This window comes from Parus major, chromosome 3 (genome assembly GCF_001522545.3).
Source record: "Parus major isolate Abel chromosome 3, Parus_major1.1, whole genome shotgun sequence".
Classification (NCBI taxonomy): domain Eukaryota; kingdom Metazoa; phylum Chordata; class Aves; order Passeriformes; family Paridae; genus Parus; species Parus major.
The window spans coordinates 54916050-55040010 of NC_031770.1; the positions used below are offsets into that span (position 1 = coordinate 54916050).

Here is a 123961-nt window from a genome sequence, read left to right on the forward strand (position 1 = left end):
CTCTCCCAGTTTTGATGCATGTAACAATGCACTGAGCTGGAAACCACAATGGTCAACAGACTCACAAACTCACCAAAAGCCTGTGTCTAGCTTAAAAAAATATCTGGTGTTTTCACTTGAACACCTTCTCTCTTTTTAAAATTGTCTTAATTTATTGACATCTGTTGACTTTTTTTTATTTTATTCTTGTTATGATTTTTCTTGCTCTGAGAAGTTCCACAATATTGAAAATCAGACCCTAAGTTTTCAGTCTTTTTCCTTCTTCACATCAATGAGATTTCTTAGGATAGCAAATAATTCTGTTAACATTTATGCACATCCATGTGTATAAATGTTTGCAATATCAATGCCTAAATATGAAAACAAAGGATATCAGTTTTCTATCTACTGACTTCTAGTGCCTTTCAGAATCCCTGAGATGCCATGAGATACCATGCCTGGCCTGCAGTGTGGCTCCATAAAAGCCAAATTTTCTTGTGGTCATATGTGGCAGCTCTGTGCTGATATCTTGAGTATCCAAAGATGCTTCATTGGTTTTGGCTGGGATAGAGTTTTTTGGTTTTTTTCCCTTGTATCTGGGATGGGACCATGTTTTGGATTTGTGCTGAAAATAGTGTGGATTTTTTTTATCATTGCTGAGCAGTGCTTGAGCCCATTTTTTTGCAAGAGTCTTATTTATTTCCATTAGTTAATAACTGTTTTGTTATTATTCACCATTTATGAATTCCAATTTTAGTTCAGTGAAGTCATCCATGGAATATCTAAAACATAGTTTTATTTTGTTTTGTTAAACTAAGAAACAAGAATAACAAAACAAAGCATACAGTAGTTTTAGAAATAAAACCACTCACATAAAAATATTTTTATCTTCATTCACATTTTTAAAACTTCATTAAAGGTACCAACTTTCAATTTTCCACAGTTATTTTCATTCTATCAGGAGCTAGATTAACATTACTTCATATCCTTTCAGATTACCCTTATCATCAGCAGTTGCAGCCTTAGTGCCCTTATAGTTCATAGCAATTCGTGCCTAATGATTTTACTTCATCAGTCTTCAAATCTTCTCAGGCTGATAAATAATGCATTTCTTTTCAGTTGGTATTTTGGGTGTCGTAGTTGATAATCGACATCTTTGTAATAAAATTGGTTCTCTCTCCACGGGCACAATTTTCATTGCAGAGACAAGTGAGATGATGTCAGGCTACAGAAAATAAAAGGAGGATGCACACCCTTTTAGACCCTTTTATTCAAATAAGAGTTTGTAATGAGCTTCCTGAAGCTGGACTTTTCTCACTCTTGGCTTCATGAACTTGCTTTGGACATAGTTTGTTTCTGGGTATAGGGATGTGTCCTACTGTCAGCTCCTAAGCAAGTGAGGTCCTCTGTAAGTGATACATTTAAGACCAAACACCAGATTAATGTAAACTTCAAAAATAAGAGAAAGATGGTCTCTAAAGCTTTTGCATTTATCTAAAGCCTCTGATACAGCATGAAAGCCATACTCACTGCCTGAGAACAAAAATGACCCCTTTCTGTGAAGAACAGAACTAGAAATGTAGCCAGTTGATTTGATTCCAAACTTGCCCTCGAGAGCTTGTAAACATTTATGGATGTCTTAATGAAAGTGCTTGATAACTCCATGTTTCAGAGTAACTTTGCCTCAAATAATTTCACAACCAAAATATATGGAGACTACACAAATAGTCATAATAGCAGCACAAAGTAGGCTAAAGGTGAGCCATCCAAAAGATGCTATGTTCTGATTGTGACAAGTGAGGGGGAGCACTTATTTGCCTTGTTGTTCCCATTCTGTCTGTATGGACACAAAAAATATTTGCCACTGAATCTGCACTCCCTCTCTAAATGGTCTTTGGTTTTCTGAATGTAAAGGGAGGTAATAAAGAAAGACTAGATACATTAACAGCACAAACCACCATTGCTATTCCTTCATTTTGTTTTCATATCAAGATAACAATGACTCATGATTTCTGCTCGACCCTAGTATCACTTGAAATCTCCTTGTCCTTCATACAGTACTTTACATGAAGTATACAGAACTATGTCCTAAAAGGGAGTGTGCTGCCTTTGTTCAATATACTGAATTTTTCAAACAGGGAAGACTAAAGAGTTTTTTCCACCCACCTTGTTGCACACTGAGAAACATAAAAGAAGCTTAAACAACCCTCCATTCAGTGAGTCAGTGAGCACAAAGTTTCTTGGTGTCACTCCATACAAAGAACATATCTTTGTGAAATCAAAAGCATCACTGCTGGCTTTAGAATGACTTTTAAAAAATACTCTTCTGTATCTGTCAAGCATTTATCAAAAAAAAAACAGAACTGAAAGAGAAAACTGTATTCGTGGGTCAGAGGTTCAGCTCCTTGCCTCTGCAGGAAGTGACAAAACTTCAGGTCCAAATGAATATTTGTACATGTACACTGGGTTTAGACAGAATCTTAACACTAAATTTGAATTTTCAGTCCTCAAATCTCTCGTACATCTTGTCTCTCTACTCTGTAACATCAGTGCCAAAGTTCCCAGGCAGCTTAAAGTCTGTACCTTTTTGTGTCTGAAGTGCAGACATCTCTTGGCAGATTTTCAACCCCTCAGTCCCACCAAGAACCGTGATGCTCTTTACAATATTTGCACGGGGTTCAAGTTGAAGACAGCACTCTGGGAACATCTCATGAGCCAAGTGCAATACACAGCAGCATCTTTCTTTTGCTGCAGCACTTCATGGACTGACAGAGGGCCATAAGGAACACTAGCATTCAACCTGGTTTGCAGCTTCAAGTTGACTCTCTCTGCCAAGGAGATAACTTAATGGTGCATTTATTTGTTGGGGTGGGAAATTCTTCTGTCCAAATATTTCTTCAAATATACAGCATCAGACCATCACAAAATAAAATGTTGGACCACTGGAGTCCCACAGAGTTTCAAATGACACAGGTTTGAGGTGAGTGACTGGCATTTGCTCTAATTTGGAATAAACTAGAGACCAGTCCTTGTGAAATTTTCATGGGAGATAGGCCTCAGCCAAGCTGCGAGGGTAGCTGCACCAAGCGAATCCCAAACCCCCTTGTGTTTGAGAACAGAAGGACTATCCCTCTCCTTCATTTATATTGAATTTGGGCTCTTGGGACTGGGTAGGGTTTTTCTGAATGAAAGGGTCAGGCCTACAAGTGGTCTGAAAAGAATGTGTAAACCTAAGACTAGGACAGATATCCACCCCTTCTCCCCATGGCTGATTTAGCATCCCACTCCAGAGGCTTTCTGCATTCCCTGCAGGATTTTGGCCCCTGGTTGCTTTGGCAGGGAGAGGGTGGTAAAGCAGGACATTCCATTTCACTGAGGGAGCTCAGGCCTTCTCTGCTCACTTGTGGCACCACCTCATGGCAAGGCAGCACTTTCACCATGTTGTTGATGCAGGTCAGAAAGCTGTCCAGCACCACATCCCCAGTGAGAGGGAGGCCACTTGTGGCTTCTGAAATGCAAAGGATCAAGCTTTGGTTTTTAGAGGCATAAGCACAGACATCTGGCATCTGTCCACTCACAAAAAAATCAGGGCCCTGAAAGACAGGGGCCTCAGGACAAAACATGCAGGATGATTGAACATGCAGTCTGACATTTTATTTCATCTGTGACTGTTTCTATGAAAAACTGTATGAAACTCATGGTGACATTGGTTTCAAAAGGATTATCAACGTGATTATACTGACTAGAGAATTAATTAATCACTGACATTTGTCAAAAAAGTCATTGAAATTCTATTACTTCATTATTACCATAATGAAGAGATTATGTTTGCCCTCTCTGGCAATCAATCAAGCATCTGGGATGCACTCCAGTGTCAAGGAACTAAATGTAAAACCAGAAAGTATTTGATTTTGAAAAGGGGTTATTTTGCTTGTTTGATGGATGCCACACACTATTTTTCAACAGTTAAGTATTTATTTTTGTCTTTCAGATGATAACTAGTGAAAGTCAGAGATCACAGATGGCAAACTGAAATGGTTTACCTACATTAAGGGAGTAATTTAAAATAGAGATATATAGGGTAAAACTAGTAATTTCCTCCATGACTTTCTGTCAGTAGGTCTCAGGGTGTTTTATTACAGAGATCAGTATCCTCCCTGTTTATCAGTGGTTAAAGTGACAAGAGAAGTGAAATTATGTGCCCTTAGATAAATAGCTAAACCAAGACCTGAAATCAGCATTCCTGAGTTCACTGCTCTGTCATCCAAGTAAATTGAGTTAGTGCCACTATTATAATAAAGGAAAGAATTTGTCCCTCATTCATTACTGAAGCAAAAAGGTGTTACTTTGTGACAGCATACAGCAACATAAGCACAGGAACCAGTGTCTCATAAAGCTGCTGCTTGGCTGCCAGCTAAGCTATTTACCTTCAAAAGTAAGGCAGAACCATCCAGGTAATTTGTTCTCTTGTTGTCTGGATGCAGACACAGTTACCATCTGCTGCTAACCCTCTACTTGAATCACAATGCCACGTGTACCTAAGGCACAGCCAGGCAGCAAATCCTGCAACTGGAGGTTAGGAGTTGTTTCATCTGCTGAATAGCAAAGGCTCAGTTGAGCCTGTTCAACAGCATTCCCGCAACATTCAACTGAAACTCCTTTCCAAACTTCAAGATTTGAGTAGGATCTTATAATTTTTCAAACAGCAGTAAGATATAATTTATTTTTATGGTCCCTCAGACACATGGAAAATCAGTGAAAACTTGAACAGAAAATAGCAGCTGGAGCTTCTTTACAAGGAGTCTCTGGCTAAGTGTGACTACTCATATTAGTTACAGGGCTGGTGGCTCTTTTCTCAATCTGTGCTGACTGTGATGGCAGCAAAGATTTATAGTTTATCTATCTTTTTGCCTCACCTGTTATACTAAGATGTAATTCAGGTGGTGGACAGGATGATAAAACTCAGCTTACCAATAAAGGAGGATAAAACAGATTCAATTTTTCTATGTGGCTCAGTTTTGGCTCAAAATCAGATAATTTATGACTCAGCTTAACTAAAAATGACAAACTCTCAGATTTCCTTTAGGGCATAAGAGTAACCATCATCTAGTACTGACAGGATCCACAGGGTTCAAACCTGAATTTTGAGATATTTATCTATATCTATGTAGATAGATAGATAGATACATAGACAGATATAGATGTGATAGATTATAGATGTGTGTGTGTGTGTATACACACTCTGTGTAAGACAGAAAGAAAAAGCATAGAGAGTCTTCTCCTAAGACTTTTACAAAGATTTCTGGGGCTTTTTGAATGTAGCAAAAATACCCATGGCCTCTGGATGACTTTGAACAATTTTTTTTATTTTTTTTTTTTCCCATTTTAAAATAGGGGAAATGGTACTGTCTGTGTTTGCAAAGCATGTGTGTGTACACCCACTAAGGTGGAAGGTATTTGTATCACTGGGATAACCACTTTGCTGAGCCTTAGCCTTACCAGCTCTGGGTAACACAGCGGTTTCTGTCTCACACTGGTGGAAGCCAGCGCATTCTGCTAATAGTACTGAACAAAAGTCTGCAGGAAGAGATTATGACAGTGGCATGGCTGAGCAGGAAGCATTGGAACAAATCCTGTGTGGTGACCATGTAAGCAGTCAGGCAAAAACAGAAGCCAGACAGCAATCCTGGGGATTTCAAGGTCCATTTCAGCAGTTCCAGGTAGTTCAGGCAGCTTGGATGGACGTCAGAGCTGGTTCTCTCTGAGGAGGGGGCGCAGCTGCTACAGCACCCATAGCTGAGCACAGCCCTGGAGCAGAGCCTTGACCAGCTGCACCAGCAGTGTGGGCAGCAGCTTCAGCAGCCAGTGTGGCTTGTCCCAGAGCAAGACTTGCAGTTCAGGGCAGACTGGCAAATTATGGCTGTCAGTGGGATGTTTGTTACTGCGGAGTGATGTGCTGGATTCTTAGCAGTCTTCATTTACTGACTCTCACCCGTGCTAACTCTGCCTCTTGGCATGATACCTGATCCAGGTTGTCCCTTCTCCTTATGATCTTTTTGTCCTTCTTCTCCTTCTCTCCACAGGCAGGACTTAACCCTTGACTGAGTTTTGCAGGTTGCTTCAGTATGATTTTCATTTCTGCAATTTCATGACAACCATAGGTCCCTGTAGCCTGGTGGTGAAGAGGATTTTCACTGCATTTTACCATTGCACAGTTCCATCAGCAAACAGAGATCTGCACCACAGAAACTGATGTGAGGAAAGGAGACCTAATACAAGTTAATTATATTGTTAGGCTAAGTATTATTTAAGTGTTTCATATTTGCTTAAGCCTTTCCTTTGAATTTTAACTTTGCAATTCAATTTCAAGCCATGAAAAACTGATTTTTGTAATGTATTCAAAAGCAAATAAGTAAATAAGCTTTGAAGTAATGAAGGCAGGAAAAATAGTTTTATTTTATTTCCAACTTCTCAGAGAAAATTGAACATTTCCTATTCAAAACTCCAAGTTTTATAGCTTTTAATTCTGACAAGATAAAATGCCATATTTTACTTATATATATATAAGAATATATAATATATATAAATATTTTTTATATATATATATATATATATATATATATATTTCTTAAAAACTATATTCCAAAACAGAGTGATCATAGTAGTGATGAAAGTGAAGGGGGAATGTTGCACATAATACAACTCAAAGTTAACTACCCACTTATTAGAACCTGAAGAAATTGTCTTGTAGATAGCTGTAGTTACCTGTTGTTGTTATCAGTGCAACCCAACATTCTTATTTAACCATATCTACCCACACTTCCAAATGGTCTGTGGTGGTAGTAGCTGTGATATAGATAAACTATAGATAAACTGTGAAGAGCAATGCTAATTTTGGAGGAGATTTTATCTGTGTCTGCAGAGACTCAAAGGCTCTCCTTGTGAGTCCCTTTCCCTATTCCTGAAAATGGTCATCAAAAATTATATTTCAGACACTTTAAAAAAAAAAAATGTTTATGTACTATTTTTGATTTGGTTTCAGTGTTATTGGTACTGGACTTACCGCTGCAGGATATCTATTTTATAAAATCCTTGGAAAAACACTGCTGCCATCAGCAATAGGTACAAGATATGGTTTCCTGGGCCAGACTTAGCTTGCTGATGGATCCCCACCACCAGTCTTCAGCTCCTGTTTGGCTTGGGAGTTTGGCTGTTTCACACATAAACCCCCTGAGTCACCTGCAAAACCCAGTCATTTCCTCACCACCCTGGTTACAACATCTGCTGGCTCCTCACATTTCTGCCTGCCATTTCTATTCTATTATACTCTTTGATAATTTAATGTCCTGCTTTCTCAGCTCAGCCACTGGCAGGGGCCCACAGGCCCCACATTCCATCTGTGCTGGTGCATTATCCATACCATGAGAGCTTGAGTGGCCTGCCTTGCCAGCTGATGTGCATTCCCACACTCACCAGTCACCTGAAGGACACAGACACTGACTGGTCAGCTCATCAGTCAAAGTTGTTTTCTGCAGGCAACCCTTCCAAACTTGTCATTGGAAAATGTGACTATTGTACCTACATTCAGAGAGATGCAGAAACAGAATGAGACATCTGAGTTTCACTAAGGCATTCTTGCTATTCCCTTCTTATTTTGATTTTGTGCTTAACCCAAGATTTATTCTTCTTTATTCAGAAATAAGGAAATATTATTGTCTTATGTTCTACATCATCAGTCCTGAAATAATTACAGACTACCCAGCTGCTGTCACTAGCACCTCCATGAGATATTTCTGAAGATTGGTTAGGATTACCCTAAAATCTGGGGGTATTTTCCTTCTCTACTCCTAGCAACATCCTCAAACATTCAGCTTTAAAAGCAGGTATCAAAAAAAGCCCCTTTATTTCTGTGCTTGTTGTTCCCTGTTTGATAATTTTCCCTAAGATGTTTCTGCATTATTTTCCACATCTCATTAAACTGCTTCTAAACCTTTATTTTGCTTTGTGAGCAATCACAAAGTTGCAAATTCTCAAAGCTGCTACTCTGAAAACTATGCTCTTTAGCTTCCTTCAGCTTTCTTTATTTTTATTTTTTTTTATGGCTTGTGGGTTTATTCACACCTTTATAGAATTTAAAAAAATAACCTAGACCCTATTCCATGCTCTACATCTTGAGACAAACATAGTTAATTTTTTATCAATGCAGCAGTTTTATTTTCTCTTAAAATATGAGCTTCTCTGTGGAAAAAATTAAGCACCAGCCCTGTAAAAGAAAGATTTGCCAAAAATGAACATTTACTTAAGATATATGATTTTTTCTTTTTTCTATATACACTGAAGAATCATTTAAAAGTCACTGTATACCTCTAAATTAGTCTTTACTGAATGAGACAATGGTTTTCAAACCTAATTCTTTGATGTATCAGTGATATTTAGGCTTTGTTCATATAAATGGTATTCTAAGTCTGTAATTCAGAAAATTGTCTGCTATTCTAGAGATAAATAGGGGTCATTTTACCCATCTCTATATTCTTATTTATCTCTATTTTTTGCTATGTATATATTTTCTCCCATTGCTAGACAAAGATAAGAGCCTATGACTTTTTTATACTGAGAAGAAAAAGATAAAGCTTCTTTTTAGGCCAAGAATACATTTGGCATTTTCCCTAATTTTCTTAAAATCAGGAAGTTCTCAGCTCTTTCCAGGGTACATATTTACCACCACCCCACCTCCCCCCAAGAAATGCTTAAAAATCATGGAATTATAGAATTATTTAGGGTAAAAAATCCTCTAAGGTCGTTGAGTCCCACTGTTGACCAAGCACTGCTGAGTCCACCACTAAAACCATGTCCATAAGTGTCACATCTACACACCTCTTAATCACCCTCAGGGATGGGGACTCCACCACTTCTCTGGGCAGCTGTTCCAGTGCTTAACAGCTCTTTCCATGAGGAAGCTTTTCCTAATATCTGGTCTAAACCTTCTCTGGTACAACTTGAGGCCATTTTCTCTTGTCCAATTGCTTACTAGCAGCAAGAAGAGAACAATTCCAGCACGGCTGTTCCCTCCCTTCAGGCAGTTGTAGAGGACAATAAGGCGTCCCTGAGCCTTCTTTTCTCCAGAATAAACAAGCTCAGTTCCCTCAGCTGCTCCTCATTAGATCTGTGCTCCAGACCCTTCAGCAGCTCTGTTGCCTTCTCTGGACATGCTGCAGCACCTCACTGTCTTTCTGGAATGAGTGGCCCAGGACTGGACACAGGATCCAAGGTGCAGAGTAAAGACAGAGTGCTGAGTACAGGGGGATGATCACTGCTCAGCTCCTGCTGGCCACACTATTCCTGATAAAAGGCAGAATGCCATTGGCTTTCTTGATCACATTGATGGCTTTTTTTCCACCAGGCAGATTTTCAGATCCTCTGCCCCAAGCCTGCTGTCTTTATGACGCAGAGGGACCCAGCACTTTGTCTTGTTGAACCTCATAAAATTTGCTTTAGCCCATTGATCCAGCATGTCCTCATCCCATTGAAGTGCCTTTCTACTCTCCAGCAGATAAACATTCCCACCCAGATTAGTGTCATCTGCAAAGTAACTGAGGGTGCACTCAATCTCCTCATTCATAAAAATGTTCTAAAGATCTACAAAGATCCCCTCATTGATAAAGCTGTTAAAGAAGACTGGCCAAAACACTGAGCCCTGGGGAACAGTACCTATGACAGGACATCAGCTGGATATAGCTCCATTCACCAGCACTCCCTGGGCCCAGCCATCCAGCCAAATTTTCCTGAGCAAACAGTGCACCTGTCCAAGCCATGAGCAGCCAGTTGAATGCTGTGAGAGACAGTGACAAAGGCTTTTCTAAAGTCTAGGTATCAAAAAATGCTGAAGAAGTTTATGTCTGTCAGAGCCAGAGAACTGATGTTTATGACCTACATACAGAAGTTGTTGGGAAGCCTTAATTATGGATATTTCACCTTTTCAAGCATCTTGGGAAAGATCACAACAAATCCTGATTTTCATCTACGACATGACAAAAAGATCCCATGACTGTTGGAAGAAAAAATTTTCTTGGGGATTTTTTATCGACTGAAACAGAAAGATAAGAAATACAACACAGCAACACTCTTAAATGATGTACCTTGGCAAGGCTGCTTTGACATATGGAAACTGTCTGCAGAGTCTCCATCAGCTCAACACAGACACACCTGGGACTTCTGACTCCTTGCCCAATTGTTGTGTCCACGGCTGGGCTTGGGGAAATCATACTGATTTATCTGATTGTTCTATCAGTTTGTGGAGAGGCTTGAAAGTCCCAAATCTCCATTATCCTCCCTGTTGTATTCAATCAAATAAAGCTTCTTCCAACAAGAATAATTTCACCTTCCTTTTCTTTTAGAAGAATCCAGTGCATTTTTGAATGCTGTAGAAACTATAACAGACCAGCCACTTAGATCTATCTCCTTAGTTGCTTGCCAATCTTGTACAGCAATCATATCTCTGAAGATTAATGTCTAAAACTGAAATACTTCTCAGTAATTTTGGTCTGGACAGGTCCTGATTTTGTTAGGCTCTTCTGTTTCAAGTTTCTAGGTTATCACCTCTCCAGGCTCTATACAGTTATTTTATTTGCTTGAAATATTGTAGGGAGGGAATTGACACTGAATTCAGGCTGAGAACAAATTTTTCTATAAATGTAATTTCATATTTTCATTTAATCTTCTGCTTCTTCTTTTCTGTTTCTCGGCTGTGGTTTTAAAAGTAAGAGCTTGCAAGCTCCCCAGTAGTCATTCAATGAAATCATAAGCCTTTTTTTCTGTCAGAAGTCTGCTGCTGAGACACAACTTAAGCACTGCCTTTTGCTGCAAAAGGCAAGAACAGGAACTTGAAAATAGAACTCAAAGATAATACAAACATAATAAAGAAATACAAACATCGATGATCTTTATAAAAGGCAAAGGGAATAAAAAACCCCCCAAAATAGACATTTACTAAAACAATAAAGATATGCTGTGGATTTAAACTTGACCTATCCCTTAAAGACAGAAAATTATCTGTTATTCTAGAGATAAATAGGGGTCATTTTAAAGAAGTCTCTGCAAATTACAACAAAGGCTTTATTTCTCAGTCACCTAGTGAAGGAATGTCCATTTAAATGATAGAGTTTTTCAACTCTCCAGTCATAACCAAGTGACACCTTCAGTTTGTCAGAGCAAAACTGTAGAGCCATACAGCATGAAGAGGTTCTATTCTGTAGGTATTTTTCTCCATAGCCTGTGTGGGTAACTAAACCAGAATTTAAATACAAACAAACAAACAAAAAATTATTTTATTTCCTGGTAAAGGTTTGTAGAACACAATGAAACATTGTCTTTTTGATTTATAGCATTTTGATCCTTATATATTTATAATTTATAATTATATATTTGTTAAAAGCCTTTTGATCTTTATAGCCTTTTCAGAACGAAAGTTGTGGGTACTCCTCATTTGCTGTTCTGAGCAAAAAAAATCTGGCATTTGTTAAACACCAACAGGAGCTTCATCAGTCATTTAAGTTTTCAAGTCCAAAATGTGTCCTTGACTATTAAAATATAATTCATTGACTCAGTCTTTTTTTTTTTTTCCTTTGGTCTTTTTCAATAGATCCATTAATCCATTTACCCATTCTAATTACAGAACTCTCATTTCTATTCCTATTGATTTGAGCAGTAATTTTCCCATCAGATTTAATGGTGCAGTACAAGACTACAGATTCTCATCAGAATTAAATCCCCTGATGCAACAGCTTTTATAAATATATGTGGGTCAAGTATGGTAGGCGCAACACATACAAGTTACTAGGGTCACAGATTCTCTTTCTAATGAGGCTGCAGTTTTTGTGTTCTGCTCAAAATTGTTCTACACATCTGGTTCATACAGTTTTGCTGTGACTACTTTGTGCCATCCTTCCAGGTCCTGAGTTACCTTAGAAACAAAGAAATAAACAAACACACATAATAATTATATTTACAGAGAGAGTTTTTTTCAAAATCTCCAATATGTGAATTGCACACATTAAAACATATCTAAGCATCAAACAATTGGCTGGATACCAGTGAACATTTGTTTCACGTGTTTTTAGTGTGAAATATATTTTTCATATTCTTCAAGCATTCTGTATACCTTATTCTATATACCTTTTCTACTATATACCTTAGTATTTGGGCTTGGTATGCAACACTGCCTAATTAAGTCTATCACTTGCATTATATCACCATGCTGATAGCACCATTGATTTTCAAATCTCCAAATTGAAATTATATACATTAATTATATAGATTTATGTACGTACATATTCTTGACATTTTGATGGCTGTTTATGACAATCTTGTACTTCTCCTGGCATTTTTTAAATCTTCCTTTTAGTCTGAGAAATTAAATTGTCACATGTATATTCATGTCTATTTTTGTAGATATTATTGCTATGATCTTTATGAACATTATTCTCTAACTCAACAGAAGGCAGTGAGGCAGCAGATATGAAAGGCCCACATCATCCAGAAAACATGTACATACCTAGAGGTATCTAAAAGACAGCAGATAGAGCAATTTGCTTCAGGAATTCAGTGTTCAGTAGCTAAGGGGCTGCAACCCTGATTTTGCTAAAACTTAAAGGGAATTAAAAAAACCCAAACACTAAAAACTTTTAAAACGATCTTTGAAAGGGAAAGAAGGTTCTAGGATGTTTGAAATTACATGTATCAAAAAAGAAGAAAAAGACAATATAAAACAAAACAAAATTTTAAAAAAGGAAACAAAAAACCCACACAGAAAATATTTTTAGAAAGAAATCCCAAAGATTAGTAATTGATAATTGGCATCAATCTGTAATTCTCTGCAATTCTGATAAAAAAAATTTCAGGGAACAAATTTCTCCATAGTGAAACAGAGGAACATATTGTCTTCTGTCTCCTGGAGCACCACATACTAGAAACCTTCAGAAAATGATAAAAGGTGGATCAGGCTGATCCAATAGCATAGTTTCTGAACCAGTATCAGAATGGCAGCTTGATCTCTGATAGTGCAATTTACAAAATAAATTGATTTTGACAACTTAAAAAGGTCCTGTGCTTCCCCTCCTTCTCCCAGTCTTTGATGCCTTGTCCTTTCTCCCATTTAACACCCTGTATTGAACAATTGATTTTGGAGGCCATTCAGAAAACACCTAATTTATATCTGATTTTTTAGAGAAGTGCACAAAATTAATTTCTGAATCCAATGTAACTTTGCAAATTTATAGAATGTTTGAAAGTACCTATGGATTTCATCTTGTCCAGTTCCCTACTGATATAAGTTATTCTGGCAGAATTCATGTTGCGACACATTGTCTGGTGAGATGTTGGATTTAGTACTACTGAGAGCTCCTATCTCTTTGAAAAACTTACCTTGTCAAGTTCATGTGGTACATCACCTCTTCTTAAAGAGGCAATGCAGAAAGAGCATTAGTCTGAAATACTTCCAACAGATTCAGAGAATTTCTTGTTTCCAAATCAGAGCACTGTGAGCAAATTTCCTTCAAAATTTTTGCCTTGTACTTGTACTGACTGCACTAGATAGAGGGAGAGATTGATTTCATCTCCACATGCCTTGAGCACCAGCATGATAGCAAGGCCAAGTCAGATTTCTATTGACATATCTCCTTTATCTTCTGAAAAACTAGCCTGTGCTTGATATGATTAAATATCTGAGATACTTTCTGCAAGCTTGTCAACATAAATTAGATTGCTTTGATGGGAATCTCATTAACACCTGCTGCCCTTTGAAGTGTTAGCACTTAGAAATTGTGGCTGTCAAAACAATACAGAACCACCCTTTCCCCACTGTTCTGCATCCCATATGCTTCAGAGTAAATGCAATATGAAATCAAATGCTATCCCTGGTTTCATCCCCTTAAGCTCATCCAGATAGATTGCTTTGTTTCATCTTGCTGTGCCCCTTCTTGATTTATGAGGAGCATAATAACATAAGACTTTGATCAAAGATGTTCTTGCTGGTACAATTAGTATCTCAAGACCATATTCTCATACTGTTTATGTAAATAAAAATCAAAAATTATCCAATGAATTTAAGTGAGATTGAAATATGCTGCTTCTTTTTGCCTCACTTTCTTTGGTGTATTTAATTCTAAAACCTCTTTATAATATTCAATAAAATAATCACTCTGTTGTGTTCTTTTCCAGGCTCCATTCCATTGCTTCGATTTTCATGGCAGTAGATGTTTTTTCCTTTTGATCAGATTATCCAACTACTTGTCTGTTTCACCAGGGAAGGAGGCCCAGGGCCAGCTGCCTGCAGCTGGGCTTTTCTTATGGATCCACATGGAAAACCTGCACTCCCAAACACAGCAGCACGCTGAGGGATGCTTGCACAAATGTAAATGAGAACTAAATGCATGATGCACTGAATAATTGCTTAAACAACACTTTATTCTTTGCTGTTAGCTTGTGCATTGTGTCTGTCTAGAGGAACATCAGCAGTAAATGCCTGTTAGACTGAAGGATGAAGAACTGTAGTGTTTTAGTGCCTTCTTGTGCTGATGTCTAGAAGTGCAGGTAAGTGAAACAAGGTGAATTTCTTTCTGCTCAGACATTAATAAAGGAACAAACTGCTGCTGCATTTTTCAGGTCTTTGCTGATAATACCCAATAACCTAAAATTACTCAGATAGATTTTTGTGTGACAGAAAAGCCTTTTAACTCAGTCATCAGCCACTCTAATAGGTGGCTCAGAGAACCCAAACAAAAAAAAATTATGCTAAAAATGCCTGTGCTGAAAAAAAGTGTTGCTTAGAAAGGTGTGATGCTACAGGAATTCCTCTTAGTCCTTCAGACCCCACAAGTGTCTTGCTCAGACTTGTTCCCAGACAAAGTCAGTCACGTGGAAAAGCCTCCCTTTGCTGTGAGCTGGATATTCAGGTCAGTGATGTTCATGAATAGGATCTAGGCAAACTTCATACCCACATAATCATCTGAGGGGAAGGAGTTGGGAGTTAGAGGGACTAAGGAAAGGGGAGCTGAACTGAATGCACAGTGTCATCACATTGCTCCTGACAAAGCAAAAGGCAGCACCATTTCCCTCAGTAGGCTCAGGATGCAGCACTTCATCCTCTCCTTTGGGAATAACCATGACAACTCCCAGCCTAGCTCCCTGCTTCCAGAGAATGAAGACAAACAACATCCAAGCCCCCTAGCTTCACCTTCTTTTTGCCTGTCCAGGTAACTGGGAAATGCAGAGAAATTACAGTTTTCCAGACTCATGTTTTCCTTGCAATATGAGAGCAAATCACTCCTTCCCTCAACTCCCTGCTTTCTGGGCTCAGTATGCAGTCAGGTTTCACTCAAGAGTACAGTTAAAAGGCTTAAGGAACAGACAGCAAGTAAGATTACCAAATCTATTCTCTTTGTAACTTATTTTGAAATTTACAGGCTACATATCAGCAATGTCAGCAGTGTCACTGTTTGAGAATTGTTTATAGTCTGCAAAAGTACGTTTCTGCCTTTCTTATTATGGAATTTTCCATTTTCTCCTGAAATATGTTGCAGGGAGAAACAGTAATGTTAAGATAACATATCTTTCTGAGGTATAAGTCTGCTACATACAGCATAAAAGAAAATTAACTGAATTACAGAAAAGAAAAGGCATACAGAATATGGAGACATAGATCAAATGCATGGTCTGTTAATCCCTGGAACTTGTTCAAAGAAAATCCCCGGAGGAAAATCCAGTTCTTGAATAATTTTGAATACAGTGGCATTTCAAAAAAAGTAGCTGGGTAACATGTTGGAGATTGCAGAGGCTCAATTACTTCACAGGCCTACATTCTCAAGGTGTCCCTGACAGCTGTCAGCCCTGAACACTCAGCCTGAGAGCTAAGGTAAGGGCTTGATTATTTCCATTTTGCACGTTGTCACCAGCAATAAAGATTGTCCCATGTGAATTATGTTCCCAAAGATACCTACGTCAGTTCTGTGGCTTTGCACAGGTGCAGTTGATGGAGGCACTGGAAATCTTTCTTCTGCTGAGCCACGAGACTTCATGGGTCCTACAGATCAACTTCCCTTCATATAGCCTTCCAGAATCACAAGAAACAAACAAGCAAAAACCCCAGGAACACAGGGTCAGGGGTTTTGATTTAGGAAGGTTTTATTAAAGACTTCAGTTAGCCAAGAAAACATTTATCTTTTTATCATTTTTATCTTTTCTTTTAGCAAAAGCAATGCTGTGTGGCAAAATTAAACTATTTTTACAGAGCAACAAAAAATTACTTTAAATTAAATATCCTGAAATTTTTCTGCACAGGAAATAGTAATTTGTTCACAGAATACAGACATAAAAGACTTAATGCACATTTCCAAATCTAATTACTAGTAAGTTCTCTACCAGTTTAGGATGTATTTCCAAAGATGTTTATAAAAAACCTTATTTTTAAAGGCTGCACTTATTTCATTGAGAGTATTCTGTCACTAGTTTTCCATCAGGCCTCCAGCAAGCTAATCAATTAAAGCCTCTTTGGAACAACAACAAAAAAAGTACCAATCCATTTGGGTCACTGTGTAAAATAAAAATGTCATTACTGTGGGAGTGCCTTTGTTCAAATGCAGAAATATGCTTCTGCCTGGAGACAGTTTTCCACAGGTCAAGACATCAGCTGATGTCAGTTTGAAGCAAGTCATTTTATTTTGCAGCAAAATGGAAGGAGGAGATGCAAGTCCTCTTAACAGAATGATTCTCTTCTTGCTCCAAATAATGGCCCAGCTACCAGCAATGCATTTCACTACTAATATTCTTAGCATTTTCTTCAGCTCTGTTTTCCACCACTATAACAGTTGGTTTTAAAAACAGACCTCAATCAATCACATTTTAACAAGTTTCAATGGAAGAAGTTTCTTTGTATTTTTGATTCTCAACACATGTTTTGAGGGTAACAAAGATAAATTGAGAACTTATCATTTTAGATCTTTACACATGATTATAGAAAAATTCAGAAGATAAATAACATGTTGTCTACTATTGACCAAGATCATTCTTAGAAAAGCCTGCAGTAGCTTGTGAATCTTTTTTATATAAATATTGCTATTTATAGAAAGGACAAGCTATTAACCAGGTATGAGCGCTCTGCTAAATCTCGCATTCCAACCCAGTAGAGGGCATTGTAAGTATATGCTCATAACCTATTCTATTATGCAAAGCCAGAGATTTCCTACATCATCATTTGAGCTGCTAATTGCTTAGAAAGAACAAGTAATATTCTCTCTTTTATGAAAGAAAGAGGCAACCTATGGAGTAGCAGGGCATGCACCATTCTCCCCGTGTTGTAGTTAGAGCAACAAGCATTGGGTGCAGATTAGAGCAATGTAAATCATTCTTAACCACAAGAAAAAATCTTCTAAGTGCAGAAACAGTTCAGCATCAGAGTAGACCTCCTGAATGTGGGATATTTATCACTGGAGGTCTCTAAGAGCTGATTAGGTAGGTGTCTATAAGGAATGGCTTAGGGATCTCCCTTGGGAACAGCATGGAATAAGCAAGCTCTTGAAATCCCTTACAGCCGTGTTTCCTATGACTGGTTCCAGTCCTAAGTGGTTTCTCAGCTGTACCATAAACATTTCTTAAATAGGCTCTTAACATTAGGGTACAAAAGCCCAAAATAAACTCTACTCCTTGTTTTGGAAGAGGAACGCTGTCACTTAATAACAGAATGAATATTCCATTAGAGAGACATCCCTATACAGGTGAAAAATAGTACCCATTTCAGAAATGGCATTTGATCTCTGTGCACTCTTAGGTCAATAGGGACACATTAAATTTATGGTTACATGTGGTAGTCAAGAAATGACTGCTAAGGAAAACAGAAAAGAACACAGCTAGAAAATATATTAAAATTGCTTTCATCAAAGGTTTTCTTGTTCAATCCTTTTTCTGTAAAGTTCAAATTATACCTGACTGATAATTTTTTTTAAGGAGACAAGAAAAAGAACATCTTACTATTATTCTTTCTTTCAAACTGTACTTGTCTGTGGGATTTCCCCAACCAAGGTGAGGGACCTTGCAAATATGACACAAAAAAAAATTATTCTGTGAAGAATAATCTTAAAGAATCTTCTGGAAGTGTCACAATCAAACATCCAGAGCCAAAACTTAGTAAAGTGGAATGGTAATCAAAAGAGATATAAACTGTATATGCTATACTTTAATCATTTTGTGAGTCTCCACTCCTAAAACAGAACTGGAAAGAATAGAGGAAAAATATATTTTGCATTTACACCTGAGTAAAGTCCATTTTTAGATTTTGTGTTCTTTTTTGCTTGTTGATATCCAGAGAGCCAAAAATGTAGGCACAGTGGCAAAACAGGAGGAGACCTGAGGTTCAGAGTAAGAGAAATTGAACAAGTGGAAAGGAGAAAGCAAAGAGCAAACCAAGAAAACAGCAGGAGATGGAAAGCACAGGAAAGTATCTGGGCTCACTTTAATTTACACCATTCTAGAAGGTGTTCAAGCCCCTGAGGGAAACAGCAAAAGGGATTCATAATAACAGGTATAGCTTATTAATCCAGCCTTGGAAGAAAAATTGATTTTTCTTAAAGAGGAAGGAAAAAGTGGTTTACAGAAACATATCTCCATGGAATACAACTCATGCATGGAAATTAGTGCTGCAGGCTATTCTATTGGAAAACTGCATGGAAAAAAAGTTCTGTTAGAAAGATCAGCTTCGAAGTTTAGTGTGATATAGACAACACTGTGATAGTTACTTGTGTTTTTCTTCATACTCTGAAGTATATAACAATTATCAGTATATTTTCGAAGAATATTTTACATCATGTGACACAATTATATATAAAATATTTGTGTTTCACCTACCTTGGTATACCTCTACCAAGGGAAGAGAGCACCAGGCTTAGAGGAACCTGGGACAGGAATAGTAGTATCAGTAGTAGTAAGCCTTTGAAAATTTGTTCTTTGTTTATTGTTGAATCATAGAACATTTAGCATTGGAAGGGACCTTGAATTCCGACCTAGCTGGGCAGCAGCACCCTGCAATAGACTGTGCCCAAAGCCCCATGCAGCCTCACCAGGAACACTACCAGGGATGGAGCATTCACAGCTTCTCTGGGCAGCCTGCTCCAGTGTCTGGGGATCTGTATTGCAGAAAGTGGTGTTCATCATATACAAACAGCTTAATTATTTGGGCGTAACCCTTCACTGTTCCAGCCATTCAAGGCAGTTATGCCTCCTATTTTTAGACATATATATCTAGGAACCTAGTCTGAATTAGTTCTGGTACTCACACCAGTCCAGGGAAGGAGACAGGCAGAGATGCTCATTCAGTCCTAAAACTGGTGGCTAAAATACAAGCAATGCCTTTCAGGAGTCGCCCTAATTTCTCCAAAGACTATAGGGAGAGCTTTAAGTGTTTTAGGTCAGCTAATGAACTTTCAGGCAGTTATAGAATCACAGAACCAAAGAACAGGCAAGGTTGGAAGGGACCACAGTGGTCATCTGGTTCAACCTCCCTACCCAAGCAGGGTCATCCTAGAACATAAGGCACAGGATTGTGTCCAGATGGTTGTTGGCTATCTCCAGAAGGGAAGATTCCACAATATCTCTGGACAACTTGTTCCAGTGCTCAGTCACCCATGCAGTAAAGAGGTTCTTCCTCCAATTCAGGTGGAACTTCCTGTGCAGCTGTGCTTTCAGTTAATTCTTAATTCACCCCACTGACCACGGATGCAGTCCACACTTCCTGAGTTGGCCAGTCAGGATATTGTGAGACAGTCTCGACAGCATTGCTGAAGTCAAGGTAGACAATATCCACTGCTCTCCTTTCATCCACCAAGGTAGTTGTTTCATTGTAGAAGGCAATCACGTTCATTAAGTATGATTTACATTTAGTAAATCCATATTGACTTCTTCTGAGCACCTCCTTCAAGTGGTTAGAGACGGCCTCCTGAATTCACCTTTCCAGGGATTGAGATGAGGCAGATTGACAGTAATTTTCTGGATCCTCCTTCCCGCCCTCTTTGAAGACCAGGGTGACATTTACTTTCTTCCACTCCTCAAGCACCTCTCCTGAACTACCATGACCTTTCAAAGATGATTGTGAGGGGCCTCAATACCAACTGTGTCTACCAACTCTCTCAACATTTGTGGATACATCTCATCAGGGCCTACAGACTTGTGGGTATCAGGTTTGGCGAGGTGTTCCCTAACCCAATCCTCCTGGACCAAGGGAATCTTCCTTCCAACATTCCTTCACCCTGGCTGTCTGGGTCACAGATTCCTGAGAGCTGGTACTGTCAATGAAGAGCAATGAAAAGAAAGGTATTCAATAACTCTGCCTTCTCTGCATCCTCTGTCACCAGGGTCCCCCTCCATTTTGTCCATGTTTTCCTCTTGTTATTGACGTATTTGAAAAAGTCTTTCTTCTTGTCCTTGACATCCTTGGCCCAATTTAAACCCAGAGTTGTCCTTGGCCTTTGTTGTCTCATTTCTACTTACTCTGACAGCCTCTCTGTATTCCTTCCAAGTAGCCTGACCATGCTTCCATCTCCTGTGTGTTCTTTACTTATGCCTGTGTAATGACAGGAGTCTTTTATTCATCTTGTCCCTTTGCCTGAGTTCTTGCTCATCAGGTTGCAACATTCTTGAGCCTAAAGGAAGTGACTCTTGGATATCAACATACTCTCTTGGACCCTTCTTCCTTGCAGCGCCTTTTCCCATAGGATTCTTCCAAGAAAAAATAAATAATTAAATTAAATTAAATGTGATCTCCAGTTAAATGAAGATTAATCAGTCCTTTAAAATCACATCCTCCTTAGTCACCAAATTCAATTTGATATATTTATTATAATATATAATGTTATGTATCTGTACTTAATATATATGACGTACATACAGCTATACCAAATATATTTACACTATACAGCAGCCCCATTAAGAGGGAGCTCTAACTCTCACCCAGTGACATTTCATCTACTGTGTAAAAATCAGGAAGGTTCAGTTGTTGAGGCTGAAGAAGCAACTTCATCTGGCTCTGCATGTGTGCACCAATACCCACTTGAGTTCTATGCAGAAAACAAGGTAACCTTGACTTTACTGCCTTCCTTGCAAGGATACTTAGTTGAAGATGTTTTTTTTCTTGATTTTCACCATGACTCTAACAGTATGGTAGTCCCAGTTAATACAGGGAAAGGCATATTAGGACATCTACATTTCATGTCATGATAATGAAAAGGGATGACTTGTCCATGATGCTGTGTCCTAATGCATGTGGCAGCTGAGGCATTCAAAAGACATGGTACTTTCAGAGGCTGATCATGCTTCTGACTGATTCTGAGTGCCAAAATGTGATCATGCAAAATTTTGTTACATCTGTGAGCACACCTATTTAATGATGATGATGATGATAATAATCATCATCATCATCATCCCTACGGCCCTTTTGAAAGAGCCAAGTCCCACTAGTCAAAGCACTTAAGAAGTTCTCTGAAGATATGGTCAACTAATACTTCTGAAAAGTTCCTGATATTCTATAGACATTAAATGACCCCTACTCCATTCACTTTTGAACACAGTGTCCAAGAGGATTACTTAATCACAAAAGGAGGAGGGATATAGAAAAAGGAGAGAAGGAAAAATTGGAAATTAAGCTCTGTCACAACTTGAATTGAGATCTGTCCCTGGATAAAAACTGGTCTTTTATTTTTTTTAAAAAAATAAATCAAAAACCTTATCAAGCAGAATAACCATTGTAACCATACCTGTTTTTCTCAGGAGAATAAAAAATATCACACTGAGTTAAATCTTTCATTCTGTTTCAAGGATAACACCCACAGGAATATTTTATTATTCATTTTTAGTTATCTAGACAAAGTCCATTGAAGACTAGAAACAAAAAAAAAAGTTCCTTCAAATTTTTTAGGAATTTGGTTTTGTTCATTTTGTATGAAAGGTAACAAAGCACCATGAGAATGGCAGCATATAAAAGTGCATTACACCATAAGGAAAGGGGTTAATATATGAGCAGAATGAGAGTTAAAGTATTTTCAGCTGAGCCTACTTACCGATCCACTCAAAAAAAAAATAGCTTTTAATGCTTTTTCAGTTAATTTTCACTCAGCTTTAGTTGTAGCTTTTCTCGGCTTTGTAAGACACTTGAACAATTAGAGATAAATTTTATAAAAATATGCTTGCCTTCCTTGGATAAATGCTGCTGTTGTTACTTGCAAGAACCTCTACATGCTTAACTCCTCTTGAAAATCCCAGTGGGTGTATATCTGCATATTTTCATACTCAGATACTTGTGTGAACTTGCATCATAATTGAATTTTCCAAAGCTGAAGGAACTTTTCTTAAAGGGACAGATTATGAGCATCAAGTGCTCAGTTTGAATCACTGATTTTTTTTATTTGCTATCTCATCCAGATCCTCCCATTCTTTTCTGCCTTCTGATTTAATATTTTAAAATTGTTAAGCAATTATTGTTGACTTAGAGGAAAACAGGCTTGTGCAACAGTCATGATCTTTAGAAGATTTCTTTCTAGAATAGCAGGACAACATTTACCTATTTCTATAAATGAGAGTTATACACAGGTAATTTTTAAGTCCTTACCATAGAGTCTCATGTGACCCAAAAGGAAACCTTTTAAATTCTGGACATTACAACTACTGATTCAGGAGCCTAATAAGAATGTTGTATTTGGTGAAGTAAGCTAATTTTCATGGTCTTAATATCTAAGGAGTTCTTCTGTGTGACTCATTAAAAAATCTTTCCTGATATTTAAGAGTATCAGAGGGGGACCACATCAAGAGCACTTAGAAATCTTGATGCACCACTGTAAGGTAACCAGAGCTGGATTTCAAGAGCATCCTCACTGTGATTATAGCTGAGGACTTGCTGAAGATCATCAGAGCATTGTAATTACTCTATGCTATAGTTTTATAGCACGATAAACACTCTATAAAATAATTTTAATTGATACATTCCTTTACTTAAACATACTCAGCTAGAAGTGATCGTGCTGTAATTTCTAAGTGACATTTTCTAACCAGACAGCTCTTTCCAGAGTTGTTAAAAATGCAATGTACAGCTTATCCTATCTACCTCAATTTTGGCTAAGAAACTGTAGCTTTAGTCTGAAATATTTTCTTTTCAGATGGTAATAAACTAGGAAGTCTTATGTTTCTGTGGCAATTGTTAATGACTGAATATGTTGTGTTACACAGTTTACTGTTAAATTTGGCATGAGTTTTGTTAAATACATGAGTTAATATATCAGTTTTGATTTTATTTTCTTTTCTAAAATGTATATTTTAGATTTGTTTTATTTTCAACAGATAAATTTCCACTTCTTTCTATGACTAAGTGCTTCATGTATTGAAATATGCAGTCATTTTCATAATTCTGGTGGCATTAACATCACTACTTCAGGCAATAAATTTCAGAAAACAGCTTGAAAGAGATGACTTTCCAGTAAACAATTATTTTTTCTAGAATTTTGCAATAAACTTATTGCGAGAATTTATCTGCTTGTCTGATGATAGCAATTAAGTCAAAATGAGTCACATAAGAAAAAAACAGTTTACAATTCTTAAGAATAATGGCCTGAAACTCTGGAGAGAGACATTTTCCCACTTAGAAAGAATTATAATATAGTATAATAGTAGGCTTAAAATTTCTTAAAGATCTGGCCAAGAACTTTGAGAAATATAAATACTGATTTTTCAGTAAGTCTTAGAAGAAAAGCAAAGATTTGGAAGAAAAACAATGTTGTTCCAATAACTGGGAAGTATAAATAGAAATTATCTGCCTAGTGATGAGCCGTTCAGTCTGATTTTGTTCATGAAAACAAAAATGGAACCGTTCAATCTGGACTCAGTTAATAAAAAAGGCCAGCAGATCAATCAATGTGGTTCATTAAAAAAGAATCTGCAAGTTTTTATTATACCAGTTAATTTCCAAGAAAAGGGGTTAGAACTAGAAATCTTATCTCTGTATTAGTAGTGATGTGGTTGAAATACAGTTGCTGTCCTCATTTTTTGGTAGTTGCACTACAAGGAAAGCATACTGCTACACAGGGAGAAACTTATAAAAGATCCATAAAGATGGATAAAGGATTGTGAAACAAACATTTTCACCAAGGATTAAGAAAAGATGGAACTAGAAGGGGTAATATTATGGCAGAGTAAAATTACCTACAGGCATTTAATAATAATGTTTTAACTGGCAATAAATAATTGTAATAGCAGAGGGAGATACAGCAACGCTTGATGACTGGGTTAAGAGGAAGCCAGAGAAATTCACAAATGTGCAATAAAGTAGGTATCAAAAAAAATCTCTGAGCAGTTGTATTCTATTATTCATTACAGTAATTTATCCATAAAAGATATCTGTTCTCGTTGAAAACATAATAGTTACAGTATATACACTGATTTCATCTTATGAAAGGCAGCATCATACTGTGGACTTATCAACTGAGTCAACGAGAGTTCCAAAGTACTTCAGCTAGTGTTGGATAGGGTCGACTCAGAAAGTAAACTGTGGTGAAGAAGGAAGGAGGGAACTGAATAAAAAGTATTTCTCCTTCTCTTTATATAATACACATTTGTACCCGAACTTCTGTCTTACACTCTCCAGCTGTATGATAACACTTTGTGCTTGCACGGTACCTGACATGAGAGCACCGATGTTTACCCCACTTAGACCACTAAACACTCCCCTGAACGTAGTAGGTGACTGTCCAATCTATTGAATTACTTATTTGGCCCAACAGACTGATTTTATTGATAAACCACTCACTTGCACAATTGTCATCGTTTTGCTGAAGCCATATAGAGCAATTTATCAGTTAATAGCTTTTATAAATGTATAAATAAATGTATCTTTATTATAATTATATTTGTATGTTGTTCTTATCAGCGCAGGTGACACCAATTTAGAAGGTTAAATTCTATTTTCAAAAGTCTTTTACATTTTAAGCCTCAATGAAATTTAAATCTCTGAGAGTCACTAATATGACAGAGATACCAAGCAACAAATCTTACTAGTTAGTAAATGAAATACCATATTCACTGTTGAAAATACAATTGGGCCACCTGAATCACCCAGGCAACATCAAGTATGTAGAAAGCATGAGACTAAATTCTGGTTTTCAAAATAATAGTGAATGTTTACATATGAAGTGCTTGATTCTCCAGTAACAGTAACTTGTCTTTAAACTACTCTTCAAACTGTAGAAAAGATTAGAATTCTATAAAGCTCATGAACTTTATTTACTAAAACTTAAGGATTTGTTTCAGGTCAATATAACAAACAAATTTCTGTGTGATCTCATAAAGAACCATGGCTTTACATATCTGTAAGAAACCAGCATTTATAGTTATCAAGTCCCCTATTGGACAAATGTACAGTGCAATATTCTCATTTCTTCCATGTAGGAATTATGCCCACTTCTAAGTAACTTGCTGGTCTTCTCAGTCCTGCTTATCAAACAGCAAAGCCATACTCTCATTAGATTTGCATTTTAAGTATACTTGATAGCACTGCAGAGAAAGTGCCTGAGGACCACAGGAGAGTCCTTGTAATTGATAAACTCATTAGATCTTGCATTAAAAGATACATTGATTAACTCCCAGAAAAATAAGGTAACAAGTAAAAGAAGTTCTGGTACTGTCGATTGGATTACTATCATAATGAGAAATACTTCCAGAGGCAGAATAACACTGCCTTAAAAAAGCAGTTTCACTGCTGATTTTACGCCTGTTGGTGCACGCTGTTACCATCACCTTACAGAGGGCATGTGAGTCACCCACAGCCCTTCACTAGAGCGCATCTCTGCTAAAGCAATCTTCCAGAGAACAGAGAGAGGAAATTGTTCATGTAAAATTGTGCAGAGCTCCACTGAAAGGAGGAACTCAGCACGCTCAGGTAACCTGTCAGTGCTCCTGCCCTTGATTCCATGAACTTCCATTCAGGCCCTTGGAATCAGCATTTTCAGGGAGGCACTGAGTCCAGCCATGCTGCTGTGGCAGGATGGGATTAATGATAATGGGGTCTGAGACTGAGAGCTCCCTTACTACAGAATTGTTGAGGCTTCAGAAGTTTTGTGCATATTTCATCAGCATGAAAGTAAAGCCTTCAGAAGATTTCTGGAAAACAAAAAAGAAAAAAAAAAAGAACTATAGTGATGACTCCATTTATGATCAAAAGGCTCCTCTTTTTCATACAAGTTTTCTTCTTTCCCCTGGGAACAGACTGGAGTCTACTGCAAAGGAGTTTTCCCTTGGATATGCTACCAAAACCAGCATCTCTAAAGATATTTTGTTTTCTGTAGAACAATGTTTAATGTTAAAAATAACATTTTCTGAAGGCTTTTTGCCTGTTCACTTGATGAATTAGGCAATAGTCTAAGGTATTTGGATAGCTCAGAGCCCTAGATATGTCATGACTCTAATTAGCTAAAACACAGAAATGTATGTAGAATTTGGCTGCAAGATTATGTTTTTAATTTTTTCAGAGATAAAACAATATCAATTACATCTCTCTTCTTGGATTACCAACAGCATTCAAGACTGTCTGTCTTGCAATTAATTTCCAAAATTCTCAGTGGTAAAAACCTCAAATGAGATGCCTCAACTCTGTTTGGAGATACTCTTATTCACCTGAGACACTTCATTAGAGCCATTAGATTTGCCACGTGTGTATTTTGCCTTATCTGCTTCCTTAAAATAGCTGCTTTGATTGGAAGTGACTAACAAATACAAATGAACTGGCTTTGTGGTTGTCACGATTTAACCCTAGATGGTAACTAAAAACCATGTAGTTGCTTACTCACACTCTTGGAAAAATTGGGGAAAAAAAAAGGTAAAACGCATTGGTTGAGACAACAGCAGCTAAAGAACTGAAATAAAATAAAGTATAAGAATAATAGTAATTATAATATGAGTGGGTAATCAGGTTTAGGTTATACACATATTCAAAATTAACATACATAGTCTCAGATTGTTGAAAATGTGTAGTAATATATGTATAGTAATTTGCATTAATAGTTTGGTAAAGAGGGGAAATTCTATATAAAAGGAAGACATTTGAAAATATATTTTGTCACATTCGGCTCTGGGACACCAAGTCTGGTCCAGCCAGGGATTGCATGGCAAATAAAAATAGGGACAGGCATGACTGGGTTGCCTGAAAATAAAGAGCTTTAATAATGCATAAAATAACAAAGGAATAAGCCATACACGGTATGGGGACAACCTCAGAAGATGGGGAGGCAGGGCAAACATAACAATATATAAGGGATGATCTGAGGGTAGGGGTCCAGTCATAAAAGAGAACTATGAACATAACCATATATGTAAAATGTAACAACCAATCATTAACCACAGCTAGAAACATAACCTTGTATGAAATAACTCTATAAACAGAAGTACCTCCATGGTGCAACAGCACTTAACTTTCACTCACCCTAACTAGTAATGTTTTTCTCACAGCCTTAAATCTATGATTGCACCAGGTTGGCTAACTCCCATAATATTGAGTTTGCTTTTGTCAGAAGAAATCAACCTTCAAGAAAGTTGGATCTTTGAGCAAGAAGGAAATTTGCTCTGAAATTTTTGCTCTCACAGAAATCAAATTAATGCTTATTATTTCTTTCTCCCATCCTATGTAATGACATTACCACAATCTTTTCTACTGCATTGGTAAAATCTTTCTAGTAAACTGATAATTTTCCATGCTGTTCTGAACAACTATAAAAGAATATGTGATCAACCTCTGTACTGAATTGATCGGAAATTCATAATATAAATAATTGGATTTTAATTAGTTCTTTCAATAGTCTATTTCGGAAATTTGCTACAGATAATCAGCCACTATACTAATGTAGACCAGCAATAATTAACATTCAGCTTTCTGGCAATAATCGCCGGAACCACGGCTTGCTTCCTAGTATTTAGGGCAGTCCTTGAAAATAATGTGATAAAGCACTCAAGAGCGTTCAACCAATTAGTGTGCTTGGATGAGTGAGCTTTCCAAGCCATCTGATTTTAAAAGTGGGTGCCTCACGCTGTGGAATATTGTCTCTGCTGAATTTCCAAACGACTCTTCCATTAAATAGTGGGGCTGGAGAAGAAAACTGGTATCAGAATATATTAACCTGAAATGGAACTCTGCTAGCTGGTCAAAGAAAATGGATGCCACTCAAAAACAAAAAGGGGGGGAAAAAAAAAAAGGAAAGGGAAAAAAAAAAAAAAGAAAAAAGTAGTGTCTGGCAGAAAAGGGTCTAGTTGTACTTGTGATTTTTTTCATCCCATTCCAAAAGCCAGATTTGCATTATAACAGCAAGCATATGATGGGTAGGTAAACTATGGTTATGTTACTATGAGAATTAACCTTTCAGAATGTTTTGTGGAATCAAGAGGATTACACTCTCTGTGCTGCTTTGCTTATGATTTAAGATGTTCAGCAGTCTCTGAATGCCAAGTTCTTCTTAACTTTTATTAAAAAGAATCACATTTCACTGAAGAAATACTCGATAAGTTTCAGGAAAAATTCCAACGTGTTCACAAGATCTAAAAGCAGGTGGAAATTCCTTTTGGCTAATATATGCCATTAAATAAACAAATTAGGTGTGTTTTCTGTGTCAGCTAAATTTACACACAGCATTCTAAAAATATATATCTGTTATGCAAAGCCATGCTGTTAATCAAAACCTGCAAATTATGACCTGTTTGTACTCAGGTAGCTTTTATCTAATGTACTAGCAAAATTTGGGTTTGTTAAGTTTATACTCTACTAATAACATAGTACTTAGCTAGAAAAATCTCAATTAAAACACAATTTTAGAATTCTTTTTTCTAAAATGATAGAAAACTGTTAAACTATGCTTTAATAGGGGGAAATGGGATGTATAGTATATTATTAGAAAAAACTGAGCAATTTTAATGTAGATGATAAAAAATAATTTATGTCTATGTTTTCTATGTTAAATCTTAATAAGCTGTATGCAACTGTGAATTATTAACTGTGCGTTATTAAGTCCCACCCATATGCCTTCATTTTCATGCAAAGAATATGCAAGTACATGCCAGGGAGAGGAGCCACTGCAGAACACCTTAAAAGTTACATCTGAACACAAGCCTCTAGGCCCATCCATGGAGTGGAATTTTTTTTCTCTATGTTAACAAGCAAGACGTTTCTAATAATATTGTGGCTAAAAGCCCCAATATGATTGCTCCATTTTCAGTGTTAGTTGCTCAGACCAGCAGTATTTATTTCAGTCTTTATGTCCCTACTATGAAGTCTGAATAAGGATTGTATTTAAAGTTGGGCAAGAGGCTATTAGACTTGCTTCATCTTGTGGGAATCTCACCATACACAAGCCCAGAATGCCTAAGTTGTACTCCCCAAATGCACACACAAAGCTGAGTACTAATAATTCTCCCTATGACTGTTGTGTACACCACTGAATTTAATTAGCTGCACATTTTCTTTAAAAAACAAAATAAACCCAAAGAAGCAAACAAACAAAAAACAAAACCCCCCAAAACTGCACACAGAAAAAAAAAAAACAAAACAACAAAAAGTCCTGAAATTGACTGGGAGAAATGACTGTGAGGAGCTAGTATGTGAGATGCCTACACAGAGTTCTTTCAATAGATTTTGTCTTTCAGAGATGGGGAAGGTCACTTTTTAGATTCTAAAATCCTCAATAGCTGTTTCCAAAAAATAATAGAGATTAAAATGTCAAGGAGCTCCCTGAGATGTAGGAGAACAAGGAAAATTTGCTGAACATTTTCCATGTCCTGAAAACTAAATCTCACAAGAGGGTACCACACAACAAATGATAGGTAGCAATGTGGAGAGACATTAAAAAGCCCCAAACCCAGCAAACCAACCAACCAATCAACCGAATAAACAAACAAACAAACCCAACAAAAAATAATGTCTTTCCAAGAACTATGGAAAGAAACTCATTAGGGGATATGTAAAGCTAAAGCTTTCTGCAGTAATTCTGGCTTCCTAGAATATGCTGTGATTTGTCACACACCTCCTCATCAAAGGAATCCACCCTAAGATTTCTACCTGGAGGTACTAGCCAGGTCCTCATGCCTTCATTCTGATCCATGTGGCAAATCTTTTTCTGCATTTGAAAATGGAATTGAGTGTTTTAAGATGTGCATGCTCTTTCCTGAGCCCTTTTTTTTTGTGCTCACAGTCCTGCAGACCAAGGGCCGGAGGAAGCTGGTATGATGTTTCCTCAGCTCCTAACATAGTTCTCATTAATTCCTGTCCCTCATATGCACTTGTGAAAAAGAGAAACACATGGGTCTCCTTTCCTACTTTAATCATCCCAATCAAGTCATTCCTTTGATCAACATCACAAATTGCAGTGCACTGCATATTCTAGAGCAAATAGGAGAAAGGTGTGCAGTAGATTGATATTCAAATGGCACATAAAAGATCTGGAGCGCAGATCAAAGCAGAGAATGTTGTGTTTGGCCTTGTCAGTTGTGTTTTACTCTGTTACTTATGTCTTTGGTTAGCAAGGGTTCTGAAAACAGGCTGACTCAATGAACTTCTAGGGGAAAACTCACTTTCTGTTGGCTATTCAAGGAGCTATCATGCCAAACTTTTATTGCCTGTTTTCTAATTTGATTACAAAACAGCTGAAGAGTCATGAAACTATATATCCACACAAGGAATATCTAAAACCTTTATTGTGCTTTGGGTCACACAACATAATTTTTCAGCCCATTAAATGCTTATGTATTGCTTCCTTTATTATAGTGCTTATATATGGCTTCCATTATCATCCCTCTCTCTGGCAAGACATGGAAGTTCTGCTATCCCCTTCACAGATGGAAGACCTGAGTATCTAAAGTTTAATCACAACACCGAGCTCCTTTTGCTCAATTCTCTCCATAGGATATGCTATGCCTTGCAAACACCTCACATCAGCTCCCACTTTGCACCCTGAACACACACATCAGCAAGTCTGTTCCTATCACATAGCTGTCAGTCAGAAATTAGTCCTTTTTATCTCTCTGAAAATTAATAGCATCACACTATTGTTCTGTTCCTTCCAAAGCACTTCAAGTCTTAATTTATGCATGCAAGTACTGAGTTTTTTCAAGTTGCTTTTGTTTTATTTTTAATTATTACTACTGTGGCAGGGGTGACTTAAGCATTATTTTTTGTTTGTTTTTCCTTAATAAACAGAGTCACAGAATGGGTGAGACTGAAAGGGGACCACAGTGGTCATCTGGTTCAACCTCCCTACCCAAGCAGGGTCATCCTAGAACACATGGCACAGGATTGTGTCCAGATGGCTCTTGAATATCTCCAGCAGGGAATACTCCACACACTCTCTGGACAATCTGTTCCAGTGCTCAGTCACCCACACAGTAAAGAAGTTCTTCCTCTTGTTCAGGTGGAACTTCCTATGAAGCAGCTTCTATCTGTCTCCTCTCATCCTTTTGCTTGTCACTACCAAGAAGAGCCTGGAAACATCCTCTTAACACCCTTTTCTCAGATATTTACAGACATTGGTGAATTCTTCTCTCAGTTGTCTCTTCTCCAGGCTGAACAGGTTGAGTTCCCTCAGCCTTTCCTAAGAAGAGAGGTGCTCCAGTCCCTTCATTATCTTCGTTGCCCTCTGCTGGACCTGCTCCAAGGCCTCTATGTCTCTCTTGTCCTGAAGATGCCAGAACTGGACACTGCTCTCCAGATGAGGCCTCACCAGGGCTGAGCAGAGGGACAGGATCACCTCCCTCAACCTGCTGCCCATGCTCTTCCTAATGCACCCCAGGACAACTTTTGGCCTTCTTGGCCACCCACTGCTGGCTCATGGACACCACTTGTTGTCCACCAGGAGCCCCAGGTCCTTTTCTGCAGAGCTGCTTCCCAGCAGGTCAGCCCCCAGCCTGTGCTGTGCCTGGGGCTGTTCTTCCCCAGGGGAAGGACCCTGCATTGTCTTTGCTGAACCTCAGACAGTTCTTCTCTGCCCCTCTTCCCAGCCTGTTGAGGTCCTTCTGAAGAGCTGCACAGCCATCTGGGCTACTGGCCACTCCTGCCAGCTTTGTGTCATCAGCAAATTCTCCAAGGATGCATCTGTCCCTTTGTCTAAGTCACTGATGGATAAGTTAAGCAATCATGTGCACAGCATTGAATTTTGGGGAACACCACTAGTGACAAGCCTCATACTAGACCCTGTGCCACTGACTGTGACCCTCTGAGATTTGCTGTGTTTTATTTCTCAGAAATCCTGTGCTTTCTTCCTCTTTTGTATATATTAGAATTTACTGGCACAGATCGCCCACTAATTTATGTAAAATTAACAACTGAAATAGCCTATTTGCCTAAAAGTAAACACACACATATCTGTTTGCAGAATCATGGCTTCAGTGTGCACATCATGAATCCAGAGAGAGTTGCCTGCTGGGTAGCTATACAAATGGCTGGCAAATAAGGAGTCATCAGACTTCCCTTTCCTTGCTTTTTAGGAGTGGTCTGCATCCCAAGGCACACACCTATTCAGTAAAAGAGAAATGCAGACACTTCTTCCTGTGCTTCTGTTTCTCAGATTGAGGTTTGGGAACGCTTACAGTGGGACAAGTAACTTATGCCAAGTCACAGTGGTTATTTGCATTGTGATCATCAGGGTGCAAGGCAGGACTGGATGGTGATTCTCAGAATTAAATACTCTCCTTTTATTGGAGTACTCAGTAAAGAATGAATAGCTAATTAGTAATTTGCCTTGGTGTTGTACGGTCAATGTAACTACCCTTGGGTTTGTCACTTCACTCAGTTGGCAAATAATGGGCAAAAAAGCTTTTTGGGGTTTTTTGTTGCTTTGTTGTGTTGAGTTTTTTTTCTTCCCTAATTAATTTCAAAGCCTTGAGCTCTTATATAGAGCCTTTGGGCATATCTGAATGCCTTTGTCTGGTTAGCTCTCAGGGAATGATTTCATGGGGGCATCCTTACTGGGGTTCACAGAGCCTTCATATGCTGGTAACAAGATGTGCCTTTATTGAGCTTTGTATCTGCTGATGATTCGAGTAAATGCTCGTGAAGGTAAGATACCAGCATGCTCATTACCTTTCAAGCATATTTCCATATTTCACCAAGGCTTTGAAAGTACTTGGTACAGAAACAGCTCTGTTTATTGGAGGTGCCTGTTCCCCAACCTCCTGGGACTGTGCCCAGTTGCAATCACAGCAGTGTTACAGCAGTTCCTTCCTGTCCCTTTGATGTAGCATTTGCTTTTTAAATCCCTACTGCTTTCACTCATTTTTCTCAGTCTGCTTTTTGGCTTGATTTCTGAAGGTACTGAGGCTCTAAAGCTTTAATAGCGAGCGCATGTTTCTCCCACCTCGCTGTTTTGTTAATTCATAGTGTTAAAGCTTGAGCTATTTACAAGCTCAAACAACCTCTACAAGGACTGCAGAGAACTGCAAGGACTACATCAAATACAGCATCCACTACATAATGCTGAGGAGAAGTCAGCTCTAATAACCAAGAAACTGAACCCCATTTATTTCCCAGTTTCTCTTCTTACTCCCTCAAATTACTGCAGGGTTTTAAAGAGTTTAAGGCTCTGGAGGAGGCACTTGGTGCTTGCAGGAGGAAAATATTAGAAATCAATTGCCTTGCAGCAAAAAGTGTAAGAATATCACTATTAGAAAAACTGAATGGACTCTTGTGTACACATGAATGATCCAAGAAGAGTAAGGTGCAGATGGCAAATCTGACATTAACACCAAATCTAAATAGATTATAAAAGGTTTTGATTTAGACTGTCCAAGGTGTTTTATATAGTTACAGAGCTTGTTTTTACAATTTTTTATCATGAAACTGGAAGAGATCTTATAGCTCAACACAAGGATGTTAGAGAACAACAGATATTTTTTTCTCCCTATACAGAAGGAAAATGAAGACATAAAACCCAAACTGATTGCAGAAGGCATTGAATCTAGTATTTTCTCCCTAAAGTTAGTGTGGCTAAATTCTAGCAAAACATGTTCTCCAAGTACACCTGGTATACCTGGAGTTATTTTATTTTCCTTTACACAACTCTTTTAAACAAACTTATTTCCTTTTTTTTACAAACACAACATGTGAGGATTGCTCAGGATTTCACAAACAAATCTACTGTGAATTAACAGTGGGATTAAAATCAAGTATAAATGTTGCTTAATAGACTCAGCACTCTTAATGTTCTTTATGTGAGCAGTGTTATCTCCACATTCATGGTTAAGAAACTTACCTTAATGTTTTTAAAATGGAAACAACATTCATTTCCTTTCAACACATCCTGCTTTGATAGGTTCACGGTCACAGTACTACTCCAATGAAGTCTAGGAGGAGGAGGAGGATCCAAGTTAATTTTAGGAACTGTCAGACAAATTTTGCCCTCAGTTAGACACTATGGACTTCTGTGGGAGTAAGAGAGTGGCACAAGAAGAATTACTCTGTTGTCTTTTCTTATTCATACTGTGCCAATCATCACAGCATCTGAACACTTTCCCAAATTAAGACTAAACAAAAAAGACTAATGTCTGTGATGGGAAATTTCCTCTCTGTTCCTCCCTCACAGAGGAAAGTTATGTGAATGCTGTGTAGGAGGGATGTTGTGATGATCACATAAACAAAAAAGGTAAATGTATATTATAAAAATAAAGGGAAAGAGCAGCAGACATGATAATTTATTTCCCGTTGGGAAAGAAAAGCTTACATAAATGAGCTCTATAATTAAACCAGAAAAGTATTTTAATTTGTTGACATGCTGTTCTCTGAAACAGATTTTCAAATCCTAGACCTGGTTTTCATTCACTGTAAACTTTCAGTAATGAACACTGGGGTCAAGATGGGAAGTCTACCGATGTGGACCTAACCATAAGTATCATTTTTACACACTGAAGAGAAAAACATAAATGTAAAGGAAAACTTCTAATAATTTGAGTCATTCACTAAAATGTACAGTGATAATGTTTATATTTATTTATTAAATTACAAAAGATAATCAGTCATCCATAAGACAGAGAAACTCAGCAGCAGCAGTTCATTTTGGGGACCACCAATATGAATGCAGATGAAAATCTTGTCAGCTATATTTCAAGCCATCCATCCCAATATGTGGACCTACATGACCTTAGGTCCAAATCTTCTGCTGATGTTAATTAACCCTGTGCTAATTAATCCCATGATTTCAATGTCCCTGTGAATCCATTGATTGATATCATGGTTGCATAGAGTGCTTGGTTTGCAGGCTTGCAGAAATTTTGTGGGTTCAAGGGACAACATGCCACAATAAGGAGAAGGCAATGCAGAGACCAGGACATACCCCAGGTCAATACACATTTCCAGTCAGGTCATCTTACTGCTGCACTAAACATGGAAAATGCTAGAACATTTAAATAGAATCTAGATTAATCATACTGAAATAGCATTGTCTTATCTAGGCAGAAATTAGGGATCCTACAAAGACCCTAGAGAGATTTAAAACAGTCCTTTCCATATATATGAACTCTGTACTCTGCCTGGCTTCTGTGACCACACTGATAAGTGCTGGATGTCCTGATTTCAGTAATACCAGCTCTATCTCCACAAGACAAGCACTGGTGTGCACAGCTGATGGTCTGTGCTGGCTGCTCCTTGTGATGGTTTAAGATGGGGTAGAGTTAATTTTCCTCATAGCATGATTGGACTTTTGCTGAACACAGACCATTAATAATATGGAGATGTTTTAGTTATGGCTGAGCAGGGCATACACAGAGCCAAGGCCTTTTCTGCTTTTCATATTGCCACACTGGTGAGGAAGCTGGGAGTGCCAGGGAGGTTGGAAGGTGACACAGTGGGGACAGGTGACCCTAACTGACCAAAGGGGATTTCCAGACGACATTACATCCATCCAGAATATAAAGTTGGGGTAAGAAGGAGGAAGGGTGGGACATTTGGAGTGATGGAGTTTGTCTTCCCAAGTCACTGTTATGTGTGATGGGGCCCTGCTCTCCAGGAGATGGCTGAACACCTGCCAGCCCATGGGAAGAGGGGAATTAATGCCTTGTTTTGCTCTGCTTCTGTGAGTGGCTTTGGCTTCCCCTATTAAACTCTCTTTATTTCAACCTATGTGTTCTGTAGCTTTTACCCCCCTGATTCTCTCTCTCCCTGATACTGCTGCTGGGGGACTGAGTGAGGGGCTGCCTGGGGCTTGGCTCCTGGCTGAGGTTCAACCATGACAGTGCTTTATACAGAAATGTTTCACTCTGCCATCAGCAAAGCTTGGTGCTCAGCTTTTTTCCTCTCCCTTTTTCCCATCTCATCAGCAAAATTATCCCACTCCCACAACCACATTTCTTGTATGTTGATCAGGTTGTTATGCTCTTAAATTGGATGTTCTCAACCCTTGCCTTTTTATTTACTTTGAAATGCAAACTTCATTTCCATTTCCAACACAATAGTTCTACAGAAAAAACCCAGGGGAGCTCTGAGTGGGTAAGGTATAAAATACCAGATTCACTTTAGACATATATATTTTATAGAGAAATCACATACAATCACAGCCTTTGGTTTCACAGCCAGGATTTTTTTATATTCTCCTATATTTAGACTTGCTCCATCCCTGGAGAGGCTCAAGGCCAGGTTCCATGGGGCTCTAAACAACCCAGTCTAGTGAAAAGTGTCATGCACCATGGCAAGGGAGCTGTAACTAAATGATCTGTAAGGTCCCTTCCAGCTCACAATTTTATGATTTGACTCACAGAAAATTACAGATGGGGCCAGGGCTTAAGAGTTTGGTAATTAAATTACTTCCCTGTCATTTTCTGTGTCCACAAAGAGATTACATGATCGAGCAGAGATTCTTACAAATTATAGTCCAGTTGTCAGCAACACTAGATAAGTCAGACACCTTTCCTTGTATTGTTTCACAATAGGATAAGCTCTGAGAACCTCTAAAAGATGCTGTTGAAGAAATTGCTCCCAATCCTGCTCAGAGCTGGGGAGGCAGGATTTATTGCAAATTAGAAGAAGTCTGTGAGGCACACGTGAGCAAATCCCAGGCACAAAGGCAGACTTATAAAAGCAGTTTGCTCAGCCCTATGTCACTGAAATACATCTTCATCTCTTCGGTTCTGAAGCAGAATTTAATTTGGCAATCGACTCCCAGACTGAGCTGGCATAACTGAAAAGACAACTTTATCCAAGGTCTGAATTTATAAAGGGCTATTAAAACAATGACCTGGATAGTTGTTTGAGTAATTTTTTTCATCAAAATGTTTTCACAGAAAGTCCACAGCACCAAAGGCATTGTGTCTGTGCATGCATGTGCAATACCATTTGTATTATATTCTCCTACAGTCACTGATTATATATGTCTCTCAGAGGTTGCTACTCCATGTAACACTGTGACAAACAGAGCAGAAATCATTTTTAAAATACACAGGCACTACTCATAGTCCTTTCTTACTCTTACTGCTGGTTATTGGCAATATCAATCCTCTACTAAAAAAAAAAAAAAAAAAGGATTATATAGTTCATTGTTGGTTTTGTTGTTCTGTTTTGGTTTGGTTTTTAAGGTTGTATACCAAAGGCCCCTTTCTTGGGTTATGTTCTTATCCATTAGGGATTTATATGAAAAAGAAATCTGTTCATATTACCAGCTATGGAACCTAAATGTCCTGTGAACTTCATCTCAATCTAAATTAAAATACCAACATTGTTCAATGAATTCTATTAAGTTTGGTGGTTTTGTTTTTTAATTTGTAGCCTTTTAATTGAGATCAAACTATGACTGTGCTTTTTATAACACAATAACTGATTTAGAGGAGCCAATTTAAGATGTTTCTAGAATGACAGAAAGAGCAAACCATGCTTCTTCCCTGTTCTCTCTCTAAAAATGAGAGTCTCTGGTGTGTCTCAGGTTGTTGAGACAAAATAATTATTAATTTCCAAAATATGACTATTTTTAATTGTTGGCAACTTTATCTACCTGCTTTCGACAGCTCATCAGTCCTGAGAAATACCTGGATCTCATAAATAACAGTTGTTTAGTATAAAAAAGGGGCCTAGAGTTTATGGTGCTTTGATGTTATTTCATTTTATGTCCTTTGATTCATAAAGTGGTGGTTAGGAATTCTTTGTAGTATTCCTTAGTTCAGCTACATTTCCAGATGCTTTCCCTCCACTATAGCTCTGATTATATCTTGGGAACATTCCTTTTTGATTAAAGGGTGCCAGTTTTAAATGTCCATTTTTCAGGCATAGTTTGCTGTTCAGGTCTGGTCTGTTGCCTTCTGGGCTGTGACAAAAATTGCTCTCAAAAAAATATATAAATTCTCAAATAGACTCTTTTTTCTCTTGTTTCTTGTGCCTAAAGTATTTTATTGGACAATATCAACCACATGTAATTTTTTGAATTATTAGACTTCAGAGAGATTTACAAAAGATTAATCTTAAAAAGCTTGATTTTTATACTTGCAAACAGTGATGCTATCCACAGCACATTTATAATTCTATCTCAGTTCTGAGACAAACTAGAGTTGAAAGAAATTAGTTTTCATCGTGGGCAAGATGAAGAAACTTAGTGAGCAGATTTTGACTGCATAAAAATTTCCCAGAGTTCATCAATTATCTTTTATTGTATAAGATATAATGAAACCTAATTTACCACACTATCATTCTGGATTGTGTTAAACAGCTTCTAAAGATTTACAGTAATACGCCCTAGGATAGATTCTACAGTTTCAAAAGGGAGAGAAGGTTTTGGTTGATTTAATTTTAGGAGCTTGCAGTGATTTTTCTTGGAAAAAAAAAAAGAATATGAGTTCACGTTTCTCTGTACAATGTTATTGGGTTATGTTATAGATTAGGTTCATCAAACTGCACAATATTAAACAACTGATACAATAGCAAGCTCTTTCTCTTTTTTAAAGTGCCATAGGCACATGTATTATAAAATAAAGATGGAATCTTGATTAAGAGAAGTGACATGTAAATTCAAAACAAGGGTGACAGAATAAGAAAATAAATACAAGAAATTTTTGAGGAAGGGAGGCTAAAAATGAAATGAGGTGATATGGGTGTCTGATTTTAACTTCAGAATTGCTTTATTATTTTTAAATAAATAAAGACCCATATAAAAGACAATAAATAAATAAAGATTAATGCAGGGGTCTACTTAGGGAAGTGAGTTTTGACAGATAGACAATAACCATATATGAGAAATAAGCATGGATGAGAGTAACCTCATGAAGCCTGTTGGCTCAGCTCATTAAAACACAGTAACAAATTTGGGTGACAAATTTATGAGTCTTCTTATAATTTGGATTGGTGTTGTAATTATGATATACTCAAATATAAATGTTTTCGGTTCTGTAAGTAAAGAAAACACCTTTCTCCTTTACCCTCTAAATGAACCATAAGTTTAGGATATAAAATATTATTTTAAAAATTAAGAATGAAGTCTTCAGGACTTTGTATCATTAAAAATGATACATAGCTGAAATAAAGGACCACTTCCTTTTCTTGTTAGTGAGAGTGCAGTTTCCACTCTTCCAGTCATAAAGCCAGAGTTCCATAAGATTGGAAGAGTAATAACAAAACCAAAAAGCTAAACAAGTCCAAATGGAGCCATAAAAATGCCATTTTGCACAAACCAGCATATTTTCAAATTAATTCTTTACAAATCACTGGATTTAAACCCATTCCCTATTTTTCAACAAATTTCCAAAAGCATTAGGGATGCTATCAGTCCACACCTGATGCAGTTTACAACAGTGATGCTGGGCAAGGAAAGCTTGGTATAAGTCACTATTTCTCAGCTTGGGATTGCCATACAAAGTGACTCTGGGAAAAGAAGAAATGGAACACATCCTATATATGCTAAGACCTGCAATTGAGAGAAGAAACTAAATTGGGAAAAGCAAGCTGTATAAAAGCATTCAGAATTTATGTTAATTTTGGGCTTAGTGCAGCAGAACTGCATAGGCACTGGGATCTTTCAAAAAATTTTAAATAGTGTTTAATAGGAAAGTTTGAGAAGTACCATTCTCTGATCAGCTGCATGTGTCACTTGCAGGTCAACACTATTCTATTGTTCTGTGAGAAGAACACTGAGTGTTGAGGTAAAAATTGTCCTGATCTCTCAGCCTTTGGATAAAGCCATTTCTTTGCACACTAAACTGTAAATGTATCATGCAAGAAAATCCATCAGGGACACTGTCTCTTGATTTTCAGCAGAGCATTTCAGAAGTCAGGAAATTGCCACTAAGTTTCCAGTATCCTGCAGAAGACTTAAATTGGAAGAAAAACAATCATTATTTTAGTGGAGATTTGACAAAAGCTGCTTTGTATTGGCTTTACTACTAGTTATTCTCAGTCAAAGGAAAAAGAAGAAAAAAGTGAGGAGGAACAAAACCCCAAAAAATACAGGTCCAAATTTTTTGGCTGATAACTGTAATGAAAGCCACAGTGCTTACACATGGCATTTCCCATCTGTGAGGGGGATTGAACTTACTGAAACTACTCTAGCTCAAGTAGGTGGAAAAACATATTTCTGTTCTACCTGTGACCTCTCACCAGGTCAAATACATGCCCATCTACAAAGTCTGCAATTGGCTAGCTAACCTGTGGGTTGTATCTTAAGGTAAATTAATTTATTTTTAAGGAATAATGGAGTTTGCTTTCATAACTTTTATTAGAGGGTGGTTTTCAAATAGAAAGAATTAGGGTTTTGTTATGTAAATTCAAAGTTGTCTGGCTAGGGCAGTAGCCAGTTCATTGTTCTTGCATCATATACAAATTTTCACACCCCACTGTTTTTCAAATATTCAGTGATCAGAGATAGCCAGAAGCAATTAGTTAAGAAAATGACACAAGAAGAGCTTCAAATTTTCTTGTGGTGGTCAGACTAAATAAGTCCTTGCAGTACATTTTGAGGCCATTTGTTCTGGTTTTATAAAAAATGCTCCAATCACTTTTGTCAGTATTTATAGACAAGTTCTTAAAACACCCTACATTATCTGAAAGTATTTGTATTAGTGTTTACAAGACAGAGGATTAAGTTCTTATTTCCATTTATTATTGGATTGAAGAGGGGATACCCCAAAAGGATATGCTACAGAATGCATGAGGCATCCTCCACAAGGATAATTTAATCATATTTGCCTATTCTCTTGGCTACATCTGCTAAGATTACTCACCTAAGTCAGCCTGTGTGGACTCTCTGTGGTTGCATACCATGTTACTTCAAAAACTTTTCACCTTATAGAAAAAGGAAAGAGCAAGCACTAACCAGAGAACGGTGTCCACATGGTTGTTTACATGCAAATAAAAACACCATTAGAAAGATCTGACATCCTCTAAGGAGAAGTATTGGAAGCAATCTACTGTGTTGAATCATATAATTAAATTATTTGCCCCACATGAAGGGCTCTAAGTGCACAGGTAGAGCAGGGTGGCCAGGCCATGGAGAGGGAGAGCTCTGCCTCCATCTCTTGGTGATCGAGAGGAAGGGCAGCCAGGGGAGACTTTCTCATCTGAATTCTTCATTGACCCCAAAGCCAGATGAACAGATGCTTGAAGGGAGAGGACAGCGGTGCTGTGACATACAGGAAAGCACAAATAGGGATCCATTCATGTAAGCTTGTCCCCTAGGGTATTCCCACCACTGCTGTGGGACCCACTGTAACTGCAATCAGAGGTTGTGGTGCTACTCCAAGAGGAGAAGAAGGTATTGAGAATGCAGTAAGGAATCTTTTCAAATTACTATCAGATTCTGATTCCCAGCCACTAAAACCCATATGAATTTGGCAGGATTCTTCAATATGCAGTGACAAAGAGGGAATCAAGAACAGAGAAATGCCTCTGCAATGGGATATGGCATTAACTGCAGAAGCCAATAAGGTTGGCAGCAGAAGGACCAAAGCTGAATGCTGGTTGCAGCACTAAGGGGTGCAGCTGCATATGATAAGCACAGGAGACTTCCCAGATGCCTGGAACCAAGGCTATGCCATGTGTCTGGAGATGGTGGGAACACACAAAACCCTGGCACCAGCCTGTGACTGGCACCTGAGCCAGGTGCCTCTCTTTCAGATGCTGGTTGGCTCTGGGCCGAGTTTAAAAACTCCTGTCAAACCCAGTGGGGATGACTGGCAAGGTGATACACCATCCATAACACTGCTGCTCACCCTGCTCCTTTGAGTGTATAATAAAACTTCTGAGGCTGAGAACTGTAAAACCTGTCTTACAGGGTGCTGAGGAAAGTCCCAGCCACAGATCAGACCCTCACTGCCTTGCTACCAGCTGCATAGGCAGAAATATACAGGATTAAACCCACATGAATTTCAAAAGTTTCATGTTAAACAACTTTTAAAGATATACCATGACCCTTTATTTCCATAACATAAATCATTGCTATGATATATCATGGCTTTTCTCCGTGAAAAAAAGTTCTTAATTCCCTCAGAGACCCCCAGGTGGTCATCTAGATGTGCTCCCAATCCTAAGTCTTGCTGCTGCTACCAACTTTGGAAGAGGAATTAAATTAATTTTAAAATTAAAAATTAAAATAAATGGGTTCACTTAATTACTAGACAAAAAATTCATTTATTCACGTTATACTGAACACATTGCCCGCACTCATAATAAAGAACAGATACCATCCAAAATCATAAATAAGAAAACCAATTTTATTGCAACACATCTACCTTGTTCTATATTTAGTTACAATTCTTCACCTGAAACATTTGCCTCTTTTAAGAGGTAGGTTTGTATTCACCCATATTCTGTGGTTTCAGATGCTCAGAGGTTTTAAGTCAAACCATACCATATTGAATTTCAGGATATAAGCTCCCATAGGAGCTCTTGTGCTAGGAGGTGGACGGGATTTAGGACTTTTTAACTACTGTTATTTACACTCTGACCCTTAGCTTCAGCTTGACTAAGATTTTTATGGAAATATGAAGTAGACCAAATAAGTAAAAACAATATATAAAGAACAAGTATTTGCAATTTCACCTTCATAAAAATATATGGCATTATAAACTAAGTAAAACACAATAAAAATTATAAATTTTACTTGAGAAAGCAATCAATGTGTTATTTTTACAAAAAGTCTTAAGTATGGAATTACCACTAAATCTCTATATGTTTCATTTACTGAGAAAAAGCATGTGCTTAAAGGCTTGCTTCATTTAGGATCAATTTTTAAAAGTAATTATGGACTGATGAAAAACAAAGTTCTGGGGACATAACATTATGATAATCCCATGACTATTAAGGGTAGGGATGATACCGTGGATCTCAACATTAAAAAGAAACATTAAAGAGATTGTGGGTCAGCAAACTAAGTAAAAACTATCATGTAATTTTTTAACCTTTATCTTGATAATTTATTGTGAATTTGTCGAGATTCATAACCTTGGGATTATCAATCATTATAAAAAGACATGTTCCAAATACTTCATGTGAAATGTCATTTCTTGAGAGATAAAAGTGGGGTTTATGATTCCTAGTCTTAAAATCTTACTATTGGTCCTTTTTGTTTAGTGCTGCTTAAAGACCAGACACGTTTTGCTGCAGAGATCACCTGGTTACTGAAGCAAATCTCCATCTCCTGCTTCTGTACAATGAAACATTTTAAATCTATTCACTCTGGCTGCTAAAGGAGAGGACTGAAATACATTTAGCTCTAGGAATGGTGCTAGGAATCCTTGCCTCACTTGCAATGGAAGAATATATTTGGTGAAATGGTAAAATGATACCACTTTACCACTGAGCTGTGATCAAGAGACCACCAGCTCAAGCCCATATGAAGCCATCTCAAGCATTAAAGCTATAGTTCAGTTTGGTTCAGTAGCAGTGAAATTTTTCTTCTGACTTAACAGGCTTTTGGGTTTAGGTAGCTTTTGGCACATAATACCAGCCTTTGAAACACTGATTGCACAGCCAAAGTTAACAGAAACAGCTGCAATACAAGATGCCATTATATCTGCATCTTGCTCTGAGTAAGCTACAAGGGCACTGCCATCTGCAAAGAGCAGTTCTTTAATAAGGGGACTTCTGAAGCCTTTGTTTCTGCATACAAACAAGCCAAATTATAAATGTCGCTTGGGGAAATATGAAAGTGGATTCTCAGAGGCAGACTCTGTGTTTGCTCAATTTGCTGGTACTGGGAAAAAAAAAAATCTCCCTACCACTGAGATGCTGTAGCTCTAATCAGATTTACAAGCGAGCTTTCCATCCAAAGAGCCAACTGAAGATGATTATTTCTTCAACTCCTTTGCTTTGGGACAAAGAAGAGTTAGTTGTGGGGGTTGGTGGTTGTTCTTTTCCTTTTTTTTTTTTTTCATTCTCCTGGTTTTATACATAGCAGCACAGAAAGGTCTATTTAATTCTTTAAATGCATCTTAATAGTGTCAAGCAGCTTTAGACAGCCTGATAGTTATAGAAAAAACCCATGTCTGAAAAAGAACCATAGTATTTCACAGAAATGGCTAAGAAGGATTCAAGTTTCTTTTTTTTTTTTTTTTTTTTTCTGTATGAAGTAGACCATAAATACACATAAATACTTCTCTGTAACTGCAGGACATTTTTCTGACCCATTTCACATCTGATTCTACAAATCTAAGTGTCTTTAAACTGTTACAGTCCTGCTGCTTACAGAGAAAAAATATGTATATGATCTGTGTTTCAAACACATTTTACATATTTCATTTTGTATCACATTTAAGTCATGCTGGGGCCACAAAAGATCACGACTTTATGATCAATATTAGGTCTTCAACTATTGAGTTGTTCTAATGTTAGTCTTTGATTTCTTTTATGTTGAAGATATGCAGGGAATACTATTTTGTATTTTCAAGACTCTGTATTACAAGACTGTAATCGTGAAGTGTTCATGATGACGACAAGTTTTAAATGACTGGATTTCTACAGGTATAATACGAAGTTGACTGAAATTATATAGTCACCTAACAGTAGTGTAGACTTAGTACTGGAAAATAAAGAATCTAGCTTCAGGCCCATTAAATTCAATAGGAATTCTACAGTCATTTAACCTTACAATGTTGAAGTAAAATGCTTTTATTAGATTTATTTGGACTCCTTGTTCCAGAAGACCTTCTCAAGTACATGTTATAGATTTTCACACGTTATTTTATAATACATTTCTCCATCAATTTCCCTCTTTTTTAAAAAGACAGTGACAATTCTTTGTAAAAACAATGCAAACAGGTTGCAAAAAAAAAAAAAATGGTAATAAGGAAACCATTTGGATTAAGAAATGCAAAGAAGCACGGAACAAAACCCATAAACCAGGGAGAGAGGATAGAAAGGCCTGGAAGAAAAAGTCATTGAGAGCAATTGCAGGGCTCTAAAATAGGCACAAGGATTAGGCAGTGGCCAGAACAGAGCAGCTGAACAGCTATTGAAAGGAAGTGGGTTTATAAACAGGAGTTCAAGCAACAACAAGGAATGGCTTCAGTGCAGGAAACTATGGTAAATAGGAATGGCTGGGCTTCTTCAGAGCTGTGGGAAACACTAAGAGAGTAATAAAATGCAGAAGTCTTTTATTAATTTCAAATTTTAAGCACAGCATTTTCAAACTGGTAGGATTTGGCATTTTTCTGATATTTGGATAAAATCATTTTCCTTCAATCCTACCCATTACTCAGTCTCCTATTACTGTCTCCCTTTTAAGCTGAACATCTCTATGTAGCTACTAAATCTGTAAGAGAAGATGCTTGCTTTGATTGGTTTCATAGTTTTTGTCAGAGTGGAGCTGTCTTGCTAATATTAAGCAGGTATGAAGGCTCACAGTCTTTACTGTGAAGTCATTAAGCTTCAACATAGGAGTTTAAAGTCAAAAAAATCTTTAGATTATTTCCTAAATATGGAGTTTTTTCCTAATTGAGGCCTTAGAACAGCACTGGTTCTCTTTAAAGCTGTGGAAAGATACTCAAGAAATATTTTAAGCATTGCACTTAATTGCACTGTTAATGCTTCGGAGATATGTTTTATCCTTTAAAATACTCTTTCGAGCACTGTTCCTAGAGTTAGGGAATATAACTTAGATTTCCACAAAGACTACCAAATTGCCATGCCAATAACCTTTGGTAATCAGGCAGAGCTACGGCTCCCAATTCAAGGACTTTTTCTCCACAAGGATCAAGATCACAAGAAAAGAGAAGTCGTGGTTTTATGGGAAGAGACTTTCAGGGAGATTTACACTGACTTTAGTCCCTGTGAGATTCAAAATTTGAAGCTTCTATTCCAGAAGACAAAAAGTAAGCAAGAAAACCATGGCTGCTACTGTCACATTTTAAATTAGTTGTGTTTTGAATACAGATTCCGAGAGCTGAGCTGGTTTTGACGTGCCTATGCTCTTACAGCTCTCATGCAAGCTAGCCCTTCTGGACTGCTTTCCATCCTTTTAATTTCAGCCCTACTAACACATGTGTGATTTTGGCTTCAGTTTTTGTAGCACTCCGCTTTGGGTTCTAGATGGGATACAAAGGAGTGCTGACTACTTTTGCAAAGAGAATTGATATATATGAATGCCAAGCCACAGAAGTGCCTTAGTGCAGCCTTGTGCCTTTTTGTACCATCTTGCCAGACTGTTTTAGTGAAGTGGTAAATGTAGTGCGTCCTCTCCTGAGATACTAACATTTCTGGATTCACGGCATGATTTGACAGGATCCAGATGCCAAATATGTATTTTTTTCCAGTAGTATTACCTGGAGGCTTATCAGACTCCAGATTTCTAAGGTGCAGAAGGAAAGTTAAACAACATTCTTTATTGAGCCAAAATTTGGAAACTGGAGTTCGGAAAGATGGGTCAAACTAACCGGCAAGACCTGGCAAGATTCAGGATTCACAGTCAGACTTTCAGAGCATCCCGGTATCGATTCTCATGGTTGACACCAACAGATCCGTGCAGATCCACTCTGGTTCTTTATTCAGAAATTGTGCTTCAGGCGCCCAACATCAAAAAGTTCCTTGGCCACTGATTCCCCGCCTCTCCGTTGGCTTCAGAGGAGAACGAAGACAGTGGTTTATGCGCCTTTTAATTTTTTTAAATCTACTCGGACATACCGATGAGGGGACCAAAGCAAAAGCGAACCCTCAGCCCAGCACCTGCAGCGCTTCACTCCTCAGCACGGCGGCGTGTCGCTGCCGCCGCCACACGCTGCCAGCCCCGGAGCGGGGATACCGGAGCCCCCCGCCCCTGCCAGCCGGGGGAGCGTCCCTGCCAGCTGCACTGCCGCCCGGCCGAGCATTCCGGGGAGCGCCTGCAGCTTGGAGGGGCCCTCGGGGGGCGCCCCGCCCGGGGGGGGGTGGTGGTGGTGATGCGACGACGACGCCGAGGATGAGGAGGCCGAGGCCGAGGTGGGACCCCCCGCGCCCGGGGGGGGCCCGGCGGGGCCTTTCCCGCGGCGGCTGCCGAACAGGGAGCCCAGGAAGGACGAGGAGTTGGAGACCGGGCGAGCCGGGGCCTTGTAGCCCTCGGGGGCTCCCCCCGGCCCGCCCGGGCCCCCCCGCGCCTGCGGCCGCGGGCTGCTGATGATGGAGCCCTGAAAGGGGGCGGGGTCAGGCGGGAAGCCACGCCCCCCATGGGCTCCGGCCCCGCCTCCCGGCCCGCTAGCCCCGCCCCCAAGCCCCAAGCTGGGCCCCCATTGGTGGAGAAGAGCAGGGGGGGCACCCGGGGGGGCAGCCAGGACACTCTGGTGTGACATCAGAGGGTGACATCATGGGTGTGACATCANTAGGGGACGAGCCGCAGCAGCCCTTGCCGGGATCGCTCAGCGCCAACTGCACGCAGCCGGGCGGGGGTGGGTAAGGAGCTCCGCGCTTATTTCAGCCTGCACCGTGATAAACGGCACCAAAATGTCTGCTTGATAGTGATGCGAAGGGTGTGTGTGTGTGGGGAAAACCACACCGACCAAAGGGAGGGATGTGGGGGGGGGAAGAGGAAAAGGAAGGAGGGAGACCAGAGGATGGATGGATGGACGGACGGACGGACGGATGGATGGATGGATGGATGGATGGATGGATGGATGGATGGATGGATGGATGGATGGATGGATGGATGGATGGCAGGCAGTAGAGTGCAAAAGAAGATGTATTCACCGGGGGGATAGGCTGTGTGTAAGGGTGCCTGTGTGCGTGTGTAACAACGGGCGGCTTCGGCGCCGAGGTTGCAAGGTGGAGAGTGTGTATGCGTGTGTGTGTGTGCGTGTGTGTGTGTGCGTGTGTGTGTGCGCCCACGATGCACAAAGGGGTGGGGAGAGGTGTAGCCGGGCTCTACCCGCGCCCCCCACCTCCGCCGCCCCCCGGTTGTGTTGGGGATGCCGCGGGGCATCCTCCGCGCCGGGCGATGCTGCCCAGCCCGGGCAGGGGAGGGATTGGGCCGCCCCCGGGGAAGCCGGGGGCACGGGCTGGCGGTGTGACAGCCGCTAGATCGGAGGGAAGCAGCGCTCCTCCTGTCTTTCCTCTTGACCTTCCCCTGCCTGTAACGTGGGTCTGCTTCGCGCGAAGGGAGGCGGTGTAATTTTTGTTAATATTATTGTTATTGTTATTGTTGTTGTTATTTCAATCTGAGGAGCCGGCGGAAGGCGAGGGTGAAACAGCGAGTCGTTGCACTAAGATGAGGAGTTGCTTTCCCATCCTTCCCTCCCTCTGCCCCCTTTCTCGGCTGCCCCACCGGGCCGGGCCGGACCGCGGCCGGGGAGCCCCGGGCGGCACCCAGCCTCCCCCGCCCTCCGTACCCTGCGGCACCGCCATCCCCGTGCCCCGGCCTCCTTCCCGCCCCTCCCCTGGCAATGCCGGCGGGAGGCGGGCGGGGGCCGCGGGAGGAGCAGGTGGCCGGGCGGGGCAGGGATGCTCCCGGTGCGCCGTGCCCGGCTCCGAGCGGCGCGGGACAGCGGCGCGGCCCCGAGCGGAGCGGGGTTCCCTGCGCCGCCGGGGAAACAGCCGCGCTCGCTGCGGCGGGGATGCGTGCCGCTGCCCGGAGAGCCGCCGTGTGCTGCTCCTGCGGGGCTGCGCCTCTGCTCGGGATGAAACCGCCCGCAATTGAGAATGGCGAGGTTGCCTCGCTTGCTCGGCTGCCAGTCTAACGTTCATCTCTATCCCTTCTTGTTGATTTAGAAGGAAACCTTACTGGTGCTGTCAGGCTCAGAAACAGCAGGGATGAAATTTATGGTTTTCGGTATTCGGTTTCTTCATTTCTGTATCTGGATTTTCACCAACGTGTGTCATAGGTTTGCGGCCAGATGCTTTTGCAAAATGGATGAAATCTGAAATACCCTTCTAGGTTAGTATAAGTAAGTTACGTATTGGCTGGTAAGACTATTATGGATAACAGGTAAAAAAATATAACAGCTTCCTACAAATGTAATATGCATGCATTGCAAATGTGGGGAGTTCTAAAAAGGAAGTTGATTCTTTTCCACATCAGTGGATGCTAGTATCATCATCCTTACATAAATAACTGGGAAATTTACCTGTAGCACAATCCATTTAGGCAAACAAACTATTTAACCTTTATAGAGAAACAGTGTTGCACACTGTTATCGCTGTTGTCAAATACATATTTTTATACTAGCTCATACCCAGAAAAAGAAAAGTCCTAATAAAAGATGAGTGAGCCCCACCCCAGTAAGTTTATGGCCCAAGACGCAAATGCTATGATGCACACAAGCACTTGCCTCCCTGAAATAACGTGAGCATTAAGGCATTTAAATGCCTTTCTCCATCAAGGCCTTAGATCCTTTTAAGTAGCCAAAATAAGAACATAATTTAATTAAAAGAATACGATCAAATAAATTGCTATAGTGAGTTGCACATCTAGTCCAATATCCTGGCTCTGACTACAGTCATTAGCAGACGCTGAAGGGAGAAAAACGTAAGAAACAGGACTGGCATACAGGGATCTTTTCCTGGCATATCCTTTCAAGTTTCAGCAACACATAGAACATGGATTTCTTGAACTGGAGTTTGCTCTCAGACCATCATTTTTAATAAACTCTGAGTTTCCCTACTCCCTTTTTAAAAATCTGTTTATGCTTTGGTCTCAACCCTGTTCTGTGGCAATGAGCACCACAATTTAATTACAATTGTGTGAAAAAGTACTTCCTTTTGTTTTCTATGAACCTGCTGCCTGGTAATTTCACTCAGTGCTCCTTTAGCTTTCGTATGTGACACGAGGCACATACTGTGTCTATGTAAGGTGCCAGGAGTGTCCTGTCAAACCAGAGCAGGTACAGTGCTGGCAGGTCAGGTCCCTTCATTTCATTTTACCTACGGCCAAGAGAGGTCTGCCTAGGAGTGTAAAGCTGTACTCAGTCCTCGGTCTTTATCTTGAAATCTACAGATAAGAATAGTTATTCTACTTCTTGTTATGCAACATGGACACTTATGCACAAAGAATTGCTCTGAACCCATGAACTCCCTTCAAGAAGGCTACTGAGAAGCTGTCTGTTGAAAAATACTCCCTGCACTATTGATTTGAATTGAAATCTGACTGACATCTTGGGGAAAAATTCCCTATCCCAATGCAGTCATCTACCTACCCTGAAAAGAAGATGAAATATTTTATTCTTAACTGCAATTCTTATTTTTTAACAACTATATTAAATACAAAATCCAAGCTATATATATGCAGTTATACATATATATATATATATATAAACTCTGTCCATTTGAAGTAGCATCATTTTCTAATTGTTCTGTGTAATGTTCATTATAAGGATGTGCATGTTGAACAACATGCAGTTTCAAAGGGAAAGTTTAAATGTCCCATAAAATGTAGCTGATTTTTAAGGAGCTATAACACAAATTCTTCTTCAGAAGGATACTCCTGAGTTTAGTCCTGCTTGAGGAGGTATTGATCAGACCAACATTGCAGAATACTTCCCTGATCTCAGTGGTAGACCCTCTTTTGATTTTGTCGTAAGAATATTAAAGGAGTAAGAGATCAGACAGCTACAAAAGCACAACCTGGACCCAAAGACACAGAAGTTCTCACAGTTTTAATTTGGCAGCAGACACAACTTGGAGCAACACAATCCACAGCAGAATGTGATGAAATAGAGAAGGGTAGAAACCCCTGAGTTGTGAAATTCTTCACAAAAAATAAAATGCTGGAAACCTGGGATGAAATCTCCCAAAAGACTAAAAGAAGGAGAGGCTGAATGGTATTGTTATGGAGACAGGATAGGTGGAATTTCAGCCAGTCACAGACTTAACCAGTCAGATTTTCCACTTACAAGCAGCATATATGTGTCTGTGCGTGTACATGTAGCAAAACATATAAATATGTAGTTATATATAACAGGTATATACATTTCTGTTCACTAAAAACACATTATCTTAAATAAATTTACAATCCTAGTACTTTTAAATAGCACTTTCTTACTTGTATGCTTCGCAAGCATGCCTTTAAGTATGAACATATGGAGGTCCTTATGAATACACCAGAAGTGTACTAAGTGAAACAGCATTAGCTCTTACAGAGATGTTCATTACAGTTCCATTAGCGCCCTCCTGATCATATCTTCATCATGTCAGGGATTTATTTTGCACTTGTACCGAGATTTCAGCATTTTTAGTGAAAAATAAATCCCTATCATACTAGTAGTGCTTATTCTGTGAATACAGGATGAGTTTTCTAAGAACATAAAATTCATGTGTTAATTGGCTCGAGCTAAAATTCATTACAAACTAAATCCTTCACAAAATTTAGCATTCCTGTTGACATACCCTTCGTTCTACGTAGTTTTTATAATGAAATAATGCAATCAAAACTTTCCATAGCATTAATTAATTAAAAGCTTGTGCATAGGGCATAAAAACAAATGAATAGATTAAGTTGTAATTAAGTTTATCTATTGGTGGTCATAGCTAATGGCTGTGGCTATACAGGCTGTGAGTAGAGTTGTGTGAGTAGCTTTGCTCTGACTCCTGGGGGTCTGCTGAACCCTCCAAAGCAGCTCAGCCCTTCAGCTTGGCACCTCTGCAGGTCTTGGCTACAGAGGGTCTGAGGAAGTGAGCTGCCTGCATGCCTCACTCTGATTCTCTGGAAAGTTAACCATTTCAGAGAGGTTTTCTACGGAGATTTTGTGTCTCTACTTGAAGTCAGGTATTTGCTCTCAAAAGGTTTTCCTTGGCATCGCTGCTGTCCCTGGCGTGCACAGAGGAAGCAGCCGAGCGGTGTGACTGTGGCAGGGACCTTGGGGAATGCTTAAAGCACACAAGCAGATGAACTCGGGGTCTGCTCTGCTCCTCCTGCCCAGCCACCATGTAACCTGTGCCTCGACCAAACTGACATAAGGCCTTGATTCCCTAGTGTGCTTTCTCCGATTTGCACTGCTCCAGTGATGCAAGATAGATTTAAACTCAATTTAAATGTGTTGTTCTGGTATATTAATGAATCTGGACTTAAATAAAAGTATTCTATTCAATTTAAGGTTGATTCTATCACATCATCATAAAAATTTTGAATCATAGCTTTGTCTTTAAGTTCTTTGCTTATAAAATATAAATGAAATGCATCTGAACTTCCATACAATAGAAATTTTCATACATTATTTACTTGGTAAGCAAATGGCAGCAAGTTCTTAGAAATCAGTAAATACCTAAATAGAATGTATGTGAAAAATTACAGGTAGGGAGACAGAACAGAAAGAAAATGTAATAAAATCTTAAATCCAACAGCCAAGCATTAAAAACATGCACACACCTTAAACACTGCATCTGTGCTGCATAATCTTTCTCCATACAAAACCAGTATATATCTAGCCTAGGTTCTTCAGGAAGGAAGGGGTAAATTAGACAGTGATGCATTAACACAGCTATGCAGCCTCTGCTACCAAAGCAGCTTCATTTAAAGCAGTTTGGCTGCTCTCTCCAGTGATGCCAGCTCTGTGCTTGCTGAAATATGAGAGATCACAAGCTGAACCACTGTATATAGCCCATCTCTGTACATACAGACTAACAGAGAGAATGTCACTGTAGTGCTGCCTTTAAAGGACACAGCCACTCTGTCTCAGATCCCTGATATAATTCATTATGCCACCTCGCTAAGTTCAAGTCCAAGCAAGACTTAAGGTCTTATTTATTTTTTTTTTTAGGAAGACTGAATATGGTTTGGGCAGTTTTGCTGTACTATGTTTTACTGTGATGTGGTATGCTGTAACAATGTCTTTATTTATCAGCAACTCATGTCAGTTAAAGTAAAATAATCCTGTGAGAGAAAGCAATTAAACCCCAGGAAGCATGGATGAAGGCTGTCATGCTGTCCTTAGCACAGCACTTTTATACCTGCTTCCAAGACCAGGTTGGACATGGCTTTGAGCAACCTGGCAGGGGGGATGGAACTAGATGATATTTAAGGTCTGTTCCAACCCAAACCACTCCATGATTCTGTGTTTGTCTGATACTGTAGTTCAGACAGCTTTCAGAAGAGAGACCTCAGAACAATGAGCACCCTTAGAGGCAGCATGTCCTAGGCACGTCGCAGCTGTGACAAGGAGCTGCAGGAAGTCCTGGCATTTCTCACAGTACCACTGCCTGATTAGTATCACCACATATATGCTGGTCTCCTAGAAGTTTGAATTAGAGGGAGGTTGTAGAGTGTCTGGGCTGGAAGGACCCTTACATATGTTTTAGTTGCAATTCCTCTTGCCGTGGTTCGGGACAATTTCCACTAGACTGAGTTGCTCAAAAGGCCCATCCAACCTGACCTTGAACACTTCCAAGGATGGGGCATCCCCATCTTCTCTGGGCAACCTGTTCCAGTGCCTCACTAGCCACATAGTGAAGAAATGTATGGTAAATTTTTAATACCATTGTTACTGTTTATGGCTTGCTTAATGGGAAAAACCTTCTGAAGTAAGGAATTTCTTTTCCAGTCTGCCTTATTTTGACAGTACTGCAGACAGCACATGCTCTCTGATATTCACACTGCACCAGACCTTTGGGTAGTGTAGATTCTGCTCTCTCAATGATTTGCATCATATGAAAATTGAGAACAGTGAATAATAACTTCCTGTACAAGAGCTTCACAAGTAGCCTTGATTTAATGAATGTAGGTGGGAAGTGTCATCCTAATTACTCAGTGTCCAAAAGGTACTTTTATTTCCAAGTCTTATTATCTTCAGAAATTACAAAGTCCTAAAATATTAATCAGATAGCTTTCAAGATGGGTTTGGGAAGAATGAGATGTAAAGTTGTTTTTTATTTCATGTAGAATGGTTTAAAAATATATCTACTGTGTTGTAATGCAGTTGTCTTATAATGGTCTGATAATCTAACTTATACAGTTTGATATATCTGATAACCTGGTAACTGGAATCTAATGTGTAGAATTTTTTCCCCTATTACATGTATTATATTTTACAGGTATTTTTATAAACGTTTGCTGAGCCTCACAATGTAAAAACCCCAGATGATGTTAATAAACAGAATCTCAGCTGTATGGTAAGCATTGTGCTGACCAGAATAGACAAGGCTGTTTTCAAATTTTTGATTATTTGATATGTAAAATTAAGTCACAGAGCAACCACAAAAGAAATAAGTACTCATGTGGTGAGAATCTTGAAAGGACAGAGTGAATGCAGCTACTTCATAAACTATAAAGTTATGAAGGCAGCAGCTTTGAGTCGATAGCTCATGTAGGACTGGACACTGGTCAGTGATTCAGAATATAGAAATCTGACTGTTTCTTGGATTTGTCTTCAGCTCTCTCTGCAGAAGGACCATCCCATATCCAGCCTCTGTCTCAAAGCCTATGCCTACACTGCTAATTGCAGTCTAGGATGGAAGTAGCTGACAGAGTTTAGACATTTGAAAAATCTAGTTAAAGCAGCACTAGCAAGAAAGTTACCTTATTTTACCTCTACTCTGTGCGTGTTGTCTTGTATCCTGAGAAATACACTCCTGAAATTTTTCTGGTTTTAACCTAAATGGCTCCTGAAGACATTTACTACCAAATATGTTCCAAACTTCTTCAACCATTGTCTTAGCTCTTCTTAACCTGCTTCAGTTGATCAGTAACCATCTAAAGAAATCACAGCTGTTGTTTCAGTAGCACTCAGTGCTGAAATACAGAAGTAACCTGGCATTCATGTGGCTGTCCAAGATTTTGGCTTTATGTAGCCAAGGTAGTACAACTCCTGTGGGTGCAGGATTGCACTGAGTGCTTCTTTTAGTTGCCAAGACTCTCAGTTTTTGTTAAGAGTACTGGGTTTTTTCTCTGCAAACTGACATAAACCTGAGCTTTTGCACCAGAACTTGATTGTCTATGTAATGAGTTCTTAGAATGGTCCCAGCCCTGACTGGGAGGTTACCACATTCCAGGGATCATTCCCAATAAATGCTAATATGAGATCCTCCTGGTTTGCAGAGTAGGTCACTAATAGTATGAATGAAACTAAATTGGCCATTAAGCCTTAGAGTTAGAGAACAAGCCCGGGAACTGTTTCTTTCCAGTGCAGACACATCACATCTCTTCAGGAAGGCCTCTGCTTTTGGCCTGCATTCTTTCTTCTCAGAAATATTATGGTTAATGATATTAACCAAAGGAAACTGTGTTTGCTGAGATTTACTTAATGGTGGATCCAGATCATCTCAGTGACTTGTTTTTTGTTAGCTTATGTTGTTCCCTTGATATTCGCCTACCACAAACTAGAGCACTGCAGGTTCTTATGGTTCTTTCTATTTTGTTAACAACAGAGGGATAGGTTGTCAGGTTGTATAAATGAACATTTGCTTGAAGGATCCAGTTAGTAACACACCTGCTTAATAGTTATTCCCCATGTTTTATTTCAGACCAAGATTTATCAGCTTTTAATACATTTAATGTTTAGCATGTTGACTTTTACCATGTTTATTCTAGAATCACAATGTTGTGTCCACTAACAGAAGTCAACATATTTATATTGACAATACCAGCAATTTGGCAATCTGATATAAAATATTAATAGAATGGCTTTAACTATACTGAGTTCACTCAAGTCCTTCATGTGTTTATTGCTATTAATAGTCTATCAAGCGTGTGGGACACACAGTCTATGGTTTATATTCAGTATTAATTTTTTTTCATACATAGCAGGAGAGAGAATTATTTGGACATATTTTTAAAGAAAGTGTAAAGTTTAGTAAAGGTGAGTGGCTCATATCTGTACTTGCATGAGGTAATAGGAAAATTATATGTCTTGTATGACCTTACTTCTGCTGAGCATTTTTCTTGGTCAGGCATATAAAGCTGTGGCAAATACAGTGTCCTGGTTTCATACAATGTGACATTTCAGGAACTTCTAAGAAAATAGAGAATCCAGAAAGATGAAAATAGTGAAAGAGGAGGTGACTACTCATCATATTATTATCATTCTGAGAATCAAGCAATTTAGCAAGCACTAAGAGTAAATAAAGAACACATTATGAAAAAACTATTCTGGTCCTTCCAGATTTTTGGGGTTTAGACCTAATAAGTGCTTCTTAATCATTCCATCATGCTGTCTTTTCTACAAGCTCACTTTTCAAGCAACCTTTGGATGCTAAGACAGCAGTACTGCTTTTCACAGAACAGAAATGCAGATTAAGCAATTAGAGGATCACACAGTAGAATAGTGGCAGATGCAGAAATTAAGCATACAGAGCAAAATTCTTGCTGATTTCAAGGGTTAAAATCTAACATGAAGAATCTTGTCTTCCACTCCAGCTTCCCTATTACCAAAGTAATGCTCATATATAAGCATCAGAGAGACCTTAAGATCCAGAAAATCTCTAAATCCACACAATTTCCAGGACAAAATTGTGAATTTGCAGCTGAATGAGAAATCAGTCTTTCTGATCAAGTATTCCTACTCATTTGAAGATGACCAGGGTAAAACCTCTCCAATATGCTCCTTTGAATATGTAATCTGAATATGAATATGAAAAATATTAATTAGGGGCATGTCAGGAAAAAATAAAAAAAGCTCAGTAAGCAAAACACTGCTAAAACATGAAGACTTTGGTTGGTTGAGCAATATAGACCTGCATTTAAAAAATGAAAAAGAGAAAATGGAAGAATATTGCAAATAGCATGGGATACCTTCTGCATATATGTATCCCATAACTTTCAGCTCATCAGTTCTTTAGAAAGATATGGGATTTTGGGGATCCATTAAACTGCTACTACTCTACTCTACTCTACTCTAGATCTGTCCTCCTCATAAAATGCCTTCAGTGTAGTCAACTCAGTCCTGTTCATAACAGAATAACACCTGCATTAGCTTTACCAAATCACACATTAAAAAAAAAAATCTATGCACATTAATTTTAGCTTGATTGTTTTCGTGACATAAGTTATAATACAATAAAATATTTTTGCAGGTAACAAAAGAGAGTGGACTAACTAGTCAATGCATACCTAATTCTAATAATGAAGGTAGCATAAAATTTCTAACTCCAAATTACTCTGAATTTTAACAACACTTCAGTCTTGGATGCAATCAGAACTAGGGGAGATGCTTCACTCAGTCCATGTCAGCATATATTTTATATGTGTTTATATATCTATTTCTTTGTAAGTTAGCCTCAGATACTTTGAATTAATTGTCTCCTGGTTATTGCTGTGAGGGGACACACCCATGGGATGTGCCATGAGTTACCACCAATCAGCTTCTCCAGTAAATTTCCCATGAAGTATGCTGATGGCCCAAGTAAATGCAATTTAGTTTGTTTTGTGAAGAAAATAAGTAAGTTACTGTATGTCCCTTGAAAGATGGGGGAGAGGTCTCCTTGAATTTAAGAAAATATGGTCTTTATATAAGAGGTTTAATGTAAGAAGACTAAATTTATTGGAAGGCATAATTTATTGCAGATCCAGCTACAGATGGGAGACAGTTCATAGGGGTTTTAAGACTCCAAATAATTGAATTGCTATTAATGTTCAAGGCATTTTTTCATTAAATTGAAGGGAGTTCTATGGCAGAAACTATTCTTACACACAATGCTGGTCATCATTCACTTTTCAAACATAGGACTGTAAGGCTCTGTTTAGGCTCTGTTAAGCAGAAATTGCTCTGATGGACAGTGAGATCATACACAACAAGGGGACTGAATGCTAGGGACACCTTGATTTTGACTGCCTAATACTTGGTGAGGTACTGTCTGGAATTACCCAAAGAGAGTGTTTTATGTTTTTAAACTGCACACTATTCACACAGCAGACTGACATTTTTAGTTGGTTTGTTTCTACATGAGACCCTGAGCTATTTAGGTGAGATACTGTTTTAAATTTAAATGTCCTGTCCTCTGAGGTTGAGAGTGTATCCAGCAGGGTGCCAAGGAAATCAGCTGCTTTTGAACCAGGCAGGCAGTGTGTGTCCAGCAGCACTCTGGGTTTAGGCTGATTCCAGCAGGTACCACAGTAGCAACTTTAGGAACATTGGAAAATAAGATCATATGATGAGGGAAAAACCCTGGCTAATTTAATCCTAAACTCTGTCTGCTTCCATCAACCAGTCCTTACTTTGTCTTTCCTTCTCTTGATCAAGTTGATATTAAGAGCAGGAGGTCTTTTTTGTTTTGTTTTGTAGTTGGTTTGGGTTTGGGGTTTTTTTTTGTGGGGGAAGAGAGGGGAGGAAGTTGTTTAGGTTTTCTTACTTTATTTGGTTTGGTGGGGGTTTTTTTGTTTGTTTTTGTTTTTGTTTTGTTTGTTTTTACATCTATTCTTACCCAGAGGCTGTTCCAGATCTCCTGTTGAAAATCTTTTTCTCATTTCCAGCCACATTCACTCAAAGACTGCTTATTCTCCACTTGCTCTTGTGCAATGATCCATATTAAAATTGTTCTTCCTCCCTTCCATTTGTTCACCTGACACATTCATATCCCTCCCCTTTAAACATTTGTCCCAGAAACTTTCTTTAGATCATTAGGACATGAAAAAATTAAGAGAACACTCAGAATACAGAATCCATATCTTGTGAAATAAGGGGGCTCAAATATCCCAGCAACAGCTCTCCTCCTAATCACAAAACCTCTCCTCCAGCCTTTTCCCTTTATAACTCATCTGTGAAGCTCCCCAGAGTAGGAAGACAATAATCCTGTGTGACTGCTCCAAGAGCATTCTCTCCTGTTTATGTAGAGGGGATCCCTTGATGATGAATATTCAAAGTGCAGCTCACACCTGAAGAAATCTTAGAAGTGTGCTGCTTGAATTTCACTGTTGTGTGACCCAGTACGATCCTCACTGTGAATAATGGCAGCAAAGCACATAAGGTCATGTGTATAAGGAAAGATTCACCTACATACCTACATAAACTTTGGGGCAACCTAAAGAGTCTTTTTTTTTTTTTTAGTCCATCATCAAAATTCATTTCCATGTTGATTTGGATACAAAATAGCTCCAGTATTAGTATAATATAATTTCTCTTTTCAGACAAAACAGCTCTTTCAGGAAACTCTTCTGTATGTTACTTAAAAGTGTTTCTCAGTGCTAGTATCCTGTGGAACTGGATAAAGATGTAAAATTTTAGTGTAGACATGTACTAGTCTAGAAAAGGAGGGTTCCAGCAATAGCAACTGTGTTGCAAATGCATTGGTTCACCTACATGAGATTGCACAGGACAAACAAAAATGTCATGATTTTGATTTGTTGTGCATGACTCACCTTCTAAAGAAAAGTCAGATCACAAGAGAAAATTAAACATTTGTCAAGGAAATGAAGAATCCAGGCCACTAAGATGAATTGGTGATTGTTAATGATTGTTCTCAGATTCAGTTCTGTCATGTTGACCCACTTACAGACTTGAATGGAAACTGATCATTCTTCTTTATGAGGGTTTCAGAGTCACATCTAAAAATTTGATTTTAGAGCCAAGGAGAGGTTTGAATTGACAATAACCACACTGTATCCTTTTTTTCACTTGTTAATGTTCTACCTGTTACTGTGCACTGTGAAAAACAGCACTATCTCAGGACAGGCACTTCACTAGAAAAACAAATTTGGCTGCACCCAAGCCTTTGGTGGCTGAATAAGGATCAAACATTTAATGTGATCAGCAGGCAGCTTTGCCTCCCACGCTCTCCCGCAATTACAACATTCAGTTTACTTTTTCTATTTAAAAATAACTGTATAGTTCAAACAAAAATAAAACCATTCAGAAAATGTCTAAATTTGGCTTTCAGACTCAGATTTTGAATGCCTGGTCACTGCTTCTGAGTGATGTATAATGGAAATAGAAAGGTCAGCACTATTAGCACAATGAAAACATTTCCATCCACATCTTCTTCCTAAGATGTTGCATGGATGAAATACCAGCAGGCAACATGTACCACGTGTGTTATCTAGGTGTGTCAGAAAGCTGTTCCCTGGTCAGTAGGAGCAGCCACTCTGAGGTTGTAGGAATGCACAAACTTTTATTAAAGGCAGTATGGAGCTCAGAGACTCCCAACAAGCATGTAGGGACAGCACTGAGATGGCCTGGCTGCCCAAGATTAGCACTTATGTTTTGAGTGTCCAGTGGATCCATCTGGAGCTGCACATCCCACGAGTGCCTGAGCCTCCCTGGCCCTGCTGCTGTTGTGATGCCACACACACAGGCACAACTAATCCTCACACAGGCACAAGCAATCTTGTCATCTTGTTCCCCAGAGAGCAAAGGGTTCCTCAGCACATGCTTATTCTTGCTAGGACTCTAATCTGCATCTCCCCCAAAAGAAAATTTCAGGTGTGTATTTAAACAGAATAATGCTGGCAAGGATATCTAACCTCGTGTCAGTCTTTCTCCAGAAGTCATGGGTCATAGAACAATTGTAACAATAAAGCTGTAAGTTAAAGTGAAGCCAAAGAAACTTCCAGGGGTTTTGAGACATTCAGATTGTCGTTGAGAAGCATTTAAAAATATTCTCCATGAAAATATCACAATACTTGCCCACAGCTCTGCCCCAGTGAGGACACACGTTAGTCCAAACCAGTAATTGTAAGGCAATACTCCTTCTTGCATTTCCCTGCAATGAAACAATAAACATGAACACAGGCATTCACCCTAGCAGAAAAATCTGCAAAATCTTACTTTGTGGCCAGACATGCAGGTGGTTCAATTTAATTCTCACTAGTTCTTTCCACAAAACTAGAAAAATTCCCTGACGGAAGAAGTGCTTGAGTCAGCTCCACAGAGAACAGAAGTTTATCCTATTCACTAACTGGGATGAATCTTCTATTGAGATGCTAAGTGGTGTTTCATTGCTTTCCATGCAGCTTTTCCATAAGATCTAAAGAACTTTTTATGCCACATTTATATTCATTGTGAGATTTTTGCCCCTGGCTCTCCAGCTGTTTCCTTGCTTACATCCTGAGGCAAGAACTGCTGAACTTGGTGAGCAGGAAGTCTGAAATGTTGACAGGGACAGACAATTTTAGAGTGTGTACACCTCAGAACTGGCTATCCAGATGTTCTAGGTGAAGGGACAAATCTCAAGAGCAGAAGTAATAACCAGCACAGACTGAGAGAACACAGAGAAGTTGAAAAGGACCTTTAAAGTCTGAAGGGCCAGAAAACAGGTATAATAGACAGTGAGACTGAAATCTCAGTAGATAGCAGCGAAGGGTACTGAGTACATGGATCTGGATGCTAGGAAATTAGTAAAGAACAGGTGAATTAAAAGCTACAGTGATAAAGTCTGGAAGTATGGAGTAGCAGAGATGGATGCTGAAAAATAAATGTATTAGAGTCACTTTTTAAAATATATGCTGATTTTTAATAGCTTTTGATTATTAGACGTTTGTAACATTTGAGGAATTCAGTCTTATAAGGAGAAGTTTGTTCAGCCCAATTATTAAGAAAGATATTACAGAAGTCCTGCCTTAAAAAAGTGTTAAAAATTAAAATAATTCCTTTATGTGCAATAAATAATGGCATATGGGCAACAACAACAAAAAACCCACACTAAACCCAGATTGTTTTCTTTTCCTGTCTGCAAGTAAAATTTGCTCCTGAAACACTCAAAAGTATCTGCTGTTTAAGTAAATTTCCTTGATCTAGAGACAACAGGAGATAAGAGCCAACAAAGCTTCTATTCCTGCTTCTCCTTTCTGATCCTACACCATGATGAAAATAAGTAAAACACCTCTGGCTAAGCAAGAGCACATTTTCTTGAAAAGAAAGGAGATCAGCTTTCCCAATGCTGTGCATTCATTGGATCTGGAGATCTGCACATGAAGAGGAAAGAAGACAGACAACTTTTGATGGCACTGAAAGGTCACAAAAGGTGACACTCTTGGCTGCATGTGGCAAATTTACTGGAGGCCTTTCTTACCTGCAGTGTTCTTTCTGATGCATGATTGTGGTCCTAATGACAAGGTACTGTTGAGTCAACTGCAAGTCTCCAGAAGATTTTAGTGCTGTTACAGATAATTTGAAATTGAATTGTATCCTGATAGCATTTTAAACTGAATTTTGTTCAATTTTTTTTTTTTTACTTTTTTTAAAATGAGGCAATTTTCTACTATCCAAAATTTCCCTAAAATTATGTTGAGCTATTATGTTTATGGAAGATGTATAAATATTAGAGTAGCATACTTACTGGCACCACTGGTGTCCTCTGGTAGACAGAAAATGGCCATTTCAGTAATGCCATAAATACACATTCAGGGATCACATCTAAGCACTCCAGAGGATGCAAGCACTTCTAATAGCCATCTTCTTAAGGAAAGCACTGGGCTTAAATGAAAATTAAAAAATGCAGTTAAAATAGTTCTCTTAATTTAAACATTTTCTGTAGCTGCTTCTTACATGCAGCCTTCGAGGGTGAGGTATTTGTGCACAGGTGGAACTGGCCTAGCATAGAGATGGACAAGGAGGAATTTATCTTCTTTACTGGGGTGACAGTAGCTGCTGTAACTTCTACATATACCAGGCATCCAAACTAGGACTTAGTTGGCTTTCAGTCCCCTAAGAGGACTCTGGGTTTTTAAGAACACACAGCATGCCATTCCCCTCTCACCCTTAGGAACCCAGATTTCCCCAGTCAAGTGCACTGAGTGCCTATTACTCGTGCTTGAAATGACATCCTGCTAACTAGGTCACAACCAGCTCTCAGCAGGATGTGTTGTCTGCCAGAGATCTCAGAGGAGCTTGGTCCAGAAGACACACTGAGAGTGTGTTTCTCATTTTCTAAAAGAGCCGAACTCATCACAAAACACAAGACACAAATGAACTGTCATTCCAAAACACAGCCAGAGAAAGAGGCTGGTCAGACGTAAGGTTTGGGCTTATTTCATCCCCCCTGTCCTCACCAAAACCCTTGCCATTTTCTCAATTTTTCTTTCATAAAATAGAGGAGGAAGATCAGGATGTGATACATCTGGGTTCATCCAATGTGTAGCTGAGGGAATTCAGACCTTCCCCTCCCCACCACAATAAGTCTGCCCTAATCATCAGTTTTGAAGATATTCAAAGGCAGAAACAGTCTCCACTGTTACCATTGGCACTATGCTATTTAAAAAAAAACAAACCTACCCAAAATCTGATCAAACAATTAAAGAGAAATTAGCCAGGGAGACAGCTGAGCATCCACCATTACAACCTTCACTGAGGAGCAGGAACACCTTGATTTCTGCCTTTTTCTGAGCACTAAAGAGTGTGGGAGCCACATTATTTAATATTTGCAATATTGAATAAAAGCAAGAAAGCATATCCACCATCTCATTTTACAAAGCATGTTCTAGTCCATAATGTGTTTTTTTAAAGGAATGACTCAGGGTCCTAAATCTGGGTGAGGGACATGGCTACAAACCTCAGTCATTCTGCAGTCCAGGCTGGGTTTCTCCATCCTGGGAAGGGACAAGGGCAAAGCACTCTTTCTCTTGGTCACCAAGTGACTCCTTCACTCCTAGTTTTGCAGCATTTTATGCCAATCTAAGCCAGAAGAGCTGCCCCTCTCTCCCTGCTACATATAAGTGACTTCAGTGAATCAGTTTGGAGAGTTAATCCTCCTGACAGCTAATCATTGCTGCTACAGAATTAGTTTTCTGTCACAAAACCTGATTTGTTACCACGTGGTAGAAACACATCAACCAGAAAGCAGGAGTTGAAGGACTGATGGCTTGAACTTAATTTGACCAAAGTTGCCAAGGAGCCTCATGCTTGGGATGCTGCATTTCAGAATTCGTTCTGAGGCGCCTCATGTTGTCAAGGATGTCGAGGTACTGTACACGGGGCTGTTCTCTTCCAAGAGAGGGAAAAAAAATACAAGTCCAACAAAAAACCTACAAAAATATACACACACATGCACACACACACCTCCAAACCCCACAAAAACCACTCTAAAAGCAAATGTCTCATAGCCTCTCTGCACCCAGAGCTCTCTGGTCTGTGTGGGAACAGCTTTGGGGAACCCAAAACTCTGCACAGTGCACACTACAAGCAGAAGGAGGATCACACTGACTTTCTTTCCTCATATTGGTAAAAGTGCACATGTAAACTGATTTTTTTTTTCCTTCTTCTGGTGTTCTATATATTGGGCTCCTGTGACAACTTTCATGGTTATGCTTGTTTAATATTTTTTATCTTGCAAAAAATATGATCATATGCAATAGGACTAACTTATAATAAATGAATCAAAAGCTAACAAAAGTGTTCAACTTACCAAATGTTGTTCAAATAAATAGAAAAAAGTAATTAGGGTGCACATTAAAACTAGCACACTCTAGGTGCCTACATGGGGCAAGGACTAAACCTACAGTAAATGTTACTTAGAACAGACAGACTGCCAAGTTCTCTTCAAAGAGCTGAACATCCTAAAAGGTGTTTATCCTTGCATAGGGGTTTGGCAGCTCTGTGGTTATCCTAAACCTGTTATCTCATCACTTCTTTCTCTTTTCTCTTTACTGGCATTATTTCTTCTAGTTATACTATAATCGAGTCTCCTTAAACTTCACCTGGAGGGAAAATACTCACCAAACCTGGATGCTAGGTGAGCTGAAGGCAGATCTTTTCTAAGCATTTCATCTGACACAGCTTTTGGTCAGGGAAAAGATGAACTCTTCTGGGAGTTGTGTCAGACAATTTTGAAATAGTCTCTTTTGGTAAAAAAAAACACAACCTTTTTCTTTTTTCTTTTTTTTTTTTTTAATCTTTCAAGTGCCATGAGAACATCAAACAAAACTGTAAGGAAATCTACTTGCTGGGGTCAGGACCCATGCTGATGGAAGCAGACTATGGATGGATTTAGAAAACTCCACTTAACATTTCTGAATTATCTGTCAGTCCCTGGTTCTAGAGACCTGTGGAAGAGAAAAGTCCATGAAATTATCAGTATGACAGGTGTCATATGTGGGAGATAAAAGCTGTTGTTTAAAAGTGATTGTAGGACTGAAAAAAATAATGTACATCAGTTTTGGTAATGCCAGACAGGGCTTCCTTAATACGGACAGGTACCTCCCACACAGCAGCTTAGAGAAATGCTAGCAGTAATTTTTTACAAGTTAAAGTTTTTCTCTTTCCATTTACATTTCTTTTGTGCCTGTCATTATCATTTTGTCCAAGTGCCTCAGAATCTTAAAGATCCACTCCAGTCCAAGCTCAACTTTTTGACTATCTAATCAAAAAGAAAATCTCCCTTCTCCTCCATCAGTCACTGATTCTTCCACCTGGTTTTAGAAATCAAGGTTCATGATGAGCAGAAGAGCTACTTACACCTACATCTCTTGCATCCCCTATTAGCTTTGTATCTGCTAACATCCCCTTTGATGCAACCTACACACAAGGGAGAAATCTGGAGCCACTCACTTCAAACCTGGAAAGATCAGTTTTCAGTCATATATATGTTTCATGAAATGGAAAAATTAAGTTTTATGAGAATGCCTGAAATACATAATTTCACAACCTCCGGTGTTCAACTCCTATTTAAAGAAGTAGCTTCCTAAAAGACAATAAGCAACAATTTAGCCAGATTTCTTAAATTCTAGGATAGTTCTCAGCTATTTGATCATCTTTCCTCTCTAGTTTGTTGACCATCTCTGATCAATGTGCCATGGGCACAAAGTGGAATTTGCTTTATTAGCTATTTAAGTTGTGAATGGCCAGCTGTTCTAGAAAGTTTGATGCTATTGTTCTTTAGTGGAATATGAACACTCGCCCTTAAAATACTTCTGGCTTATCTACTGAGACACTGCCAGATATGAAGAAAACTGAGAAACTGTTCATCTCTCCATAACCAGATTTTCTATTTAGTTAATATAAACATTAACTCTATGCTGTTGGATATTTTTTTTCCTTGAAGCAATGTCTTGCTTACACACTAACAAATTTTAGGATATGAGAGAGCAGTGAAGACGAACACTGACAGACAGATCAAATAAAGAACTGTATGGTCTCTTAGGGGAATGCAACAGCAGAGAACACTGCTAAAACCAAAGTGCAAAAAGTGAGAGGGTTTTTTATGCTAAATTAAACTTTATTTATAAGGGTGGCTCCAGGAGCTCAGAACTTATTTCTTCAGTTAAAAAGCATGCATCTTTGTGTGAGTCTAAGAAACAGACTGACCAATTTTTAAAGGTTCTCACGCAAGTGACACAAATGGACAGAAATGGGAATAAATTAATAAATGGGGAAGTAATATTTCTATCCATTGCTACAATAACTTAGATGGAAAAGGACACACCATTAAAAGAGAAAGAGTGATAAAAGCTTATCACTAGACCACTAAGTTTGCCTTGCACTTTGTTGTAAAAGCTTGGGATCATCAGTCTGAGTGTTCTGAAAGCTTCTCCATTCATCAGGACTCAAAAAAGCAGTTCCTACATTTTGTTATGAGTCAAGCCAGCAAAATGTTTTTAATGGGCTTTCAGGCTTGATTTTGGAATTATTGTAGTGTCACTTATGGTAAAACTAGAAGAAATAATAGCATCTGTCTTGGATATAGCCATCTCAGCCCCATTACACCATAGCAATGCCATTAGAAGCAAACTGGTTTTCCTGTCTTCTCTGCCGATTAAATTATCTTCCAAAGTGATAGCATTCTTACCAGGAAAATCTGCCAAGCATGTCTAAGGAATGATTAACTGTTTATATATTACTTCAATTTCTCCATCTGTTGCAGTTTCTGATTTCCTTTCATTTATGTCTTGAATATCACATCTAAAAAGTAATTTGTTGCCCCCATTTGATAAAAAATACCCTCTGTATCTGAAGGAAACCAGCATTCAGCTTGTATCTAGGTTAGTGTAAGATAGTTGGGAGATTATGGCTTAGCAACTCCAATTTAAAGAAGTTCATCTTTTCAAGAAACCGTGGTATGTGAAGTATGTTGCTGGACTTGGGGTTGGGGTTTTGGTGTTAGGATTTATTTTAAACATCATCCTTCAACCTTTTCCAAAGGAAGCACACTGAAGTAACCCGTGTAAACTGTGAGGGTGCCCACAGGGTAACTAATGTCAGCTGTCACTGAAGAAAATGTTCAAGTGTGCAGTGATGTAGACCATTTAGCATGGGATGGAAAACTATGAATCTCATCTCATATTCATATTATATATCATATGTCATATTTTGGGGACCAAATATTACATGGTGCCAAAGAACAAAGTCTTACTCTCTTGAATTGAGTATTGTTCTCTGCAGCTCATCCTTCATAAGCTCACTTGAACTACTGGACTTTGATAGCTAAACTACCAGAAAGCTCCAGCAGGACACCAAACTGAGATTATTCCTGAAATCTGAGCTCAGTCTGCTGTACCTACATGGCTGCTGAACCTCACTGACTCGAATCAGTTTCCTGACATGGTAAAGCACAAACCATCTTTCTTTTTGCCAAATGGCTGTGAGCTGCTCTCTAGAGCCTCGCAGTAGATATTTCTGTGATTGAAGCATAAGCACTCGCTGGATAACAAGGGGGGACAGAGAACAGAGAAAAGGACCTGAAAAAGCTGAGACAGAGCAGTTTTTTAAAGGAAGACAAGGGGAGCACCTGCAAACCCCTGTGTCATGGCGTATGTCATTCTCTTGAGCAAGAGTGGGGAGTAAACTCTCCTTTGCACTTGCAAAGTCAGGAGTAATCCTGACTCACTCAGCAGACACAGTGCATCCAAGCTATTACTTGGCTTTTGGTGGAAGTAATCAATTTGCTTCTGCTTGTTCTATGTAGCAATTTGATTTCTCATTATCAACCTTCTTGACTGTCAAGAAAATAAAAATTGGAGTCCTATACCATTCCCTCAGTCTTTGTGGGAGTAAAAAATGCAAGTAAAAAATCCATTATGTTTTAAGAACTTTGTTTCTCATTCCCCTGACCATAAAAAGAGAAGAAGGGAAAAAACACCAAAATTTTAATTGTAACCAATATGAAAGATATTCAATTCTATCTGGGGACCTTTGGGACATTCAAGAAAAGCTTCTGTTCTGAATTCTGACTTGCTGATTTCCTGTATACCTCTGCAAAATATCCGACCAAAACCTTATGCACTTTTTTTTATTTTTAGATGGACAGTTACAGGAAACAAAAACTCCACTTCCTTCTAGGGTTATTTGGGAACCTGATGTGTATCTCATGTGTTTGGAATCTAATGGAAATACTATGCAAATGCATAAAGCTGTTTTCTGAGCAAAATATGTCTTTGCGATGGCTAAGACAGAGTTAAATGAGAAATGTATCTGGGCAGCTTTATTGGGTCACTGGTTGAAATTATTATTCTTTGATCTACACTACAGCTGCTGTTTAAATTATGCTTCTTCTCCAACAGCCCATGTAAAGCTTTTGCTCACTGTTGACTTTCTCATTTTAAAATACCAATTTATATAGCTTTCCCAGTTTATAGGTAAAGGGATGGTAATTGTTGCCTAATAATTTCTAGGTGCATTTATGATTCAGCAACACTAAAACACAGCTAAGGAAATAAGAGATACCTGCTTTGTGAAAGAAATACCAGGGTAATTTAATAATCTTTGAACTAGAAGTTTTCAGACACCATTCATTTTGTATCACTCAGTTTTGCACCCCTGATTCATTCAGGTGTCCAGAGAAGAAACCTTGCACCCAGTTCAAGTGATGAGGTGCAATCAGGACAAAATATCTTGTCATAACATGCAGTAAATGTGATTGTAGTCATTCTATTGTTTTATGCATAGAGTAATTTTTGTTATCACCTTTTTCTTTTTGCACAGGTTTACCATAAACATCAGATATTATAATTGCATCAGGTATTATACTTGTATAATATTATATTTCTCTGCATACTTCTTGACTAGCTGACACTACCTGAGTGTGGGAAGCTCCAGATTTTCCTCCCCATTGTGCCCAAAGTGTCCCATTCCTTCAGTTCAATCATCTACTTGTCTGCTGGTACACTCAAAAGGAATTGAGCTAATTAGCAGAGGCAGCCTAGATGTCTGTGACAGAAGAGATTACATTGTCAAAAAGTTCTAAATATTGTCTTTTTTTTTTTTTTTCTTATTGTGAGATACTTAGAATAAACATTTTACTTCTAGCTGCCATTGTTTGCCTTTGTACATGCTACTTTTGTTCATGTATAATTGTTTTATTAAGTGGAAAGGCTTTGGTAACCTAAAAACCTTTCATTAGTATTCATTCTAAGCTAAATACTGAGCTTGCTATGGGGGAACACTTTTCTCCTGTAAAATAACCAGGTACACTCAGCTGAATCAGTAGCAATCAGTTAATAAGAGACAAAATTAAGGTATTTTTTTACGTCATAAAAAGCAAGCAAATATGGTTTGGGTACAAGAAGAATTCTCAATGTACTCAGTAAGTATTGGTTTGGCTTTCTTTTCTTAACCAAGAATTTATGAATTCTGTAGCTTGAGCTTTGCTTTCTCCTCTGACTTGTTCACCCATTTTTAGCCACACTGCAGCCCTTTTCACTGTTCATGTGGAAGCACTCAGGGTGTTTTCAGCACAACTGCTTGAAAACACAATAAATTGGATTCCAGAGGAGAATGAAACTTTTAAATCTAGAAAATTAGTGGTTTATAGGCAAGTAGGAAATGGATATTTTCATAAACATTTTGTATTCTGCTTTTCAGTTGCTGGCATTTGCAGGAATGTGTTGACACAGAGCCCTGAATGGCTCCAGTCTAGAGCCAGAAAGATTGGGCCTGTCCCATGAGCATATTAATATTTTCAAAACTGCTTCTGCCCTGCATAGTGAAAAATGTCTTAAACATAAACACCCTTCATACATGGGAAAATGTGGGTATGTTGTTGAACTAATTAAAACAAGGTTTCGTTACTCTTTTTTTTTTGAATTCACAATATAAATTGATCTGTTTTGAACCAAATATTTATTTAAATTAAAAACTGCTCTTCACTGAGATTTTGATACAATTTTGATTTTGATATAAAACAAAACTAACTAAACCATTTCAGTGAGGTATTTTAGCAACTTCCAAACTTGCTACAAAAGACTTTTTTAAAGACAACATCTGTAAAAAACAATTGTTTCAACAGTCAGTTTTAATTTTGACAATTGTAGTTTTTTCTAATAAATATTTAATTGAAAAATTCCTGATCTCTACTAGATTAAAATGGGAGTTGGCTAGAAGTTGGGACCGTGCAAAAGAAATACAATATTTGTGTAACCCAAGGAAGAATAGAAAGCTGAAGACTGAGGGCATAAAAATGAAGGTGATTATCTCAGGCAACTTCTTTCCCATAAAAATCTCACAGTGAGCATTACTGATTTTGTTTGCTGTGACTGCAGGGGGAAGTAGCATGGACAAACGGGGATTGCTTAATGCCCAGGCTATTTCCCTGCCCTGGGGAGCATCTGCACACCTCTGCAGGATGTAGTATATCAACATGAAAAGTGCCAGTAGTTAAAAGTTGAAATTTTACAGGAGACTGGTGTAATAAGTGTCTTTTTTTGATGAAAAAAATATTAAAATCTGGATTTTCCTTTACTCCATGTATAGCCTTTGTGACAGTGATGCCCAACAAAAATTTCATGCTCTGCTAATTGCAGGGGTACAGAAAACTGTACATGAACAGTTTCAGAGCTTCCTGTTCCTCTTGAAATACCTTAACAGAATAATTACCTTACCAATTACAAATTAGCCCTGCTTATAAAGCATCCCCCCATTTTCAGGCCGAATTTTCAAGGAAAAAGCTGGGGTTGTTCTTTGCTGCTGTTGCACCTCCCACCAGATTTATTACTGCTACCTGAGCAGAGGTGGGGGTAAGGTGCACTGCCACAGACAGCAGTGGTACTTGCAGCAGGAGCTGTACCTGTGCAGGTGGGAAAAGTGCAATCATAAGAACAGCACCAAAAGGGTTGGGTACATGTAGGATGAGTTGGAATTCCTGCATTCCTAGGAAGAGGAAATGAAATGCTAGAGTCATTTCAAACCTTTTTGTTCCTCCAAATCAAATCCTCTTTTTCTTCCTTTCTCTTCTTGAGTACAGCAGGAAAATAATGATTACAGTCTCCCTGTGCAATTCCATCTTTCTAGCCACAGACATTTGGGGGGCAGATATAATTAATCTTTTTCTTGTGTACTTGAGAATTCCTTGGGATATTCTCCAAGTCTCATCTTCAGCAGACATCTTTGTTCCCCAGGGGGAATTTATTCACTGCCACAAATCTCTAAATTTGAACATTCGAATCAATATGTTTCGAAAGGGTTTGAATAAATTATGCTGGGAATCTCTGGTGAATAATTCTTCATCTAAAAGAAAACAAACTCTCCTTGAGAAGGTGTGCATCATGTGTAATTCCAGAGGAGAACTGAAAAAAATGACAGAGGTACCTGGTTCACTGCATTCGCAATGTGAATTTTAGGTCACAATAAAACAAGACAGAAGATACTCAGGGTTTTGGTGTAATGGCAGAGGTTGCTCTTTCAACCATAACAGCAAAAGTAGTCTCATTTGCATAGGCCCCGCTGACATTCAAGCCCTGGATGTACCAAGAGTATAACAGATCACTCTCTCAGCCTCAATAGGTAATGAAGCAAAGCCTGCAGTCTTGAACTGCTGGATGAGAAGCAGGTGGAGACAGAGATGGAATCATTGGAAGTGCCAAAGTGGCTGGCATTCCTAATTAGTGCAAGAACACCCAGGCTCACCACACCTCTGCAAAGGAAGAACACCTACAATAGACTCAACAGAGTCGTTGCATTTACCACTAAACAAAAATATATGGATTTTGTCAGTAAGATGTCAATTCATTAATACAAATAATAGTTTCAATACAGGCAATTAAAATAATGAGTGATGAAAATAGGAAAGGACACACTCCAGTAAAATTATTCTTTTGGATTAATTTGAATTTGAAAAGAACACAAAGCTGATAGAACTGACAATGGACTTCTTGAGCATCTTTTTCTGGCTCTATAACATAAATTAACTTGCACAAAATTTAGAATTTCAATTCAGTGGTAATCTGCCTTACTTAAATATTTGTGTTCATTTCAGATTATTGAAATTACTGCAAAACTTCTGACCTTTAATTATAACAATTCCAGTCAAAGTATTTCGGGCATTACTTGCAAAATAGCACCTTTCCATTGCACCAAGATCTTCTCTACCTGATATTTCCAATGAGGCACTTTCAGTAATGGGACTTCAGTGATACATTGTGGGGTTTAGGCTGTGAAGGAAAAGCAGTACAATTAGAGCAGATAAATCTAGCAAATGCTCCCAGAATTCGGGAAATTGATGAATCATGGCATCAGTGGCAGAAGCAGTCTAATGCTGAACTGAACAAATCTGGGAGGAGGCAGGGAGAGGGGAGAATTTCCCATAACTAGCAAAATCTTTCCACCACTACCACACTGCTGGAAACTTTTAGTGTTGCAAAAATCCTGTTTTCCAGCAGTCACAAGGAAACTTTGATTTGTCCTTGGTAGAACAACATTATATGTTCAGTAATTTGCAGCAAGACACAACTGTTGGTTTCTGCAGAATCTTTTGTATTTTTTGAACTATATAACTCAAATGTCTCTCAAAAAGTTTGCCTAATATCTGCTATGAGCAGCAACACTTAATTTGAGTATTTTGTTTCTGGAAAAATTGTGCAGTCATAGCTGTGACTATTATTGAGTAATTCACAGGTGTTTCAGGATAGAGCAGGTTATTTCAAAGTTTTGTTTATGGGTAAATAGATAACAAGATACCTGGTGAGTTCACAAGAACCTGAGCAAGAGTGTCCAGAAACATCATCTGAATAATTTTTCATAAGCCATTTTTTTTTTGTTCACCTGAATTAGCTTTCCTGTCAGAGCACATTACTAATGGTGTATACAGCTTCCAGGTTCTCACCATTTTCATGAACTAGATTCAGATTATCTGTAATGATTAATCAAGTTAAAAAGAACTGCCTGCAACATGCCTTTAACCACTTTCTGCTTGTGATTGAAAGCACTGTCTTGACATGGGAGGGAAGGTGGCAGATTTATTTACATAAACGTAGGAAAAAAGTCTCCCTCGTGTTGTCAGGTTCCTGCCTCCTGCAGTAAGAATTGCTTGTGGAGTTGTTTCAGTCCATTCTGTGGGACCTTATTCCTACAGTTCCCTCTATGGAGCATCATCTTTCTGTGGGCTGGAAGCAGGGATGGAGCTGCATGTTGGGTTTGGAGGAGGGACCTCACAAGGGATGTTGACCTCAGCCAGGCACCAGTCCAGAGATGACAAAGCAGTAATGGAAACTGTCACCTCAGCCTTAGGGGAAGAAAGGAAGGAGCAGATCATCCTCCACTGAGAGCTGGAAGTCTGGAAATAGGAAAGGCTAATAGAGAAGTTTTAGATATTCTTTTATTTTTACAGAAGTCAGTGCTATTTGAAAAGGAAGGTGGGCAGGAGTATTATATTTCCAAAAGTAGATGGTAGCAAAGAGTCTGTTGGGTTTTGTTATTTTTAACAGTTCAAATAGAAGTGGCTAATGACTTATGGTATGCTCAAACTAGGAGCAATGCACAAAAATGAGCCCCAGAAAAAACAGATTTTAAACAAGATATTACATGCAAATAAAAATGGAGTTAAGGACTGGTCTGGATTTCAAAGGTAATTTGGGGAAGGTGAATTTAGACACAAAACCCCACTAGGACTGCAATTTGAGACAAATCCCTTAGCTTACTGAAAGATCCATAATTGACTCTTATCGATATGTTTAATGGGCAAAGGAAGGGCCTCTGTCTGAAGTTTTGAATGGTAAACAGGACTTTGACTTCTGAATGCCATTCTACTCCAGGTCTATTTCCAAATACATTTTATTTATGTCCTCATTTTCCACAATGTCCAAATCCACCATGGGCAGCACCATGCAAACAAACATAAGTACACCTAGCCAGTGTGGAAAAACCAAAGGAATTGTGTTGGATTTTGCCCTTAGGATAACTCTGCAAATTTTAGGAAATGAGATGATCAGAAGAATGCTTCGTTACAGTCCAAGAGTACCCTGAAATAAGAGATGAATGGATTATTAACTGCAGATCTATGGAGTGCTCAGTTATCCAGCGTTGAATGCTGATGCACGGTTAGTGCTGACAGTATTTCAGAGAGAAAAGCAGTAATAGTAACAAGTAACCAGAAACAGAGTTGTGCAGGTGACTTTTCCCCACCAGAGGACAGCTAGATAACAAGCAGAAGAGGTAACTAAAACCTGCAGTACTGCTGGGGTAGTGTTCCTGTTAGGGCTTCTATCTGTTACATATTTCTTTTTGTCTGTGAGGTGTTCTCCCTTCAGAAGAGGCTTCAGGTGGTTGCCAGTGGAATGGTCATCCAGAGACCTCTGCCCCCACATGATCTGTGGGTGTTGCATGTGCCTGCCATATCAGCCTCATTTGTTCCACACCTGTGAGCTCCCCTCTACAGCACAGGGCAATTCCCCTCCATCAGCTGTCTCCATGCATAACTGAGTTGTTCCACTGGGATTTTTCTGTTCTCTTTATCTGTGGTGTGGAATGGCCGCTCCAAGAGATGTGTGTTAGAACTAGCAAGGACTGGCAGAGTGGCATTAGGCATTCTGACCTGTGTCAAGTGTGCTGGGGAGAAATGCTGAGCCTTGCTGTTTCAGTTGTGCATTCACTGAATGTACTGAAACTTTGCAAGAGGCAGGAGTCAAATATAAAATGTAACAGGGAAGAACGGTTTCATTTGAGAGCTCCTGAAACAACGCAGTGGTCTCTTTATTGAGAAATACTGTGTTTAATGTCCCTCTCTGAAGCATCTGTTCTTACTTGACATTGCACTTAGCTGCACACCATTCAAATATCAACAAGGAAAGACATCAAGTAGATCTCCAAGGCTGCACAGTTGTGTTAAATATTCATCTTTTGTCTCAAAGGATAAGGATTTATTTAGCTGTAGCAAATGTAATATTTTTTGCTTCGTGAAAAACTACAGTGTCAGAGGAATCTCTGCTCCACATCATGAAACCTTAGAAACCACTACTATGAAGCAACCTTATGTCTAATACTTAAAACATAGATAGTTTTGTAGTAAATAAAATAAATTTCATGCAGTTTTGTGTGATTTATGTATTTTTTAGGTTCTTTTTAAAAATCTTTTATACCTAAGGTATTTAGAGTATCTTCAAAGATGTTACCTTCTTCAGAGTGAAAGCCTTATCTTCACTTTGCTTCAAATTAGAGAATTTTTTTAAGAGCTGATTCAGGACAGAAAGTACTACAACAATATGGATGTTTTCAAAAGCCCTGTCATAAAGAACATGTTGTATTTTTCATAAGAGGAAAGATATGTCTTGGTCCATAAGAGGAAAGATATGTCTTGGTCCATAACAAGCTCTGCTTGCTACAGTGCCCTAATTTCTAGTTTGCTCATTCAACAAAAGATTCATTATTCTTTTATTGTAAAGGGGTTCAGAGGAAAATATACTAGAAATTTCTATGGTAGAAATTTTAAAGCAACTGATTCAATACTGCATATAAATATAGAACATACTTTACCTTTTGACTCAAAAGAATCATCTGAGGCAAATTAAAACAGTACATAAGAATTTTGATCTGAAATGAGAGCTAGATAAGGCTGTTAGATGGAAAACTTTAAATATTTATATCTTATGAGATTAAAAAAAAATATAAAGAAACATTTTTTCTAATATTTGCCTTTTTTAAAAAGAGACTTAGGTAGTTTCTAATATTAAGCTTCCTCTTTAGCCTGCTGCAAAGCTTGGTAGCTTCAACCATATTTTCTAGTTTTATTGCATAGTTTGTTTCTCCTCCCCAAAGCACATGACAAAAACTGCACAATTGACAGGGCTGAATCTAGCCTAAATACTCCTGACATAGGGAGATAAAACCACAGAGGGGTCTAGCTCTGCTAAACTCAATGCAGCTGGGCTAGAAAGTGAGCACTATTCTTCTTCCACGCCCTTTTCCTTCAGCAGCCTTCCTTCTTTTGCTCGGTGACTGAAGGTAGCTCCTGAATCATGGCTCTGGCTGGAAAAAACAGAAATATATTATTCAGTGGTGGGCTATCCAGAGCTTAAAGCTCTTCACCATTCATCATTCATGTTGGTTTCCCAACAGATGATCCTTGCTGTGTCTTTCTTTCTCCGCTAATTTCTTGTGTATCATTCAACTTTAACCAAATGACAGGTCACGCTTTCAAAGACAGTCTCAAAGGCAGAAGATTAAGCCAAGTGCCTGGAAAAAAATCAAGCAACCAAGTAAAGGAGAGAGGTCCTACTAAAGCTTTTGTGGAGAGGATCACAGGTGGGTATCTGGGAGAGGGCAAATTGTAAGGAAGGTGGAGTTGCAGATAGCTGGACGGGCCAGATCTGCCAGGCCCATAGTTCTTTATAATCCACTTAATGTTGTGCTTAAACATACAGTCAGCAGGCTTCCCAGAGCTCTTCTTGCACAGTTCTTTTAAATTAAAACATTGTGATGTAATGAAGCCTCTTATCATTGTAGACATCATTTTTCTAAAATTCAGCAAAATCCCCCCACCTAAGTGGGGCTAGATGATCTATTTCTCTTTCTGCAAAGCTCTGTATTTTTCTTTTTCTGTTGTTCTTTACATTATGAAATACTGGATAAAAGGTGCCTCTGAACTTCCCTTGTGGAATCTGTGATCTGTGTAGCAGTAAACAAGGATATCAGGCTGTACTGCCAGTGAGCAGAGCTTTTATGGGAGGAGGGATGCTAGACCAGACATTCACATCGAGCTCCACTCAGTCACATGACAGCAGTGTTTCAAGAGGTCTCATCTGCTGATCTTCAAAAAAATCTATTTTTTTTTTTAAAGTCAATTCACTTTATCCCATTGTGTACTCTGGTGGAAGAGCTACTCTAATGCCTTGCCATGCAATAGTATAGGTAATGATTGCACTCTGTGCCAATGCTCAGCATAAGAGCAGAGAGCCTGCAAATGTATGGATATGAATACAGAAGTGAAACTTGCATACAAAATTTACATATTTCCAGAGATTTCAAAGGTTTTGAGTTTTCACAGCATGTTTTCAGTCCCTTGCAGTTTAGCAGATTTTTTTTTTTTACCTTGGTGTATTAAAAAAATTATGAAAAATTATGAACTTCATATTATGGGAGAGTAGTTTTAAGGTCCATCCTTTAAAATTTATAAAAACAAAGTGTTAAAAATAGACCTTTTATGTAAAACTTTTGTAATTCACTTCTTAGTAGTATTCAAAAAGTTTTCTGTGTTTGGTTGTATTTTGCTCTTTTCTGGTCATCAAATAATTTACTATTATTTTTCTCTTCTTAAGCTTTGAAAAAATGCAGTAGCACCGTAGCCTTCCCTAGGCACATGTTGCTTCAAGTAAACATCACAGAAAGAAAAGGGGGAACAAATTAAATTTTGGAATATCTCTTACTATTGTTGCTTGTCCTCCAAAGCAAAATATCCTCTGTGATAGAAGAAAAAAATGATGGGTTCTTTCTATCAAAAATTTTTATTTAGCATTTGTAGAAATTATAGAAAAAATAACTCACATGCTTGGTAGGGTAAAAAATGAATAAAAAAGGGGAATAAAACCTCCTATATTGTTTTTTTAATATTAAGTTTTCCATACAGCAATAACTGTCAGATTCTGCAGGCAGATATAATTTTTCTTTACTGTTGGTGAATATGAAAACACATGCACAGCTTGCTATAAAAAATTAGTTTACTGGGATGGTTGGTGTTTTGTGTTTTCAAACTGACACATTAAAAAATGACCATGGGAAGAGAAAAGAGGAGAAATAATTGGTTTTGTTTTCTTTCTCTGAATCTCCATACATCCCCTCCAACACACAACATGCTAAATGGTTTTCCACAGTAGCTTCAGAACATCTTAAGCTCTCAGCCTCAGTGTGGTGCTTTGGAAATGTCTGTGAACTGAGAGATACCACTTAGACTGTTATGTATTGTGTGTATAATTTAGACTTTATGTCTTTCTACTTCACACTTGCATCACACCTCTGTGTTTAGGGGAGGGAGACTGTGCTACAAATGTTCATTAGTGAGTAGCTCTGAAGAAAGCCATTCTTCCAGGCAAGCTAATAAACAAGACACTGGTGAGGATTCAGGCAGCTGGGGCAGATGCTCAAGTGGTGAGGTACACAAAGGAGGCTGCAGCTTTCTGCACAGGAATCCTTCCAGCAAGAGAAGGGATAAAACGAGGACAAGAGAAAGGAAATTTGCTTTCTCTCACTGAAAAGACAGTAAGTTCTTGAATGCTCTTCAAGGGGATTTAACCTGGAAGTCTGGTTTTGGTTTTTTTTCTCCACAAATCTGTATTTATTTTCTGTGCTGCCTAGTGAGTTGCAGTGAGTCTTGCTGCAGCAGCATTAGACACACATCTCCCTGCTAGAATGCTCAGCAGGTTATCAGTTTCACAGCAGAGCTGGCAGACACCTTAGCCAGGTAAAGAACATGACCTCAGAAGAGGGAAAGAGGCCATGGGAAAGGAACTGAGCTAGGACACTGGTACAAATCAGGAGGAGGCAGATGAGAACCTGTCACTCTGCTACTGGCTGAGTGCATCCTGTACCACTGCCCTGGGTTGCTGCAGGTGAGTACAAATCAAAACTTGAAGAGCACAGTGTCATAATTTTTTAAAAACTCTGTGGTTTTTTTTCTGCTGTCAGAGAACCTTAGATGCAAACAGTTTCAGGGCCTAGACCAGTGGCTTCCACCACAGAGATGTATTAGGCTTGGGGCATGGCTTGTCTTTTCCATGAGATCTAGGTAGAATTTTTATATATTTGATCACATAAATGTTGTTGCTGAAATGTTTACTTTGTTAACATAGAAATATAGTTCAAGACACACAAAAGCTGTGTGCCTGTTCTATATATTAAAAAACCCTCCCATTAAAAGTTTGGCTTTTCAAGCCACATAGTTTGTGTTGTCGCAGATATCCACTCTAATTTCTGGCTCCAAAATAGCTCTAACCCAATATTTATTCAGGTAAAATCATGTTTTTTGAAAAAAAAATCCTTATTTTTTTGTCTTCCTGTTTTCCCACTTCTTCCCTTTTCATTTCATGTTAGTCTTTCTTGGTAACTTGCAGAACAGCAGAAAGAGATAAAAGAGCCCTTGATAGCTGCTCCCAGTGACCGTCCTGTGCTGGTGACTGTGGTCAGTCTCCCAGCTGCACTGGTGAAGCCCCAGCCATGTCTCCAAACCTTCTGCAGGGGGCACAGAGCCTGGGGAAGGGAGAATACCAATTAGAATATGGAGCAAATCCTCGAGGAAATGTATCCATAGCACTCACTCCAGCACATCCACACATCCATGAACCCTTCTGCTACTAAAGAAAAGGGCCACATCCTTTTTGTAAGTGGGAAACTCTCACATGTGATAGACCATGAAGGACGTGATGCTTACTATCAGCAGATGGAAAAATGAGTGTTGCTACATGCAACATGCAAGTAAACAAAACAGCATTAAACACAGAACAAGCAAGTACAGTGAAAGATTCAGACAATAGAAATACAGGATTTCAGACAAAAAAAACCTTCTCCAAGCATGGTAACAATAGTTGGTTCTAAGATGGGCCGGCATGGTGGAAAAGAGCACATCCCTTGCACAGAGTAGAACTGGTTTCCTCTCACTTTCTCAGACCAGCAAGCATCAGCACTGTCTGTAAAAGTACAAAGTCCCAGGAGCTTGCTACGAGTTTCACAGAAGTAACACAGCTTGTGGGAGAGAAGTGGGGATTCATTACAGGTGGGTGTGCACCAGCCAGGCCACCCTCTGCCAAGGGCAAATATTCTTTTAGTTTTATGGTCATGAAGTTCATAGAAACTGTAACATGAGCAGAACGTGGCACCCAGACAAGCCCTGCCCCTGCCTTTCGTGCTGGAAGCAGCCTATCTGAATGCAGTACTTGAATTCACCTTCTCCCGCTGTTCCAAGCCATCAGAAAGACTTTAAGGCTGTTTCTACTTCATGCCATCTTCTGCTCCCCTCCCTCTGTCATACCATATGTAGTGGTTTAGGTTTGACCAAATACCTTCTCTACACCATACTGATCTCTTAATTTTTTTTGTACTTACTATTGTGGTTTTTTTTGTTGTGTTTTTTTTTTTACTTCTGAGGGTGGCTGAGGAAAGGAGGGCTGGAACACACAGAGATCATGTCAGAAGATATCTCAGAAGTCAGTTAGTGTGACTAAAGTCAGCATGACTACCAAATATCGAGTTATTTCAAAAAGCTTATAGTCAGGAAGCCTTTTTGAAGCTCCTTCTGTTCAAATTTGAGACTTTCACTTTGAAAAGGAAATTGAAAAAATAAAGGGCCTTTGAAGTAGAGGATGCAAGTCTACATCTTACAGTGAAAATGTGGATTTTGTCATCTCAGAGACTAGAACCGTGTCCAGTGTGGTTTCAGAAAAGCTCTTTTCACATTAAAACAATTTTCCTAATCCTTTCCTTTATCTTTCAGCCCTCAGTAGCACATGCATCATGAACAAAAGTTATGTGCACGTATTTCATTAAAAGCTGCCATTTCTGCAGACGGAAATTTTCCAGAATGGCATTACCTGCAGAGAATGTGGTTCACCAATAATAAAGATGGTTTGATACTTGGATTGCACCTGCAAATCTGTTTGGCCTATGTTGGCCACAAATTCTTGTGTTATGCCTGTGATTTTTTTCTTAAATTCCTGCTGAAATTTGTACAGAATCTTTGCAGTTCACACAAGCCCCAAATGACAGCTGGCTTTTTATACAGAGAAAAGGCACAGGAAAACTTATTTAGAAATTACAATGCTAATGCATAAAATAAAGCTCTCTGGGTTCTCAAGTGTCTTCTTAGTGTCCTCTTTATGAGGAATGTCAGAGACTTTAATAAAACACTTCTTTTCAGCAATATGTCAAGGTCTGTATTTCCCCACTGTAAGGAAATTATCTTCTCAGCTTTATAAAGTGTACCAGCCTCATGTGTGTAAGTCAGTGGAAGCCATGCTTGCTATAATGAATAGGTCATGTAAGCAGGATTCTTAGATGTTTTTCAAACACATGCGAATAAAAACAATACACTTAAAAATAAATAAAAGGTTTCCTGATGAGTTTTACATTTTGCTTCTTATAAAATGTTCTTGAAGATTGTAAAGTGCTCTTAATCATAATTTTAGCGCAGCTTCTTAAAAACCACATGCAGACATCTCAAACTTTTCAATAATGCATTACCGTCAGGTTTAATGTTTTGTTACTGAACAGTAATGTCTGATTTGGAAGCACAAATGTATATCTACTTGATGATGTGAAGATTTAAGCAAGGCTTCCTCAGGATACCGAGTTCACCATAACATAATAAAAAGATATCTCAGACATCCTTTATGAGTACAGAAGGTGTCTGGTAAAGTCATAAAAAGAATATTACTGTACAAAAGACAAGGATTTCATAGTGTTCTGCCAAATTGCACAGTTTCAGTTTAAATGAATATTTGCATAGCAGTGTTCTACCCTAAATAAAATATTTAATGTCTGAACACTTTCTGCCAGTTTTCCATTAGATTTTATTTTCTTTTTATCCTATCCTATAATGGATAGAATGTCCACTTTATGACCTTCTCAGGCCTTGCTGTGAAAGACTTCAGAAAGAGTCCTACATCTCCAGGTTAAAAGACCTGACAAGAGAAAGATGTCTGTATGGCAGTAGTAGATCATGTGTCTTCAATTTTTATTTTTTTTTTCTGAGTTTCAGTGACTAATAGAAGAGCAAGATATTTTGCTGTAGATGCTGAAGTCCTCAGTTCTCCAAAAGCAAAAGCCAGTAGGCGCAATAAGCTGTTCTGTGAGCCAACAGCTATTCAAAACTTAGGATGTCAAAGGTTCAAGATAACTCCACTGCACTTCTTCTGGTAGATTTCTTCCTCTCCATGACTTTGTATGAATTTATTTGTGAAGTGCTGACTGACTTTCAGGATTTGGTATCAAAAGGGGAATGTACCCACGTGGAGGTTTCTCTTGTGCAGAGGGAGTGGTATGAATGCCATTGCTGTATGATGGCTGTTGAGTGGTCAGCTGCACTGTGGTCCTGCTGTCCTGATTTGGCTGCTCACTCAGCATTGCAAGGGGTGTATGGAAACCTTTGTAGCTCACAGACATCTGGTAAGATCTTGTGGTATGTCTTCATTTAGCTTGTGGTACCTTTAAAACACTCCTCCAGATGAATGAAGACAGCACAAATAAAAAATCAATGTTGTGTTAGGGCTGTCTTTGCATTGCAAGTGCAGCGCATGCATCAGTGATATTATTTAACTGGCAGCTGTATCCAGACTATTGCATGGTTCTTTTACTCTAAAATGTCTATTCTTAAAAAACCCTATGGATTTAAAACAGATAACATATCACACTGGACTTAAAACAAATAGAACATTGCAGATCATTAGAAGTGTCACATTGTAGCATTCTCTGAGGGTTTTTGCTTAGTGTTTCAAGTTAAAAAATGGCCACATTAAAAATTGGCTTTCTACTGAAAATAATGACTATTTGGAAAAAAAAAAAAGCAACACTATTTCAGGGTTATCTTTCTCACTCTCCTGATGACTATATTAGGAAACTAAAACCCAAGCAATGAATCAAAATCTTGTAAAGGCCATCCAATCTCCAAATAACTCATTAAAAAGATTCAAGGAAATGTTAATGTAACTCTGTTCTAATAAATGTTGAGATTTTCCAAATATATGGAATATATTCTAAAATGGTAGTATGAAGCCTTGAATCCACAGGATACAAAGTTTCTTCAGTGTACATTTTGCTTCTTACACTGAAGTCTGGATGGGTTCTTAAGTGGGTATTGTCTGCCTTAATACTTAGGTTTAAAAGGCCTTCTAAATCCCTAAACTTAAAAACAATCCTTGTTAGGAATGAAGTGAATACCAGCAAAGACAGTGAAAACAAGTGTGGTTAAGAGATTGGTGGAGTCACATCTGGGTCTGAAATAAACTGGTATGAATTTATAGAATCTACACTGTTGAGGTTTTGGCCCTTTATTCTCAAAGTCAAAAGAAGTAAAGCAGTGCAGGAGAACTGATGTGATAGATCACAAAAAAAGAGATATTTTAAGGGCTAAGTTTCTTGCCTGCAGAGTAAATCACCCTCAATATTCTTAAGTCATTGACTGCACCTTTCTTTCACAAGATGATCTTTCTTGCCTATTTCAGAGTTTGAAAAAGGACAGTTTCCCTAGCTGATTCTGCACCAGTTCTGCCCCCAAAATCTTAGCCATTATGTGTCCTACCTGCAACAAAAGACAAAATGCCACTTCCTTGCTGTATAAAATGATGTATGTTTATCCTCACCCTTATATGATGTCTCTCTTTCAAAACAGCCATTAGATAATGATCCCATAAGATAGGAAAGAAACTCTTCTCAGTCCCCTGTGGAGTTTCAATATTTTCCTCCAATTTCATAGCACAGGAGCTTCTCCAGGGAATGCCTTCACAATGCTGAGGGGGACAGAAATTATTACAGGGGGGGTCATGTGCAAGGGGAGGCTCCGAAACAAGCAAAGAGGGACAAATAGAACACTGCTAAAAGTTCAGAAAATTGCAGTACTGTAATGACAGTCTTTTGAGGCCAGGAGGGAAAAAAGAAAAAGGAAAAAAAAAAAATCTCTTCATCAGAAGAGAGACATCAAATTAAATTATTGAAATTATGCAGCCTGTGAATTTTGTCATGTCCAATACCTTGGGAATCTCTGGGGAAAACACTTTAAAACCTATCTAAAACTTAGCCAAATCCTACAGGAGGTGAAGAGTTAGGGAAGTGCAGAAATTGCCTTCTTTTCATTTTCTAGAGGTACTCTGTGGAATCTGAAGAGACTGTAGTCTGTATTCAATAGGACTTCCCAGTAAATGTAATAAACCAAACAATTCTTCCATCAGTTATTTCTTTTGAGCAGTCTTCCCAAGACAGTGCTCTGTGCACAGGGGGTTTTCTGTAATAATTACTCCTGGGAACCCAGTGGAATAAGTGGTAATTACACTATCTAAACACAGAAATAGATCCTTGTGTCATTGGTTCCAGAACTAATAGGAAACCTTACTCCAAATTTCTAAGGGTTTTTTAATATTCATAATCTTCCAGCACTGCAAGATTGAAGATACACACAGGGTTGCACAGACTTTCTTGCTCTGCAGTTTATAAGAGCCACCTGTCTCATAACTGGTATAATAAACAGTTGCTGTACCCTTGGGTTCCTTTCCTCAGCTACAGAGCAGGGCCAACAGATGTTCTGTAAAATGAAGTCCTCCGTGATTATGGATTTCTCAAAGGCCTTAATACCAACCCACCCCCGAGAGAATGAGTCAGTCAAGCAAGCTCGAATACTATTCCTACTTCCTACCAGGACAAATGGAAATCATAGCACAGTAACCATGCCCCCAAATGGAGGCAAAGAACCGGATGCAAAAGTGTCAGAAGGAATTGATACCTGTGACATGATGGTCTGAGAGATCATATGTAGTGTACCAAGGAGAAAAATAGTTCTGTTGGACAAAAGGCCCACCTTCACCACCAGGTACTTTTGCCAAGCTAGAGGGTCTCAGGAAGAATGAAAATGGTGAAAAAGCTAAAAGGTAAACTGAGGTCTTGGAGACAGTGTGTACTATTTGTACTATTATATTATATCTCCTCAGAATCAGTTCACAATATTCTAGTCCTTCACAATTATGTACTAACTTTCACTTCAGAAAAATTCTTCATCTCATCAGAGCGACTTGCTGAATCAAAGATTCTAAATTTCTTTTTTATGCCTTGGACCAAGGCACCAAATATAAACCCTCTGTCTACTCAGTCTCTAAATATAGCCAAGAATTAAGATATTCCTGCTTCTGCATCCTAAATAATCTAATGGAATCAATTACTGTTTTGCGTAGATGACATCTGGTATTTGCAAATAAAACATGAAACATGAAATCCAACGAAAATAAGCATGAAACTAAAGTTTCCACCCATCCAACTACATCCTCAGTAAATGTAATAGTTTTGCGTCACAGGGTGGGTTTTTCATATTTCTTATAGACTTCGGTTTAAAGCTCTCTGAGAGAAAGTAATACAAACAGCAGAACAGGGCTGATGACTTTAACTTCAGCCACTGGTTATGCCACTGAACATGTCAAGTATTCACTGAGAACACTGTCCATTGCTTGGAGTTTCAGCCTCATGTTTTTATTGAGTGGAGCACCAGTCCTGCCAAGCAAAATCATTTTCTTTGTACCATGAGACACAGCAAGGTTCAGAGTGAACACCAGTGTCAGCTGTGGAAAGGAGAGAATCTGAAATGGATTAATTACAACTTTTTCCCACTGTGCCAGTAAAATCTTTCCCCATGATATTTGGAAGCTAAGGATAGTCCCACTATATAATATCCATGTTCACAACCCATTTCAAAATATATCCCATTGTGGCACTTTGCTGGAATTGCAATTAATGCTTTATTGGGCTAGGGCCAGAATGTACATACTTGGATGTACATACAGGATTTGGGGATGTTGCTAGCTCTGTCTTCCTTTCTTCCTTCCTTAGGAAAAAAATTCTTTACTGTGAGAATGGTGAGGTGCTGGAAAAGGTTGCCAAGGAAGTGGTGGGTGCCCCATCCCTGGCAGTGTTCAAGGCCATGTTGGATGGGGCACCTGGGTATAGAAGAAGGTGCCCCTGCTCATGGCAGGGAGACTGAAACCAGATGATCTTTCAGGTCCCTTCCAACCCAGGCCATTCTATGATTCTGACTCTATGATTCTTTTCTTTCTTTTATGTTCCTTTTTTTATTTTTTTTTTTTTTATTTTTTTCAAATACAGACTAAATAGATAAATATAACTTCACCTGCAATCAAGGACTGCCTTCTTCCTTCACCAAATAATGCATGGCCAGAAAAGGGATGAGTTATGTGCTTCCCCATATTCCAGAGCTGTTAGAACATAGCAAAACAGACAGCTCTGCCCTAAAGACTGCCTAAACTGGCTCTGAGCAACCTTGGAAGAAGCCATTTCTCCTGAAATGCTCTACAATGGAGAATCATATTTCCCTCACAGTTCTGTGCCCTGCCAGACTGGCAAACCTCTGAAACAGCTGGCCATGGTAGTTCATACCAAAAAGATGAATGTTGGAGACTTTTCAGTAGTTGAGGTTTCTGGGCAGGATTAAAAGTGTGAACCATTCCTGTGAAACCCCACTTCTGACTGTCCCTCTCTGCCATATTCTGTGTGGTGGGAACTGCAGCTGCAGATTTTACCTTTCTGCAGCTGCGTAATTCCCACCCATTTCACCGTCACTTACTGACAGTGGGAGCAGGAATGGAAGAAAGTGGTTCCCCCATTCTCCTTGTCTGCCTGATGTTCAGTTTTCTCCCCTGCTCTATCCAAGTGCTTACATCTTCCTGAGGTAAATGAGAAAGTCACTTGAAGCAAGTTGAACCTATTTTTTTTCTTTTCCCTCCAGATTAAATTTCCACTGTGCCTATTCTTTTCTCAAATTCACCTGTACAAACGCTGCTGCCAACACATAGAAGGGGTCCAGCTCAGGTGAGGGAATGAGTGACTGTGAGCAGGAAACAAGGGAGAGGGATATTTATTTTAGTGGCAGCAGCATCTTGTGGTGTGGTAAAGCTTTTCTGAAACTATGGCAAAGTCACCAACTGTCATCATCATGTCTGAATGGATAACCTTCATCCTATCACCTTTATTTATAGTGCCACATATTCTAGTCATAGTAGATTTTTTTTTTATATAGCTAAAATGGTGAAAAAAATGCTTGAATTCTGGTATACAGGTGGAATGAATGGGATTACAGCCCAACAAATGCCTAAATATGGTAACTTACTGGTTTCTGAAACCTTTAAATTTTGTTCGGGTTTTTTTTATTGTACAAATACTTCTAGAGTCACTACCTTACTTAAAAGAAACAAACATTCTGTTTCAAAATATCTGGCTTTAATTCATTTAACCAAAGTCATTGCACTTGCTGAAAAAAAAATACCAATTCACAGCATGACACAGATATCTATGAAATAATTTAACTGCATCATGCACAGTCAGCAGAAGTTCTGCACTGTAATTTGGAGAAAGAGACTTTATACTGTCACTTACTCTCTGAGTTACATATTATGCTTCAAAAATTTTCCTTCCTCCCTATCTATTGAAAAAATATTATCCAGTTACACCTTGTTAACATCTGAGGTTTGCATTTGACATAAAAAAAAGGTGTATGTTTTGTTTGTATGTCATTTTAATTTTCAAGAGCAGCTATAAACCATAAGTAATATCAATAGCATAAGCAGGTGCACCTACCAGTGATAGACTCTTCTTCACTGTTTGATTTTACCAAACACTTCAAAAATTACTTGATTCTACTCAGTGATAGCATACATGGAAAAGGTAGCTATGCAAGAAGCCAGAATAACCATCAACCCTGAGTTTTGAAGCATGAGTTTGAGTTCTAAAGCTCAGTATCCTTGCTGTGTGTGGTTGTGTGTAAGCTGTCTAGGACACTATTACAGAATAGAAAGCTCAGGAGTTTTAGCAACCATGTAAATGAAAACTCTCACAGCTGCTGCTTGAGTGCATGTAGAATAGTGGCATGTCTCTTGTTTGTCTGTGCATGGTGTACCCAGGTGGCAAATCATTCAGACTTTGCCTTTCCCCAGCACTCCTGGTTGTAGCAGAATGCCCTGGGAATGTGGAGCACCGTGTATGCTGCTCACAAAAGGCCATCTTTATCCACTTCTGTTTTAAACCAAGCTCCTCCCTACACTAATCTCTTAGTACTTTTTCAAAGGCAAAAGTATTAAATGTCACTTAAATTTATATGTTTGTATTAGCCATTAATCTGGGAAACTTATAGTTGTTGTACAAAGATGTGAGCCATTAGAAGGACCCTGACATCTAACTCTTCCTAAATAATATAACTTAGCAGTAAATGTTTAACTTATTTTGAAGACTACATAATGCATGTTATACTACTTCCAGCTGCATATTTTAAGTCACTGGGAGGAAAAAAATCTTGGCCTAACAAAACCTAGGAAAAACTGGCAATGAGCAAAGATCTGTGACCAGAAATTAGTCTCAAAGGTGGGGAAGTATTTATAAAATACTAATTATACTAATTATCCATTATATTTACCAAGAATAACTCTTAAATAGGAAGCCTCTCAGTTAGGACACATAAGAATCTTGGCCCTTACCAGACAGCTGCCCTTGATATAATACCACTTACATCAATTTCATTGGTCCAGCATAGACTAAAGTCAAAAAGTAAAAAAAGTCAGTATCCAATAAATGTTTACGGTGAATAACCATCCTGCTGTATTTTTTACTGCATATTTAGTATAACAGAAACAGCTGTGATAGTCCTATGGTAAGGAACAAGGCAGTCTCTTCCAAGTGTTACAAAAGCTGTATGGCTTTTAATCAACTGATAATAACTGATAATAAACAGCTCTTTGAGTCCAGCCAAAGATTGGGTGTGATTCAGCGGCACAGGAGTGTGAATGTGTCTCTGAGATGTGGTCTTCTGGAAACTGCTTTTAACACAAGGGAACTATTTCTTGGCTGGCTCTGTTGATGGTCACGTGCTTTTGTTGCCATGAGCTGTGAGAACATTGCTGTAGAAATGTGATTGTAATTTATGACTGTCTGTAGTAATTGTGTCCATCTCTTATGTCTGTGTTCTTATAGCCACTTGGGCACTGAAGTAGCTGAAATGAGAAAGAGGCAGCAGTCACAAAATGAAGGAACATCAGCTGTGTCTCAAGCACCTGGAAACCAAAGGCCCAACAACACATGTTGCTTTTGTTGGTGCTGTTGCTGCAGCTGTTCATGGTATGTCCTGTAGTATATTTGCTTCCATATACACCACAGGTAAACTATGAGAATGGAAAGCACTGGGAACATGTTAACTTCTGGGAGAGGAGACACAATTTAACTTTACATTTAAAAATTTGATTTAAATCAAATCAACCTGATTTGGTTGGACATCTTGTGATGGGGAAGAAGAAGGAATAGTAAATTCAAGCTATATTTATCTTATTAAGCTGTAACTAAATGAGGAAATTTCAGCTGTAAAACTTGTATTTGTGAGTGAGAGGCTCAATAATGAATATTTTATAGTTTGCATACAAAACTTATTTTTATGCTCGTACTTTTGATACAGCAGTTCTCTGCATTCAGGTGAAAAAGAGGGAGATGGTTATAAATGTAAATATGTGGTGTCCTGTTACATTACTAATATAAATTCTGTAAATCTGAAAATATGAGCCTTAAATTCCACTTTATCTCTCAAATGGAGTAGCATGATTTTAGTGGCTGCTTGTCCCTTCCTCAACAAAGAGTTCACTTCTAAAGTCAAAGATTTAAAGTCAGTTTCCGAAATAGCTTTAAATTCTCAGTGTCTTGAGATGCATCAGATCTTTATTTCTTATTTTTATGAACACAGTATTGAAATATAAGGTAAATGACATGCAGTACTGTTCAGATCCTGTGCATCATATTAACCAGACAGTTCAGCTTCTTTGGAGTGTCCATTTCTCTGTATATCTGTGTTATTTTCACTTCAATCAGCCATCTGGCCCCAGTCTAAAATCTGAGGCTATTTTCTTCAGTATATTTAAAAATACATACCAGCATATATGCACCAGGTACCAAATGGGACAGGTTTTTTTCAAGATACTGCCACATCCTGGAGGCAGTAGCAGAGTGGACGTGCCTTGTCTGTTACTTCCAGTTTCACCTGAAGGCAGAGTATTGCTGGAGCAAGAAGGAGCCAGAGCTCATGTTTTACCAAATTACTTTGCAATATGTTCAATCCATATTGAGAAATAGGTGGAAGTGTATTAAATAGGAAGTAAAGTGATGGTGTTTTGTCACTTTTCTTTCTGCTCTGGGACAAGGGCACAATATCAGCTCTACTGTTACAGGCCAGAGATTCATTTACCTTGGTATCCTGTTTCAGAAAGATATTTCACCTTTATCAAATACCACAAGATAAGGAATAAACAAGTAGATATGCACCTCCTCAAACTACCTACTCAAAACACCTCACAGCTATTTTCAATCTGCCACTTAGGTATTTCCTGTCCCAGGGCTCCTTTCTGTGTGGTTTATAGACCTTGGTGGAATTTTCTTTCCTTAATTTGTCAAACCATTTTCTGAAGCAACTTCCTGAACTAAACTAAACTTTTGGCATCCAGGGTTCCCTCTAGCAATAAATTCTACACTAGGCCTGTGCATTCCATGAAGTATTACTCCCTTTAATTTGTGTTACTAGAAACTAATTTAATTTTAAATTTAAATTTCCTTATTCTTATGTGAAGAACAGTGAATAATCATTTCCAGGATGGTCAAGATTTTACAGAGCTCTCTCCCTTCAGCTGTTTTTTCTTCCTCAGCCTTCTCTATTTTAATCTCTGTGATACAGAGTGACCCAGACCATGATTTATCCTTATCTGTCCTATTTACTCACCTACCTTGTGTCTATGTCCCTTTCCTATTCTATTTCCTGTCTGAGATGTGTCACTAGATCTGTTTTTGTGGTTGAGACATGGGTGCACCATGTTTTGTGTTTGCTCTTGAGTTTTGTTGCTAATTCCTAGCACTCTGCTTATTTTTTAACCCCAGAGATGATGTTTTCATGGAATTATCCACTCTGAATACAACATCTCTTTCCTGAATGAAAATAAAGCCCATCATTGTGCATGTACAGCTAGGGTTGGTTTTTGCCTTGCATACAAGAATATGATTAATATTCATATAATATCAATAGTATTCATATAATAGCAATAGTATTCAATAAAATATCAGTCTAATTCCTAAAACTTAATGACAACTGATTTAATTTTTTAAGCATGATGCAACTCAAGAAATCTTGAATTTGAAAATGGTACTCTATTTTGAAGCTCTTGTGACCCTTGCAGTCACAGAAGTCACATTGAAGGCAATACCATTATATATGTAAACTGCTTATGCATATTAAATCAAAATTGGAGTAATTATTGATTTAAAACACTGAAGGATGTACCTTCAGCTCTTCTAGTAATTGCTTTTACTTTATTTCAGGGTTTTTCAGGACTTGAGGTTGGGATTTTTTTTTAAAAATAGATCAGACAGGGTATGGCGAAATCCTGTTAGCTAGTTTTCAAAATTAAGTCAAATAAGTGATCAAAGGAATACTTACATCACTCATGCTAAAATCAAAAGATATGAAAATGATCTAATAAGTATTTTCCAGCTTTAACTTCTATGATTCTGTAGTGGAAGCTCTATTAGAGGAAAGATGGAAAAAAACTTTGAAAAATGCAGTATGAAATGTTTCAGAATCTCAGTTTAAATGAAGTAACTGATTGTGATGACAAATTTGCTTTGTAATCAAAACTGTCGGGGAAGAATACAGGTTACTGTTCTTGCCTCAGTTGTCTACACTAAAAAATTACAAAAATAATAATAATTTTTAAAAAGTAATTAACTTTATTAGTCTCTCATATATAGAGGATTCTAGCTAATTAATTCTCTAGGGTAGTTCTCTGTAATAGAAAATCCTAATCAATAATTGTAACAGGTTCTCTGGACTTAGAGTAATTACATGCTTTCCCTAGTTCCACAGGTCTTTGTAACTGAGTAACATGAATTTCCCAAGAGATACCTGTCTGGAAATGCTGCTGGATTCATTAATGGGGAAGGCAATGTTCTATCAAGATCAGAATTTTCTTCAGTTCTTCCACCTGTGTGTGATTGATGATAGCTCTTACATCATTAACTGCTTATTGACTCAACTTCTTCACCATTCACAGAAATGGGAGGACTATGTGCAGATTTTAGTAAAAAAATTCCCTTTTTATGGTTCAAAGAGTTAGTTCAATAGTTCCTATATCCAAATAAATCATTAGAATTCTGAAAATATCTTTTGTGCATCATGTGGTGCTTGTTTTCTTCTGTTCTACCCCATGTTAAAATCAGAATAGGCATTAAGTCTTCTGTTTGCACAACAGCACAGGAAAATATTCAGACCTTTGGGGAAATAGTATCTTGCCTAATAGAGACTTGTTAACAGCAAAAAATTGGAGAAATTATTCAGTACATCTTATTAAAAACCTCTTTTATTTATTTTTCTCTAATATTTTTTTTCTTAAAAATAATAACTATTTGGAGGACTTCTTTATTGTTATGGAATAATCCATATAGCTCAGCCCCAAGCAGATGCCTACTCACTCCTCACCAGCAGTATGGAGAAAATAATCAGAAAAGTGAAAGCAACAAAACTCTTTCATTGACATAAAGAGTTTAATTGATAAAGCAAAGCTGTGTGCACAACTAAAGCAAAACAAAAAATCCATTCATGGCTTCCCATTAGTTCAGCCATGTCCTGGAAAACCATGGTCCATCACATGTTAGAGTGACTTGGGAAAACAGATGCTACAACTCTCAACCTCCATCCTTCCTTTTTCTTATGCAGCTTTTATTGCTGATCACAATCGTCATACAGTATGGAATATCCCTTTGGTCAGTTGTGGCCAGCTGTTCCAGCTGTGTCCCCTCACAGCTTCTTATACACTGCCAGCCCACTGACAAGGCAATGTGAGAAACAGAGAAATCCTTGATGCTGTGCAGTGACTGCTCAACAGCAGCTATAACACATTAATGTGTTATCAACACTGTTGTGGTCAAAAATCCAAAACCTAGTGCCATAAAGATTCTTGTGAAGAGAATTAACTCCATAGCAGACAGGCTCAGTACATCTTTTGGCACTGACAATCATTAGGACAGTAAATTGCTCAGTTTACAGGGATAAAGCAAGACTTACTGCAAAGGTTTGCTCAGATTGAAAATTAAGGGAGATTAACAAGACTATTAAAATGGCTGTTTTATTCTAATAGGTATGCTCATAACATTGCCAACTAGTTTAAGCTCTGAACTTGTTTCTGAGTACAACTAGTGAAGGAAACACTAGTTTTCCTCGGTGGAAAAAAATAAAGTACTTCTGAAGTTCCCAACAGGAAACACTTGTTGGCTTGTTTCCTGTTCCCAACAGCAAAAGCAGATGGTACATCCCTGTGAAGACCTTCTATAGACCTTCCTCTCTTCACTGACCAGAAATAGACCTTAGGCACTCATTTTACGAAGACTGCCCAATTAAAGTACCATGTACCTGTGGTTCTTGACTGAATCATCCCATGTGTCAAGTTTCTGCAAAGCTCCATTTCAATAGAGGACAGAAGAATGTGCTTCTTTACGAGACGTAATTTCAATGACTTGGGTAGCCTGAGACTTGCAAAATTTGCAGTAAGTCTTTAGCATGACAGTCCATAATTTCCTCAATTATTTTTTCTCCAGAGAGTTGCCCATTTAGTACTTAGAGCTGTGACTTTATATAGTTTTGAGCTCAGTTTGGCAAGGTTAAGGAGTAAGCCTGCTATTTCACTTCCCCAACCTTGTTTAACAATCCATTACTCCAGCTTTCTGAGCAGACATGAAACTTGTTTTTCTCTTGAAAACACTTTTAAATTACATTCTTCAAAAAAGCTCTTCAGGCACTAGCACAGGGACTTTGGCTTTTCTGCCAATTTTATTTTGCTTCCTCCTTTGTCTCCTACCCAGAGCAGGAGTCATATCATTTAATCCCCTCTTCCTTTCATAAGGTGTTCAGTGAATTTGAAAACTGTGGGACATTCTGATGCCCGATAATCTGTCTCCTTTTACAGTACACAGAAGGCTCAGAAGGGATCTGACATCTACCCTGCAAGAGACCTTTAGCAGTATGTCAGTCTGGGGTACATGAAAAGGTTTCCAGGCGATCAGTGAAGATGATCACTTAGCTTCACTTGTAGCTTGATTGAAGTGAGTGAACTGAAAGGCCTTTACCCAAAAATGTAACCATTAAAACTGCTGAAGACTTGTGGAAGAGAGTTTCCCACACACAAGAGATTCCAGGGAAGATAGGGTATTTGCCATCTTGGCAGTAAACAAGAGTTGCTCTTGGCAAGAAACCTCTCTCCTCAGTTCTTATAACTTGTCTATGACCGCTGTGAGTTACTCTGAAACTTCTTCCTGATGACATTGCTACACAAATATTTTTCTTTATTAAAGGGAACATTTTCCTTGCAAGAGTTGCACAGTTTACTTGGGCCTACAAGAAAATATTTCTGTCTCCTGTGCCATAAATATGAAATGGTAGACACAGTTCTAAGAACAATTTTAAATTGCATTAATATTTGTTCTCTATGGGGTTCAGTATTATCCTCCTTACAAACTGTGTGCTCTAAATGAAGGAAAGAACCAACAAAAAAGCCCACCTTTTTTTTTTTTTTTTTTTCCACTTCCCACCTCTCTAGTACTTTGAGAAGAATAATATTTTCCTGGCATATTCAATCTTAGTTTGCTATCAAAACATTGTGTCAAGACTTCACTTAAATCTATAAAAGATATTTTCTGGGGGCTACAGTTATGGCTGCTTTATTTTATTTAACTGTGGTAGAAAGTTTGAAAGACAGAGAAGTAAAGAAAGGACAGAAACAAAAAACAATTTAATGCAATAAATTATAGCCACATGTTCATAAGTATGTCAAAAACAAAACCCATATCCTTCTTCCCATGCCTGTTTGCAGCAGAAATTTAGACTAGTCCCAGACTAAAGGGGGACTGATACAAGAAAAACCCAGGCTCTCAGGATTTTGTTAAAGCTTCTGGCAAGAAAAGAAAATCTTTACCTTTGAAACAAAAACACTGATTTTGAAAAACATATTTTGTCTTTTAATTTTGTTTTTAATTCTTCTTTTCCTCCCTGAAGACATAGGACAGTATGTCTGAAACAGATGTACTCAATTCTCTGTGTTTTACTTTTTCAAAATAACACATCTGTGAAAAAGTGAATATGGAAAAGTGCATCAGGAATTTTTTTACTCTAGTGCAGAATACAGAAGTGCAGGCTACTGTACTCTATTTTACTGAAATAGAAGGTGATATTTTTAAAAATATTTAATGGGAAAAAGATGTTCCAATCTGAACCTTTTTATACTTTAAAATATCATAGAACACCCTTATATTTTTACCACTTGCTATTGCAGAGGTCAAAGATGAGAACATTCCATCTCTTTCCTGGAGAATAATTTATTCTAAGGAAGAGAAGGCTTAGGAACTTGTGTTTTGTGCAACTATGGGACAGTATCATAAGATTATCAGAGTGCAATGGGCACCACTGGTAAGGAAAGTAGAACCAGTTCTTTGAAAGGTCATATTTAGAGCTGGATAAAATTCATTATCTGGCTTGTCACACAGCTACTAAACATGATATTCATGAAAACCAGTCTTAAATTGCCTTTTCTTTAAATCCACATATCATAGTGCTGAGCCCATAAGAGAAAGCTGGCAGACATTCCTGTTGTCGATGGAATGCACAATGGGGCGAGTGTGGACTGAGGATTTAAATATCTAGTCCTCAGAAATGGGCCTCTCAAAGTTCCCTGAGATACTTAAAATAAAATAATTAAATTCTCAGCATTTGGAAAAATAATCAGAATACTCACTAAGAATAAATAGCTTGTCAAGTTTGTTTTTTTTCATACTTCTGTAAGTTAACTGTGCTTATTAAATGCTACCCAAGTAAAGCATTTCTTTTCCCTTTAAAGCAAAAGATCTCTAAATGGAAAAAAATAAAACAGAGCAGGGAAGCATATCTTCTTAATAAGTATGAAATTTAATAAGCTCTTTCTCCTTTACAATTTAGACAGGGGAAGTGATTTTGCTGGAAATTTATGGAAGTTTAGATCCTCAGGGCAGGCTGGAGACAGGTGGCTCTGTGCATGCTTGTTTAAACAACTCTCCTAGGGCAACACAGCCTGACTTGCCAACCTCTGGGCTGTGACACTTGGCCAGATTGTCAGTGTTAGCCTAACAATTCCTGGAAGTCTGCTCTCTCCTTGAGCCAGACTACAAATTTACCTCATATGTGATTCAACATACAGCTTATCCCAACGCTCCAGAGCTGGCAAGTAAAGGCAGCTTTGACCACTTCTTGCACCTCCCTGTGAAGCAGTTGTGAAATGCTGCCTTTTCAAAAGAGGGCGGCACATGTCTTTGCCACAAGGTGTAAGATAGGTGGGCTCACAAATATCCTAACGGCTTCTAACTACTAGTTATAATTTTTCCTTCATCTGCTTCTAGAGAGTAAGATGTGAATGCAGGAAAACAAGGCATTACTGGCAAACCAAAAGGACTTTAGAAATATCATTTACAGAAAAAAAAAAATTAGTGTAAAAATAGCTAAAGGAAGCTTAAAGTTAACCTATTGAATCTCATGAGAACCATTTTTGGTCACTATGGAGTCCTCTTCTGAATTAATCAAATATATCTCCCCTCATCAAAAAGCAGCCAAGTAATCCCTTAATCGAAGCTAATGCACCACCTTTTGTCTTCTTCCTTTCTTCTTCTCAGCCTCTTGCCACCTACCTCCAAATTCCTGTGGGAGCACAAGCTCTTGCACAGCCTTGGAATAGAGGCAAGGACAGTGAGCCACCAGCTCCCACAGCATCAAGGAGTTTCCACAGGAAATATGCCAAGAAGTAGATTCAGGCTGTTGCTTTCTGGGACATATAAAGTAAATTACAATCATGTCCTTCTCTGAGAGAAAGCTGTAAGGTAGCTTACACTGCATTTATTTTGGCACGTGGTGGAAAGACGTAATCACTAAGATGCTGCCAGTCTACCATGAAATCATGGTGGAAGCACAAAGGTGCACAAGACACTACACAGATGTTCAGCATATATAAATCTAAATTCATTTCCAGCCAAGAATCCTGGTTTGAAAAAACTTTTAACACTTCTGACAGTTTTCAACTAAGTCCATGCAAACTGATTAATGTTCCTATTTTCAAAGATATATGAAAAACTTTTTACTCCACATAATAAAAATAGAAGGCTAATGCAAAGAGTGGAACAGCTTCTTCTGTAGCTGGTCTGTTAACTTTCATCACAAGCCTGTGGTAGAACCCCCATTAACATCAAAACCAGCCCTGGGCTCTTTGTGCCAAGCTTTCCCAGTATCAGGATTTTATTCTTATAATTTAAACTTTGAAAGTTCATTTCATTTTGAGGAACAGATGGAGGCTCATGTGTTTACTGATATTTTTCCCCATCTGTGATAACACAAGCAGGTTAGAGAATGAGCAGATTGTAAACATAATAGATTAGCAAATTTTAAATAAATGTTTCGGAAGATTCACAAATGAAATGCAGATTCCTTTGTGTGTAGTACTAACAAGATACAAACCCGTGATCAGTCTAACTGCAGAAAATAGTCCTACTTCAAGCAAACATTTCTGTAAAGAAAATTACAGTAAAAAAAATCAGAACTGCAGTTCTTCTAAATTGAAGAATAAATACATGCTCAGAGGGGATTTGGGATTACACAAGGCTCATTCTAATTCAGTGGTGCAAAAGACACCAACACTAGTTCCATAGAAGGAGAGAGCAGACTAAATCTAGTTAACTTTATAAAATGATCTTGATTCTGTCCTGGCACAGCACTCAAGAGTGTATTCGGGGACAGCTGCTCTTGAGGAGACTGGAGAGAGAGAAAGAAGTAGCAGAATCACTTCCACTGGTGAAAAGCAGCTTGATGCCTCCTCTGAGGCTGTTTAAGAGATGGATTGCTTAAGAGCATCAGTATCTTGGCTCTCCCTCACCCCTCATACCCATTTCCCACCTGCCTGCACCAAAATGCTGTTCAGCTTAGTGTCTGTGGAACACTGGCTGAAGGAAGACTTGTAATGTCATGACAGATTTTCTGTCCCCAGAGCACAGCTTGACTGTTGCTTTGGAGGAAAGAAAAAAAAAAAAAAGAGTGCTGAGATTGCCTGAGTCCAGCTTATGCTGTGATTCACAGGTATTAGGAGTTTGGAGCCCTTGAAATCTCCCTTGACAGGGTTTGGGCTGCTTTAGGTTTTCTTATGACAAATTTGCAATTAGATATTTACACAAAGATGCTTTAACTCCGTGGAAAACCACATAAACAGAGAAGTACGTGAAAGGTCACAATGGGTTTGAGATCAAAACATCACCTGAAGTAAGGAGTGTTGGTAGATGGTAACATTTTAAAGGTGCCAAAGTCCCCTTGCAAACCTTTTAACTTTATTCATTGTGGAATAATAAAAAAATTAATATTCAACATGCAAAAACAATAACAAAACACCCTTTTCCAAATTAAACACACCGACTGTGTCTATACCACTAATCAAAACTTAGGGTCAGGGTCTAATGGGCTAGGGTCAGCCTGTACAGTAAATTGTTAGCAAGTTTTAACTCCCTAGCAGAGATTTGGCCAGTGCCAAAGTCTCAGCCAATGGCCTGTGGCAGGTGCAGAAACCCTGTTTTGGGTATGGGCTTTAGTGGACTGGGGCTGTGTGGTTCCAGTCAACCTCAAGACTCTCCCAGACCATTTTATCTACAAGAATAAATGCAGCCTGTAGTTCCAAACCAAAAGGGAAAAGAATTAGGCTACTAAAATCTGTCAGCAGCAGAATTTCCATCTTGCACATGTTTATTTTTTAACCGTGCATAATTCCAAATCAGTTCAAAATGCCAATTGAAACAGGAATAAATGTCTAGTGCTTTGAAGAGAAAAAATGAGAATATTTCATGGAAATTAGTCTGGACCTCTAGTAGGAAGCACTTATTAGATGGAGATCCTCTCACTAGAAAAGTGGGTCAGACATTCATTATGCTAGTGAGAAAGGCAAAGGAGATATGAGTCTTGTTTAGTCACCCTTAAAAATTCCATAGCACATATATTTGCCTAGATGGCAGCTCTGGTTCTCCTGAAATATCTGGTTAAGGGCTGGATAATGGCAGATGCTGAGCATCCATTATGAAGGAATGGGTAATTTCAGTTCTTGTTGACATCCATGCTGAAAGTTCTTCCCAGTTTAGGGTCTAACTAAATTTGGAAACCAGTACTAACAAAACAGATGTCTGTAATATACACAGAGGGTCTCAATCCTGTTTGTTATCTGGAAGAATGTAAAGTGGGAGATCCCCCATCTTACTTGACTGTGATGTGGATAAGCATAAACTAGTTTAGTCTGGGCTAATTTCACAAAATATGGTGTTCAAAATCATCATATCAGGAGCTATCCTTTGAAATTTCCTAAAGCTCTCTTTAACTGGATTGCTCTGCAACACCTTATGAAACTAAAAATGTGAATTTAGTATGAATGTTTCCAGGCATCCCTTCCCATTTAAAAACTACATCTAAATCCATGGAATCTATCAACATTACCAAAGTAGTGATCCTATTCAAGCTCAATTCTTTACTGTTGCTCCTACTTTAATATCTGAAAACCAAGAATAATAAAGAAAAAGCCACTACAGAAACTGAGATTAGGCTCATTTATTAGAATTAGTTGAGACCATTAGGCTTGCTTGCTAGTGATTTGGAGGGTTTTTATTCATGTGGTTACCCTTTGAAGGGATACAATTTCCATTTCTTTGAACAGTACAGAACTGTCACCTTTAATTGTCTCAAATATATGAAGGAATTGCTTGGAAAATAGTTGTAGCCAGGAGTAAGGACACTGCAGATTGTCTAGTAATTAAATGTATCTATCATACAAGACGGAATATGAATGGTAATATTATTCTGAACGAAAGGATGAAGCTGACAGCCAGAATAGTGATCTGTTGGGTGACCTGACAAAAGAAATACATCCTTGAGCTGAATATTGCCTAAAGCAGAAACCATCTCTAAACTAATGGAAAAAAGCTAGAGTAACTGCACTAGAAATCATTGGTAAATAAACTTTGTCAAGCCTTGAGTTTCTTACCTTTACAGAAATTACATTCCATATATGAGAACAAAAATCTCAAAAAAATATCCTAGAAAGGACTAACAGTTTACAAAAGTTGTAATTACTCGTGTTGTGGCTATCATTATGTAAAATTAATATAACCTCTTTAAGGTAAAATCCAGAAGAAAGTATATTTTCTTATAGATTTTCAGAAGAACAAAATGTTGTAAGGAAAAAAAGAATTTAGGAAAGTCAGATTGATTTAAATCACTAGTTCTTTCCTCTCTTGCATAGTTACAAATTTTGCTCAGTGCTAGTCTAAGTTTGAGGGAGATATTGTCCTTTATTTAAGAAGTTCAAGTACAGTGCACACTGGTAGTTTCCATCTGCCTTTGAGCTCCTGCTGAGCTGCAATATCTGCAGGTAGGAAGATAAAATAAGTCACACAAGAGCAGAGGAAGAAAACAACACCTTCAGCAAGGCTGTCCATTAAAAGGGCCATAACATAACATAACATACCATAACATAACATAACATAACATAACATCATAACATAACATAACATTTCTTTCACATAACATTTAACCTGCATTGACCTTGAGAACAGTTCTCTCCTTCACTCTGAAGTTATCCCGAAATGTAAATATAATTGCATTTTTTTAAGTAACCCCCCAAAATATTCCTCAATTGCAGTTTCTTTTTAAATGTTGTTTGTGGCACTACTGACCACACTTGGAGCACTATATCCAGTTCTGGGCTTTTCATTGTGATAGCCCTGGGTATACTGCAGATTCCAACAAAGGGCCTCTAAAATGAATAAAGGACTGGAATTCCTCCCCTGTGAGGAAAAGGTGAGAGACCTGACATGGTTCCACTTGGAGAAGAGAAGGCTCTGAAAGATCTTATCAATATGTCTAAGTAACCTGAAGTGAGTGAACAAAGAAGATGGAGCCATGGTCCTTTGCATGGTGCCCAGTGACATGACATCAGAGACAAGGAAAACAAGCTGTAACACAGGAGGTTCCCTCTCAAAATCAGGAAACGCTAAATTCAGTGCACTGAACTCAGTTTTAACACTGAAACTCAGATCTTAAATGTTTACAAAACATTTCTGTGAGTATTTTAGGAGAACATCCATTCATATCAAGAGTTTTCCAGCAGGTTAGTTTTTCCATTACCAATACACTTCTGAACATTTTCTAAAGACTCAATATAAATCAATATAAAAATTACATCAAAGATCACATTGCAAATATCAATCTATGATGGAAGATGTATTGACATGTGGGTTTTTATTTCTACAAGGTTTTGCTTTCAAATTTTACATGGGGTCCAAAAGAAAAATGTAGTTTCGACAAATTTGAGAGTTTGTCTGCCAAACGTACACTATTTTCTACTTTGATGGAAAATACATAAGGAAAACTCATGGCTTTATAAATAGACTGTTAACCTGGCTGTCCTTTAGAAGAGAAGATGTTGCCAGTTTTTATATCTATTCCATTCTAAAATATTAAATATATAGGAAAGGGAAGAGAGTGAAACACTGCAGATTTGCTAAAACCTTTTAGTACTTGCTTTACTGAGCACAACCCTCTGTGATTTAGTTTAGCACTCGTATTTCAGTAAGGATGATCTACCTGCATGGTGCCATGTGGGATGTAATTTAATAACCTTATATAATGATCTTACACAAACTCCAAAAGCTTGGCCAAGATTTCCCATTAACAAAGGGATGATTATACTCTTAAGCAGTAGTAGATCATTTGGGTTCAATTCTGCTTCTACACAAGCTGGGGAATAGCACAACATAATATTATCAGGACAGAGCTAAACATCTTAACTGACTAGACCTTAATAGCCTGAAGTGCTCCAGATATCTTAAACTGTGATTTCCACCAATCTTCTTTTTTTTTATGGTTTACTGTTGAATCTATATTAACTTTTGTCCAATTAGGCTGAATGCTGCACACTATTAAGAAAGCAGAGCAATTGAAAAACAGTATAAAATTAAACCCATTCTCCCCCACATGAAAAGTATGGCAGAAAGATACAATCTCAAATGAACCAAGAAGTTTCTTTTTTTTCATGGAAAAGTTCACAACTCTCAACACAGATAATCTGACCTTATCATAAACCTTTGTGCAAAGGAACTCACAGAACTTAGTCCAGGTTTGCACAAGGAAGAAAGGTAGGACCCTATTCATTTGGAGTATTTTAAAGAGCATTTCCTTCTGAACTCTTAAATATCTTAAAGAGCTAAAAGTAATTCCTTCACATAGAAAAGCTGAAAATACCACTGCAAGAGCAGCAGTAAAGAACAAACACAGGAGAATGGGCAGTGATTCTTTCAGTCACCCTGGATTGCTGCTACAGTATTGGTGTCAGAAATAAGACAGTAAATGGGCCAAGATACCCATCTGTAGGCACAACGGGTTTTGACTACATCTCTGTTCCTGTGTCCACACACTCCACAACCATACTGTCAATGCTACTCTTCTAGAAATCTCAAGACTGTTTGAGGGAAGCAAGGATACTTCAAATACAAAATAAAAATGCAGTTTTTGCTGTGCTTTGGGTTTTAATGCTGTAAGGCATTGTTCTTCGTACTTCTCTCCACAGCTCTTAGTATAAACATGATTTTGAGTGAAAAATGGAGATGCTGTTTGCAGGACTCTGAGAGATGAGGCCTTAATAAATTCTCCATGTGTCATGAAGTTAAGAGTTATAGCTGCTGGATTTCCTGATGAGCTGTTTTCTTAATAGAAAATCTCTTCTCTTGTAATCAGCAAGCCTACTGGAAAAGAAATCCATCATCTGCTATGACAGACCGTAATTTTTCTAAAGAGCTTCTTAAAGTTAAGCACAATATTTCATTTAAATCTATTCTTTTATTATATTAACTAGAATTACTCACAAAAGAGTATAAAGAATAATGGTAACTAACAATGAATAAAACCAAGACAACTGATTATTTAATTTCAAATTGTAATTATAATTATTTTTAGAACTATCAAAAGCAGTTATGAAATGTCATTAAACTCTTCCACAAACACTATTTTGTTAGAAACCCAATTCAGAAGTAAATTAATTTTAACTGTCAAATCTATGCAAAAGACAAACTCAGTTCAGCTGCATTCTCCATAAAACATTGGTAGAAGGGCCTGTGAAACAGCTTCTGCATCCATCCTGGGTAGGAAAAATTAGACCAAAAAACTTACACCTTGCACTCCCACTTGGCCCACAGGATTTATGGTATGCAGAAAGGTGCATATAGGAGCCAGAAGTCTGCCTACATTTAATATTACTGGATCCTGAGCAGAGGATCCTAAGCTTTTTCATTGAAATCACATTCATGACACATAGAAGTGCCCAGCTGTCTGTCACAGACTATTTCTCAGCTGTGTGCTCTTTAAACAGAGATGAAAAAGGGGGGAAAATATGAACTGCAACACTATGCACACTACAGCATAAATTGAATCAAGAGGGAAAATGCAGCAAAGAAAAATTGGAAAGCAAAAAACTGTAGGTTTTCTACTCATTGAAAGAGACAAACCACTTATTTTGTTTTATCTAACTTTTTGTGATCTATGAGAAAAAAGAAAAAACAGGCCAGTTACTACTGCAGTTCTTGTATGCTAAAACAATGAGACCACACTGTAAGCTGAACTAAGAGCTGCAAGGTTTGTGACTCCGTGTTCTATCCCTCACCTGATTCTTTGAAATACTGGAGAAATTTTAGCTGTAATACAAAATCTCTAGGATGGTTAACTTGCAAACACTTGCATTTTTAAAAAATAAAAAAAAAACTTGACTGGGGTTTTTAGTTAAATGAGGAAAGACTCACAGAATCTGATGTCAAGTTTATAAATTCAATTTGCAAACACATTTTTTTCCACCCTAAAACATCTTTGTCCATGTTCGAGTCTATGCTTGTTTGTTTTTTTATTTTAAAAATAGTTTGGATCATACATTCCTCTTGCACCATCTTATCACCTAAGGCAAATCTAACTCTGGCACTCAGAAAACACAGCACCACAGGTAGCTGGACTTTTTGAAAGGAGTTTATAGTTTCAGTGGACACTGCCAAGTGGGCTGATTATAGCCTTATGGTAATTGTTGGCTTTCCCCCAACAGACTGCTTACCTATGTCAGTCTACTAAATACAATCTCATCATTTAGTTTTAAGCACAAGAAAATTAATTTTTTTTTTTTACACAGAGTAGGATGTAGCTATTTTTCAGTAAATTTCAACTTGTTTTCAATATAAAATTTTACATCCTACATTTCTTTATTGAATTCAGTGAAGAGCTGTAAATCATTATCTTGCTAAAGAACTAGGATTGACACTAATGACAAAAAAAAAATTCACATTCTTTTGATCTGTTTCTTATTTGTAAAAAAAAATATTATGTTCTGCTGACTGAGTTAAGACCATATTCTGATCAGTATAAGCATATTATTCCATAGGCTTTTGGCCAACATTTCCTTTCAAAATCTCTCAGAGACTTCCAATGTAGACATATGGGAATTATAAGTTCACTGCACATCACTTATGTTCGCCTTGCAGATCTCCAGGCATCCATGCAAGCCTCCACTGTAGAATTCATTTATTGCCACAGACTTGGCTGATGTTTTGAAAAGACTGGTGTTATTGGAAGAGTTGTAGAGCTTTAGTCTGTCTTGCTATTCTTACAAGGACATAACCCCTTTCTCCCTGATACAGCCAGGAACTTTAAGGATATACTGCAAGTTTATCTGAGCCTGTGAAAATGTCTAATACAAGGCATCACCTCTTCATAAAAAGAATGATTCTAGGTCTAGTTTTTCTCAGAATAGTCATTCTGGATATCATTCACTTAATATAACAAAAAAAAGTGAATTCTTTTCTTAACTTTAATAGAAACAAGTTTTTTACCCTTTACTCAGGTTACAAAAAAGAGCTGTCCTTGGATAATATTGTTCATTTAACATTTCATTCTCATTGATACTTATTTTGTGACATTAAAAGGGAGATAGAAGACAGTGATTTGAAATTAATATAGCTGTAGTGTTCTTTATGAATGGATCACAATAATATTGCAGTTATTTTTCATTATAATTGCTTTGCAGTGTAGCAAAATCATCGTTCTCCTCTGTGCATAAACAAACATGATCCTGACTAGTATTCAGTGACATCAAGCTTAAATATTCCAGCTGTCAGAAAAAAATGAGGTTACAAAATTATTTTGAGTCATAAGTCAAATCAGGTTTCATAAAAGAAATTAAACAATCCCAGCATAGTTGTCTTTTCCACTATCATACAGCATATGGGACCACATCTTTGAGATAACAGAGCATGTCTCGGCATTTGGGAGTGAGCTTCTGAATAGAATTGTGCAAACAATTGATTTTTCAGTGACTGACTGTTGAATGGCAGTATTGAAGACAGTTTGATCAGATTGAACTACAATCAAAAATCAAAAAGATACTAGCATGCAGGTTTTTTGCATCTGAAATAAAACCTGAAAAATATATTTTTTCATATAACATGTTTTAAGCCAATCGTCTTTTAAGTAAAGAAATCAGAGAACATGGAGATGAGCAAGAGCACACCCATTTTGAATTGCAGAGTGAAGGTATTTACCCAGCTGGCAAAAGACTGAGACGAAGATGGGCACCAGCACTAAATTTTCAAAACCACTTTCCCCTCATTTCAGGAAAATGCACTACACGTATGTTCATTTTTTCATGTCTAGTAAGTTGCTTAAAGACTTTTCCTCTTCCAGTCAGAAGAGAAAAGATACTTCCTATCTGAATCTGTTTTGTAAATTTGGTAAATGTGTTTTTCAAGACTTTCGGGGAATAGTCATTTTACATCATCTACCACTGTTATTTTAAAATAATAAATCTTGATCTCTTGAGGTCTTTTGTGGGGAGAGAGTTGCAGTAGGTTTTTTAAGAAAGCTAAAAAATATTATGTGTCTTGATCTGATGACAATAAAAATTTCTGGGAGTAGGATAGGGTGAAGTGCAGTGCCAGTGAGATATATTCTTTCAAAGGGTAAATCAAAGTGAAGGAAAACTGTCAGAACATCTGTTATCCAGAGAATCTGAATATTGATTTTCATGTGAAAAAAAAAAAATCTACCTTCAGATTATGTATGAACAATTGACTTAATGTGACCTTTGGCCTAGAATAAAGATTTTTTCTTGTTACATTTGTGGCTTGAGAGCTCATGGCCCAACTGTGTGACATAAACAGGTCCAGCCTAAGATGCAGTCACTGCCCAGAAGACTACAAATTTCAGCCAAAAGGTAGAAACTGAGCACAGATCTCCTAAATGGCCAATCAAATATCCTATGAAACTAGCTCACAGTGTCCCACTTTGATTTCTACTCATCTCCATGGCAGTTCAAAAAACACCATTAAGGCAAGAGGTTTTAATAGTCACATTATCTTCAGTGCCAGACACAATCACAAAATACTGTGATGATATACTGCATATGAGGCACATAACAGAGAAAATGCCTGAATGAATAGTACCTGGTGTCAGCCATATATGGGCAGAATATTAATCTTGGCACCTCTCACAATAGCATGGTTCTCTTGCCATAGTGAAAAGAGTAATTTCACTGATTCACCAGATTTAGGTGACTGGTACATGAGAACATGACTCTTGGGAACCAATTAAATACCATTTGTTTACTGGATATACAGAGAATGAATGATCAGGTGCACACTCTAAATTACCTTCCATTTCTTCATGGCAGTAGAAGGTAAGTGCAGCAGTAGGGATGCAATTTACAAAAGGCTAAAACCATCAGCTGGAAACACGTGAAGGAAGAATCAGTGAGATACTTGCTCTTAAATTAGTTCAACTCTTGATGAATCTGTACAATTAGCTTGGATTTTTTATCTTCTCATGCAACAGGGTACTTCACTACTGATTTAGCTACGTAATTACTTAACAGAACAATTACTTAATTGCTTAACTTGAATATTAACAGCCAAATAATAGCAGCTAAATAAATAAAGATAAGTTCCTTAAATCCCAGCAGTACCTCCAAAAACACATCAGCTAGAAACCTGGACACACTCACCTTTATTTGTGGTCATTTGTTCAATATTTATATCTCTTCAAGTAGTCCCTGATCATTACATTTTTTACTTACAAAGCGTGGGAAGTTGCAAAAGAGAAATACCTTCACTCCAAGAAGAAATTACTCATAATTATACTGTTGCAGTAGTTCAAGAAACTTATTGGTTTTGTAGCAGTCAGGAACCTAAGATATATTTGAAAGGTACATTGAGTTCAAGCCACTGAAGTATTTTTTACTGTACTCTCCAGAGCAATAAAATCAGCATAGAAGTGGGCAGAACAAACTTTCCATATGAACAGAGAACAAACACATACTGGTGCTTTCCATTTAAACTCTGCCTTTAGAGTCAAACTCTCCGTTTTTGAGGCACTAGGAGTTTTGTTGTGCTTTTGTCATGGGTAATCTGCTGGGTGTATTCCAATTAATAAATAATAATAGCACCAAAGATGTTAGTTCGCATCAGATGTCACTAGTGCACCTCCCTTTCATTTAACTACTTTTTGATAAGGTGTATCAGCAATTTCCTTTTCTTAAAGCCTTAACTAATATAATTTTGTTACTCTTTAGCCTGTTAGTTTTAGTCTGTTAAGCATTGGACTGTACAGCATAATCCTTCTGACACAATCAGGTAGCTTCAATGATGGATTAATGTATCAAGGCCATCAGCTCCAGGTATACAGAACACCTTTGCTGCTGCAGACTGCTGGAATTCCCCAGAGAAACATGAACAGTCAGGGTGTTTTCAGCTGAATATAGCAACATAGGAAAGAGCAGTGCAGTGTTGTTATTTCAAGTTAAAAGGTAGCAATATGTTATTGTGATCAGTTACTTAAAGGCTGCTTTAAAACTAGCTTTGCAGTCAAAAATGCTTGAATATTTAATTATTTTTCTAAGAGATCACGAACCAGTTCCTTGAGTGAAAACAGAACATGCCTGAATTGAATGTACTTCAGTATAAAAATGATGGTTTCATTCACAGGAAAAATATATGAAAAGTAACATATCTGATGGAACTCTAACCGTGATAGATGTAGATAAATAAAAGTTGAAATGTAGTGGTATTTGGTCACAGGAAACATAATGCAGAATTTAGGCCAAGATGCATTACAAAAGTATCACAGTTTTAAATGTAATACCCAAATGTGTTCCAACCCAGTGTGACACCTCTGTCTTTGGAGTGTCCTCTGACTAATTTCAGCCATTAAACTCCAGTTATGAATGGTGAGATGAAAGAATCAGGGCCAAGAGTATACCTTGCATTGTCACTATGGTATAGATACCAGAAAACTGCATACTATTTTTCAGGCCCACAGTCTGAACTTTTTGTTGTTTGTTTTGCTGTTTTGGGTTTTTTTAAAGAAAATAAAAGTGCATACTGTCTATTAGTTATTCCCTTCATAAAATAACATTACAATGAAGTTAGTGGCCTTCTTGCTTCTGTTCCTATTTCTCTTATTCACCATTCCATTCTTTCCCCTTCATCAACCCATCATATTAGTCTAGCAGGGTCATTTAGCATACTAGTCTAGCAGATATATTGCATGAGCAAAGCAAACACTATTTGATCTCAGACAACAGATTAAATTAGCAGTGTATACTTATACTGACTGCTCTCAGATGAGTCACTTTCTACTTCCAGTAAGACTCTGCATCCAAACCTTCAATGTCTAGTACCTGACAAGTACATGACCTCAGTAGAGCTTAGCTGCTGCTCATGTGATGTAGGAAGGAAAACAGGCAGCTTTGTTCTCTTTTAGACAAACGAACACCCTATTGCACTTGCAACCTACACAAGCTGTTTCCTCTTTCCATGGTGTTACTCTTCTGTGGAACCAAAGGACACTGTTCTCTGCACCCAGCAGAGAAGACAAATGCTGCTCTACCTATGGACTGCAAAGGAGGGAAGGAAGGAGGGAGGGAGAGAGTTTTGTGTCTTCCCTGCTTCTCCCTCACTCCAACTTTGTGCTCTGGCCAGATGCAAGGTGACCCTAAGCAGTTACATGTGTGGACTTAAAGACTACAAGACAGAAAGAAAGTGGATAGTCCCTTTTTTTCCTCCTCCTGTATATGGAACTCCTTTCTGTCTTTCCTGGGTGCTCCCTCTGTAAATTAACAAACAACAGGTCAGAGGAGATGGAAAGGCTTTTTACCTGCCAATCCCAGAGTTCAGGATGTGTTGTTTCTCCTGCAGCAGTTGATGACACCCTAACAACCTTAGCAGCACTGGAGCTGCATTCCTACGCTGTAACAGGGGAAGCAGGACCAAGGGCCTGAACTAAGGTCTTGGCAGGTAAGTGAAGGAGCAACCAGTATCAAAGAGCTTCGTTTGCAAGTGTACGTCTTTGTAATGTTTAAGTCTTAGTATGTGCTCTGTTTTACCTGGGAGCTTAAACTTCCAGTTTTCAGAAGAGTATTTGAGAATACCTATTAGCTCTGCCAAATGCTTGAAAAAAATGTTGGAGAAAGTCATAAATGCAGAGAAACTATAAAGAAAGATTAGTTGTGCTAAAGATGTCTCAGAGACGGGATTTCTTCTTAGAGCTGAGCAGAAGTTATTTAGATTAGTGGGGGAGGAAGAAGCTTTAATCTACAAACATATTTTTGTAGCAACACTTAGAGTGACTGAGAGCATCACGATATGGCGAATACTTAATATTCAAAATATGAGCTCTTGAGATTGGAGGGGGGATTTTTTGCTTGGTTGCTTGTTTTCTCTCAACCAGACACATCAGGAACACCTGATGAAAGGAAATTTCCATCTCCTTACTACATTCCACTTCTTAAGCTTAATTATCAGAAACAGGTTTTCCATATGAATATCTATGCCACTCGAAACACTTTTTATTTCAGTAGTTATCGGGAATTGTGTGTTTGCTGGCAATCCCATGTTCCACAAGATTCACACAAAACACACACAGAGGAAGTCTTTACCACTACAGCAAATCTGATTAAAAAGATATTTGCAGAAAAATAAGTTATTCTCACTAGTGGTTAAAAAAATAAGCAAAAAAAAACCATTAAAAACATATTTTAAGGAAGTCTTAAGCATAAAGGAAGTCTTTCTTTTCCTTGCTTGTGGTAATGTCAGAGCAATGGATGCCTTTCTACTCAGATGCCAGTATGTTTTAGCTTTTGGAATGGAGAACAAATTTAGGTCAGAAGAGGAAATCATAAGGAGCTGCCACATGCTAATTTCTGTATCTGAGCCATCTACTGCCACTGTATCTTGCAGAGAGAAAAGGGAACATTCATAAAGACTGAAAAATTATCCAGAACCAGTGGGGCATCAAAGCCCCGTCAATATCCATTTCAGATACTCATATCCCTCCTACTCATACTGTTGCTAGTATTCTCAGTTAACTAAGTGAAATCACTCCAAAAGTGACCTCTAAGTATTTGCCCATCTTTCAGTGGATAAACTGTGAGCTTCTAAAAAACTGCATGTGCTAATAGCAACTGTAAATTAATATTCATCATAGTTCAGGGGAAAAGTCATTATAAATTTTTTTCTCCAAATTTTAGACACAAGAGTGAAAAATAATACCCTATATAGGTCTATATCCTGTAAAAGTTTGGATAACTATAGTCATTGTTTTAAATAAACTTTCTCTAGACAAAATAAAGTGTTGTACTACATTGCAGCCTCACTGTTAGGAATGAAGATAGAGGAGACAATGCAGGAAGGCCAACGCATACAACCAAACTGGAGAGTATCCAGGTCATAGAAGAATGGTAAGTTGGTCAAACTGTTATCTAATAAGTGTTTTGTCTTTAATATTGAGAACTGTCTTGGATTTAATTCTTTGGGATTGTCCTTTTAATTGCTTTTCCTCCAAAAAATTATATACAGGAGGAAGTAAAATCTCTTCTGACAATGAAATGACAGCAAAGAAATTCACATGTTAGGCTTATTTGCAGTTTCTTATTTGTGGGGAAGAACCACGGGGAGAAATAGAAGGTGCATGGATGGTTTGATATGTGGATCTCTGTAAGAAGCCTCTGCTACCCATGAGGGCATTTTTCCTGTCTATCCAGACAAGAAAAAATAATAGTCACAAGTGTACTTCATGACAAGATTTTTAACATGGCAACCTTTCATAAAACAGTTTGAACTATGGTTTCACTGGAATTTACCAAAAGAACACATATTTTGAGAACTGGGTTAAACACACTGAAAGTCTGAGCTTTTCCTTCTAAATCTTGGGCCCCTGTTTAGTGTGCAGGGAAAAAATGGTAATCTGTCAGGGGCCCTGCATTCTCTAATCCCATAAAAAGGAAATTAAAACTAAAGGACATATATGATGGTAAAAACAACCACAAAAAAATCATTGTCTTTACTGCTAATCATAGTCTTTTATGAGAGAACACTATCATAAATTTCTACAAAATATGATAGTGAAGAGAGCTTCCCAACAGACAATAAGGGAGCACAGGTTATTTGTCAGCCCCATCCACCTCAACAGGCTCTTTTGCCTCTCCTCAACAGAGTGCAAAGTCCTGAGAGGACTGTTTACCCTAAAATCTGTGTTTAAACTTTTTCATTCAGTCTACAATTACTTTGCAGTTAAACAATTTGTGATTTATCACAAATAGCTTTCTATCATCCAGTCTTCCTTGCACGCAGAGTAGGAGTTGATAAATTGACTTGAACAGAAATTATATAGACAAATGTCACTTATTGTGCATCATGGTAATGATGCTAATGACAACAGCTAGTAAGGGCCTTGTGTTGGATCAAGAAGGAGAGAGTGAGTGCTCAAAATTAAGTTTGAAACTATATTTAATTGTTATTAAGTAATCTGGAAAATTACTTTCTTAGGCTATTCATTGGTACATTAATGGATTAGTGACGCCAGTAAGTCTTCTGATCACTTACCCAGTGCATCCACTGGTAAAAGCCACAAATAGTTTCCTTCAGGAAATGGAAAGAAGGATTTTTTCCCCATTTCTTCTCTTTCCAGTTTTGCCAGCAAAATCCATCACATCTCATGCCAAAAGATCATAATTCAGGTCAATAGCATGAAACAAAGGGAAGCTTAGCATCCCTTAGGTACAAGGACAGAGAAATATGCTAATTTGAAATCTCTCTGAATTACTACTTTGTTTGGCCTCATTAGTATGCTTTTGGCTGCCAAGAGCTTTTTGTTTTTCTTGTTCTTCCTAAACCAAATTGTGTACTGTCACCATCAGAGGCAGGCAGGGACATCAGGTGTCATCTAAACTCCTCACAAGAGTCTATTTCCAGCTTCCTGCAATCTCCTTTAACTGCAGAGGCAGGAATTCAGCACTGTTGTGAGATTTTGTCTTTGAGCCACATGGCTAAGAACACACAGCAGAAAACTCATAAAAAGTCAAGTGTATGTCTCATAAAATTAAACACATTTAGTGGGCTATTGGGAAAATTAATGCACAAGTGAAGAGCAAACTAAATTCCCCTGTTACTGCAGAAGCCTTGAAGCTTCCAGTTTTTACTTTGGACCAAAGTGCAGTTGAAAGGAGAATTTTTGGATGAATGTATGAAAACACTGTTACAAAAATAGAAGCATATTTGTAATGATATTTGCTTTTGCAGCCAAAACCCTACTGCAGATGAAATTTTGTCTTGGGCTCAGAATTTTGACAAGATGATGAAAACACCAGCTGGGAGGAACCTTTTCAGAGAGTTTCTTAGAACGGAGTATAGTGAGGAGAACCTGCTCTTCTGGCTTGCATGTGAAGATCTAAAGAAGGAACAGAACAAGAAAGCTATTGAAGAAAAAGCAAGACTTATATACGAAGATTACATTTCTATACTATCACCGAAAGAGGTAAAGCTGTAAATGTTACATTTGGATTTTCTGTTATCTCAGAGCAGAAATCTTATACACTGAACTGCCAGGTGAGAGTCTGAAAGTCTGTCAGATATAAGTCTTAGTATGAACATTAAATCAGGAAAGGAAGGGGCAGAAACAGTAGAAGACACAGACACTGGGATGTTTAGCATTACCAGCCACAACACATCCAAGATCTCTGTAAGACTCAAGAAACTCCAGTAAGAGAATGTGAGAAATAGGTTTGCTTCCTTAGTAGTGCTACAAGTCTGACAGAGAGAGGAAGTAAGTAATGCAAATGGATTTCTGGAGAAAAAGCACCAAAATAAGGGAATTTAAATCAGAATCTTTATAGATTTATCTGCTGCTACAATTGTTAGGGAGCAAATCTGAATTTCCGCTGGTTATTCCTATGTGAGAGTCCCAGAATGAAGTTACATACTTTATCTAATGAAATGTATAATATCTAGGGAATTTTATAAGATTTTATTCAACCTTTTAACTGAAATAGACAAATTTTGAAATTATCTCCACCTGTAGTAAAGAAAAAGCATCCCTATCAAACCGTGTTTTATAATACAAAGAGATATAAGCACTATAGAAGAGTTTTTCTTAGGCCACATGATGTACCTTATCTTCTCTGCCCTGTCTTAGCGCATTGCATTTGAATTTCTACTCAATGGAGTTATGCTAATTTATGCTCACTATGGACCTTGCTTCCTACTTTTCTCTTCTTCACAGAAATAATTTGCAACTTCATTCATATGAATGAAGCCAAAAGTGATTTATAGCTCCATTATCTTCTCTTGTGCCATAGTATCTACTTTTTCCTTGGAGTGAAATAAAATTGCCAATACAGCAAGCATTAAAGTTTTTCTTCTAATACAGTATTTTTACCAGATAGGTATGTGATGAAGGCTCAATTGCCTTTATAAGCTAAGACAAATCAGCATTTAAAATTGAAACACTAACTAAGCATTGTTTGACTTAGAGTTTAACAAAGCTATTCACAAACCTGGTGCACTGGATCTATACAGATCTCAACAATCCATTTGCTCCTGCCCATACTGGAAATCTTAGGAGGCAAACAAGAACTCTTTGCAATGCATTGGAACAGCATGGGAACTGAAAAATTCTTGTTCATCCAGGCATCCCTTTTCCAGATGTTACCTTTTGGCATAAGAACTGAAATATTTAGCATGACTTGTTCAGTAAAGAAATTTTTGAAACAGAAGGTCTTAGTGTTCTAAACAGATACTTTGTATTCATCTGTTTAGCAAGAAAATACCTTTAGTAATTCCAACTAGTTTTGCCATCTGGCTTTAGTGAGTCACTTAAAAAATACAATGCAAATTAACAGTTCCATAATTAATTTTGTTTTTTGCATTCTCTAAGTGCAATTAACTTTTATTATGCTCAGTGGCTCAAAACTCCACTATCCTGCCAAATTTGAGGGGTTTTTTTATCCTGGCTATTGTGTTTGATATTGAAGAACCAATTAGCTGCACAAACTGTTTTTGTTGATATAAATGTCTGTGCCCGCATGTCAGGGGGAGAATTGTTTCAATCTTACTGTGTCCTTTCTGGGCTGTAGAAATGCAAAGGTCTGGGCTTGAAATCTATTCAAACACATTCTGAAGACACATGGCTGCAACACAGCCACTCAAAACTACCATAGCACTGTACTCCTGCCCACACTCATTGGCTGAGCAGCACCACTGGTCTCTCATTGTTGTGCCTTGTGGCTGATAACCAAGTGACAGCAAATACTGGATGAGAAAGCGCTTGTCTGCTCTGTCAGTAGCATACTCCAATATTCCAACAAACCAACAATGCCAAATTCTGCAGCTGGTACTGAAGACAGAATGAAATTATCTATTTACTTCTCAGTACTGTACCATACTATACCATATCACACCAGCATATTTCAAAGACTTCTCTTCACCATGTATGAAAGCACAGGCTCACACATCCCAACATATTCTGAGTTTTCATCCTGGTCAACATCCTTCATGTATCAAGGTATCTTAATACATGGAGCTTTTGAGGGTTGAAGTCGATCCTTCAGAAAGTATTAATATCTTTGTAGGGTTGCAGAGCAGTAGGGTCAGATCACAACTTGGTGTAAATCTAAACTGATCTCTTCTTGGAATTTATCTTCTCAGGATTATAGCCCTTTTCTTCTTAGCTGAGTAAACCCTTGCTGGTCTCAGTGGGCTTTGCTGCTACTGCCATTTCATTTAATCCAGAACGTATTCATTTATTAGGTTTTAGAGCATTTTGTGGATAAACTGTACATTCACTCAAATTTCTAAAGGATATTCTAAAAGCATCTGGGCATTTATCCCAAGTGTAATATGTCTGACTAGTCACCACTGGTCTCCCTCAGGAGTCTGTGCTGGGGCCAGTCCTGTTCAATATTTTTACTGATGACATGGGTGAAGGTAATGAGTCTTTCATTTGTAAATTTATGGACAACACTAAATTGGGAGAGTGTGTTGATCTGTTGGAAGGTGGGAGGGCTCTGCAGAGAGACCCACAATGGTTGGATGGATGGACAAAAATCTGATAGGATGAAGTTTAATAGGTCCAAGTGCCAAGTGATGCATTTTGGCTGCAATAACCCCTTGCATTTTTCCGGGTTGGGGTTGTTTTGGTTGGCCGGTGCCCGGGCGGAAGGGGCCTTGGGGTTGTTGTTGCCGGCGGTTGACCTTGGGCCGGCGTTTTGCCTTGGGGGCAAGAAGGCCAGTGGCCCCTGGCCTGTGTCAGGAATGGTGTGGCCAGCAGGAGCAGGGAGGTCATTCTCCCCCTGCACTGGGCACTGGTGAGGCCACACCTGGAGTGCTGTGTCCAGTTCTGGCCCCTCAGTTTGGGAAGGACGTTGAGACCCTTGAGCGCGTCCAGAGGAGACAACGAGGCTGGTGAGGGGCCAGGAACACAAACCCTGTGAGGAACGGCTGAGAGAGCTGGGGGTGTTTAGCCTGGAGAAAAGGAGACTCAGAGTGACCTCATCACTCTCTACAATTCCCTGAAAGGTGGCTGTCGGCAGGTGAGGGTTGGTCTCTTTCTCCAGGCATTATCTGACAGAATGAGAGGACACATCCTCAAGCTGCACCAAGGGAAATACAGGTTGGATATTAGGAAACAGTATTTTATAGAAAGAGTGGTAAAGTACTGGGATTGTCTGCCTGGGGAGGTGGAGGAGTCACCATCCCTGGATGTGTTATAAAAAGATTGGATGTGGCACTCGCTGCCATGGTTTAGTTGTTAGGGCTGGATTGGACTCGATGATCTTGAAGGTCTCTTCCAACTTAGTGATTCTGTGAATTCTGTAATTCTGTCCTTTTCTGCCTAGGCACAGGAATTCATCACAAATGGTGAGTAAATGAGAAGCTAAAACTGAAACTTGCTAACAACTTCCATATGGATATATGATCTCCTGAATTACCAGATAATAAAGAGTCATGACAAGAAGAACAAATCTGAAATAGTTAATATTAATGGGGATATTAACACAATAAAAATTATAAAAAGTCCCTGGGTAATTTGTAAAGAACAATTATAGTACGTGAAAACAAAAAAACAGGAAAAAAAATCTCTAGGGCAGCCAGATAACAATTATGAATAAAAATCTTGAAAAAGTTTAACCACAAATGCTCAGGAAAAAAACCTACAGTTGTCTGAATAGGGGCAATTCACCATTCATTTCAGAGAAATAATTTTAAATATATGCAAATTATTTTTTAAGGTAAAACAATATATTTTGGAAAAGTGCAGTTGCACTGCATTTAATCTGCTATACGACTGCATTTCACTGTACAGATCTTAAGATGGATACAACAACCAAGTCAAAACTGAAATAGAGTTGATGGACTCAGTGCATTACGCAGTAATTATGTGATGGTTCTGAAAGAAGCACAGAGCATTACTTGAATAACTGATAAACTCAATATGTTCAATGCAGCCCTGAGAAATAGATACATATTACAGCTTTTCCAATGTTGTTGTTTTATTATTCTGTGCTCATCTTCTTCAGGTTAGTCTTGATTCCCGTGTGAGAGAAGTGATCAACAGAAACTTGTTGGACCCCAGCCCTCACATGTATGAAGATGCCCAGCTCCAGATATACACCTTGATGCACAGAGACTCTTTTCCAAGGTTTTTGAACTCTCAGATTTATAAGTCTCTTGTTGAAAGTATTACAGGCTCTACTTCTGAAACTTAATTTTCACATAAAATAACTTGTTTTTTGTTTTGTTTTTTCTTTGGGTGGGTGGGATGGAAGATAAGTAGTTTAATAACATCTGGAGCTGGGTTCCTGGAGAACTACAGTTTAGCACTACTCAGGCTACTGTGAAGAAAAAAAATACATATTATGGTCTCTGTCTACATTTTTACCAAGGTCCTCCTTGCTCAAGATGGCATGGGAGGGGATAAATGGATTTGCCAAAATACATTTGTTTCACACCCCTTTCACCCTATTGCAGTCAAGATTGCAATGATGTATTTGTAGTTTTATGAACAGTCTCCTTGTGTATCCTCACACTGCATGTGCAAGGTAAAACTGCTTCACTTACCACTTAGTTGTTGCAATATTTAATCCAATAACATAAATTATATCTGTATTTAAAAACTTTCTTTTGTGCAATACAGTCCTATGGTACATAGAAACAATTGCAGCAAACCAGAAAGAGGCTTGCATTTTTTAACATCACTAACTAAAAAGCCAATTTTTAAGGTGTAGCATTACTCTACATGCTCTACTGAGTACAATACAGTGACTTTTTGAAGCCAATATTTCTGTACAGAGAAAAAGAGCTATTTATCACTGTTTATTTAAAATAAATCAAGCGGAGGATTCCTCTGGTTGTTCACTGCCAAAACTGTGGCATTTTCATTACAGAGTTTGCAATGTCAAAGAAAAAGAAAAATAAAAGAAGAAAAAAAAAGCACAAATCACTTAAAGGGATCCATTTCTGGGTGACACAATCTATGCGCTGATATTGTTTAATTGTTAAAAAAAACAAAGATTTTCAATGTACATTTCAGATGTCAGATACTGTAATTGATTTATTAAAGACTGGCTATCCAGTTCTAACACTGTTGTATAATGTTATGTACTTCAGAGAAAAAAAGAAAAAAAAATAAGAAACAACACAAAAGGCTTGATAATTTAGTTTTTTGAATAAAGAAATTTAATAAAAGATTGCCTACATGTAGCATTTTAGAGCATTTTAGAACATTTTGATGAACTGCATCTGTTCTGTAAGATATTTTTTTTTTTTTGAAAGCTAAATCTGGTAAAAAATGTTTTTAAATGAAGTAATGTTTTACGAGGTGGTGGGTTAAAGAAGACTTAGCTTCTAGCCTCATTGATTTTGAACAACTCCTTGAAAACAAGGGGTTTGGAGAGTAATATTAAACCAAACTTCAAGGGCTTCTAAACCTGCAGATCTTACCCAAGCAAAATGCCTACAGAAACACAATGGGTATCTTTCCTGGGTAAAGATTCCTGTACTGAGCCCTTAATCTGAGCTAAGGCAGCACAGTACTCCCATCACTAGGCTGCCATAGTGTTTTTAATAGGTGTTTGTTTGCTTGGCCTTTTTATCAAAGAATGTCCAGTTTCAGGACACATTTTGATGTTTAAAGAGACAGTGACTTGCAACTTAAAAAAAACCCATCTTCATACCGATCATATACAAGCAAAATGAGTGTTAGCATCCCTCATAAACTGCTAAAGATATACCAAGAAATTGCTCTGAATACTTGTTAAATATATATATATATATTTGTGTGTGTGTATATATATATATTTAATACTGACAACCATACTAAGACTTAGGAGGCAAGGTTCTTCTCACTTCTGTAGGACTAAACATGGCACAAGCCCATCGCTTTCGATTGGCCTGGAAGGTCTGGCAGTTGTGTCCTTGAGTGGAATCTGGCCTGAACACAGTTGGCTCCAACCCCTCAGTTACTTCCTGCGGGCAGCCTCCGGTGCCGGCTTTGGTGGGAGCTGCTGCTGCCGAGGCAGGTCTGCTGTGACACCGTAACTGGGAGGATGCAGGTCTTAGTTTATCTTCTGGGGCTTATTTTTTTCCCTTTCTTTTACTACCTCTCATTTTCTTAATTTATTGAACATGCTTCAGATAGCAGGTTTGGGGAATTTTTTAGTCATTCTTTTTACTTGAAACCTGTGTGCTTTTTTTGGATATATATATATGAACAATTTAACAAACTGTTTCTTAAACTCATTTGGTTTTGTAATTTATATAGAATTCAGGAGATGATTAAAAGGGCTATTCTCTATTCCCTATGCAAATATTTTAACTGTTGTAGTGTTTGACAAAATGGGATCTAAAACAAAAATCTGCAAAGTGGAAAAAAATATCTGTTTACAGTGGCATTGCTGACTATCCTACCATATTCAGCACTTTTAAATATTGTTATTTATGAAAATGTAGTTTAAAATGCAAGACAAAATATTTATAAATGTTTCTTTTAATAAATACCTGTTTTGTCTGAAAGTGCTACCGTGTTATGACAACTTTATTCATGTTGGTTAGCTACTTACCATTATGAATAAAATATTCAATTATTATACTGATAGAATATGAGCTATGATGTTTACAAATCCTGAAGGGGGAAAATTCAGTGAGAAAGGACTGCCTCCTTCTACTGTGAAATGCTGTTAGGAAAAAAAATAATTTTTCTTGCTTTTTTCTTAATTGGAATTTAACTATGGTCCTACATATGTCTAGTATCATTTGACTAGTTATATCTACTTGGTACTAAACATATACAGCATCATATATGTATATATTTACATAGTGTAATTTCAAGTTGTTGGTGTTTGAGGCACAACACATTTAGTGCACACATCTAAGCAATGTGTAAGAGACAAAACTGCATGCATAAGTCTTGACAAATGTAGACTTGAATATTCTTAATGTTACTATTTGATGGTGACCTGCTAGTCATAAGCTATCTTTATAAGATATTTCACACAGGTAGAAGTTCTTGTCAACACTGACAAGTCATCCTTTCAAGACAGTTTTAAAGCTAGATGTGCAGGCCCTAAACTATTACCTTGATTTCTAGCATAAGATTCCAAAATCTGTATTTGGAAACTGTGACATCATTTTTAAAACTATTACACCAATCTTCAGTGTAATACTGCAATGAAATCACGTTCTAAATTTATTGTCTAAAATCCTCTATTGGGAGGGATTTAAAAATTGAACATAGCATGTAAAGTTTCTTTCTTGGAGCAAATGCTCATATTAAGACATTTAATATACATTTCGTTTATCGGTTTGGGTTTCCCAAATTTTTTTATGACAAAAACGGATGTGGTCCAAATGGACAATAAGTAACATGATCTCATTGCCTATCATACAGTTCTTTGAACACAGATTGTAAAAAAGTCAAGCTATTAACCTGATTTATTGTGCATGCAGTGTACAATACACTTTGAAAAACTGCCTAAATACACTTATTCTATAGCTTGGAATAAAATAAGTATGTATTTAACTTGTATTTTAGTTTTTCATGAGAATGTATACAGCAAGTGCACTACAGAGAGTTATGTTTTTGTCACTTTTGCCCGGTGTTTTAAATTCCTGTCAAGTAGAACCTAATGCCAAAGAGCCAAAAATAAGCAGAGCACTTTGTACCCTCCTGTCCTTCAGGTTGCAAAGAAACTGAAACTACATTGTGTTACACATGTGTTCAACTTAGCTGTTTACAGACAGCTTTTGCATAACTGAGCTTAGTTTGGGATATCCAGGATGAAGCAAAAACAGCCAGACAGTATTATGAGCATTCAGATTAGCCTGAAGGTACGTGTGGTATGAAGGAGACTAGAGGTTTGATGGAGAAAAGACAGGTTAGTGGCACAGGTGGCTGGGCTGGAGGTTAAATAGCTATGGCATAGTACTATGGAAATGTGGTCATAGCATGTCCAGGTCCACAGCCAGTCCTTAATTCACTTGAATACCTGTGGAGTATATAGTCCATTTGTAGGACAACAGAACCAGAGACAAAACAGGACATAAACCAGACTTCAGCTAGCAATAGCAATTTTTTAAATTAAAAGCACAATGAAGTGCTGCTGGGCAATGACCTAAACTGAGCAAATAAAGGAGACCTACATTCTAGCTTCAACAGACAGGGTTTAAGATGTCATCTCATGCCACACTTGATTCCCTAGGCAGCAAGCTCTCAATTACAAGGAGCATATGTCTGTGGAGCCAATACCTAAAATCAGGCAGGGGGCTTTTTCAGTAAGAGCAGCTTGCTGGACTGACAATGCTGTGAGCCCACTCAGGAACCCACAACTGGCATAGGCAGGAAGTGGCTGCAAAAGCCATTTAGCAGAAGTATTCCACAACACCAATTCAAAAGCAATCAAAGATTATACAAGAAGTCTCTAAGTTCAGCAGCTCTCTACACCACGAGGAGTAAAGTCTGTATTTCCACAATGTCTGTGAGCCTGCTCCTGGCATTGCTGACCCAGCCAACAGAGCCTGAGCCCTTATCAAATCCAACAAAGAAAAAATTAAAGTTGCACATAGGCAGACAGCTGCAACGTCTCCTCCAAATTGATCTGAATCATGTCCAACTACCAACATCTAAATAGGGTTTTTTTCAGCCTATAATGCTGTCATTTTTTAAGAGACACAAGAATAGCACCATAGCACATCCTGGGACTTGGACACAGCGACAAAAGTCCCTGTTCACCAACTTGCTTGCTTGAGTACATTTGCAGTGACAAAGCATTAGACCTGTTCAAATATGTCCTGAAAACTTCTACCAGCAGTACAAGTGATATTGGTGGCATGAAAGAACAAAGCAATAATAGTACCAAAATCAGTTGGACAAAGACTTGACAGAAACAGTGTCTGCATATTATTTTAACTTTTTACCAAAAGCCTGACTTTGCCCCTTCCTTTATCCATGAACTAACCCTGTGGAAATCCACCCTTCTCATTTAAAACGGGGATATGATTCAGGTGATTCAAAGGCTGACCATCAGTCATTAACTCTTTTTTTTTTTTTTCCTTTTCTCAAAAGCTTTAACTTACCCTTACTCTAAGTTTCCTGAGTTTTCCATAGGTCTCTTCACAAGCTGGGCTCACACAGCAGTTAGACTCTCATTCATCGTTACAGAACATCAAAATATTTTGTCTGTTAAAGCATAAATTGGATCATTTTTCTTTTATGCTTCTGGAAGAAAACTTCAAGGAGCTTCATGGGCAGGCATGAAGTGGTACAAAGGAAGTATAGTGGGTACAAAGGAAGCTTTTGGTGGGTGAGATTTCATGAGCGATGGCCTGGGGTTTTTATCAGTGCCAGACAACTCACACAGACTACATTCTCCACAAAGATATTCAAGTGTGACTTTTACTTATAAATTATTGCTACACTGTATTTTGCCAATACATCTTATCCAAAGCTGTGCACTTAAAATCATAGGAAAACATTTTTATCTAACCATTACTACTAATGTTTGATATTTTGAATAGCAAATTCGCACACTGGCAGTTGGATTTCCATTGTGGAACAAAAACTTCCAAGCTTTCTTTTCTGACTACCAAAACTACTTAGGTTTTCAAGAATTACTCTTGCTTTTGATATTAGATTTGTGAAAATAGCAATTTACTAATGTTTCATAAGGACATAACTGCAATTCCAACAGTGTAATTTAGTTGTTAGATATGATTGCCTAGTACTGGTAAGACAAGAACAAGGACAGAAGGAAGGCAAGGACATAATTCTGACTCCTCCAATGATTGTAATACAAAATACTGCCTAATAAAATTTTATGGATAGTTGCACATTTGTATAATAAAATATATTCTTGAAACTGTTTTGGCTTTAGCCAAGGATCTCATTAATGATGTTATCTAAAACAAGGTAATACACACTCAGTCTGCATTTCAGGAGGGATTTGCCCAGATCATCCAACAACACACAGTTCCTAAATAGCTGCATCGCATCCTCACTGCCTTCCCACTTGAAACTTGCCTGTAAAACTCTGTACTCAGATCTGTATTTTGTAAATGGGATGTCTTCTAGTCTCACCACTGATCTCTGATGCGAAGGAACTTTGAATTGCCCTTTTTTGTTCCTCTGACAATTCATTTATTTTCCTCCAAATACTTAATTTTGCACCTGCTTTCAGTGTGGGGCCTTCTTTCCACAACATTTGCATGTTCTTTCTCAGACTACTTTAATTCTGAAGATTTCTTTTGGAGGCAGGTCCCTAAGAGTAACCGGGATATGCAAGCCCCAGCTCACACTTCCCACTAACCTCACTTTTACCTATGCAGACTTTAAACCGCCCCGGTAGAAACCTCAGTACTCCCGAGGCTCTTGCTCAGAATTACTGCTATAAGCTTCGGGGTACGGAGGATTCGGTGGTGTTTGAGGCTTTTTTTTTTTTTTTTTTGTGGTTCACAATGACTACACCCCACCTCCGGGGCCTGCAGAGGGCGCTGGGGGCGCTCGGCCGGGGCCATGAGGCGGAGCCCCGCCCCGTCAGTGCTGGCCAATCCGAGCCCGCCCGCCCCACAGTGGGACAGCGCGAGTCGAGGTAAGACGAACCCCTTCGGCAATTTCCGCCACCGGAGCCCCTATGATTTCCGACTGCGCCCAAAGAAAGCGCCGAGCCTCTTCGGTAACTTCCGGAAACCCGGGAGGGAGGCCGCCAAGCGCGTTCGGGCGTCTCCGGCACGGCAGTGACACCCGGGCGACAGGAGGGCGGCCGTGCTCTGGCCCCAGCCAGACATGCGGCTGCTGTCGCGGGCCCTCCGCGCAGCGCAAGGCTACCGGGCCGCCGCGCTGCCCCCTCGGAGCCTCCGAGCAGCGCCGGTG

General features: G+C 38.3%; 2 protein-coding genes across 10 annotated transcripts in view; both read left to right on the forward strand.

Annotated features, from left to right (window-relative positions):
* The first annotated feature begins 47781 nt into the window (after positions 1-47781).
* RGS17 (regulator of G protein signaling 17) lies at positions 47782-119690 on the forward strand. Of its 6 annotated transcripts, XM_015622709.2 has the most exons (7): positions 47783-47841; positions 76567-76683; positions 86864-86946; positions 89098-89241; positions 110913-111002; positions 112843-113077; positions 117117-119690. In XM_015622709.2, the coding sequence occupies exons 4-7, from the start codon at positions 89123-89125 to the stop codon at positions 117303-117305; spliced, it is 633 nt and encodes a 210-aa protein (XP_015478195.1). In that variant the 5' UTR covers positions 47783-47841; positions 76567-76683; positions 86864-86946; positions 89098-89122; the 3' UTR covers positions 117306-119690. The 6 variants fall into 6 exon arrangements, with proteins under 6 accessions (XP_015478193.1, XP_033368634.1, XP_015478194.1 ...); XM_033512742.1 differs by lacking the exon at positions 86864-86946; XM_015622711.2 differs by lacking the exon at positions 76567-76683 and having other exon boundaries at positions 47785-47841.
* Positions 119691-123663: 3973 nt separating this feature from the next.
* MTRF1L (mitochondrial translational release factor 1 like) overlaps positions 123664-123961 on the forward strand; it is an 11569-nt gene continuing 11271 nt past the window's right edge. The window contains exon 1 of one of the 4 annotated variants that reach the window (XM_015623123.2): positions 123664-123680. The gene's annotated coding sequence lies outside the window, so the exon portion shown is untranslated. Of the gene's footprint in view, positions 123765-123961 lie in introns of all 4 variants that reach the window. The other 3 variants (XM_033512744.1, XM_033512745.1, XM_015623119.3) reach the window with 3 other exon arrangements.

What these genes read in the sequence shown, in the direction of transcription:
- RGS17 (XM_015622707.1), top strand. Translation starts at nt 89,123, where the DNA reads ATGAGAAAGAGGCAGCAGTCACAAAATGAAGGAACATCAGCTGTGTCT. An exon ending in ATCCAGGTCATAGAAGAATG is followed by an intron (nt 111,003 to 112,842) that starts GTAAGTTGGTCA and finishes TTGCTTTTGCAG; the next exon opens with CCAAAACCCTACTGCAGATG. An exon ending in CTATACTATCACCGAAAGAG is followed by an intron (nt 113,078 to 117,116) that starts GTAAAGCTGTAA and finishes CATCTTCTTCAG; the next exon opens with GTTAGTCTTGATTCCCGTGT.